This window comes from Barbatula barbatula (genome assembly GCF_947034865.1).
Source record: "Barbatula barbatula genome assembly, chromosome: 2".
NCBI classification, from domain to species: Eukaryota; Metazoa; Chordata; class Actinopteri; order Cypriniformes; family Nemacheilidae; genus Barbatula; species Barbatula barbatula.
Genome location: NC_136767.1, coordinates 19,761,906 through 19,893,767, shown reverse-complemented (window position 1 = coordinate 19,893,767; position 131,862 = coordinate 19,761,906). Strand labels below are relative to the sequence as shown.

The 131,862-nt window shown below is 38.4% G+C and overlaps 10 protein-coding genes across 17 annotated transcripts; 5 read left to right on the top strand and 5 right to left on the bottom strand.

Annotated features, from left to right (window-relative positions):
- Nucleotides 1-2,576: 2,576 nt before the first annotated feature.
- On the bottom strand, nucleotides 2,577-10,925 carry LOC306905577 (ectonucleoside triphosphate diphosphohydrolase 2-like). The gene is made up of 9 exons (XM_079476277.1): nucleotides 10,652-10,925; nucleotides 8,327-8,444; nucleotides 7,525-7,675; nucleotides 7,154-7,313; nucleotides 5,947-6,174; nucleotides 5,479-5,742; nucleotides 5,119-5,238; nucleotides 4,674-4,808; nucleotides 2,577-3,446 (listed from the first exon to the last, which is right to left on the bottom strand). Exons 1-9 carry the CDS (start codon nucleotides 10,769-10,771, stop codon nucleotides 3,243-3,245), a joined length of 1,500 nt encoding a protein of 499 aa, XP_079332403.1. The 5' UTR covers nucleotides 10,772-10,925; the 3' UTR covers nucleotides 2,577-3,242.
- A 2,785-nt stretch (nucleotides 10,926-13,710) lies between these two features.
- grin1b (glutamate receptor, ionotropic, N-methyl D-aspartate 1b) lies at nucleotides 13,711-35,643 on the bottom strand. 2 transcript variants are annotated; one of them, XM_079451287.1, is made up of 21 exons: nucleotides 34,955-35,643; nucleotides 33,654-33,788; nucleotides 32,985-33,161; nucleotides 31,051-31,113; nucleotides 30,240-30,337; nucleotides 29,673-29,794; nucleotides 28,838-29,012; nucleotides 28,214-28,358; nucleotides 27,929-28,015; nucleotides 27,707-27,842; nucleotides 26,945-27,072; nucleotides 26,056-26,220; nucleotides 25,520-25,638; nucleotides 25,095-25,207; nucleotides 24,816-24,964; nucleotides 24,028-24,185; nucleotides 22,849-23,010; nucleotides 22,607-22,716; nucleotides 22,088-22,233; nucleotides 18,432-18,542; nucleotides 13,711-15,759 (listed from the first exon to the last, which is right to left on the bottom strand). In XM_079451287.1, the coding sequence occupies exons 1-21, from the start codon at nucleotides 35,201-35,203 to the stop codon at nucleotides 15,694-15,696; spliced, it is 2,814 nt and encodes a 937-aa protein (XP_079307413.1). In that variant the 5' UTR covers nucleotides 35,204-35,643; the 3' UTR covers nucleotides 13,711-15,693. The 2 variants fall into 2 exon arrangements, with proteins under 2 accessions (XP_079307413.1, XP_079307414.1); XM_079451288.1 differs by lacking the exon at nucleotides 18,432-18,542.
- A 5,289-nt stretch (nucleotides 35,644-40,932) lies between these two features.
- tsc1a (TSC complex subunit 1a) lies at nucleotides 40,933-52,041 on the top strand. 6 transcript variants are annotated; one of them, XM_079451007.1, is made up of 23 exons: nucleotides 40,933-41,052; nucleotides 41,159-41,242; nucleotides 42,042-42,227; nucleotides 42,367-42,470; nucleotides 43,681-43,833; nucleotides 44,024-44,168; nucleotides 44,291-44,445; nucleotides 44,527-44,600; nucleotides 44,680-44,840; nucleotides 45,256-45,368; nucleotides 45,866-46,028; nucleotides 46,130-46,242; nucleotides 46,342-46,399; nucleotides 46,504-46,587; nucleotides 46,706-47,192; nucleotides 47,267-47,337; nucleotides 47,670-47,842; nucleotides 47,922-48,104; nucleotides 48,222-48,332; nucleotides 48,457-48,579; nucleotides 49,076-49,263; nucleotides 49,556-49,720; nucleotides 49,867-52,041. In XM_079451007.1, exons 3-23 carry the CDS (start codon nucleotides 42,119-42,121, stop codon nucleotides 50,354-50,356), a joined length of 3,423 nt encoding a protein of 1,140 aa, XP_079307133.1. In that variant the 5' UTR covers nucleotides 40,933-41,052; nucleotides 41,159-41,242; nucleotides 42,042-42,118; the 3' UTR covers nucleotides 50,357-52,041. The 6 variants fall into 6 exon arrangements, with proteins under 6 accessions (XP_079307133.1, XP_079307131.1, XP_079307136.1 ...); XM_079451005.1 differs by having other exon boundaries at nucleotides 40,941-41,052; nucleotides 45,863-46,028; XM_079451010.1 differs by having other exon boundaries at nucleotides 40,953-41,052; nucleotides 47,267-47,310.
- Nucleotides 52,031-53,586, bottom strand: spaca9 (sperm acrosome associated 9; the record flags this gene model as incomplete). Its single annotated transcript, XM_079471399.1, has 3 exons — nucleotides 52,031-52,334; nucleotides 53,027-53,229; nucleotides 53,419-53,586. The coding sequence occupies 3 exons, from the start codon at nucleotides 53,584-53,586 to the stop codon at nucleotides 52,031-52,033; spliced, it is 675 nt and encodes a 224-aa protein (XP_079327525.1).
- Nucleotides 53,587-54,264: 678 nt separating this feature from the next.
- On the top strand, nucleotides 54,265-75,068 carry ak8 (adenylate kinase 8; the record flags this gene model as incomplete). The annotated part of the gene is made up of 13 exons (XM_079471391.1): nucleotides 54,265-54,348; nucleotides 54,436-54,520; nucleotides 54,807-54,856; nucleotides 55,919-56,029; nucleotides 56,728-56,796; nucleotides 60,641-60,722; nucleotides 60,880-60,951; nucleotides 61,761-61,964; nucleotides 64,036-64,167; nucleotides 64,619-64,708; nucleotides 68,881-69,022; nucleotides 74,209-74,289; nucleotides 74,816-75,068. 13 exons carry the CDS (start codon nucleotides 54,265-54,267, stop codon nucleotides 75,066-75,068), a joined length of 1,455 nt encoding a protein of 484 aa, XP_079327517.1.
- Nucleotides 75,069-78,117: 3,049 nt separating this feature from the next.
- On the top strand, nucleotides 78,118-92,598 carry ddx31 (DEAD (Asp-Glu-Ala-Asp) box polypeptide 31). Its single transcript, XM_079448354.1, has 20 exons — nucleotides 78,118-78,466; nucleotides 78,553-78,869; nucleotides 78,979-79,054; nucleotides 79,146-79,189; nucleotides 79,261-79,331; nucleotides 79,494-79,558; nucleotides 79,882-79,926; nucleotides 80,043-80,084; nucleotides 80,167-80,231; nucleotides 80,392-80,511; nucleotides 80,598-80,704; nucleotides 81,013-81,227; nucleotides 81,372-81,527; nucleotides 82,891-82,950; nucleotides 84,641-84,691; nucleotides 84,781-84,920; nucleotides 85,594-85,678; nucleotides 86,210-86,321; nucleotides 86,942-87,131; nucleotides 92,131-92,598. The coding sequence occupies exons 1-20, from the start codon at nucleotides 78,365-78,367 to the stop codon at nucleotides 92,273-92,275; spliced, it is 2,208 nt and encodes a 735-aa protein (XP_079304480.1). The 5' UTR covers nucleotides 78,118-78,364; the 3' UTR covers nucleotides 92,276-92,598.
- Nucleotides 92,599-93,677: 1,079 nt separating this feature from the next.
- Nucleotides 93,678-97,458, bottom strand: barhl1a (BarH-like homeobox 1a). The gene is made up of 3 exons (XM_079473661.1): nucleotides 96,545-97,458; nucleotides 95,445-95,667; nucleotides 93,678-94,615 (listed from the first exon to the last, which is right to left on the bottom strand). The coding sequence occupies exons 1-3, from the start codon at nucleotides 96,942-96,944 to the stop codon at nucleotides 94,336-94,338; spliced, it is 903 nt and encodes a 300-aa protein (XP_079329787.1). The 5' UTR covers nucleotides 96,945-97,458; the 3' UTR covers nucleotides 93,678-94,335.
- Nucleotides 97,459-97,739: 281 nt separating this feature from the next.
- On the bottom strand, nucleotides 97,740-109,456 carry cfap77 (cilia and flagella associated protein 77). Its single transcript, XM_079473954.1, has 7 exons — nucleotides 109,240-109,456; nucleotides 108,998-109,083; nucleotides 102,676-102,775; nucleotides 101,913-102,141; nucleotides 99,698-99,803; nucleotides 99,512-99,613; nucleotides 97,740-97,953 (listed from the first exon to the last, which is right to left on the bottom strand). Exons 2-7 carry the CDS (start codon nucleotides 109,058-109,060, stop codon nucleotides 97,831-97,833), a joined length of 723 nt encoding a protein of 240 aa, XP_079330080.1. The 5' UTR covers nucleotides 109,061-109,083; nucleotides 109,240-109,456; the 3' UTR covers nucleotides 97,740-97,830.
- Nucleotides 109,457-115,563: 6,107 nt separating this feature from the next.
- Nucleotides 115,564-117,431, top strand: thy1 (Thy-1 cell surface antigen). The gene is made up of 4 exons (XM_079473351.1): nucleotides 115,564-115,607; nucleotides 116,177-116,252; nucleotides 116,389-116,715; nucleotides 116,862-117,431. Exons 2-4 carry the CDS (start codon nucleotides 116,213-116,215, stop codon nucleotides 116,960-116,962), a joined length of 468 nt encoding a protein of 155 aa, XP_079329477.1. The 5' UTR covers nucleotides 115,564-115,607; nucleotides 116,177-116,212; the 3' UTR covers nucleotides 116,963-117,431.
- On the top strand, nucleotides 117,321-122,146 carry usf1l (upstream transcription factor 1, like). 2 transcript variants are annotated; one of them, XM_079473327.1, is made up of 11 exons: nucleotides 117,321-117,431; nucleotides 117,966-117,990; nucleotides 118,180-118,229; nucleotides 119,112-119,227; nucleotides 119,325-119,450; nucleotides 119,570-119,702; nucleotides 119,864-119,918; nucleotides 120,011-120,069; nucleotides 120,745-120,851; nucleotides 121,172-121,300; nucleotides 121,469-122,146. In XM_079473327.1, exons 2-11 carry the CDS (start codon nucleotides 117,986-117,988, stop codon nucleotides 121,550-121,552), a joined length of 864 nt encoding a protein of 287 aa, XP_079329453.1. In that variant the 5' UTR covers nucleotides 117,321-117,431; nucleotides 117,966-117,985; the 3' UTR covers nucleotides 121,553-122,146. The 2 variants fall into 2 exon arrangements, with proteins under 2 accessions (XP_079329453.1, XP_079329454.1); XM_079473328.1 differs by having other exon boundaries at nucleotides 117,366-117,431; nucleotides 120,745-120,839; nucleotides 121,469-121,915.
- Nucleotides 122,147-131,862: the final 9,716 nt, after the last annotated feature.

Sequence of the window (131,862 nt, the reverse complement as noted above, 5' to 3'; positions counted from 1 at the left end):
ATCAGGGGTGAACTATAGAGCTGTCTGATCCTTGAGTCTACGAGAAAATAATCAAAAACAGTTATTTCAGCATAGCCTTTGCTACATACTCATAGACTTTTAAACTGGGGTGCCAAACCTATACTTGCAATTTGCACAGGGCCTACATGTGGGTATGTAAAAAAGTTTAGGGAAATCTGGAATTATTTGAAATGATACAATCATGCATGTCAATGATTTTCAGTTCAAGTATAAAGTGACAATAAACAATAAACATGACTCTTTACGACTTACTTAAAAACCGTATTGTGTGAACATGGGCCTATTATAAAACGGCCAATTAATCAAGTATATGAATATTCTTTTTGTAACAGATAACAGAATCCAGTGGCACCAAACCTGCCTAAATAAAATGTCTTAGCAAAAAAAAGAGAACAAGCGTTTGAAAATGTTTTGTTGTAATCTAAGAACCACAAATATTTGTGAAAGTGGAGAAGGGAGATTAAAAAATGACGGAAATAAATGAGAAAAACGAGTTAATGCAGCAAAAACAATTGTAGACCATTTTAAGTTTAAACTATGCCAGGCGACACACATAAGTATAAACTTAAGAAAAGTGTTGTTGAACCCTGAAATATGTCATACCACAAGGACTACACCTGCACATTTCGTTGAATTGTTTGACCGATAGGTGTCGCCAGGCATTTAGACGCAACAAAGATAATAGCGCGCACACGCTTTTATTCAGCAGCCCTACAAGTCAAGCGTTGATCAAATCGATCCGCTAGAAAGCAGTGTCGTCGATAGGTGATCTTCTTCGTATGTGTTTAACGGCGGTTGACATTCAGTGTATTGGTGCGTTACCGCCACCTTCTGCACAACGTGCGAAGAATTAAAAAGTCCAAAGGTACGAAACGATTAAAGGTTATACTGCTGCAAATAACCAAAACCAGAGGGCAAGGAATTCCCAAATGACTCAATGCATGCAGTAAGTATAAAGTGTTCAAATTTATCCATATAGCCTATTTTAATACAAATAGGCCTATTACTAAATCTTTATTGCAAGAATTTATTCAAACACTCACCAAAATAAGCCCTCTGGGGGCTGTTCCATAAAACAAGATTACGCAAGAAGACAGGCCTTTTTGATAAGTCAGACTGTCAGTTGTTTCGGTTTTATAAAGCAAACTTAAGAATAGTTCGAACTAAGTAACTGTGGCAACTTATGCAATAGCCTGGTCCGGGGCACGGGGGGAGACGGGCTAACTCAGACACGCCGGTAATGTGATGATATGATTCTCATGATGCAATATTATATCACTTTATTGAACATTATAGATAAAAATAAGAATTTAATAAATTAAATAAATTTGAGACCACAATAATAAATAAATATCCTGTCTGTTGTCATACATCTGTGTTAGATTATATTGATTTGATATCAAATGTTTAAACTAATGTCGATAAAGTTTGAATTTTAACATTCCCCAATAAATTGATAACAGCTAGAAACAGTTTCAAACAATTATACTGGCCAAAAAGATGTAGTATCTAAATCCAATAATTTATAATGACCTACAGTTTCCAAAAATGGCAAGGCAAAATGGGATGGGAAGGAATGGGAAGGACTGATGGGGCCATACGCTGATCTTTGATGACAACAGGCATAATTTTGTGAAGCTTTCATTTTACACTTTTTCTTCAGTATAAAAAATATGTTATTGTAGGTTGAAGCTGCTTGCTGGGAGGGAAAGCAAATGATTAAATAGTGTAATGTGTCACTGTCGTATGGCGTTTTTTGTCTCACATTGAAAAATATAGAATTGTGTGAGAAGGTGGAGCTTGTACACAGTCTTTGTCTTTTTTGCAGTATTCTGTAGGAACAGAAATGATTATTTGATGGGATGCTCTTGGCATTTTGTTGTAATGACTTAATATTCCCTTTTGTCACAGTTTAAGAGGGGCTAGTCAGTGTCCTGCTGACAATAATGTTTGGAAAATACACAATGTGAGCACCTCACCACACAAGTGGCCCTTAAATCTAATGTGCAAACAGTGATAACTGTACCTTAGAACCCTTAGATCTTAGCCTCGAACAACAACCAGAAAGTATAAGGGAGTTGTTCGAGGATAAGATAGTTACATGTGCACATTATACCATCCATCTAATGGTAACCTTAAGACATTTACACAGCACTGTTTTGTAATAAATAAAAATAATAAGTTATAAGTAATAAGTAATGTAGGTTTAACAATTTTGTACAAAATGAAAACAAGTTATGTAAATTTAAAATGTTTGTACAATATATTTTAATAACCATTATCCTTCTTACCGTTTGAATAAATTGTAGCTAAGATTTTTATTTAGTATTAATTTATTTGTATTAAAAAAGGGTATATGGATACATTTGAACGCTTTATACTTACTGCATGCATTGAGTCATTTAGGAATTTCTTGCCCTCTGGTTTTGGTTATTTGCAGCAGTATAACCTTTGATCGTTTCGCACCTATGACTTGTAAATTCTTCACACATTTTGCAGAAGGTGGCGGTAACGCACCAATACACTGAATGTCAACCGCCGTTAAACACATACGAAGAAGATCATCAATTTTTTTTAATTGAAATAATCAATATTTACAAACAAACATGGCTGCATAACATCCGTTTCTTCATAATACAGAAAAGACATAGCCTGAGGGAGCAGCTCGAAGAATATCATCTATCGCCGCTTTCTTTACCTTAGCGGATCGATTTGATCAACGCTTGACTTGTAGGGCTGCTGAATTATAGCGTGTGCGCGCTATTATCGTGACTTATTGAGGATGCGTCCAAAATATTATGTATATATCTAATTATAAAGTCAAGTCAGATTTATTTATATAATGCTTTATTTGTATTTTATCAAAACACCAATTCCATCTGATTTGTTTAGGCATTGTTCATTACCGCAATTCACCATTAAGGTACCAGACAAAAACAGCATAAATAAAATCACAGGCCAACCATTTTCTGTTACAAGCAGAACTAGCACGGTTGTTTTTTTTCTAAAAATGATCATTTATATAAAATATGATTGAAGAATAGATTGCTGAAATGTTGCAGAAATGTAATACAAAAAAGTCTATCCATTTACACCTTGATCATAATTGTTGTCATTGTATTGTAGACAGTAGAGGTTGGCCAACCATCCTTGCCAAGGACAGAAAAGCTCTTCAGTGCATAATGGGAAGCAGTAATTCATTCAGTGTCTGATGTTTGTTATTAAATGACACCATCAGATTCTTTCTTACAGCTAGCACGCAGCAGAAAAAATACAGCTGTTATGAGAAGGAGGGAAAAGAAAACGATCAGAGTTTTCCAGGCATTTGATTGCAATGCTTTTCTCAGAAACATCTCTTCGGCAGGAATCAGGTTGCTAAAACTTAGCATGTAGCCAAGGGACCAGCCAACAGAGGTGTCTCCCGCCTGTAAGAACATGAAACACCATTCAAGACATTGCATTTTTGTATATACTTTAAATATGTATTTACTCTGTTAATATACACCTTTAAAAGGGTCATATGATATGCCTAAAATGAATATTATCATTTGTTTTAGATGTAAAGCAATGTGTATAAATGATTTAAGGTTAAAAAACACTGTATTTTCTACATAACAAGCATGTTTGTATCTACATTTACATTTACATTTATTCATTTGGCAGACGCTTTTATCCAAAGCGACTTACAAGTAGTTTTTTTACAGTGGCACATTACTGCAGAGAAATCAGGGGTAAGGTGCCTTGCTCAAGGGCACTTCAGTCATGACCTGCTGGCACTGAGATTTGAACCTGCAACCTTCTGATAACAAGCCCAACGCTCTAACCCCCAGGCCACAGCTGACCCCACAGCTGACTCTGAAAAGCGAGGTGTGCTGTGATTGGCCTCTTACCGTATTTGGAACATCAAGTTCCAAAGCAATTGTACCTTACTTGCGTATACATTTGGGCGATCTAAGTCAAGACACACCACGAACTGAAGTAGATTTGTGGGGGTGTGGTTACACGGGGCGTTTCAGGCAGGTCTGGGTGAGCATTCGCTTTTAGATAGAATGCATCTTTTGTTCTGACACTTAAGTTTTTGCAATTTTACATGTCTTATACATAGATGGGCAACTTATAACACACCAAAGACACAGAAAAACTCGATTCGCGTCATATGACCCGTCTAAAAATAAAAGGTGCTTCAAAAGGTTTTTCAATGCCTTAGAAGAACCTTTTTTGTCTAAATGGTTCCATGAAGAACCTTTAACATCTGAGTAACCTTTCTGCTTCACAAAAGGTTTTTTGTCTTAGAGATGGCTCTTTAGAGAACCTTGAATGAATGCTTCTTTGTGGAACCAAAAATGGTTCTTCTGTGGCATCGTTGTGAAGAACCTTTAAGCACCTTTATTCATAAGAGCAAAACAAGCCATTTAAATGTGAAAAAAATTGGAAGGCTTGACTTGATTTTATCCATCGGGTTACTTTTGGATCGTATGACAGGTGGTCGGAGGTGGAAGGGCTTCATGATGTAATTGAGGAGATTTAATAAATTATTAAAAGTCAATGAAAGAAAGTGAAGGGAAACCTTTTTTTATTAATCAAGCAAATTAACTTGGAACATAGATTGAAACAGCAGACATTAATTCTTTGTTGACTTGAGTGGGACCTGCCTTTTTCTGGAAAGAGATGTGTGGGAAGGAGACATCATCAAAGCCATATCCTTTAAGCAGGAGCTCCTGAACAAAGACGGAGACTGCACAATAATCCTTCAAGCGGTTTCCCTGATCCAGAACCTTACTTTTCATCTAGGAAATGGAGAGTGATAGAGAAGTTACAAATTAAGCAGAAGTGGTTGAGACTTCTTTAAGAGAACATCTGTGTTTGTTTTGAATAATTCCCTTTTTTCTAATGGTATATCTAAAGTCATTAATTGAAAGGCTCAGAAAAGTAAAAACGAATAGGTCGGCAAATGTTATTGATAATATCCAACATAAAGGAATGAAGAGTGCACAAAAAAGTATATAAGCATGTTCTTAATCTTTGGACTTGTTGCTGATAAAGTGAAACTTATATCTCAGAATAGCTGGGGTCAAAAAAAGCCTGGTAGGGTGGTACCTCGTGAAAGCTCATGTTGCAGATGGCACGTACAACGTTTTCTAAGTGTGCTGGGGAGGTGATGGTGATGCCTGTAGTTTCTTGAAGGAAGGAATGAGTGTAGTAGAATGCAGAAAATGCCTGTGCCAGAAAAAGAGAGAGACAGATTACACAGTCGTTATTATGACACCCATGAGTGCCCTGGAGATAGAATTAAGATGTATTCTATTTTAAGGCTTTGAGCGGTCACACTTAATAACTGCATAACCGCTTAACATGTGTCGAGACGCTAATGTATCCTAAAGCTCAAGAGATGAAAACAAATGGCATATTATGCCAGTTTATAAGCATATATTAAAACAGAATGAATGTTGTAACTACCATAAAGTTTCCTGTAATGTTGGGCTGGAAGACTCCATCAAAAGAGCATTTGGAAAAAGAACAGTTGTTGAAAAAGAAGAGCTTGGAAACGTTTCCCAAGCATTGATTGTAGTTTCCATTGCCAGTTATCTGCAGGTCGGCATCAGATTTATAAGGAGTTTTTCTGTTAACACATGGAGTATCAAACACACTGCCCAGCTTTATGGAGTCAGTGTAACCTGCAGGATAGCAGGGGTGAACTATAGAGCTGTCTGATCTCTGAGTCTATAAAACACAAAGAAAATGTCAGGTTTAAATATGAACTACTGATTATTTTACAATACCTCAAAAAATGCTTGTCTTTGTAAACACTTTTATATGCTATAAATATATTCCAAACTATACGTTTGATAGAGAGATGTGGTAATACCGCCGCTCAAGGTTATTTATGTGTAATTCTATACATGCAATAAAAAGGTAATATTTTACCATAATCAGATGTGCCAGCAGTCTGAGTAAGACCTGATCTCTCCCATAGCACAGAAAGCTCTGAGTGTAAATCTTATAGTCCTGCCCATACAGCCGCAAATCCATCTTATTATCCTTGTTCTCAACTGTTTCTTTAGTCACAAAGGTGATTTGAGTCGAAGCTCCGCCAAAGTCTAGTGCACCGACCGTGGGTCTGCCTGGGGACAGCCAGTGACCCACAAAACCATACTGGAAAATGAACACGGAAGAGAAGAGAGAGAGAATGTAAAATCAGGGCTGGCGACATTAGATTGATGACATTCTGAAATTCAAAAGACTTTTGATATTGGGCCTGATGGTGTGTATGCACATATACTCTATGCATTAAACCAGTGTGCAATGTGTTTAATTGAAAGAAGATCTTGCCTAAAGAAGATAAAACAAACCTCGTTTAGAACAGCCGAAACATTATCTGCAGAACGATGGAAATAACATTTATGCATTTAGCTGTTGCTTATGTTAAAAGTGGCCTGCAGTGCATCCAAGCTGTTCCTTTTATCAGTGCGTGCACTCCCTAGGAATCCGGGACTTGGATGCTGCTAGTACCATGCTCTTCCAATTAAGCTACAGGAATACATTCTTCGTGTCATAAATGCTAATGAAACGGCTAGTTCCAGTCCTTGATTTTGGTAAATAATTGAACGAGTGCAGAAATTTGGTTATAAAGATTATGAGAATAAATTCTCTGTCTATAACTAAAAAGGTGTGACATCCCTGCTGAAAAAACAATAGAACCTTACCCATAATATTTTTATAATTTTTTATAAATGTAATGATTATAATTGGAACTGTATTGGTTTTAATTAAAACTTTATTATGGTGTCTGTATGGTATGTTATGGATTATATTGGTGGGCTGTTATCTGGCAGATTAATCCTATTGGAATAATGGCACAAACACAACACCAATGAATTTTGTAATGGTTTTAATGGAAAAAGCTAATGGTTCAGGATGTTATTTTAATCAAAACCATTAGAATGTCTGTGATGGTTTCTATAGTTTTATTTTTCAGTATAGATTAAGCTGTAAAAGCCATTTTGGTTCTAATGGAAACCTTTGTTTACATCTTTATGGTTATCAAGTCAAAAATAAATGACGTTAGCCATTTTATATTTTCAATCCTCTTAAGTAAATATTGTTTAAATTGTATATTGAAAACTGCTTTTACCTTAACATAGTTCTCAAGCAGGTAGTTGACTGTGACCCATCCGTAGGCTCCCTCCTCTTGTCCACTTAAAATTGTGGCCCCTTTGAAGCTGAATGGGTACGTCTTCAATTTATCTCCCACTTCCTTTAAAATCTCATCCGACTCTTTGGGTTTAGAAATGCTGTGTAATAAAACCGAAGCATATGTAAAATTGTCATTTGCGATACCTTACAGAGCACCTTTTAATGCAATCTTTACATTTTTCAAGCAATTTTAACTGACAACTGGGAATTTATACATAATATTGTCATGGCCGCAATGTTGTGAATTCGGGCTCTGTGTTACAGTGAATGGACTACAGTCAAACGAGGGACTAAGGTTTACTGACTCACTTTAATAGTCTCATGCCCGCTGTGGCCCCAAGATACAAAGGAGTAAGTTTGTGTCTAGATTTTGGGATGTCCTGAACAGCTTGTTCCATACATTCTTGAAGGCTCTTGGCTGCTCCTCCTCTTCTACCAGCATAACTGGAGATCCCACCTCCTGGTAGTGAGAAGGGAACACAGAGGTCAAGTCACAAGACAACTATATTGCATCACCATTTGATTGATTGATTATTTTGGGAAAGTGTCTACACAGGGTTCCAAAGAACTGACAGTTTCAGTTCTTGAGATTATGAAATGAACCTGTTTATGCAATCATGCATGTCATTCGGTGTCTAATGTGCTTCCGTAAAAATGTGCTAGTATTACACAAAAGGGTACTTGAGAGCAACATCCCAATTCTGTGATTGTCAAATCTGGAAAGATGAGTGTAATATGAAGTAAAATGGACTACGAAATGCTAAGAAAGGGAATATTCCAGGCATGACCTCAAAACAAGAACTGGGCAAGAATGAATGCCCACTCACCATTGTGTAAGAAGAGTGAGAAATAAAACCAAGAACTAATTCAGAATATTAGTTAGAAAATCTAATGAAGTAAAACTTCTCTTTTCTGTTATACATAATGAAACCAAGACAGGGGATATTCATTTCTATGAAAAGATTTTCAGTAGACACATAGTTTTCTATATTTAGTTAATAAATCAATATAAGTCACTCTTGTCAACTTTGACAACACGGTGTTTAATCATTTGAAAAGTATGTTTTTTTTCCATTTTCATGAAAACAGTGAACATTGTTAATTTACTCACCTTTAACATGACACTCTGTGTGTTGACTCACAATGCCGGTACCATTTTGCTTGTTTGCTGGCCATTTGTAAAGGAATATAGCTGTATGGGAGGACCCCGCATCCAAGACTATTCCATACTGTAAACACATTTTTTTAACTTAACTAAAACAATTTAAGAAAACATTGGGACTGTGGCCAGCTGCAAAATACTGTATTTATATACCACATATTCACCCAGTAGTGTTGGCACTAACGTTTAATCTGATGTATTATAACCATTTATTTAACTATAAAATAATCAAGAAAATACCATATACAGTAGTTAATAGCCTTATTTAGTATTTTTCTGTAAACATAAAAACCTGCGAAATACAATGAAAAGATCATTCTTAGACACACTGGTTTCACAAACAAGGCCTAAGGATACTTCTCCCCAAATTTTTATTATTTTACTCACATTCATTTACTCACCTTCGAGTTGTTATAAATCTGTGTAAATGTCTTTGTTCAGATGAACACAGAAAAATAAATTTGGAAGAATGCTTATAACCAAACAGATTTGGCACACCATTGACTGCCATAGTAGGAAAAATTAGGCCTACTTTATAATTTTTTTGTTGTGTTAAACACAAAAGAAGATATTTTGAAGAATGCAGGACAGCAAGCAGTTCTGAGGCACTTTTGACTACCATTGTAATGTTTCCTACTATGGTAGTCAACGGGGGGCAAAAAAACTGGAGTGTCCTCAACATTGCTTACACTACTAATGCTCAAACTTACATTTGCAATATATTTTGGAGGTAAACAGAATACTGGGTGAGAAAAATAGAGGGCATGGCTTGTTTCACTGGAAATGGATTGTATTTAGAAAAGTACGCTGACAGTTTGAGGAGAGGGGTTAACGGATAATCTGCCCAAGCTGCCAAAGTGACGTCATAAAAGAAGGACCACCATTCCGTTTTCACACACAAGGCAAAAACTTGCATGGATGAACTGTTCAACACCAAACTAACAGTGTGTACAAACAAAGTAAATAGAGGACACCTTGTGCTCATGGGAAAGATGAAGTAATTAAGGCCACTGCTGAAGACAATCCTAAAAATATTTTGGAGGCTTTCATTTGGTCGTTTTGGTAAATATAGATTTGGAAAACAAAATCCAATTTAACTTAATTCTCATGAACATCTTGACATTTAAAAAATATCTTATATATTAAAGCAATATATCGCAGCTGTCCTTCTAAAATGTATCTCCATATTTTGTGAGTTTTATATTTTGCCATAAATCATTGTTATTAGTCACCCTTCATGTTCGTCCCCGGGGGTTTACAAATATAACCAATAAAAAAGTGCTTTTCAACTTTGACAACACAATATTCAATCGTTTAAAAAGTACAGTATTTTTTCTATTTCCTGACACAGCAAATTTGGGCATCCAAGGTTTCGTATAACGACATCAACGATATTTGTTCTTTAGAAGAACAGGGCTCACTCTCTCCAAGTATACATAGTAAGACATCTTACCATATCAAATTCATAATGCTAAATAGTATTAAGGTAACCATGACACCATACAGCTGCAAACAGGATTATGTATCCTTTCAAAAATAAAAAAACTTCTTTGATCAGTTTTGATCCTGTTAGTACTCTGTTTTTATTCAATGATTATACAATGTGTAAAGATAAAAAATAGCATACACAACACAATGTATTTCTTTTATCACACACCTGCACAGCAACCTCCTAAGGGATTGTGTATTTTGGGGCAAGACACTACCGGAACTCTATTCATACATACAAAGCATGATAATCTCAACCAATTATCTTGCTCCATGAGTCTTTGCGTACAGTTTGCATATGGTTACAGCCGAAAGCGAATCTCTAACAGCTCTTAGTTTCAAAGAACCCTGTGTTACTTAGACAACTCGAAACATGTCTGAGTGACATCACAGTGACTCACAGCCCTGATCCAAAAAGTTAAAAAGTCTCTACATAAAAAATATAGTCATAAAAAACAACTCATTTCGAAGTTCAAAGAAAGAAAGTTACAGCTGAGGAATTTGAGCAGCTTTAATATAAAAACCTATACTCTCTCTCTACCCAACAGGCAACAATGACTTGATATTTCTGTGAGGCTTTTTAATATTTCTTGCACGCGCAAAACAAGAAAGGTGTAACCTGAAGAGGCAGATCTCGCAATGCCGGAACTGATTGATTCAAACACCGATAAAGGCTCAAATCTCGTGGTCTCAAGCGAAGCATGGTTGCCAGTGAATTGTTTACCTCCCGTTACACTCTTTTCCAACTTTAACGTGTACGTTCACGAGTGAGAAATGTGTCATTACCATGAACTGTGCCGGTTCTTTGATATCTTCGTAAGGAATGACGAGCAGAAGAATGCCACCGATCGCCAGAAACAGAGCTGCGGTGGCGGTAATGATCTGGCATTGCTCTTGGTTTCCCATGGATGCGGTGAACGCGACGCGATTGAACGTGGAGAAATGATAGCGACCACATTTGTTGGCAAGTCCTAGTATTGTATATTGTGACGTATCTTAAGGCGGCAAACCGTCAAAACAAAGTGGGCATGGCGCTTGAACATTGCTCCTCGTCATGTGCGAGAGCATAACAGGTCTTGGTTGTCTATAACTTCACCAAGTTTATCTGCTGATAGACGCCTGAACAACAAAATACTATATATACTCATTTATATTAGTTTTTCTCATTTACTGATAGGCTAGATTTTCATATTTTTATTTAAAATGTTTTCTGCAAATTGTTGCAAGACGGAGTGGCTAAGCATGTTGGGTAGATGGTTTTGATGTTCCTGCTCCTTCAGAATGATGCAACAAAAGGGTTGACAAGGTGCTCAGCAACTGACCGCAATAATTATGTTATGGTCAAACAAATACATTTTAAAAGGTATTTATCACACTGGGTTTAAACTGTATGCTGTAAACCCAGGGATTGTGGAATTTCTTCAACAGGTTAAACCCCTTTGTACAGCAAACTTCGAATAAATTATGTATTTCACACATGTGCAGTCTTACATTTATTTAACATGAACAGGGTCTACATTTTACAAGAACACATATAACATCAAACACTTTTACAACGTTTCAGCTGCATGTATTAAACACTTTTGATAATGTTGTCTCATTCACCTTATATTTTTTAGGACGAACATAACAATAAAAAACTAACAGCTCCGAAATCTATAGAGAACTGTGTGTCCATCTGAACATTTATTATTTATTTCTGACATAAATTTTCAGATGGACAAGACCTATTATTTATTTATTTAATTATTCTCTCTCTCTCTCTCTCTCTCTCTCTCTCTCTCTCTCTCTCTCTCTCTCTCTCTCTCTCTCTCTCTCTCTCTCTCTCTCTCTCCCTCCCTCTCTCCCTCCCTCTCTCCCTCTCTCCCTCTCTCCCTCTCTCTCTCTCTTCCTCTTTCTATTTGTGCCCTTTCCTGACATTGCGCCAGTCTTTGTAAGCAGCTGTCACATCTTTGCTTTAGGCTGGTCCGTATGAAGAAAGCCTCTGCTCATCCATGTCAAACAGCACACTGTGCTCTGGGTCCTGGCATATTCTGTAAACAATGAAGCACTGGTAGTTCCATAGTAACAGCAGCACCATTCCAAACAGAGCCAGGATTATAAGACTGACCAGCAGGAGGCGCTGTTTGTTCAGGCAGGATTCCTTCTGACAGCTCTCATGATTGACATGTGCGTACTGCCACAGAAATATCCTCAGCAAGGGGGTCGACTGCTGATGTGAATGCAGAGACATTGGAAAATCTTTTGTTTGAGCTGGGAGCTCGATTGTACTCATTGTACAAGAAGTGCACAGATTAATACAAGGTGGAAGCTGAGGGGAAACAAATGGCATGGTCAATGGTGAGAATTGCACAGCTTTGACTCATTTTATTGTAAATACAATAATGTTAACATATATACAATTTGTAATGTAATCTTTTAGTATGCCATTTGCTAGATTCACTCCAACTATATTTTGATCAAGATTTCATATATTTAAAACGAAATAAATTGACTCTATATAGATATATGCAAGTTGAAATGATTTTAGATTCAGATGCATGAACGTTTACTGTTCCACAGCTATTAGTAGTTTCTGGGACTCATGCATTAGATTTAGACATCAGAAATCACAGAAATACCTCATTACTTTCATTTCACTTTAACATGGACACTAAGTGGCTATAAATGCAAACCAGACCGAGGTAAATGCAACCGTAACAAAAAATGTAATCGCTGCCTACCGTTCCAGTTGAAGTAGAAGCTGTGGATCAGCTAGCTTGCAAAGATAAACAAGCATTTGGCTGTAAGAAGCCCCAGGATTTGTCCATTCACTGACCTGTGCTCCTGTTTGGATTACTTCTGCTCAAAATGTCAAAACAAACAGATTCAAAGCAGCTCCTCCTTGACACAACACCTTTTTGAAAACCAACTTGTGACCAGGTATAATGGCGATGAGTTTCCAATTACATATATTCATTAAAAAAATGATATCTTCAGATGTGCACATTCAAACAAAGATTTTTATAAACACTTTCTAACTTTTTATGTGTGACCATTTTTAAGTAATCTGCAGTTCAAATGCAATCCACTCATTTCAGAAAGCTTGGAAGGATCACAAGAGATTCACTCAGTTTTTCTTGTTTTGATCAAAGCTTTTTTTGAATCATGACAGTGAAACAAATGGCAACAACACTCTCTCGCTGTGCTGTCTCCATGTGTGCTGAATAGTGACAAGATACTGACGATAAACATTACTGTGGCATATTTCATAGGTTTGAATAATGAATGTAGGCAGAATGTTATAATGTAATAAATGTAGTTCTTTATGGCAACCCTATGAAATATTTACAGTAAGCAGGCAGTCACACACCCTGAAATACATTTGAATCCTTATACAATCCCCAGAAGCTGTTTATATATCATATCCCTGCCCTGCTTTTGTGTGTACTCGCTTGGTCTTTCACAATATCATATTTCGTGGCAAAATAAATTGTAAAGATATTAACATGATATCTATTAATTTTCATACATAATTCATACTTGTAGTTTTTAATATCACAGTCATTATCAATACCAATATATTGTGACAGCCCTACTCACATAGAAACATGCCCTCAATGTGAAAGTTTCTAAGAACAACCTCAATTTAAGAAAATAGCCAGCAGAAGACCTTTGCTCAAACCTGTTGGGATTTCTCATATATCTGATTTTCAAAGTTTCTGGGATGTCTGAGACACTTGCCTCCAACTTTTTGTACTCCTATTAAATAAAGATGGTATTGATTTGTATTCCTTTAAAATACAAGAGGGACAGAATGGTGAGCAATGAGCATTAAACATAAAAGTGATCCAGATTTCATTTTTACATTTGATATATATTTTATTGGCACACTGGAGTATAGCAGTTATACATTTTTAAACATATAGCTTTGTTTCCGTTCAGCTTTTGTCACAGACAGTATTGGTGGAACGTCAAAAGCACATCTGGTGGTAGAAAACATGGTCAAAGCAGATTTAAACCACCTTACAATGTTTTAAATAAATAAAGTTTGTTTGTATACAGTGAACAGGCCTAGTGGTTGCATTGCTTTGTTTGTTGAAAAGGTGCTAAAGCCAACTTTGTCTTTAAATTGACCTTCATCCCAACCAAACAACACCATTCTTGGTGTACATTGTGCTTGCACACTTAATGTTTGAAATCGTCATATTCCAATTATATGAAAATATTAGTATTACATTATGGCACATAGCAGTGTTTACAATATATATTTTTCTGTTCGGGTCGTTTTTGTTATTTATGAATCTACAGAGAATTTGCAGATATACAGTTCATAACATGATTGACTTTTACATAAAGCAGTTCACAGTAACATTGGACATTTTATTGAACACGATCGAACAGAATAATATTGTCAACAAAAACTTCTCCACTTTTCTCTTAAACATATCTTCATATTAATATCCTTATAAAATTAATAACAGTTACAGTACGCTAGATAACATTCTAAATCTTTCACAATAGTTACCAAACCTACAGTGTTCCAAAGCTTTTATTAACCTATTATAGTCATTCTACTTTTAAATACCCACCGAAATAGAAAACTGCTTTGTCAATTTATCCATGTAACTAGCCCACAGATGAAAAAGCTGATAAGACAACAAACAATGGAAATTGCATCTAGTGTTATTATTACATACAGACAAAATAAAATACTGCTATATATCATATAATGACATAATGACATATATATATAATGCAAACACAGATTCCCTTGATAGCTGGAGGATGCTTTACACATTGACACACAAATTATTACAGGGAATTTTAAGCAGGTGAAACGGTAACACAGCTCAAAAGATCCTGTAATAAAATCTGCTCATTACATCTACACTACTTTTGAGCATTACCCAGTAATCCTGCTTGATTTTTTTACAGTTTTACAAGAAAGGTTTGTTGATAAACAAGGTCAGATGTGCTACATATAGCCCCTGGCTTGAATGACCCCATATTATCTGCCTATTCCCAGATATTTCTCATTCAAAAAATGAGTCATTTGCTTTTTACAAAAGGTAAAAATGTAAACAAAAAAATAAAATTAAGTAGAGAAAAAATCCACAGTATGTCCGACCACTTCAGGCATGTGTGTTTTGCAACGGCAGTAAAGAGAGAGGAAATGTGTACAGAAAATGTGCCAACTTCAAACTTACAGTATTATTTAGGTTCAGCCTACCCTTTCCATTGGCTAATCTAAATACATGAGTTTATATTTATACTTTTGCTCTAACAATTTGCCTTTCATATGAGAAAGCCTCACAACTACCTAAATTCAGTGTTGACATAAGCTACATAAAGGTGGAGGTAGAAATACATAAGTATGTTTGTAACATAATTATGTCTGCATTATTAAAATGTAAAAATAAACAGATCATTATTAAGTCTGATGCTGACCCAATGTGGTGTAACGGTACTCTAAATGTATATTTACATATTTCACAAAACGTATTCAGATATGTGCAAAAGATTCGAAAAAGTGAAGCACTTTGTGTGTGAACTGTATGTTTTTTACCTGTGTGTGTGTTTATTGTTCGGGGTAAGATGAACCGTGTGGCAGTGCGAATTTGCTCCAATTTGGCACAGTGTGTCCATAAGAGTTTCATGTCCAGTCTGTTTACATGTATGCCGAGGGTTTTGCTTGAATGAAGGTGCTCTTGGCTCAGGTGGGGACGCAGCAGCTATGGAACAGCAGGTCTGTTTCAGAGCCAACCAGCCCGATTTTCCTGTCTTCCAGCCTGCAAGTCTCTCTCTCTCTCTTTCTGCCTGTCCAATTCTATCTCCTCTGTTCACTTTCACACCACTGTGCTCACTGAGGGGTCTGACAAGTTGAGCTGGCCGGTTATATCCGTAGGATATGGCTGGAAATGAGGAGGAAACAAAAAGGCAAATCATATTTTCCTTTAGTATTACCGCACATTGAGAACATTGTACGTTTCCATATCTTACTCCAGTGGCTATATTTCACCAATATTTAGTCCACGTTGTTATGACGGAGAGAATCTTTCCACCCACAACAGTTCTTGTTTAGCCGTAGTTTGGAATACTTTGGCTGCGGTTCAACAACGCCCGCTCAGACTGTGAAAAATAGAGTGAACAAGGTCACGGATTCATTACTACACGATTGCTTCAAGGGGCCATATCTGTATAGCATCATTGCTCTCACTTACAACCAAAAATCTTATACGCTTCCTAAAATGAGGACGATACATCACGATGCAAAAATATCTCCTGTAATGACAAAAACGAGAGAGCTCTGTCTACCTGGCCCACGGCTAATCATTTACCTGACCTAGAAGTGTTGTCACCATAGTAACTGTCCCAATGAAAACGAAGGCTGGAGCTGATTTGCAGCACATGGGTGCGGTATGTTCCAGTCCGATTTTGGGTTCAGGTTTAATATCTCTCAATCTGTCAGTAATTTCTAATGACTTTTTTTCTGCAGTATTGTTATATTAAAAAGCTTGATAGTCCCTGCAAAAAACTATTCTGGAGAAACGGCTGGTGCTTGAATTAAGTCAGAGTATATTGTTTTGGGTGATGGTTTTTTAACTAGTGATCAAAATTGGGCCACAGATATACCTAATTTGACAGGGCAATTTTATATTGCTTATAAAAGGAGTAATTGCTTCTCATATTTTTACAGTTACATATGTCAGATTAAACTATTGATATTGTATTCATTTTGCACCAATATACTGTTTGCTGTATAATCATGTCACTTGGTAATGTGATCAATGCTGTTAAATTGCAATTACATTTTACAGAATGATTTTTTTTTTGCTATTCAGACTGTGTTTGTTGGTTCTGTGCAGTTAATAATAAAATAAATAATGAATGTAAAATAAAAAATAAAAGGTCAAATTAAAAAAGTATTAATCATTAAATAATAATAAATAATTAATAAACTGTATTTTGAAACTGTGTTTGGTTGCCAATTGATGTTAAATGTTAAGTCCGGGTCCTGAATCGAAACCAATCCAGAACCACTGGTTTAGCTGTGGTGGCCAGACTCTCCCTCATAACAAGATTTTTTATGGTATTCCAAGTCATAACCACAGCGCCCCCTGTCTAGAAACAGCTCTATTCTACAACAACCAGAAAGGTCATGCTGGTAGAGGAAGAGAGAGGCAGTGTGGCATGTGGTGTGGACACCGACATTCAAAACACCAGTGAAATCCATTTATAAAAAACACTGATAGAAAAGAAAAGGATGATTAGGACTGAGATGGGTAAACATCAGTTCAAAAAGACCATTTCTGTCACTGTTAAGCTAGCAGAATATATCTTCAAATGTCACACCTGCCAGTGGTGTCGGCTCTTTATCTGCTCTACTTTTTTCTTTAGAAAATAGACCTTATAATATTAACCAGAATATACACACCATTTTCTTTATTAAATATCAATTTTAGCAGTTCTCTCACCTCGATAATAATGTTTAAACAAATTTAAATCTACAAAAATGTTTTTGATATTTTGTTAGAAATCAGACAGATAGATAGGATTTTCTTAAACTGTTGACAAAATAAGCTACCAGTCAGAATCATTTTGTATGTGAAGGGTATACGCAACAATGATTGCCACACCCGGAAATTTCTATCGAGCAAGTGAATATGAATTTCGTCTAAAACCCTTGTAATGAAATATAGTGTTAAATAGTTGCTTGCAGCTTTGTTTGTATTGAATCCTCAGGGCCAGCAGCATTTCAGTGAGAGATCTACTTCTTATTAAACCTGTGGGACTAAGGAAAGACAATCCGTGTGAATACTCTAATTTTGATCATTTGCACAATTACGCTCTGAGAGTTCAATATGTTGTAAAAGTAGCCCCGAAACCCATCTGAGGACCATTTCCTGGAAATCAAATGCAAATTGTTTTTCTCTTCAAAGCACTGCAAAGAAAACATTAGATGGTTAAAAATAAACGTAGGAATCTTGGTAGAGCAGGCCTGCCGGGGCTCAGCCCAGGTTATTTTAACATTGTTGGAAACGTACGAGGTGACTTTAACACTGACCACATAAAATGGGACAATAAAAGGAAGATGAGGTACATGGAAATAATTGTTACACGACCGAGATGTAAGAGGACACACATGGTTACACATAAAGAAAGGAGAAAATGTGGAAATCAAGTGTAACGGAAAATCACATCCAGGATAGGCGCAAGAGAAAGACCAGCACAGACGCTTAGAAGGAGAAGCTACCTTGCCCCCTCCTGCAAGGTCAAACCCACAACCCCGAAATTGAACTCCTGACACGTAACCTTCCTCTGTTCCCTCTCCACGCTTTCCCTGTTCCTTGCAGGTTAATAATTGGGCTTTCCCAACAGATGTCTGGATGTATGGAGTATAGATGGCTGACTGACAGACATGTGGTGGCCATGACTGTAACTTCATGTGTGAGGCTGAAGATAGTCTGAGATGAGATGACAGAAGAGAGTGAAAGAAACAGGGCAGGCCGAGGAAAAAGGAAAGAGAGAGGGTAGAGCGAGGAGATAGAAGTACAGGCAGGGCGTCATTTCTTAATCTCCTTACCGTGTCTTTGGACGACCTACGTCTCTTGATGTTGGAGGCCAGGTTGGTACTGATGGACCTAAAAGAGGCTTTCTTTTTGGGGTCGGGCTCTGCTCTACCACTTTTCCTATCCTAAAATAAATATACAGTATATGTAGAACAATTATTTGTGTTCTCTGGAGGAGTGTTTGGTTTAAGTCTCCAACCATCACCAACCACCACTAGTTCTATCTCTACTGTAAAGCACTGCCTAGCTGAGTAGTTTTCCACAGTCATCAAAGTGTATCTTCTAAAATTAACATGCCATCTCCTGTCCACTCCATCTCCATCCTGGCTTTGAGTCAGAATCTGCGCTCTACAAAGAAAGAGGACACTGGCATAGACCAGGTGAGAATTTGCACAGATAGGCTTACTTGACTCTTACAATCCTTACATTCTAGAGAGGGGGAGGACCGCTGTGGATCGTGCGACCGAGCTCCGCTCATCCACAGCTCTGCGACTCCGCAATGGAAAGCAAAGGCATTAGCAAAGGAAAAGAAGCAAAATGAAAGCAATCGGATGGGAAAACCAGGCTCCTTTGGAAAGGAGAAAAGATGTTCTGTTGCTTGGGGAAAATGAACAACTCATCACTAAACCGTTGCGTAAAACTCAACACAGTCCCTTGGCATTATACCCCAGCGAGGGTATAATGGGTTCATGAAGGAAGGAGGGGTGTGCAGGCTCGAAAGAGGAGACGAGAGCTTTGGGAGGGGTGGGGGAGTTGTGAATTCAACCAGAAGACATGCAATACATGGAACCAAAAAGGAAATGCGAAATGAATGACATGACAGTTGACCTTGGCTGGCACCGTCATTCCCTCATTGGTTGCTGGCCTCTGTATGCCTGCTTTGTCCATGTAATCTTTGATCCCCTATGACTCGGTCTGATAAACAAGGAAATGCACTGCACTATGTATAGTTAGACTACAATGAGCCATATCAATTTAAAGGCACGGTTTACCCAAACATGAAAATTCTGTCATTTAATTATTGATTTATGCTACTGTCATTCAAAACCTGTATATGACTGTTTCTTCTGTGAACACAAAAGAAGATATTTTGCTAAATGTGTCTGTTGACACAGTGGAAGTCAATGGGGGCCAATGTTGTTTGGTTACCAACATTCTTCAAAATATCTTCTTTCGTGTTCTGCACAATGAAGTCATACAGGTTTGGAACGATATAAGGGTCAGTAAATAAAGGAATTTCCATTTTTGGGTGAACTATCCCTTTAGATTAAAATACAATTAAAAGCCTACCTAACCTGTTTTAGTCAATTACATAGACAACCAACATGCTTCTATAAAATCAAGTGCATTGCAGAGATTACACTGAATTCTTTCCATTTGCAAATGACCAGTCATCTTTTGACTCCCTTGAAAAGGAACAAGACACAAGAAATGGTAATATATTGTGTTTTCACATAATGCATTCCAGTTTCTCTAGGTCATCAGAACATCTGGGGTGCACAGAAAGGGTGAGCGTACAAGCTCCTGGCCATCGAGGCTTTCATCCCTTGCATTTCAAAGACCTGTGATGGGGTAGTGCCTCTGGAGTGGGCAGCTAGCTCGCATCACACAGGCTCCTGATCTGCCCTGGATCGCTCTCTGTTTGAAATGCAAATGCACCCGGGGCAGATCTGATTGTTCATGCATTCATGAAGCAGTTGCGTGTGTTGTGTGATTGGCAGTCTTGGCATACGTTGCAAGTGCACCTGGACTTAGCTTATTTTTATTTTTGATATAGGAATTAATTACTAATGCATTTACTTGCTATTATTGTTGGTTGGACAGCTATGCACATCTAAATCTAGAATATGGACAAGGGGCTTATTTGCAATTGAATTGTATAAACACGGTTTTTCTATTATTTGATATACAGTGGGAGGAATATCCATCAAAAACACCCTGGCCGTGGTCAAATGTATATTTTTTATTCACTTTCAAAAACAACGGACCTCTGACTCGGTGTGGGAAGCATGTGCGAGTTTAGTTACCACACAACACTGTCTTAAGTAGGTGGTGAAGCTTAAAGGTTAAAACACTTAACTCTTTAAAACGCTACTCACTGATGGAAATCAATCAGATATCCACCGGCTATGAAACTGAATAGACTTGATGCATTAGACTGTTAGATTTAGTCTGTTTTGCCTTGTGGGGAAATACGTGTCTGCTTGAGAATGGGTCTAAAGTAACAAGGTCATGACTCGTGTTTTTAATTTCGCTTGGATGCATCTACAACACGCGTTTTAGAGCAACAAACTTGAGCCATAAATACGTCTTTTATAGGCCAGCGAGGTCAATCTCAAGAGAGTCATCATTAGGGTGACCAGACGGCCCGTTTTTCCCGGGACAGTCACGTATTTCAACTCTAATTTAAGTGTCCTGACTTATTATGAAAGAAGCATGATTTGTCCCGTATTTCATTGTTAATATATAAAAAAAAAATTCCTGAGTGATAGCGTGCGTGAGTAGCCTACTCCGTTCATACGGAATAGCCTAATAAAACTAGCAAATCACCTCATAGTATATTTTCGAGAAAATAATTCATCCAATAAGAGAAGGCAGAAGGACAATTCAATTCCATCCAATCACAATTCCCCCAATCATTCTCAACTTGCAGTTAGTTAGTGAAGGCGGAATCCGACATCAAGTGTAATGTATACGAGACGAGACCACGGCACTGCAAAATTGATAATTTTCTACATTTATTTTTTTACATAGCTAACAATATTATTAAGTGTAAATACTTGTATGTGTGCAGTAGGTGTTGTGGGTCTGTGGGTTCTGTGACTGTCCCGTATTCCACTCTGAGAAATCTGGTCACCCTAGTTATCATTGTAACTTTTTCCAACACTGCAGTATTGCGTTGGCCTGTGACCCGCTGTACATAGCTACAGTTGGAGGCTAGCAGTGAACAGGCAGTGATCTGTGCAGGGTGTAAAGGCTCTCTGATCCTTGGTGGAGCCCCGCAGAGACATTCAGCCGGCCTGCTCAGCATGCACCTTCCTGAATCCACAACAGCATCATAGTCTTCTCAGCGTGTGTGTGTGTGTGTGTGTGTGTGTGTGTGTGTGTGAAGCTGCCAATAAATGTGAAGCTGCTGGCATTAGTGATGCTGCAGGAACTGATTTGTGTTGCTGTGCATTTCAATGGTACTGCACTGTTGTGTTTATAATGGAATAATTTTTTTATGTACATGGGATTGCATAAATCATTCTAAATATTGTCCAAATTGTATTTAATCTCAAGGCATTTTCTTAGTACTACTCTGGGGATTTTTTTCTATTTTAATTTATGAAATAGTAATGTGCGAACTATTGCTGTAATGTAAATCCTTATAACCACTATACAACATTTAGTAATAGAGTTAAAAATACAGTTCCAAATGCTTTACTTCACCGCACCATATATTTTTCTACTGGACTGGCATATTTTTCTGGTATTTTTGCCTTGGGGGATGTGTTAATATGAGCATCATCGTGACCTTTATGTCGCACTATTGACTGATGACAGACATGGGGCTTGAAGAAATCTATTAGATGTCTTAGTTTTGTGGCTAAGACCATTGGATAGCAGCAGAGAGTGGCCTTTTATTGACTCCTATAGATTTCTGCAATGGTTTGGGGGGCGGCTGTACCTGTAGGTTCTTCCTCCAGACATTAACCGCTGCAAAGGCCAGCTGCATCTGCTTCCTACGAGCATCCTTGTGTCGCTTATAGGCGATTTCGATGAAGATGAGGAAGATCCCGGCAACGATGCCACCAGCCACCAACATAAATACGCCTGAGTTGTGAGAAATACATTTGATCATTTCCAAAATGTCTTCGGTTTGATAAAAATAAATATTTAATAGATTTGCAGTAAATATTGCGTCTGCATTAATATTTATGCATGCAGATGTTGACAATACTTAAACAGCATTTAGTAAATGTAGGTCTTAATTCATGGGTTGATTCATATTTTCTTTTTTATTAGCATAAAAAAAGTATTTTTCTTTGTTATTTATTAATTTGGTTAGTTAATTTGGACATTAACTAATTCAGTCCCTAGGCAGCAATTGCAGAACTGCTTAATATGAAATAAAGCCATATGTATAAAACTTATCGTGTGTTGTTACATTTAATGATTATTTTTTAACGATATTTTTGGAACGTACCTGCCATATTCTCAAAAGTGAGCGTGGCCGGTGCATTGCTTCTGGAGTCGCACTCTTGATAACGGACCCAAGTTTTATCCAAGTCCTCCATAAAGCCATTCTCATGGGAACTATTAATCCATAGAGCAGAATCATCAAACAGTTATTCCAGAAATAGAACAGTTGACAGATGGCAGCCAGTATAAAAGAACAAAAAGATCAAAACAAATGCAACGTGTAGTGATGTACTACTATATAATTACCTGAGAATGGCGAGTGAGACATTTTGCTTCCATGGGCTGTCTTTACGCATGCCAATACCGAATCCAGAGCGGAAGAACAGCTCACCTGTGGTTACCAGGTCGCATTTTTGCGAGGCCTCAAACTCCAACACGGCTGAATCCCATATAAATGCGTGAAGTTTGCTACAGGGAGAGAAAAAAATTGATGTATTTATTTTTATGACATAGTCTATTCCAAATTATTAGAATTTCTCTTTTAATTATTGCATCTAATTTATCCTAATGCTCTCAAACTGATACGGTATGTACACGTCTGTGCAAAACCTTATTGCATCATGATATTCCTAAGAGTATTTTTGTGTGTTTTAATGGAAGGAACTAAATCTGAACTAAATCTAAATTTTGTCACTTTTTTTAAAACTCAAAAGTGACCCCTTATACAAATATTAGATCCTGGTCAGTGAGCGAATATTTTTCTAAATCCTAAAACTTTTTTTCAGGTCTTAACATGACTTGGATTTTTGATGGGGTCTCAGGTTTGTGTAGCACACTTTATTTAATACAATATCTGGGATCCTTAAACATTTTTTTATGTAAAAATACTTTGAACTCATTCCTATATTTGTACATGCTATGTTAGAAGTCAGTTAGGGAATAGATTGAACACTACTGGCAGTCAGCTATCTCTCCCCGTCTTCTCTTTATGATGCAACGGCTTGTGAAGGTTGTTCTATAAAATACAACACTCCACCCTGCTTTGCATTCAGCATCGATACTGTGCTTAATGAAGCTAAAAATGTTTTTACTTCCCTCTGCTCTTCTGAGGTGCTGAGGCAAACATGGCACCTATCATTCTGACTGCTGTAATCTCCACTTCCTGGTAAAACCTACATCAATATCTAAACCTTTTTGAGTGTTGTTTGAATGCACTGCAACACCATCCATTGTGAGCTAGGGATTTTTGTCTTCCTTTTTAACAAGAAAAACAATTTGTTTGTGGGGGTGAGAAAAATAACCTTTACATTTTAGGTATTAATGCTTATGTTATTTTTCTTCTCTAGTAAGTGTGTTTTATTGTGGGGATGTTAAGATCATATGATACAATTGCAGTTGTGCCTTTTTAATTTCAAGCAACATTTCAGTATTTCCATCCAATACAAAATTAGGTTTTTGACGGTGGTAAACTGATGGTCGACTGACTTGTCTCGCACGGCCTGGATGGCTTCCGCGGCGCTCTCGTAGTTGTGCTTTTCCATGTGGCGGTACATGGTGCTCAGCTCAACCTGGCGCCGGAAGTAAATGTCCACAGAGCTCTGCTTCACTGTGGCGTAGATGAATTTGTCTGATGGGTTTCGCAGCTGGAATAGAATGTTAAAGTGGGTTGGTCTGCACAAGCTGTGTTAAATGGATCCTAAGCAAGACGATTGAAGTGACGCTTTTTTCAAAATATCCTAAATAATTAAAGTAAAGTGGTGTCTGTGTGTGCAAATCAAAGTTTTGGAAGCTTTGTCTCTAGCAGTTCCATAAAATATTTCTGAGAGGAAGACGAAACAGAGGGTAACCAAGGTAAGCATGCCCTTATAAATCTCCATTGATGTTATATTGCATGTAGCACACAAAATCATAGGATTATAAATGAATGGGTCCTTAGTGTAAATAACATTAAAAGATAAACAAAATATACTTGTTTTATTATAGTCATTTTAAAAACGCCCCATTCCTGTCTCTTTCATAAGTTTATATTTAGATGAACTTTGCTTCTGCAATTTGCCTTTTTTTAACCAAAACAATGTTCAACACATATGGAAAAACTGACATGGTGGAAAAAATGTGAATAAAACTAACCTCGGATGACCCATAATAACGTGTTCTCGACATGCTTAATTGCACACCGTGATTTCATCGAGTTTGAAATGTGAAATTCATGTGCAGTGTAATTAACAATCCTGTTTTATAACACGCAGCGCTGCTTCATATTTAACTCTCACCCTAGGGTCGTTGATGCCGGTAATGCGCTCCTCAGGCCGATCCAGCACTAGGAAGGCTGCCAAATTGGCAGTATAAGATGCAACTATAATCATAGCGAAACCAGCCCACACCATACCTAAAATCCTCGCCGAAAAGCTCCGCGGGGCACCTGCAAACATAAGCAAGCAGGTAAGAGCGATAAAGAATTTAAGCCTTTTGCAAAATTAATAATACCCGGAGTCAGCAATATTGCCGACCCGCAGAAGCGATAGACTTGAATAATAATCTGTTTGCTCTACCTTCTCCAATGCCGGAGTTCAGTAGCACGCCCCAGGAGAACCACATCGCAGAAGATAAGGTGAGGGCATCTTCTTCCTCCTCTTCACTATTTACTTTAAACCTTCCAAATGGGCTGCAGAGCGAAACGCATATCAGCCAGAGACACATGCTTCAGCCAGAAAATCACAAACCTCTGCAATCTTCTGCAAACTTTATTAATATCAAGCTTCTATATAATTCATTTATTTACATTCATTCATTTGCCAAATGCTTTTATCCAAAGTGACTTACAGTGCGATCTGTTAATACATTTTGTCTTGAGGTTTAAACTCGTGACCTTGGGTTGAGCTAGAGAGACCATATCATTTGCAATGTCACGTTTTCTCAGAAGGACTTTAGGAGGCTTGGATGAAATCTGTAATTAACAAATGTCTTCTTCTTTTACCTGAAACGGTCTAATAGGTAGAGCATCACCGCCACAACATGGACCGATAGACCCACCAGTAACCACAGAGTGCTCTGAAAGGGCTGCATGAATGAGTCCAGTGTACTGCGTGGTATTTCCTGCAAAAAATGCAGTTTTATACACGGCCCAAAAAACACCACCCACACTACCACATGTATCACCACATGGAGTATCAAACGCAGTCTACTGTACATCTTAGCCAGTCAGAGTTGTATTATTAGACCTCTGTGTACTCCAGTGAGTCAGATGAGTTTCACAGCTTTTTGGAGTGCAGACGTCAACCCACTTCGGGGAATTTAATTAAGAGAACAAAACTGTAACACTATTTCTGACACAGAAAAGCATGTTCTCTAAGGATTTGCACACAAAATTAATTATATTTCTTGAGCTTGAAATTAAAAATTCAAATAAAATTGACCCCAAGTCCTCACTGTTATCTACTTCTCGGTCTTACTACCTTTTACAGTTTGTACAGTACATTCAAGTTGGTTTTCTGTAGCTCAGCTGAATTGTACCTTTTTGACAAGGATTGTAAGCCCCTGGTACTTGAACGGTTTCGAGAACTCAATGTACTGGGCTCGTTCATTGTTAATTGTAAGTGGAGCCACGATCATGTCTGCCAAACCACTCAGGAGTTCCCCCATCATGCCATTCCACTCCTTCTTGTTGCTGTTATTTACCTGGTTAAAATACAATTAGGAGCAACATTGAAGAACATTAGTAAAGTCAAGTCACATTTGTTTGTATAGACTTGTTCAGATTACACATTCTCTCCAAACATCTTCACTGAGAATCTTTTTATCTGTTGTAAATGTCTGAGGTATTAACACATGCTGCTCTGACGTGTACTGTATGCATCCACACAACAGTAAAATATAAATAACATTTATTAAAAGAAATCGTTTTATGAATATACACTGTAAATAAGGCTGGGTTAAATTCAAGTTTTAAGCCTGTTTAAATGTCTTCGTTGTCTCTGTTTGCGTTCAACAGAAAATGATACAATATTTTGTTCTAGATATGTCAGTTGCTAACATTCTTCCAAATTTCAACATTTTATGCGGTGTTGTGTCTTTATGCACTGAATTTGAGCAGGCACGGATCAGCCTCAATACGGCTGTGTAAAGAGGCTTTTAAAGTCCCCGCTGAGCAGTTTCAAAGAAAGTCTCAATTGAAAGGCTTAATGTTAGAATGTGTTTTAAGCTATTTTCGTGCCTAAATGCTATTTGTTTTTGTGTAAAGCACATTACAGATTCTCAGTTGCAACTGTTGGAAAAGGCTTAAAAATTCCAGACGTACTTTTACTCTCAGCCTAGTCACACGACATTGGCGAAGACACGCATGTAGTAGCTACAAGAGAGGTGTTCCATGGGGGAAAATCAATAAAGTAATCATCTTACTCACCCGCTCCTGAGTGCCAAATTTTCCATCAGCCACTAGATGCACCTCATAGGTGAAGTTCATTGTCATGGCAAGTTTGATCAAGAGGTCAATGCAGAACCCATAGCAGCACTGAGGTACTATGGGGCGACCTGTGGCGTCATAGAAACCAGTCAGATTAGTCTGCACTGTTAAGGTTATCTAAAGAATATACCTCATATGGTAAATTAAATATTAATATTCAATTAAATATATTTAATATTGTTGCATCAACATCAGCATTTGTAAGGGTTAAATCAGAAATTAAAGAAATTAATGCAGAAAATAAAGAAATTAAAGCAGAAAATAAAGAAATTAAAGCAGAAAATAAAGAAATTAAAGCAGAAAATAAAGAAATTAAAGAGATTAAGCGATGGTTCACCCAAAATGAAAATTCTTTCTTCTGCAAAAGCACAATAGATGTATTTTGAAGAATGTTAGTAACCGAACCACAGCGCTACCCATTTGCTTTTAATGTGCATAAACAAATACAATGCAAGTGAAAGGGGACCAACGTTGTTTGGCTACCAACATTCTTCAAAATATCTTGTTTTTTGTGTACTGCAAGAAAGTGATACAGGTTTGAAAAGACAAGAGGGTGAGTAAATGATGACAGAGTTTCAATCTTTTGATGCTGAACTATCCATTAAAGGTAAAATTATGTTATGGTATTTTTACTGACTAAGCAAAAAAATGTAAACATATAAAAAATGATGTTATAATAATATCTCCAGCCATGAAAGCTACCTGGAATGGTCTCATTAGGGCCAGTGCAGATCACTTTTTTGATCAGGACTCCATTTACTGTGTATTCTTCCTTACAAGTTCCATCACGTAGAGTCGGTTTCACATAGACAAAGGGCTCTTGATGAATGGTGACAATCTACCACAGGGACAAGAGAATTGAATGTCATTACAAGGATTTAATTAGAACAAACTGAAAGTTAAATAATGCATCAGAATCAGTACTTTTAATCTTGTTGACATCTGATAGCCTTTCGGCTTTTCAGTTTCTCCACCTGGCCAGATAATCTTCCTCTGCGTGTTCATTACAACCTGTAATCCATAAAATATAAATAAAAAGTTTTCCAGTGTGACTCGCTATGGATTTTTACATATGCAAATTCATCGCTTAAAAAGTTCTTATTATAAAAATGCATTCTGTTAGTGTTTTAATGGTTAAAATAACAAAGCAAATGTTTTCCCCGGGCAGAAAGAATCAGCTCATTAAAAAGACTAAGCTCGATATCATACTTGCGAGCCATTGTAGACGCCCACTTGCACCAGTCTGGTTTTCTGGTTGTTCATAATGCTGTAGTGGGCGAACCTCCTGTCTCCGTCATCATTGAACTCCACGCGGCCTGTCAGGCCATCTGGATACTTGGATGACATCAGAACTCTGGTACACAAGAGTTTTTTTTTTTAAACCCGAACACAATCCTCATTTAAACTCAAAAAGAGATGTTGACGATGGCTGGAGTTAATGGCACATTACTGAGATGGGAGATGCATGTAAAGAAATGTCGACTTTCTAGAGGAAGAGTTAGGGGTATTTTGGGGGGAGTGGAGGATGGTGGGTCTTGCAGATGATGTGCAGGCACAGACATACAGTAGGAGAAAAGATTTGACACCTGTGTGGGTCTTTAAAAGGATGCATACCAGAAGTCCAATGTAATAAACAACCTAACAGGCTTGACCATTATTTTATAAATCGAAAGCATTTAAATGAAAGCAAGATTAAGCATATTTTTCTATTTCAATATTTGCGGCCATTCCACTCTTGTCGGTGCCAGTGATAATGTATGATAATGCGTGACAGCGAATGGATGGTTTGTGGTGTCGCGATTTTCAGCCGGCACTCATGATCTCCGGCCTCACCGTTTGAAGAGTGGGCCAGTCTTCCAGATGTTTGTATTGCCAACACAACCTTGTGGAGGCTCTGTGATATTCTCCTTCTCAAAGAGCTCCTGGATGGACTGGGCCACCACAGCCACGGCGTCGTAGATGTGCGCAGACTCGTTCTTGCCATTGATAAGCTGAAGACCGAGCAAGCCTGCCCAGTTGACAACATTACATAGTGTTGGGATAGGCCTCACAACAGTCTGACTTCAAGAGACACATACTCAAATCCAAGAATTACCGAAGAAAGAAATACACGTGCATTGCATATGAACGTCATCTCAGAACAGACAGGAGGATGGTGAAAGTCATGAGGGGTTGGGACGGGGTCAGCACCGAGCAGAATGATATGAACTTGTACACGGATGTGTATAAAGAAGCCGGGAACAAGGAAATGCGTTTGTCGCTTACCATCGTATCCGCACCTCATTGCGGAGGTTGCAAAGCACCATTTACAAATAAACTCATGACAGCCAAACCTTAAAAATGTGTGCACACTCAAACCAATATGGATTACCACAACTCTCTATTGCATCATTTCTTGTCTACTGAAAGAAAGGACAAACACTCAAAAATGAAACAAATTAAGCATTAGACAGAAAGCACAGTACAATGAGTAAAGAATCACTGTGTTCGAAACCTTTAAACAGAGCTGTTTAAACGTTCAAACACGCAAGTACAACACAGACACTGATTCGTCAGTGGGGATTGCAAATTTTGATCGTATAAAAGGCTTAAGGCAAACAGTTCAGTTTGTTAAACAGCCTAGGAGTAAAAGAGAGAGATTGAAAATGGAGAGGATCAAAGTACATACCATCTGGGGCTTCACTCAGTGCTTTACCAGACATCTCCCTTTCTCCAACCAACCACACGTAACCAGAGCCTGTCATGTTGAGCTGGCGCGCCGCTTTGTAAATGGCTGCCGCCTCGTCCTCACTGCGATTGGATAAAGAACGCTTGTAACTTCATGTAGTCTAAATGCTTTCAACTGTAATGTTGACATTTTAAGGGAGGCTCTGATTGATGCTTGTAAGCAAAATGGATGCCGGCTCATTCAACTAGAAAATGTCTTAAAATTACTGTATGGCTTTAGGAGCGTCGTTCAAACACTCCGGAAGCGTTCCAAACCTGTGTGAGTTGAGCCCAATCTCTCTCTTGAAAGGGTAATCATGCCAAACATCACTGGTCTTGAAATGAAAGCTAAGCTAAGCTAAGTAAATGATGCTATAATTTTAGGTTAAACTATCCCAAACTTCTATGGAACCATTCTATTATATTTGCTTGAGTTACTACAACCTAATGCCTGCTCATATGTCTCATTTAACCAAATCGGTGATTAGTTGTTAGGTGGCTAGTTTAAATGAGCCTGAGATTAACTCACCTCGCGGACAGGATGATAACTCGAGCCTCCAGCTCCTTGGCTTCCTGGAGCAGAGCCGTTAGATTTGTGTCTTGGCTGAACAGGAGCACTTTCTCTGCCTGGGATTAGGACACATCATTAGTCAAGTAGTTGACTCATCCCCACCATGAACCATGCTCTTTCAGCACTGGTGTTTACTTTTTTTGTTCTCTTTTTCTTTTTTTGGGAGGGTGGGGTTGAAAAAATGAAGTTTCTGAGATAATCTTCTTAAATGAAAAAATGTAAGTAAGCTTTGAGCAGCAAAAAATCTGCATTTTCACATGCAAACTCAAGGGAATCAAGATTCCAAGGAGGAACGTGCATGTCAGAAGAAGAGGGAGAAGAAGATTGATGCAACCGTAAAGCAAAAAACAGGTGGAGGAAACAGAAGGTGGAGGTGATGACTTCTTTCCCAACCAAAAGAGAAAAAACAAACAACCAAAAGGGGGAGAAATGCTGCAGAAAGGTGGGAGAAACATCTGGATTGTGCCTGTCCCACACGACCAGATCTCCACGCACTGTGTCAAAAGAATAGACTTGCAATCTTGCTGGCTTCAATACATGCATTCCTTTACACAAAAAAAAGTGAGAGGTGGGGGGAGCGAGTTTTCTGTATACGCTTTAACAGAAAAAAGAACCCATTCCCGATTGAAATCATAAAAAGAATCCAAACATAAATAGACGTGCTGGCAGGATAAGGATCTCTGGAATCGTTTGTTGCTTGTTTGATTGGTTTTCTAGTGGCTACTTTCAGATAACTTTTGGGCGGCGTGCATTGACCATGCAAATATACCTTGGGTCCTCGCTTGTTGTCAAAGGACAGTTGGTCGAGGTTTTCATAGTTCCTGTTTTTACTCTGATGAATAATGTGCACAGAGAAAATATGCAGACACAGAATATTATAAACAGTTATAAATGGTGCGCAGTAAAGCATTCCAACAATCTCCACTTTTCTGCTTCAAATTTGGAACTCTAAGCCTGGGGCTTGCAAAAACATCAACAAACCTTGCCTATACGTAATGGTTTGAACGTTTAAAGTGATTTTTGTGTGGGTCCTTTAAGTTCGCTAATATAAAGTTCAACTGATAATAAATTCTAATGTCTTCAACCTATTATAATGGATATGTAAAAGAAGCTCCTTGTTGTTTATTAATAGTGCATTAAATCCAAGGGCAACCTAATGCAGTTCACGCATCTCATCCATCAGTTTAAATGTCTGTGTCAATCTACCGTGAAAGAACATCGGTTACAGCCCATGAAGCACAGTTTGTTTCTGCTACAAGAAATGCCCATTTAGACATATGGCCTAAAATGAACAGTATATGTAAAGCGCTCTCTCAAGACAATGCACATTCCTCGGAGCTATAGAACACATGGAGCGCTTTTCCACCATCGCGCCGTTTAGAATGACATTCTAAACATTTCCGTTATCAGCCCTGCGGTGGAAAATGAAACCAATTACGTACCGGCTTTCATGGATCGGAACATAGTGGGACGATTAAGCAACGAAAAGGATTCGGCGCGTGGTGGAAAAGCGCTCATGGACTACTTGATTTTCAGCTTAGTTGTTGCTTTAAAAAAAACGGAAAAATCCACAATACTGTATGAGTGCTTTTAACAACCAATCTGCTAGATTGGATTGCTGCTCATAGATTGAGATTTAATTTCATTTAGATCATACATTCTGCCTGCTTAACCAGCAGCTGAGATGTAGCTGAAAATCTTTTTTGATTAGGCGGTAATTCATTTCAAGACTAGTAATATTGTATAAAAGCCGAACATACTGTAAACTTGGACTTCCAATGCAAAATAGGAAAAAAAAGAGCAACTATTCAAAGCTTGTGTCCCTCAAAGCACAGCTACAGTCTAACAGTGAGTCACCAAAGCAGTCAAAAACATTTAGTCAATAAAGATATGTCATTTATCATAACACTAATGTACTTAATATGCAGCAACACAACACCTGTATAGCCAAAGTTTTGCAGCAATTGTAGACAGAGAAAGAGTTTTATGAGCTCTTCCGCCGATACATTTCCAGAACAGTAGGAGCATGTGCATATAAACCAACGAAAGCCTCGGGGCTGCCATTACTGCAAATGACATTGCAACGACATTGCAGCTGTCCCACATAAACAGTTCCACAAATGAATTCAGACCCCTAACAAATATATCATTTTACTGAAGTACAAATCATCCAGATTTTGAAATTTAGGCTCCATCTGAGAGGAGATATAACACATTACAGATGCTCACGTTAAATCCTTATACAGTCCGTACTCTAATATTAAGGTTTGTAAAATGTAACAGGTACAAACAAATGAACAAAGTTTTCCTACCACCAGAAAGCTACACTCTGTTATCTGTATACAGTTTCCAACAAAAAACACCAAAACTCAAACCAACCATAACCCCTGCTGATTTTTTGCACAGCCCCAGGTTAGGTCCCCCATTTTGCTCCTGTTGTGAATAGACAAGTAGGAGAATCTGACTATGGTAAAAAGCAATGTGAGATGAGTAGAAAAGTACAAGGTTTTGCAGATAAACCACTTCAGACGCTACAGATGCTTTCGGCATAAATAATGTTAGCTAATGAAAAGAAATGTGTTTACACAACAGAAAAAAGAAAACATTTAACACATATAGAGGACCTCTGAGGATTTGATTACAGAAACACACACCGACTTACACGAATGCTCGATTACACGCTGGGCAACCTACGCATCTCACCTTCGTCTCCCTCTCCTCCAGCAGGGTTTCCAGTCTTTTCTGTGCGGCTCTTCCCTCGTGGTCGTCGCTCACGATCAGAATGATGTGATTCCACTGGAACTCGCGCATCATGTCGAACCAGACCTGGGCTTGGTGAGAGTAGGGCGGTACCGTGCGCAGGAAGGATAGGTGGATACTCTGGAAGTATGAGTGGGGAAAAAGTGTCTCTCGAGAGGCTACACAAAGGCCCTAGGCAATTTCGCTTCATTAGAATTGAATCACTTTAACTGTAATTAATTTAGAAAAGGATCCCAACATCACTGTGTGCCGAGATGCCATAAGGCAAATATTATAAGTAAACGTTCCACATGTGAGAAGTTCAGGGAGTCTATCTATCATACGCTGTGCTTTCTGACAGTTTTTAATTAAGTCTGTCTAAATGAAGAAAACCTAATTCATTGAATTTTAACCACACTAGTATTTTAGAATAGAATAGAATCTTTAAAAAGGGTTTGCTATTCTATACATCTTCTAGAACTGTTTTTATAGTTATTGAATGGTAAAGCACAATTTTAATTTTGATAAATGAAAAGAACAGATATCATCTGTGTTGCGAAATGCAAAACATAGTAAAAATTGACATACTGAGCTGCGGTCCCACGTTACCCGCTGGTGCCCACTCCCACTCACCTTATCTGAATAGATGGACATGCGTGTGGTGAGGCCCACCACTGGTATACGGTAAAACCCTGCTGTGTAGGACACTGGTGTGGGAGTCAGATGGTCATTGGACTGGGGTGGGTGGCTCACCAAGATTGCATAAACCTGAGGACATTCAGAATCTTAATTAGAAGAAAAATCACTTTTCTAAATAACCTTTTGTCATAGCTCTCATATTTTTGTAATGTCTAAATATAAGATATTCAAGATATTTAATTTTGCTAGACATCCTTCAACCTTGCAATCCAACACCAGCAATTTGCTGGATGGTTTGAATGCATGCACATTCTTCCGTGTGACTGTATGTTGGGCGGAGTGACACAACGTGGATGGTAATCCGTGTAACAGCGTTGAGGTCTATAATCGCTCCCTCCATCGCTGTTTTGTATGCTGCTACAGATTTTCTCGCCAGAACAAAGCAGCTGTTTTTGGGGCGCCATGTTGGCCTCGTTTCACATTTCCATTAAACGATGTGGTCCAGTGGTACCATGGTGCCTCATACAGAGGTCAGTAATGTTGCCACGTTGTCTCCTATTTTCCTGCTGTGATTTGTATTTAACTGATGTCATATGCATTAAAGATTACCACACGTACAGTGTCGAATGTTCAGTTAATATATCCTCTAAACGCAGCGTTAAATACCGCCTTTCCAACATGGCAATTCAAACCTGCGTATGCTTACTCATCGGTTAGCTTAAAATGGACCCCTTATCCCCCACCCCCGGATCCTGTTGAATGTTTTCATATGTACAAGTACTCTGATGTTCAACGTTTTCCCTTTTAAAGTGACGTAATAACATACACATTTGTTTGAAACTGACATCTATACATATATATATATATATATATATATATATATATATATATATATATATATATATATATATATATATATATATATATATATATATATATATATATATATATATATATATCAGAAACAACCATAGCTGTTTAACAACAAATATAACATTAAAAAGTAGGCTATGTAATTTAGCAGATCGCTAACGGCTTTGTTTTTCAATTATAATAATACATTAAAATACAAAAATAGTTACACTCTAACAATGCTGGGTTGGGAAAATATGTTTTTTAAATGAAGCTAGAAATGTTTACGATTGGATCTGGATTTGACTGAAACAAGCTGGGTTAAAACACCCCAACATTCTTTGCTTAACTGATTTAGTTTCAGATAGATGTTTTACTTTTAAGTAAAAGTGCGTCTTTTTCGGGACCATCATCAATAGAATAGACTGTATAGTTGTGAATACCTGGTTGGAGATGAGGTCTTCACAAACGGACAGTGCCATCTGGATCGCATTTGGTTTATGAGTGACTGAAATAGCGTTCATCTTGAACTTATCTTTGCCGTATATATTGTTGGCTTGTGTGACAGCGTCTTTGAACACTTGTTCATATCTCTTCTGGCTCAGGACAGCCCCGATATTCACAGTCTTCGGTTCGCATCCAGCTCTCGCACAGGAGCACGAGATGAGAAAGGCGAGCAGAACCAGACGCATTTTGCCCAGGATCGCAGAGGAGTCAAGCCGAGCGCCCTGTGAAGGATGCGTGTCGATGTCCGTGGATTAGACTGATGTCCTCTCAGGCGTCCACTCCAGTAGCACTGGAATGTAATCACCTCAGGAATGTGCTTAATTCATTGAGACTGAGCATTAAACGCGTTCATTTGCTGGAAACCCATGTCAACACGCCTTTGTAGAAATGATGCTCGCTCCTGTTGATAGTCGTCTGACAGATTCCTCTCTCTCTTGCCCATGCAGGTGAACGTGCGAAAATCAAGTTTTGAATTATTGCTCAAGTCGTCTTTGTTGAAAAAGCCACTTCTTTAGTTGTTGACGTGATTAAATCACAGTCGCGGTTTCTCACGTACGCAGACGGTCCGGGTGACCTGATGCTCTGTGAGAGTCGCTGTCCTTGGTGCTGAAAGCTGTGCTCGCGCACGGATGCGCGTTCACTCGCAGATTACGCCTGATCTCACTGAGCTGTCACGGCTGAATAGACTTCATAACATTTGCGTTAACACGAGAAAAATCGCAGCTCGATACATGAACGTTTGATTGTACCGAATGTACGGATTATTACATAACTTTGATGTGTGGAAGTCACATGAGATAAGTTAAAGCATTACATGTAGCCTATGTATTAGTCATGTGTAAAGTGGCAGAGTATTTCTATAAAAATTGTCGTTTCTTCATGTTTTGTTTGTTTATCCATTGGATTGTCAATTAATTAATGTCAAAATACCAAGAGAACCAATAGGTGATCATCTAATAGGCAAAATTGGTTTATGTAGCCTATCAAATAACTTATATTTACACATAAATCAGTTGCTGGTACATTTCGATGTGTGAAGCATCTACATATTTAATTTAATGTTATTTATATGGCAAAGTATTTTTTATTTATTGTTTTATTTTCAGGAAAAAACGTTAATGACAAATGAATAATATTCCTACACGTGTTTTTTAAGTAGAAGTTGAACTGTCGATGGACTTTCGTTTAAAACAAAGAAAAAAAGCCTTTTTCACAAAAAAATAATCAATGGAAGCTTGTTTCCATCCATCACCCGTAGATAGCTCCGGAACAGGCGGCGTTCAAGTGCAATGGAGAAATTCAACGAGACCCCCGTTACCAAGGAAACAAGCATCTCCGACTCGAGCAGCGACTATTTTTCCAGACACGTAACTTGCAATTATAAAAATGCATTTATTTCCTTCAAGATAAACGAACAAAAAAAAGCCTTATTAAAATGCTAAACGTCACTTATACAGATGCATGACAAATGAATGTGAATAAAAAATAATATATTCTACAATTTAGATTACATCAGTGCTTGAGGCTGGAAGAAATTCACTCATGGACACAGATTATAAATCTGTAATTTAAATCAGACATGGATGGAATTTTGAAGGTCTTGTAAGAGTACAGGCTTGGGAGCTAAAGAATACTTTAGATTATGCTTTATTTAGTTTGGTGAACTAACTATGAATGCAACATTTACAATGAGCAAGTGCTTTCATGCTCTCAAAAGCATCCATCCCAATTAAGGATTCACAAACTACTGGCGAATATGTTTGTAACAACTATAAATCCAGCAAATGAATAGGGTTTACAATAAGCAACAGATTCTATGCACCAAAAATATATGAAGAATTTGGCTCCAAAATGAAATAACTCAGTTTAAAAGAAATGTAATCTTGATTTTTATCATGTTATCACGTTTTGTATTGTGTACGTTAGCTGTATTCTTTAAGTTATTCAAAACAAACTAACTGCAGTTTGTTTGATATTAATTGGAATGCACAATAAACACATTTTTAAAAACTGGGTTATCTCATTTTGGAACCAAACTCTTCATATATACAGCCGATTTTTGTCATGTGCACAATACAGCTTTCATGCACTTTGCATATTAGTCACACACCCAAAATCAATTGCAGAGAGAGATTAAACATGACATCAGTTGAGTGTGGGCACAAACAACAGCGGGGAAGGAAATCCACCGTATATATAAAATAACCATCACTCTTTTTCATCACTCAGCCAAACTGCTACTTCGATGATGCAGGCTCTCAATAAATGATACCAGCAGAGTTAGTCTCAAACTGGGTCTCAGCTCTCAAAATGTCAGTTTGGATCATGCAGTGGTAAAGCACTATGTAATATGTGCTACAGTGGTTGTTTGATTTCACTGATATGCATACACATATCCAACAACATAATACATACAACAACACAAACTGTATACTCAAAGCCCCATGAATCTCTGTGACATCACTGATTTTTCAAGCACATTTAATTGTCTTAAATGTAATATTCCCTGGGGTTGAAGTGTGACTTGTAAATATAACGTAGTTCAACCATGTTCAACAATTTTCACTGGGGATGGGCTTTATCATTCTTTGAAAACATCATTTAAATCATGCTTCCACATGCAAAAAATGTCTGTTCCATAATTCTTTCTCTACCTAATGAAGAAGCTTTGCTCATAATTATCCAGGACAACAAAAACAGACACAGCCTTGTAATTGTGCTCTTAGCGCAGAAGGAAATCGAATTTAGCTTAGTGTTTTTATCACTTCTGACAAGAACCGATTTCTCTTAAGGAGAATTAACAAAACAAATTTAAGCACTACTGGGGACAAAAAGCTCATTGCAACATGCATTTATCATTTAAAACCGTATGCTTTTCTCATCAAGACAGAATTTAGCAGAGTTTTAGGATAGCACCATTAGCAACAAATTATACAATAGTTTGGGTTTTAGCTGTGTATTCATTCTGAGAAGAGCATAGGAATGTGGTTCCTATATTTTCTGAAAGAAGAAAGTTCTCAAAGTATGCTGCCAAAACTGACTCAGCAGAATGATTGTGTGTTATTGTGTTATTTCAGAATTAGAAGACTAATCCTACTTATTATTTACTATTATCATGCAAATGTTTCCTATATTCCTGAATGATTGTTGTGCACAGGAAGAGCAAGGCAATGCAATGGTGGGTGGCAGGAAAATGGCTCCACCTAATGGTGTTGCACAAGACCCTCTATTTTTTATTTAATGGAACAACTTAAATAAAATGGAACAACAGAAGCAAGTGTACAGGTGCTGGTCATATCATTTTAATATCATCAAAAAGTTGATTTATTTCACTAATTCCATTCAAAAAGTTAAACTTGTATATTATATTCATTCATTACACACAGACTGATATATTTCAAATGTTTATTTCTTTTAATTTTGATTATTATAACTGACAACTAAGGAAAATCCCAAATTCGGTATTTCAGAAAATTAAAATATTGTGAAAAGGTGGTGCCACACTCTAATCAGCTAATTAACTCAAAACATCTGCAAAGCCTTTAAATGGTCTCTCAGTCTAGTTCTGTAGGCTACCCAATCATGGGGAAGACTGCTGACTTCACAGTTGTCCAAAAGACGACCACTGACACCTTGCATAAGGAGGGCAAGACACAAAAGGTCATTGCAAAAGAGGCTGGCTGTTCACAGAGCTCTGTGTCCAAGCACATTAATAGAGAGGCGAAGGAAAGGAAAAGATGTGGTAGATAAAAGTGTATAAGCAATAGGGATAACCGCACCCTGGAGAGGATTGTGAAACAAAACCCATTAAAAAATGTGGGGGAGATTCACAAAGAGTGGACTGCAGCTGGTGTCAGTGCTTCAAGAACCACTACGCACAGACGTATGCAAGACATGGGTTTCAGCTGTCACACTCCTTGTGTCAGGCCACTCTTGAACAACAGACAGTGTCAGAAGCGTCTTGCCCGGGCTAAACACAGAAAGGACTGGACTGCTGTTCTCTGATGAAAGTAAATTTTGCATTTCCTTTGGAAGTGAGGGTTGCAGAGTCTGGAGGAAGAGAGGGGAGTTTCACAATCCACGTTGCTTGAGGTCCAGTGTAAAGTTTCCACAGTCAGTTTTGGTTTGGGGTGCCATGTCATCTGCTGGTGTTGGTCCACTGTGTTTTCTGAGGTCCAAGGTCAACGCAGCCGTATACCAGGAAGTTTTAGAGCACTTCATGCTTCCTGCTGCTGACCAACTTTACGGATATGCAGATTTCATTTTCCAACAGGACTTGGCACCTGCACACAGTGACAAAGCAACCAGTACCTGGTTTAAGGACCATGGCATCCCTGTTCTTAATTGGCCAGCAAACTCGCCTGACCTTAACCCCATAGAAAATCTATGGGGTATTGTGAAGAGGAAGATGTGATATGCCAGACCCAATAATGCAGAAGAGCCGTAGGCCTCTATCAGAGCAACCTGGGCTCTCATAACACCTGAGCAGTGCCACAGAATGATCGACTCCATGCCACACCGCATTGCTGCAGTAATTCAGCCAAAAGGAGCCCCAACTAAGTATTGAGTGCTGTACATGCTCATACTTTTAATGTTCATACTTTTCAGTTGGCAAAGATTTTTAATCCTTTCTTTGTATTGGTCTTAAGTAATATTCTAATTTTCTGAGATACTAAATTTGGGGTTTTCCTTAGTTGTCAGTTATAATCATAAAAACTAAAAGTAATAAACATTTGAAATATATCAGTATGTGTGTAAGGAATGAATATGATATACAAGTTTCACTTTTTGAATGGAATTAGTGAAAGAAATCAACTTTTTGATGATATTCTAATTATATGACCAGCACCTGTATATTTCATTACATATGATTGTTTAATCAAATCTAACTGTAGTGAGTGGCTTCATAAACTCTCATCACACCCATTATGTGGAGTGTGAAGCACCTGGATCTCAATGTCCACCTTTTTCTCATTGGAAGGCTTTTTTTGCTCAGGGCTGAGTACACAACCACACTCACTGTGTAAGAGAATCTGAATGCTATTTTCTTCAAGATAAATTCAGCCAGCAGCTCTTTTATATCAAGTCGTCCTCCTAACAATGAATTAATCAGATACAGAACATGTGCTACAGAACATCACAGCAGTAATTAATACCTCTCAACAGACTAATTATACACCACATTATTAACAAAAGTGCTCAGTAAAAGGCACTGACTGGTTTGTTTGCATTTAAAGTCGATACAAGAGATGCGGCAAAGGTTATGCTAATCTAGAGACATGTTTGGCTTCTCTGTATCCAACGCTGTTGCAGTTTATAGTAAGATACTGTATGCATCCGTATAGCACAGTCTGACTATTTATGATGTATGTTAAATTGTGATGTTTCTTTAGATAATGCGATAAGTATAAAGAGCCAAAATCTCATTTTTAACATTTATCTTTAACATTTTTACATTTACATTTTTAGCTTTGACTGAAAAGGTTTATTTAGGCTCTTACATCTGACCTACTGGTAGCTTACAGTAAGCAACGGTTCAATTGTATCAATATCACTGCATAGAAAACAAAAATGGAATTGTAATGTTTTTAATCATTTTACTTGGATAACAATTGGGTGCAAACCAGATAGTTTACCTTTATAGTAATATACTATTTTTATCTTTGAGAACAAACACTTCATCTTAAAAAAATTATGAAGTAAATGAATTCAGTTTAAACCGTATACGTATACTTCGTTTAGCCTATATTGAACGAATTAAATTGTCTATCCATGTGGATTTTTTAAATTAATTATAAATAATAAAATGTTAATAATATTATTATCAGGAAGCTAATAGTTCATAATATTTTACTTCCAACATACCTTTCAGTCCTTTGACTACATAACAAGCAGGTTTGTCCTTTAAAGCTACGCGCATGCGCCGCGCGCTTCTGTCACGCTGAAGGCAGCAGCTACATGCTTAGCTAGCACACCACTTCACACCTTTCTGCCGCTCATGCAGTGATCTTATGACAGCGAGGCTGAAGAGTCGGTCAGTATTCTCTTTCTGATACAACACAATCTTACTATCCCACATTTCTTGAATGAGCGCGTAGCGGCATCGTTACGAATATTCCGTTTTTCATCTGCGCAAACAGCTCGGCCCAGCAGTGTAAAAGGTCGCGAGGTTCCCAAGATGGCGACTGTTTGAAGTTCACACTTCGTACGGCAATAAAATAAAGGTATTTGGATACATCTGATGCTTGTTTATTGGTGTACAGTTGTTTTAGAGTACATCCGGTTGTAATTAAAACAGATGTCAAAAGATGTCATTGTCGTGAGCCGAACTTACAGCGCTCGTTTTTTGCAGTGTGTGCGGTGATTAATGTGTTTCTGTCACGCAGTCTTAAATGCTTCAGTTATGCACTAACGTTACGTGAACGTCAAGGGAAGCTACGGACGAACCTTTCTAATTTATATAGGTTAGACGCTATCGGTTCAACTTGCTTCCAACGTGGTAGTCTACGGTTTGTTTTCTTGTTGGCTGTTTTTCAACAGCTATGAGCTGCTTAACGTCACCTAGACAGCATACTTTGATATCACATCTTCACAATAAGAGAATCTATTTAGCACACGGAAAACAAAGCAGCTTACAATTTAGTGGCATTAAATATCTTCCCAACAATAAGCCTAGGGCGCTTCCGTTTACAAACATAAATGTAATTAACGCGAGAGCTGAACAGCATAAAAGAAGGGATTGTTTTCAAGAAGTAATACATTTTAGCTAGTTGTTGTTTGTTAGATATCTAGCCACAGTTCTGTTCTGACGTGGTGACCATGTTATAAGTTTTCCTGTAGCTCGGTGGTTAGATAATGGGTTTGATCCCAGGGGATTGGCTAATGTATAGAATAATGCAATGTAAGTCGCTTTAAATAAAAACGTTTGCCAAATGCGTAAATGTAAGACACAACCAATGGGTTTAACTTGCAAGTTTGTTGGCGGTCGCAATATTGACTGACTTCATCACTTTTTGTTCCTAGTTCAGGCAGAAGCACCCCATGCTGACACCACAGGACATTGGTTTACGCTGTGACAAAGGCATCTGTCCTGCACAGCTATGGCCAAGGAGCAGCCGAACGCATTCGATCTTCTCCCTCTTTTAGGGTCCACCGATTTACACGAGCTGGAGCAAGTTAAAACCCTGCTTCAGGAGACTCTCAGCACAGGTCAGGGTCAAGTTTGTTGAAACAGTATTTTCTAAAAGGGTGATTTCTGTTTGCACGTTCACTGCTTTTATACTGCCAAGTATTTGCTGTATATCAATAAACAAGTCACATTGAAGGGACTTTGTTTTTTCACTGGTAGATAAAGGTGCTATGTTGCTGAATAGCCTTGTGGAATATTTCCTGGAAACAAATTCATCTCAAGCTGTGGATATCCTGTCTTCTGTCAGGGAGCCCCATGATAAGGTATGGTCAGCCTATGCTGGTTTGAGTTTGGGGGATGAGTTGTTGCGTTGAGTTGTGCTATTTTTTGTCCCTCATGTTAGGAGTTGAGCTGTGTCATATAAGGAGATTGAAAATGATTTACATTTCAGATCACAATATGACCGTGAATCAAAATTCTTTATAATACACAATCTCATTCAAAAGTCTCATGCACTTTGCATATTAGTCACACACCCAAAATCAATTGCAGAGAGAGATTAAATATGACATCAGTTGAGTGTGGGCACAAACAACAGCGGGGAAGGAAATCCACCGTATATATAAAATAACCATCACTCTTTTTCATCACTCAGCCAAACTGCTACTTCGATGATGCAGGCTCTCAATAAATGATACCAGCAGAGTTAGTCTCAAACTGGGTCTCAGCTCTCAAAGTGTCAGTTTGGATCATGCAGTGGTAAAGCACTATGTAATATGTGCTACAGTGGTTGTTTGATTTCACTGATATGTATACACATATCCAACAACATAATACATACAACAACACAAACTGTATACTCAAAGCCCCATGAATCTCTGTGTCATCACTGATTTTTCAAGCACATTTAATTGTAATATTCCCAGGGGTTGAAGTGTGACTTGTAAATATAACGTAGTTTTAACCATGTTTAACAATTTTCACTGGGGATGGGCTTTATCATTCTTTGAAAACATCATTTAAATCATGCTTCCACGTGCAAAATATGTCTGTTCAAGTATTCTTATCTCTACCTAACGAAGAAGCTTTGCTGATAATTATCCAGGACAACAAAAACAAACACAGCCTTGTAATTGTGCTCTTAGCGCAGAAGGAAATCGAATTTAGCTTAGTGTTTTTATCACTTCTGACAAGAACCGATTTCTCTTAAGGAGAATTAACAAAAAACATTTAAGCACTACTGGGGACAGAAAGCACATTGCAACATGCATGCAACTTTTTTCAAAACTGTATGCTTTTCTCATCAAGATCCTCTGTGTAATATTTGCATTAACCATCCAGCGAAACGATTACTATTGTCTATATTTTACTGCGGTGAAACAATTTGTAACAGTAATTCATAACTCGGTTTATGGACACATAACCAAAATTATACACCTGCCTTAATCCACTTTTTTCTAAACTGTTGTTTACATAAGAGCATCTGTCATGAATTGATGAATAACGACCTCATCTGCACGTGTTTCTATGCAGCATCTTTTAGATAAGATGAATGAATGCATGAGCAAGCAGAGCAGCCGTCTTTCCAGCGTCACCCTCCTTGGCCATGTTGTCCGCAAGCAGCCACAATGGATCCACAAGATTTCACGCTTCCCTTTGTTTGCTTCGTTGCTCAAATGCCTCAAGGTACCAAACTAAAGTCCAGTCGAGTATGACGAAGCAACAAATATGATTTTGTACATGGTTTATGTTCTACATAAGAACTCAGTGTTTAGTTAGGTGAACATGAATGACAACCAGATGTCCAATACAAAAAACGATTTTCATATTCTGGAGAATCTTTATGGTTTGTTTTATAAATAATTCCTACTTGCAGGCTGATTCTGATGTAGTGGTTCTCATAACTGGCGTTCTGGTGTTGATTACTCTCCTACCCATGATTCCTCAAACCAACAAACAGCTTCTCTGTGAGTTCTTTGACATCTTTGGACGGCTTGCTGCTTGGAACCAACGGCACCCAGGTAGTCTGTCATACACATTTCTAATACCTTTCTTTATCTTTATTGTGTGAACTGCTTTGTTCTTTATTTTTGGACATGGAAGATTTATAGCTTTGACTGAACATACTGTCGGTGTCCTCCAGGTCATGCTCAGGGAGTGTATGCAGTCCATCTGCATGCCAGTGTTTACTCACTTTTCCACCGACTGTACGGGATGTACCCGTGTAATTTTGTTTCCTACCTACGTGCACATTACAGCATGAAGGAGAATGTGGATACATTTGAAGAAGTAGTTAAGGTGAGTCAGTATCTGTTGTGTTCCATTGTGCTTACTTGCTATTGTAACACTCACTCTGTTATCTTCTTTTTCCTTTGTTAGCCAATGTTGGAGCACGTACGGATACATCCAGAGCTCATCACAGGAACCAAAGATTACGAGGTTGATCCGATAAGGTATGTACAAATAAACATACTTTCAACTGCATCAGAGGTTGTGTGTGTTTTTTCTTCACCTGTTCATCATTTTTCGTAGATGGAAGAGATTCGAACCCCATGATATAGTGATTGAATGTGGCAAAGTTTCCCTCGATCCAAAGGAGGCATCCTGTGAGGAGGGCTATTCTTCTTTGTCTGATCCCGCAGCACGCCGCCCTGTAGACCACAGCCGGTCATGTTCAGAGCTCAGTATCCATGGTGAGCTGAATGTGCTTCTCTTGATCACGTTTCTTCTGTTATTAAAGGAAAAGATTGCCTTCAAAATTAAAATTCTTTAATTTACTCACCATTTAAAACGGTTTGATTTTCTTCTGCAGAACACTAAAGAAGATATTTTGAAAAATGTTGGTAACAGAAAACTGTTGGTCACCATTGACTTGCATCGGTTTTGTGTCCATAGCGTAAAAGTCAAGGGGGACCAACAGGTTTTTGGTACTTACATTTTCCAAAATATCTCCTTTTGTGTTTTGCAGAATTGAGAAAATCACAGGTGTAAAATAACAAGGGGGTGAGTAACTAATGACAGAATTTTCATTTTGATGGTGAACTGTTCATTTGATGCAATAACGCTAATGCTCTTTCCAGTGAATCTTACCTACTTGTCTTCCAACAGAAATGACCTCTGTCATGCCGATGGCCGCTGTTCGCCAGTCTCTTTCTCTATCACTTCCTTTTCTCACTGTTTCTCAGGAATCAGGTTCCAGGACACATACCCCCAGCCATCAAGTAAGACATTCAGTGATTGTTGTTATGTAAAGAGTACAAAGTCATTCAGAACGTCTCCTACTCTGTGCTACAATACAGTCTGTGCAGAAGAACACAATTAAATGCTTCAAAAACAGCCTGTGAATACTATTAAAGGGACAGTTCACCCAAGTTGTTTTTCAATGGTCATCATTCACTCATCCTCAGATTGTTCCAAAACTGTATGTATGCTCTGATGAACACCGATAAAGATATTGCGAAGAATGTTTTGAAACCAAACAGTAAGGAAAATAAATACTATAGGAGTCAAAGGGGGATGAGATTTGTTTGGTTACTGACATTCTTCCAAATGTTTTCCTTTGTGTTTAGCAGAACAAAGAAATCTATACAGATTTGGAACAACCTGAGGATAAGTAAATGACAAAATTTAAATTTTTGGGTGAACTATCCCTTTAATGTATATAAGGAGCAGTTCTACGATCCATTACTGAATGGATGTCTGCTTTATGTTTCAGCAGCAGAGTGATGAGATGAACTCCTCAGGATTAAAGGAGGTCATATGGAGTCCTTCCTCAATCTGTGGGATAAGCACCCCGCCCAGCTCCAGAATGTCCCCTACCACCATTTCAGAAATCTCGCATAGTGCCTCCCACCTCTCAGGGCAGATCCTCAACACACCAGGTCTGCCAAATGCACAAAGCATAAATGACCATCCTTTTTGTTGCGTTTATGCTTGCTGTGTGTGTATGTGCCTGATTTTCACTGGTTGTCTTTTCTAATAGTGGATGGAAAATGGTCCTTGTCTCCTTCAACCCCCTCAGGGTCATCTCCGCTCTTATCATTCTCAGAGGAAATAGGGCAGGCTGGCCAAAACACCAGCAGTACTCAGGCTAAGGTACATTTAGTATAAAGCTAGTACCTCTCGATTTACTAAACCCATTCTGAGAAATAATCTGTGCACATTCTCATGCAAATTCTTTTCTGATCTGCTAAGGTAAATCCATCGCTCAAAGATCTGAAGAAAGTCATGCCTAGAAGTATAAACAACAACGGTGAGATTATCTGATGATACTTTGCACAACTTCATTCTGTTGAGGATTTGACCTTCGCTGCTAAGGCATGCTGATCAATGTCTTTTGCTTTGGTTACTCTTTAGGAGGTGCTAGCGATGGCAAGAGTCCAGTTTCATTGGCGCAGCTATCCGACATTGTCAAGAAGACAGATGAGGAGAGAGAGGATGGTGAGAGTCGAGGCGTCATGCGTCCCACAGCGTTCAAGTATAGAAAACCGTTTTCAGTCATGCTTTTGTGTTTAGTGACCTCATCTCATCAGTATCTCTTAACATTTTATTTTCCCAGTCGCTATCACAGAGGAGATATTAAGCCTGACACATGGGAAACTGGATTTTGCGACGAGGCCCGGCCTGGATTCTTCTTTTTCCAGCTCCTCTGACACCTTGCTCTCCTCCCATCGAAGCAACGAACCAAATTTTGTCTCCACACCAGACAGGGGTGAAGCCACAACCAAAGGAGGAGATCAACAATCTCCATGGCCCTTGTGGCCTCCTTTCACCCCCATAGAGAATGGAAAGGGTCTGAGTAAATGTTCTCTGTCTGATCTGTCGAAAGAACCCATGCCATACGAGCCACTGTTTGACCTCGCCCTGCCTAAAGTGGCGTATTTGTTTTTGGAGACAAAGACCACAGAGGCCTTGAGGAAGGTGGAGGGAGAGAGGGAGCCACACCGAGAGATGGAGGGCAACGATCTCTCTGCAGCTTCACCGCTGGAGGTGTTGGACCGTGTTATTCAGCATGGCCAAGACACACATGACAAGCTGTTAAAGAGGTACGTGGATTTCTTCAGGATTGCTGATCGTGTTGTGTTAGCGAATTTGTGACACACATGTTGGTGTTTTACAGAAGTCTGTTCTTTCAAAACCAATCGTCAGACACAAACTCAGGAGGTAAACAGCATAGCAATAAAGGAAAAGGTATTTGGTAATTTACTAATTCATAGGCTGTCCATGCTCAGGACGATTGTTTCCTTGAACCGTTCCTCATCCTAGCAACGGACAAAAACTTTCCTCTCCAACTTCTGTTCGTTCTGTTCGTCTTTATCCACATTAGTCATTTTCTCTCCTTCTGTTTTCTATGTTGTTTCTATGTCATAACTTCACAAAATGAATACAGATACAATTTTTGCTTATGTTCTTTTGTAATCAGTCAAAAATGATCTCAATAGTGTCAATCCTTTAAGGACTGTAAATGTAATTGACCTTAAAATGCTGCTGATTTTGAGTTGACTGCCGTGTGTTTTTTGCAGGTCCTGCTTCTGTAGCATCTGATGAACTGGGGATGTTGCGGAGTCAGCTGCTGTTGCTCCATAACCAGCTGCTGTATGAGAGACATAAGAGAGAGCAGCATGCGCTCCGGAACCGGCGTCTGTTTGGCCGTATTGTCAACACGACTGCACTGGAAGAGCAGAACAACTCCATGGTAAGAATAGAACTGAAAAAGATTAGCCATATACATAATACAATGGTTTTCTAAAGGTGTCTCTGTTGGTGTGTGGCAGAAAACCCAACTCAAGCTTCAGGATGTTGAGATGCAGGCTGTACAGTTGAGCCTGCAGGAGGAGCAGCGGCGCTCCAGGCTACTGCGAGAGGACGGAGAGACTGTGGTGAAGCAGCTGCAGGCGCAAATCCAGCAGCTGCAGAAGGAACGTAATGACTATTACTCAAAGATGCAGGAACTACAGGTGAGCGCAGAACTGTAGGGCATTTGAACGCACTCAAAATATTGTCAAGGTGATCGATTATATATGATATTGTGGTTAAATAATGTTGAGTAATGTTCTGCATGGTGTCAATTATAGAGTGACTTGCAAGAAAATCTGAAAAAGGTCAGAGAAATGGAGGCGGAGCTACAGAGAGCTAACAACAAAGTATGTAATATGGGACACCTGCTCAGCCAGCTGTCCATCAAGGTGAGACATGAAATCGCCTGTGGATTTTTTTTTTACGCTTAGGCTCTGAATTTGAAAGCAAATTCTCCCCATGCCATTAATGTATGTAGCGTTTCATTTGTGTGCTTGATTTGTCCAATCTCAGCTCAACAATAGTGAGAGTATGGAGCAGCAGATGGCTTTTTTGAACAAACAGTTCCTGCTTTTGGGTGAGGCCAACAAGCTATGCATGGAAGAAATTGAGCGTTTGGGACCCGAGGCAAGCAAGGTACACAAGCTGGTCCTTGACAGAAAAAGATTGACGACTGTTATTAACTGTCCTGATGTCGTTGCTTAAACCCAGCAGATTTGCCTGTTCAAATTCATGAAATACCTTGAGAACTTGTAACATTGCCTGAAAAGGGAATTAATATGTGGAAAAGGTTCAAGCGTGTTTTCAAGGTTACGAAACTTCGACAGAGGTCTCTAAGGCATACGCAATTTGTACCTGCAGAATTTCACAACCTTACACGTCTTACAAATGACATGTCTATAAATCCTCCTCCCGAATATTTTGTTTACTTAAGTACTCATCACTACAGTTAACAGTATATTTGAATCTATTCCACAGAATTTTGACATTTTAATTTAATGTTCATCTGCTGTATTGATTTTAAGTCTCTAATGCTGAGCATTTCAAAGAGCTGAATTGAAATTCACTTACTCTTTATTGGTTCTTTGCATGGTTTGTTTGGATCAATTCTGATTTCTTATGTGATTGGTAGGAGCTGAAGATGCAGCAAGCTTCTTCAGTGCGGGAGGGAGAGCGTTTGAGGCAGAGCTCCCTCCAGCAGGGTCAGAGACTCGAGGCAGCCCAGCAGCGTATCACTGACCTGGAGACCCAAGTCACTAAGAAAGAGCAAGTCATCCGAGAGCAGAAGAAATTTCTGGAGAATGTCAAAAGTCAAGCCATGTATGAGACTGCCCATCCCTTCTTAGTCGATTTTGATGACACTATTTAACTTTTATCTACACGCATAATTTTACAAATTATTACTATGACTTTATTACTAAGCGTGTATATTACTATTATTTGACAAAATATTTAAGTTTTATCTGTATACAAACTTCACATTTTATTTGGCAATGGCCTACTAATGTAGTTGGTATGTAGATTTGCAGAATATAGCTTATCTGGTTTGTTCTTCAGAAGCATCTCATCCTTGATTTATTCGTTTATATGTGGTTTGTGTTTTTTTTTGTAGGGAGCAGCTGCAGGCTTCAGAAAACAGATACTTTGCTCAAAAGCACATCACCCAGGCATTACAGTCGGAGCTTCTTGAGCTCTACAGTCAAATAGAGCTGAAGAACCTGCACACCTGTTCACCATCAGAAAGCACATCTCAGGCCAGCCGTTCCACCAACCAGCGGTGCGTTCCTTACCATAATATTCTGCACAGGTTGCTTTTCATATGTAAATTTTGAAATACATTTCAGATGTTTCAAGACTTGTGCACATGAATTTCTGATGGTTTGTTGAATTTTCATCAGAAATAACATTCCTTTTGTGTTTCAGGTCAATTCGCAACACTACCAGCCCATCTGCTTCATCTCCATCAGCTGACCCCTTGAAAAGAGAGGAAAACGCATACATGTGTTTCAATGGCGAAGTGTCTGCCGCGTCTTCTCATATGCCTCCCTCAGCGCTCATTAACGGCAGTCAGGAAGAAGATCTTTCCGCCCCCGCCCGCTCATTTTCCTCCCTTCCCTGCGACTCCCCGCTGGCAGTTGGCTCTTGCCCCAGTAACGGAAGCTTTTTGGGTAAGCGTGCCAGAGAGCTCTTCCGTAATAAGAGCGAGAGCCACTACGAAGAGGAGCCAGCTGCCCCCACCTGCTTCTCTCAGGATCCGAAACTAGTAGACTCTTCACATAACGTTGAGCCTGAGGGGTCCAATGATCAGATTGACCTTCAGCCCATGGACAGACCCCGTGCGTATAATATTCAGCGGAGGAGACAGCAAGATCTGCGAATAATGGACTACAATGAGACCCATCATGAGCATTGATCGTAGAAGAGGATAAATCCCAGTATTGGAGTGTACCACTCCAGTTTAGAGTGGTCTCTGAAGTTTTAGTTCATTTTAAAAGCTCTGTTGTTTCACAGAGAAGCCAAAAAAATAAGAAACATTTTTGACTGGGCTGAACTCATCAGCTGCAGTGGCACACATATCTACTGTCTAAATGTCATGATGAATTCATGGTAATTCGGTATGTATTTTTTAAATTGACATTCACTCTTCTGCCGTGATGGTGATATGGTGTGGCAATTGGATGTTGCTCAGTCCCTACTGTACTTTCCAGCCAACGAATTGCCTTAATCATTGTTTTCTTTTGCAACAGAACCTTTTGGGTTGTGTGAGCAAAATGCCCCTTTGAATCACAGCATCGTGAATTACAGCTAATGAGACTGAATTTAAACCATACCAAGTGGGATTGTCACGGTCACTTTCCCCGTTTCTGCTAAAATATCACTGTAAAAATTTCACACATCAATCAGTCTGATAAAATGTGAATAACAAAAAGAAGCTGTTTAGGCAAGCAAGAAGTCGAAATCACATGTCGCCGCTGTGGCAAGCCATATGTGCTTTTTGTGCTTTGCCTAAAGAGATTATGAGTGAGCAAGCGTTGTAGTTGTAGAAAGAGTTTTTATTTTTATTCGTTATCTGTTTCTACTGGGATTCTAGAGCCCGGTAACAAGTGCAATAATTCTTACTAACACACTATTTTTTGCCGTTTTGCAAGACTGTCAGAGCATTACAGAACATAGGTTACGCTGCTGTATGTGCATTTAATGCATTTGTGCTGTTAACACTTGAGCTGTTGCTGGTGATCAAGCAATTTGAAAATGATCCGGTGTGTCTAATGGTTGGTTGCTCTTGTGTTAATAGCATGCAAAATACGGCCGCTGCTATATGTTGACACTAAACTCGGTTCTCTATACAACTTGCCCCTGTATTTTCTTTTATCTCAGCGTTACAAAGGTCAGACCCCATCTGTAAAGAAAAGGTTTAATGTAACGGGCTGCAGGTGGCTGAAGTAAAAGCACTTTTTAAATTCAGGCTTTATTATGCTTGGCTAGTGTTCTGCAACTGTTCTGACTTAATTCTTTATAAAAACTCGCCCCAGGGGGTTGTGTCTAGTGCAGGGTCCAGGTTGGAATATGTGAAGCACTGTTGTAAGGAACATTCGCTTTATCCTGCCAACTGGGGGAGTGGTTTACAACAATCATTGAAATATATGGAAATCACTGCTATTTTTCTCTTCTCACAATCCTTGTCACGGTTACCATTAATGCGATCTAGCTTTCCATACTTTTCTTTTTTTAACCAAAAGCTCAAACATTTTCGTTTCACAAAATGTCTTACTGCACAGAACAGGATGCCTGTCTGTAACCTGAATCATTTGTCTAAAGTTATCTGAACTATGGTACAGTTGGATGATGATTGGTGTAACAGGTAACCAGGGAGTCTGTTTAGAAATACTGTTTTGAATTCAAGAAAAAACAACCTGAGAGCGCTGTTCTCCTTGTTAAGCTATGATCAACAAAAATAAAATATATGTTTTGCAAATCTTTGTCATATTCTCATCAGTTATAAAATAGTAATTGTACATGTCGTAATACTTGGACAAATCAAATAAATCAATACTGTTTTTTTTCATGAAACTATTAAAGCAACATTTTATCTCTTTGAATTGCCTGGAGGCTTCCAAGACGGCTTTCCTGCATGCCAGCCACCTGTGCCTTTTGTATATACTATACTTGAGTTGTTACTGGTACTCTTGACAAGGTCAGCAGATGTCCCTGCATTCTTAGCCTCTGTTTGCTGAGGTGATGTTTTTGCGGCTGTGGAAGTGAGAGGTTGAGGGGCTCTTTTACAGCAGGAGGTGAGACGGTCTAGAGCCAGTGGAATCACACTCACAATTCCACCATAGAAATTTCTTGCGTCATCACAGCTCAGGCGATTGATCTCATTGTGTGGGTAGCTGTTAATCGGGAAAGCAGTGCATCATTGAGAGATTGAGAAAGCAATGGGGCTGTAAATCATGATTTGATTATTTATACACATCTTGTTACCCTCTTTAATACTATTTAATGTTTATTATAGCACTCTGATGCAATTAAATTCAGGTTCCTTTATTTTACAGGGCATGCACTTAAAGGGATAGATTACCCCAAAATAAAAATACTGCCATTATTTACTCCCTTTGAGTTGTCAGTATAAATGCCTTTGTTCTAATGAACACAGAATGATATTTGGAAGAATGCTTGTAACCAAACCGTTCTTGGAATCCATTAACTACGATATTTTCTTTGTTCTGTTAAACACAAATTGTGATAATTTGAAGATATTATGTAGGACAGCAAACAGTTCTGGGGCACTTTTGACTACCATTGTCATTTTATCTATTGTGATATCAATGGGGTCCAACAACTTTGGTAACAAGTATTCGTCCAAATATCTTTCTCTGTGTTCAACCGAACAAAGAAATGTATACAGATTTGGAACCTGGAGTAATTCATGACAGATTTTTCATTTTTGGGGGAACTATCCCTTTAACCACCAAATACTTACCAATTAGGTTAGAGTTGGTAAGTTATGAAAATGAAGAACAGGGCTGTAAAATAAAGCGCTACCTGAATTTCTTGATTCATTAATTGTAACTTGTCACTTAACTGTGCTCTTAGCTGGCTGATGTTAGTGGTGGGGTTCAGGAGCTCCCTGCAGGTATCCAAACCCTCACATAAAGAGTTTCCGTTTGACAATGAAGATTCCAGAAGTTTCAGAACGCCCTCAAGATCAGCCATTATTTCCAAAAAGAGTGAGAAGATGCGTCTGTCTGTGGAATTGCTGCAGTCATGGTTCAGGTACTTTTGTACCTACGGGTAAAATTATTAACATTATGATTGGACATTGTAAATACACCCAGTAAAATTATACACACAAAGTGTTTATTTAGAATGTATAATGTACTTTTTGTCATTATTACAGCAATTTTAATGTATGGTTAGTGTGGTTCATGCATGTAAATTGATGAAAGGAGAGCAGTAGGAAAACCAAATTCTAACCTGTCTGACTGTGGAGACAGGCTCAGTTTTGTCTCTGGCATGTTCTCTCGACCTCTCAAGAGCTGTGATAAATATAAACTGCTGCTGTTTGAGACGCTCATACTTTTGGTCAATGGAGTCCAGTTGCTCTATTATGTCGTTTATATCGTTTGAAGTAGGCCTACTCATCCTGTTTTACATAAATTAGATCAGAAATAAAGCTCTTACACAAGGATTTACGTTACACGTCATTGGACACTAGCTTTAAATAACTAGGAAAAATACACGAACATCATTTTTAACACAAAGCTATATAGGTAGGACCGACTATATAACTATGTCATGTTCATTGATGATAATGCGATATATACCTGCATTGCTTCGCACACTACGGGGATGTCAAATGTCTGTAGAGTTGTGTGTCCCAAATGTGTCCACTTTTCCGTTGAATTTGTACGTTGCTTGGCAACAACTCCAAGCAGGTTAAAAAAAATGCAAAGACACGTGTTGTTTTACATCTCGCGTTACCACTGGCAACAAACAACAACAAATACGTGCGCCGTAAAACATCCACTATAGGTAACAACAATTTCTCATTCTGAATCTAATTTACCGACAACAATTTCTGTCACATGTGATATAGTGTTGGAAAGGTCAATCCGAGAAAATATGTTATAAAAATGACGACATTATCATTTTTATTTACACATACTATTACACCGCTAATTTCATGTGTCAACGTTTAGATTTAAAAAGACTATAAGTTGGTGTTTGTTTTGTTTTTCTCCTAAACCGTTAGTTGTTTGTTTGTTTCTTATGGATTCCCATTCGTTTGGTGAGCTCTCACGGCCGGGCTGTACTGCAAAGATGGATGCAAGAGTAAGACCCCTCAGAATTCCCCCTGAGATGGCCATTTACGCAGAGAAACATGAAATATTCGACCTGGTCCAGGTGTAGGACCTTTACTTTGTAATATGTAGTTATAGATGACTAATGAAGCAATTTCAATTTATTAAATGTGAACATTCATATTTGTAGACTCTTGTGAAACATGTGATGGTGGACAAACCAGAGGACCCGATTCAATACCTGATTAATGTCCTGAAGAGAGACAGTGTTGATGGTAAGAATTTGGCAAACATATTCATAGACATGTTTCTGTGAATACATCACAGAAGTAATGTATTGTTGTTACCGGTAGATAGCGCTGTCCTACATGATATCATGATGCACAAGCCGTAGCGACTGCACAGTATCAGAGCTGCTTCTATAAAAAGTCATTTTTAGCAGTACAGGATAGCAGTCTTTATTTACTTCCGGACAGAAATGTTTCATAAAATTACCTGTCACCTTGAATTATTAATGGATTGGGGTCAGCCTATTTATTATAACAAATATTTCTGTTTCAGTCCCAAGAATCATTGTGATAGGTCCTCCAGCATCTGGAAAAAGAACCATTGTGAGTTTATAATTTTTTCTGTTTAATTATTTAGATCGTTTAATTTCAGTTTTGTAAACTTTGTTGACACTAAAATTAAACCGGCATAGCGTATTGTCTTTTTCTGTTGTTTAGGCCTCCTTAAGTGATATTTAGCACTTATCTGAGTGAAACATTATTGTTTTACTGTCCAGTGAATTTCCTTGCTAATAATTCAACACAGTGGAGCATCTATCTGGCTGTGGTTTTGTATTTTATGGATTACTTTCAAACCTGTAAAATTACTAAATATTATATATAAATATTATAGAAAATATATGATATTATAAATACTATTCTTCAAACTAGTTTTTTTATCTTATTATTTGTGATAGCCCTTCAATAAACAAGTTAACATATAGGTAAACATTTAATTATGAAGAAAAACTGAAAGGTTGAACTGTGAACAAGTGGGTCAACATCAGGTTGGGGCAGATTGTCCCATCGTATGTTGTTATAATTATTAGTTGCAATATATGTTGAATAAACCAATGGTTTTTTTTGTTTGTGTTTTGTGTTAACGTTTTGATTTTCCTATTTACTCTTCATTTAAATGAAACATCAAAGTGTGACCTTAAAGTCAAATAGTAAAATTTATGTAATGTTTCCATTGATACATTTATACCACGGGGCATGTTGTCTTACAATGTAAATGTTTACTAAATGCAATATTTGCTAAATAAAACGATTTAATTTTAAACATGACTTACAGAAATTAACCTCCAAAATGAATCCTAATTTAAACTATATACGCTGAGCTGCCAGCATTCTGCCCTGAATTTTATTTCTTTTGCATCTTTGTTTGTAAATGAGTTTCTTCAAACTTTATTTGAAACTACAATTTTTATGACTACCAGGTAATGAAAAGTTATGCTGTCGGACATTAGAGGTGGAATGCAGCTTCAGTCACTTGTACTGTACTCCTGTTTTATAAAGTGGAACACCATGTACTTCCCTTAATCCTCAGAGTATTTTGATCTGAGTCTTTCAGTGTTTCTACATTTCATATGCTGTTTAAAATTATCTTATTTTGTCTTGCCTTAGGCTACAAAGTTATGTGAGAATACACAGGCTATTCACATAACCCTTAGCAATATCTTGAAGGGCAACACTGACCTGACCCGGGCTGCACAGCAGTACCAAGAGAGAAAACAGGTGGGATCTCTTTTACTCAATCCCTTACCATAGATTTATGTAACCATATTTTCCATCTGAAGTGCACGTGTGCACAACGTGTTATTACTTAATTGCAAGATATTGTATAGAAAAGAGTGTTCTGTAATGTATTCTTCATCACATTCATTTTTCATGTTGAAAAGTTAAAGCCATCAGTGTTTGCTACAGTTTGTAGATGCGAGTAATTGCTGTCTCTACGGAATTGTAAAGACATACAACTGATTTTATCTGAAGTCTGATCATGCAAATGCAATGCAGGCTTGTTATGGGATAAAACAGGAGGGTTGAAGAGAATTAAAAGAAGAAAAGAAAAAGATCTGCTTAGAAAAAGTCCCTCCCAATGGTTTAATTATTTTAATTATCCTCTCACTTAAACTTCCAATGGCCTTGAGTTTAAAATAGAACGATCCAAAAGATTCCAATTATTATCATTTTCACAAAACTCACAAAGGAGAGTGAGATGAAAGCTGTGGGGGATGTCATGAATATGGAGATGTTTTCATGGACCATTGTTTGCTAGTGAACCATAATATCCAAAATATTTTGCGTTTGGGTTAAGTATGTTCTATTAATCATTCATGTATGTTCTTAATCTGACTGGTTGCAAATATGTTTCTTGTGTTGTTTTATTTAAAATGTGACTTTTTTTCTGATTATTGATGCTTGTGGTCCAATAGGAGATCCCCAAAGATCTTTGGATCCAGTTGATTCAGCAACGTCTATCAAATACTGATTGTCTTAGACGGGTAAGTTTTACCTTCCAACACGCTGCATTATCTATGTCTGAAATGAAGAAGCAAAACAACAAATTCACATGCGTCCCCCACATTTTGACTGCATACATTTCTTTTGACAAGCATGGTGCCCAAATAATGTAATGTTTTTGTTTGTTTGTTTTGATTTGTATTTACACACCCTCTATGATAAATAATTAGGCATAGCCTATGTTTCTCTGCCTCCTTTGAGGAAGGCTGGGAAGGGTCTGAGGGAATGTAAGCGAGTTCCTTGAGAGAAGCTTTCATCAGCAGGCCCCTCACCGTCTGCCGGATACATGCGATCACAGTTCTAATGCCACTTAATAGCCTGACCGCCGCGTGGTCCTTTCCCCGTACCCTCTTAGATCTCACGCCCTTCTTGATTCCACCTTTCATCTCCCCATCAAATCACACAATCAATCCCGATCCCCCTGATCGAGGCTTTCTCTGAAGTAGCAGTTTCTCCAGTGCAATCACGCGGAGAAATATGAATCATTCCACTCCGAGCGACGTCTTCATTTATTCCCCGCTTAACTCCGCAATTGGCTTTACTTAGGCAAGAATCCCATCGCTAAACTTTTTCCGTTTGCCATGCCTTAACTTTCACCTTTTAATCTCAGTAGTTTGTGTTTAGAGGCTCTTTTGAATCTATTAATGGATGTTTATCCCTTCAGGCAATCTGTCCGATAGAATTTATCAGGTTTTTTATTTATTTTCCCGTTTGACTGATCTGCATATGAGAAGATGATTGAGGCTCCTCTGTAGATTCAGACACTTGACAAAGCATCCGTGGCTCGCCGCGAGGAGCCTTCATCTCACGGTCTCCTGCTTCGCGCGTGCTTAAATGGGCCAGAGGAGGGAATGATTGACACGTCGCATTAGCACAGGAGTCAGGAGCCTAGACGGCTAAACTTCATTGGCCTGCCACCGACGCCTGTGCGCGGACGCTCCTCTACCTGTTTTTCCAAATTAAGCAACATTGAATGTTCATCATGCTCAATCTAGGTCATCTAGTTCATCTCTGCCTGTCACCGCTTCTCAAGCTGTCTTAATTCTTTCGTTCTCTCTGTTTCTTACTCCGTCTTGCTCTCATGAGGCCGCTGTTTGTAAAACTTTAGACTCGGAAAATGAAGACGGGGGAGCAGAGGCAATGAATAGTGATTTAAAGTAAGATATCAATTTAATGAGTGCCTTTCAGGCCGGGAAAAAACGCGGACCCCTAAAGTACATGGGGGGGAAAGAGGAAGGATGGAAATAGAGAAAGATCACGGGCACGTGTCTTAGTCATCCAGATGCCTAATGAGGCTTCCAAATAAAGTTATGCTGTTTGAATTTGCATAGTGTCTGTAATTCTATTTTCAGGCAGAGAATCTAAGAAGAGTTTGCAAATTAAATGGAATCGAAACTTTTTGAAAGAAGTTTGTGTTACTGAAATGTCATTTTATTATGAAATGTGATATAATTACGTTTAAATGAAATTGGAGATTTTATATCTTTTTCATTTTAATCTATCCGAGCATATCGTCACTGGCCTTCTGAAACGAAATGTTCAAATTGGCTATTTTTCAAGGAAAAAAACACAACTTTTTAGATGGTGAAATAATGTGTTGTTAATTTTTACAAGTATTTTGTATACTTCATATTGGTTATAGATATTTGAAAGCCCCAGTGACAAACATAAAGAGTGACTTATGGCAAAAAATTTAAAACCCAAAATATGGAGGTAAGAGATTTCAGGACAACAGGGATATGTTTATACTGTCTGTTAAATATCTTACTTTTTGTGTATTCTTAGTTAATATACTATTTAGCAGATCGCTGACTAATAAATATTACATGAAATTATAATAATTACAAAAGTTATTTATGAATATAGTGTGCTGACATTACACCTTGTAAAATATATGAACTGCCTAATAAATCTAAAAGTAAACTTCATTTCTGTTCTATTCTAAAAGATTAATAAGAACAAGAAATTGAATTTAAAAAGTGATTAAGATTAAATAACAAACTTCATATGAAGACATGTGCATCCGCTTCACTGCTGTATCGTGGCTGTATTGTGTGGGGGAGCTGTGTGTGTTGAGGTCTGTAAGTGGCATGTCAGGGGCCGTCGCTTCTGCTCCCCTGCCCTGCCTGCTGTTGGGCTGGCTGGTGACATCTGCTCCACGCATGTCCCTCCTGTGATAGCTGGCCTCACTGCAGATGTTCCGATCCTGGGGTCTCTGTCTGAGCCCACTGCTACAGCCCCATGGTCCCTTTTGATGTTGGGATGAAACGGAATGGAGCCGGTCGCAGTGGGGCTCTGTTCGGACATATCTGTCTGTGTGTGTTTTTGTGTGTGCGCACAGAGTTTGAGTGTGTATAAGGCTTTGAAACCTGTATGACTGATCCAGGTTTGGACCTAACCTAAGTTTTCCCATTAATCTAAAACCTCTACAGATGTGAACTTGTGCATTTCTTTTCAACAGATCTCTCAGTGTAATCTCCATGAAATTATTACTTATTACTTATTATAAATTATCAGCAGGGTTTTCTGAAAGTGTGCCTGCTGCACTGTTCAACTTTAACAACCTGAAATAAGTCAACTGAGATAGGAAGAATCGTGTTGTTTTCCTTACTTTGTAAATTGCTTTGGATAAAAATATGAAAAACGCCTAATGTAAAGGCAATCTCAAATAAGTCTCATTAGCTTTAAAAGAGCAACCTGTGAGGAATAAAACCTTCCTCGGGAACAACTGTACATTGTGTTTGCAAAGACAAAACACGGTCAATCAGACGTCACAATACTTTTAAACCTTGTATTACTCTGGTTTGCATCTCTGTTTTCTCAATGTTCATTCTTGTTAGGTTCTGGGCTACAGGCCTTGCATACAGACTGTTAATCAGGCCCTGCTCATGGGCTTCGCAGCCACAGAGGCAATCAAATGCTTAATGGGAAAGTAAGTGGGAGGAAACTTGCGTGCCGAGATCAGGTGAAGCAAAGGATAGGTTTGCCGTTAAAGATCAAAGCGTGAAAAAAACAAAGGCTGATATCAAACAGACACCAGACACTCGGCAGCAAAGACCCACAGCTCCTCTGATAATACTTAGATCTATAAATGTTTGTTGCATATATTTATTTATTTTAAGATTATTCGCTGCAGTAATAAGTTGGCCCCTAACAAGCACTTTTGGGAGACGGTTTCTTTGACTGTTCTTTATTTTACCGCACCATTGCACAGGAAGCCTTGGGATTTAGGAGACTATTAGAGACGGATTTTTTTATGGATTTGTAGCTAATGAATGATATGCATGCGCTTCCTTTTCTTCTTATGTTATTTTTATTGCTAAGTGAGAAGTGAGGAACGGAGCTGGAGAATTAGGTTTTTATGGAGTTAACCCTCCATTTGCCTCCCTGCATGACACCCCATATGGGCCAGTTTTACTCCGTATTCATACAACAATTTATACATTCATTATTTAAAATCGTACAAGGCAGCAATTTATATGAATTATTCATATAAAATTATTCATTCAAAGCCTATTACTGTTTTTCCAGGCAGGAGATTGTTTTGCTTATATGAAAACAAGTTTAAACAACAATTTAAGGACAGTAGATGACCGTGGGGAAAAGCGACTGCGAGTGCGCCTCGTAGAAATGTAAACAAGAGAACTTGTGCGTAAGTGTTTGTTTAAGAAAGAAAAAGTGCAAGGTTTCATCTACATCACTGGCAGAGCTGGACTCTATGTCACCGCAGAGCAGGATTATTGTTTAAAGTGCATTGTTTGTTCATATCTTCTCAGGGGACATATGTGTTTGAGTGTGTATACAAAACATGCATCTTATTTACAGGGCTGGCTTCTGGAAGACATTCCCAGGACGCAAGCAGATGCACTACGTTTACAAGAAGCCGGCATCACACCGGACCACGTCGGTTAGTGGCATATTGTCCAAACACTTTGCTTTTCCCAGCTGAAAAACAACAGGATGAAAATCAGGACTCTATAATGAGACTGGCCAAATATCCCTCACTGACTCGCTATCTCTCTCCAGAGAATGTGTCAAACTCTGCTTTAACTCTTTCCTCACAGTGTTGCTGGAAGCTCCCGATGTCGTCCTGATTGAAAGGAGCTCGGGCAAGAGAATAGACCCTGTCACGGGAGGTAATGTCTGTATGATCATTACACTTTGCTTAGTTCACAGAGTGGGACTGCGAGACAGGCAGGCAACACACAGCCTTGTTAGAATGCATTTCATTATCCGTGGAACCTGACAGCACTCAACCTGTTTGCTGAATCCCAATCAGGCCGCATGTCCTCAGGGTTTTAGAAAGCCCAGCTGTAATGAACAAAAGCCCAGCACTCCCTATAGATTTACGATGGTGTGGATGTGCCGTTTCTGCATAATTGCCATTTCCTTGTTTATTTATGATCTCTGTTTGTGAATCTTTTTTTGGTATTCACTCTGTCAAAATAAGTGCTATGAAATAGGAGGTTTTTCTATGCAGTAGTTCAACTATAGTTTATTTTTACATTAGGCCAGGGGTCTCTTAGTTTAGCTTCAACCTTAAACAAACTCCCTGTACACTTGAATGCACTGTTAGTCTCGCTAATGTAGAAATGCATTGAGTAATGTCTTAAAGGGAAAGTTCACCCCGAAAATTTAAATTCTGTCATTATTTGATCACCCTAAATTTCTTGTTCTGCTAAACGCAAAGAAAGGTGTTTGGAAGAATGTCAGTAACCAAACAGATATCATCCCTCATTGACTCCCATAGTATTTATTTTCCCTATATATGGCAGTGAATTTCTGAAATATTGGCATATTTATATATCATTTAAATTATATTTAAACAATTTTCTTAAATATATACATGATACAAAATGATTGAGCACAATGTAAACACAAACTTTTATTCTGGATGTGATTAATCGCGATTGGTCATTTAACAGCACTACTTTTTGTCCTTCAGATGTGTATCATGTGACCTTTAAATGGCCTCAGAGTGCAGATATTGCCCAGCGTTTAGAAACACCCAGGACAGTATTGCCTGTTGATGTGATAGCCAAGAAAATCCAAAGATACCGTACAGAAGCCCACGCTCTGAAGTTTACCTACCAGAACTGCTTGAAGACCATCAACGCAGACCAGCCCCACTTAGATGTTTTTGCACAAGGTAAACTCTCCACCTTTCTTCACTAGAAATTTAGTGTTTACGAATCTTCTTGTCAGACCGTCAAGCCTGATTTTCCATTGGGTGCTAGTTTAATCAAACCTTATGAACTAAGACACAGGTTGTATCTCTAAAGAATGTGTCACAGTGGTAGAGGTTAGGCCTTGGTAAGACCGTCCCAACACATTTTTACCAACATCGCCTGCTCCTTTTGTGCCCCTTTGACAATTCTAGTTGACAGAGATCTACCGCCCCTATTGTCTGGAGGTCAGCAGTGCATCGGTTGCATTCAGAGGCTGTGATTGACCTGCTTGTCAGGCACTCTTCCAGTTGAGGAGTTTGCCTCAGGCAGCTCTGCAGGCACAGACTATCCCACGAGAACCCAGGCAGGGATGAGCGGTCTTTACCAATTACATTAAAGCCATCTGAATACAACCTGTCTAAATATTATCTCGCTCAACTTGACAAAATAATTTTGTCACTTTCCTTCCTTTAGTTGAGAGATGAGGGTATAGCTTGGGTGGTGAATATTTAAACTCCTTTTTGCGTACATCAATTTGAATGTAGCATTAGTCAGGTTAGCGGCATTTCGTGAAACTCGTATCTTTGTTTTTATTTTAATAAAAGTGCATATTTATCATACACAGAAATGATGACCACACGTTTTGTATTACAGATAGCAATTTAGAGATGTCATCAAATCCAACCACCATCTATCACAATATTTTGCTCGCTCAAGCCTTGTCATCATGTACTGAGAGAGTTTTAAAGTGATTGTTCACCCCAAAAACATTATCATTTGCTCACTCTCTTGTCATTTCAAACCTTTGTCTTACCTATGCAGAAAGAAAAAGAATACATTTTGCAGAATGTTGGTAACTGAACAACACTGGCCCCCATTCACTTCTATTGTGTGGAAACAACATCAAGTGAATGGGGGCCAGTTAACAGCATTCTACAAAATATGTTCTTTTGTGTTCTGAAAAAGAAAGAAAGTCATACAGGTTTTAAATGACAAAAGGGTGATTAAATGATGACAGAATTTTAAACTTTAAATCAAAATATTTTCCTTTCAAAAGGATATTCTTCCACGGTTATTTCCTCTCCCAAGGCAGCAAAGGTTTTCTTTCACACAAGCGTTTGGCTTATCTGGGGAGAAATGAAGGCTCATTTAGACTTCATGGCACATTTGTATTAAAGTCAAAATGCTCCTTTGAGTACCTATTAAGAAAGCGTCTCTTAGCCTAATGGCTTTTTGGCTCGATTTGTACATTTGAAAATTGTAGATTTAGCAAAGAGCGCCATTATGCTGTAATCTTTACTTAACTGCACCTGATTGTCTTGATAAATCTAAACGAAGGGCATTAAATAAATATTTGCGATAAACTCCACTATAAAACATTTATGAGCCCAGACCAAGGCGCTAAAAGCAATAAGGCTGTCATCTTAAATCTTGATTAGCGCTAATTCAGCATGCGGTTTGATTGTTACATCGCTAGTTTCCCCTTGACTTAGCCTTTTAGCGCATTAGCATGTTTTGCATATTAAGCATTTGTCCTGTTGTTGTATAACAATTAGCAGCATAAAAGGCTGGATGAGAGGGTCTCATTAGTTATGATTAGGCCGTTGTTAATCATCACACATTAGATCGGAGGCCCGGCATCGGTTCGAGACGAACAGCATTGTTTTGAGTGAACCCAACTGCAAACAGATGGCCTCGTTGCGGATGTCACCCTACAACCAAATGCCCCCATGGACATGAAAGGAAGACTAATGATTAATTAATCAAGCGACTTTATATTCGCTTTAGTGACAATCTCTGTTTATGATCTGAGCGAATCTGTCACCAGCCACACAAATGTGTTCTATTATCTTACTCCATTAAACATTTAAGAGAGACTATTTGTGCGTCCACATTGTGTCGTGAGGTGTTTGTACAGTACTGAACCATCATCGTAAGGTTAGAGGAAATGACCCGAGTGCACAAATGTTTCAGATGTTTTCATCTTTACACAGAGATGCTCTTGTTTATTTCTATATGTTGTATTTATGTTATTTTGTGTCTATACTGCAGCACTGAACTACATTCTTTCTCGACGTCGCTCTGCCTCGCCCTTCACCCCCAGAATCCTACTGTTTGGACCCCCGGGTTCAGGGAAGAGTCTTCAAGCCAAACTAATTGCACAGAAATATGGCATTGTCAACAGTAAGCTCCACGTCAATTCTCAAACTGACTTTAGTTTTAATTGTTGTGTCATACTTTAATTCACCGGTAAAATTGTCATCCAGAAATCATTAAATCCACTTGTCTGTTTTTACCAATATTCTTTATCTTTGTCGTTCAGCACACTTAAAGCCAAACAGTTCTCCCGAGATTTACTCACCCTTTTGTCATTTCAATCCTGTATGATTTAATTTCTTCTGCAGAACACAAAAGAAGATATTTTGAAGAAAAAAAAAAGAATTTTCTGTTTCACAGAAGAACAAGTCATATACAGGTCTTGAATGACATGAGGATATATTAATGATTTATTTTTGAGTGAACAATCTCTTTAACATAACATTTGACAATGTCTATGCATAGTTGTTTATATTAAACATGTAAAATTTTACTTTTCTCTGCTTCGTCCCATCTTTTTCTCTCTCTGTCGCTGTAGTTTGTTGTAGTGAACTTCTGAAGGCTGTGTCAGCTGATGAACACCATATGGGGGAGCTCATTAAACCCTACCTGGAGTCAGAACAGCAAGGTATGCCTCCTCACATCCCCTATACCTCCTGCCAAATGGGTCAATCACACGGAACATTCTGTACGCTGCTTGCAAAGTTCTGTTTACTGCTTTTGACATAATTGGACCCCCTACATCCAGCATGGTCTGGTCAGTAAACGCACTGAGCTTTATTCAAATCAATATCGGTTTATAGTAACTATAGTCAAAATGTTTATTTTACAACTTGTTTATTTCTGCGTACATAATTGGATTCTATTACTTTTTTAACACCAACCCCAATCTGAAGAAAATCGCAATTCTAACTACCCCTCACACTTTCGTATCTTCTGTAAGACAAACAGTACTGTTATGGATGGAATTCACCGGAAATACTCAGTTCTTGTTGTCTTGTCTTGACACTATAACCTTTTATACATCCTTAACATTGTTATTCCCTTTCCATCTTACACCCTCTGTATCTGCTCAACATCTCTCTGTTGTAACTCGCTCAGAGACCCTAAGTAAATATTTATAGACATACGTAGTCCAACCCCCAGAGAATGTATTCCACCTCTGAGACTGCCAATCACTTTCTTTATCACAGCTCTGGCCCGAGTTATTTGCCTTAAGCAAGTTTTCATTAATTTAATAAAGATCCACAAGGGACGTGGAGCGTTGAATGTAAGCGAGCATGTGTGTGCAAGTGTGTATTTGATATCATGCGTGTCGTTTTTCCTTTGTCACGTTTAATCATTTTAATGGGAAAAAAGAGGAAAGAAGTCATAAAATTATGTGGAGAAGACAAACCCAAGACTCCCAAGATTTGAACTTGCATAGCCTATATAAGCACCACAACATGAAATGTCTGAGCTTATGCTAAACGCATGGCTATAGACAATTTTTTGTCATCTTTGTGTGACTTTTAGTTTTTTGTTTACTAGATCTTCATTTGCTGTGCGTATTATTGAAACTTATTTAGGGCTATGCAAATGTAAAAAAAATTGTTTACATAATGTGTGTACTGTGTATAATAATTATGTACATTTACATTTACTTTCAGTCATTTAGCAGACGCTTTTATCCAAAGCGACTTACAAAGAGTTCGGGGAGCAATAATCGATACGTCATAAAAGAGCAATAGTACATTAGGTGCTAATACAAAGTTACTAGTTTCAACAAAAGCTATACCACTGCCTGTTGAGAGAAGAGGGTTAGTGTACATTTTTTTTATTTGTCTGTCAAGTATTCACAGAAGAGATGGGTTTTAAGTAGTTTTTTGAAGGTTGTGAGAGATGTGGTTGACCGGACCGCGTTAGGAAGAATGTTCCTCCAGGAAGGAGTTGTGAAGGAGAATGAGCGGGAAAGTGATTTAATGCCCTTATGAGAAGGCATTACAAGGCGCCGCTCGCTTGCTGAATGCAGGGTTCTTGATGGGGTGTAGGAGTGTAGGAGGGTGTGAAAGTATGCCGGCGCAGATCCACTGATAGTCCTGTAGGCAAACATCAGTGACTTGAATCTGATACGGGCTTCAACCGGTAGCCAGTGGAGAGAGATGAAAAGGGGTGTCACATGAGCCCTCTTGGGCTGTTGGAAGATGTAGACATTAACACACAAGCATGCATGTATTCCTGATATATTTAAGAAATATTTACATGTGTATTTAAACTTTCATATCGAATTTATATTTAATATAAATATATAATATATATATCTTAAAATTATACATGCATGTGTGTATTCATATATACATAATTATTGTGCACAGAACACACACATATTGTATGAAAACATTTATATTTATGCATTTGGCAGACGCTCTTCTCCAAAGCGACTTACATTGCATTGTACTATAAATTTTGTTTTGTTTCTGAGTGACTATGTGCAATCGCCTGGGATCAAACCCATGACCTTGGCGTTGCTAGTGCAATGCTCTTACCACTGTGCCACGGGAAAGATTTATTTTGCAAATACGATCACTAATTGTGCTAATGCTAATCGTCATTCGCATATACTAACACTGTGTCTACACCGGACGCGACAAACGTTGAAATCAAGCCATGCCCTATATTAATTCTCCTTCATGAAGACATTATACTTAGATACACAGCGATATACGTCACAATTCGGAAGTAAACACTATCACAACTTCCACTTCATGCCAACTTTAAATCTATAATTTTTAATATGTTCAACTGAGTTTAGGCTTTTATGTTTTATCCATGCCCAATATAAACACACACCTGTAATAAATAATTGCAAGGACCCAACTTTTGTTCAAAAATGGATATTGCATTTATGTTGAAGAAGCGATGTATGCATAAGAAATGCAATGTGTTTTGTTAGCATGTATTCTATTGCCTTGTTGAACAGGGTTTGGTATCCTGGGAGAGGGATTTCTATGCTTCTCTCTCTTTCCTCGAACCCCTCCTTAGCTCTCCCCCATCTTAGTGACAGTGAGGGTTCGCGGCAGAGAGCTTGCCTAAATAATTTACATGTTGATTAATGGCCTCACATGGGTATAATTAGGCGATGGAGAGATGGCGGCTAGTGTAACCAGTACAATACTTCTGGGATTTAGAAACCCATATTATTAAGCAAACCAGAAAATACTCTTATATGAAGCAAAGGAAAAGAGGAGTGAAAGAACACGAACTCTCTCCAGGCTGCCTGATGTTTGAAGCAGGGCTGCAGAGATAGGCATGAGGCTGCGGGCGTTTGATGTGAAAATTGGACAGTTTGAAACCGTCGATTTAAATTTTTCACCAGCTGGGGGGACCCCCCTGGGTGCCAGCTTGCTTCCCTGAAAGAATGCGGTTGTGGTTTTTTTATTCACCTCATTATTTGTTTGTCCTTCGCCGTTCTGGTAAATTTTCCCTCAGCATAATGAGCGCCACCCTTCTCTAACTTGATTTTATCCGATTTAAAAGGTGCCATCATCACCTTAAACAATTCGCTCATGTTGCCTGTCAGGAAGCTGTCGAAGGCTTTTTTACTTTGATATGGACCTGTGAAATACAGTTAGGTTCATAAATATTTGGATAGAAGCAATGTTTTTATTACTTTAGCTGTATTTCAAAATATATTAGAGTTTTATAATGGATATTGTCTTAAAGTGCACACACTTTATTTAGAGAGTATTCACATCCAGATTAGCTGAAGGCTTTAGGAATAATGTTATTTAATATGAAGCTCCTCCCTTTTTCAAGGGACCAAAAGACCATGGTTAGATTAAAAAAACACAACAAATCCATCAGAAAGATGCCAGGAACATTAAGAGCGGCCAAATCAACAATGTTGTACATTCTGAGAAAAAAACAACACACTGCTCAGCAACAAAAAACATCCTCGGCGTCTATATGAAGTGGTGGATGATGACATTATCCTCTCCATGATAAAGAAAAACATCTTCATGTTTCAGTCAGTCCGTAGTGCTTTGAAAAAAAAGGGGGTGAGTGAGCCGTTTTTTGCAATTCGCAACCTTGCAGCTAGTTGCTGCTAAATTTCCGACATTGGACCTAATACTGTGCTATCGAAGTTCCCAAGCACTTTTTAATACTTTAATTGGTTAGATATTTGCAAAACCTAGTGACAACATTAAGGGTGACTAATAATAATGATTTGTGGCAAATAAAATAACCATGAGATGTGGAGATACAAAGTTTTTGAAGGACAGAAGCATTGTGTTATTTTTAATCAGATCAAACTATCTATTTTTCCCCCCCAAAAAAAACTTGCATACAAATCTTTACGAGTGCATCTAAATCTGTTATCAAAATGTTTTATATTTCAGGAAGTTCACAGTATTGTTTTTCTTTCCATAAAGTCGTCTTTGCTCAGTATCTGGAAGGAAGTAAACAAATGAAAGAGATTTTTCTCAGGTCCGTTAGATGTCTAACACTGTGATCTGACGCCCTGCAGGGAAGAACGTATACAGTATTTCAAACAAAATGCTAAGCAGGTGTGTTTGTGTGCGTCTCATGAGGTAATCCCCACAGAAAACCATGTTGACGGCATATAGGATGAGTGTCATTCAAAGGACACCACAAGTTGAATCTCGGGAGCCTCAGTGTCTTGCATCAACACATTTGAGATTTCAGAGTTGGCCTTAATGAGATTTTCATTCCTCTATTGTTTTCATTGTTGTAATTCTAGCATATAAAAAATAAACAAGCAACTTCTTACTAGAACAAACTATGTTTTAATCCTGACAGTGCCCTCCAGTATAGTGCTGCCGATTCTTACGGAGAGACTGAGCAGGATTGACTGTACCACCCGAGGCTGGGTGCTCCATGGCTTTCCTCATGACGTGGACCAGGCAGAGAAACTCCACGAGTCCAACTTCATACCAAACAGGTGAATAACAGGCCCATAAGTTATTCTATCTACTCCTTAGTGTCACTTTATGGGCCAGCCATTATGTTCCTGTTCACTGACAGGACAAACATTGTTAAACTGTTACAATGTCAGATATACACAAACAGAAGCAGATCTGAAAAACAACACTAAGCGTAAGGGCCATTATATTTATGAGCTGCACTATGTCAATCTCCCAGGTTATTATTTTTGGTTTGCGTCTCCTCGGTTATCCTTAATAGTGAGTGTGACCATACGGCTCAGATTGCCCACTCAGATTACCCTTAACTCAACTGTCCAGAAGGATCTGGTAGCACTGAGATTACACAACCTGTCCTCTGTGTGTGTGTGTGTGTGTGTGTGTGTGTGTGTGTGTGTGTCTCATCAGTGAGCTCACATTGAGGTTAGGCCATCAGCCCATCAGGGAAAGAACCTTGTCCCAGTTCTGTCTCCTTTGACACAGAAACAAGAGCCTGCAAAGATCTGTGCCATGTTCTGGATCTGAAAGAGGAAAACCAGCACATTACCACTCTCATCTGCTTGATCACCCGAGTTCCCCCCGGCCACATTTCAGCTCGCTACGATCAGTTCTAACCATTTTATTTCATAAGCTCTCTGGTATTACGATTCGATCACAAATGTCAACAAGCAGCCGCGGTGTCGGTTGTGCTTCTGCACAGCGAGGCCTTTTTTCCTAATTCCTCCGTTAATAGCCCCCGTTGTTTGGGCTAATGGCAGGAGACCTCATTTACATAGCATTAGCGTAATTGATTCGAAGGACCGCCGTTAGCCTGGCCCTGAAACTATGGGGAGATAATGTTTCCAATGTGCCAATGACGGCCCGGTGGCGGCGCTGTATACCTGACAGCTTTATTAATTAACAGCTCTCTGGTTACCAAAGCTTAGTGAGGATAAATAAGTCAGCCCCGTCTGGAGCCGTGCCAGGGCATGAGCATTTAATAGGTGTCACCAGCAGAAGGGAGAGGGGACGGAGTGCGGCAGTGTTGGCATACAGTACTAGCTGGATCCTTTTACCCATTTCCTGAAAGGGTTCCATGAACAGAGCTCATTTGAATCGGTGCCTGTTTTAAGTGCCAAGACAATGTTATACTGGTGGCACTGTAGTTTTTAGCCTGTATTGACAAACTTAGGATCAGTTACTTTCTGTGGTGCTCTGGTAAAGTGCTTCAAAAACAAGCTATTAATCACACGTTAAGCTGTGTTTAAGTGTAAAATAATAATACAAAATAATGATGACCTATTCGCTCCAAACTTCGCATTTAAGAGGAAGGTTATCTTTTGGATCATGGCTTTATGTTGTTGAACTATATAGTCTTGCTTATAAGATTTTGAAGCTTCAGGTTGCTCTGTCTTTTGTTATGTAAAGAATGTTATCTGATCCATGAAAGAGGAAGAAAAGGAAAAAGGATGCTCGCTGATGAAGGTCCCTCATCAGATAATTGCTGATACCTTTGCTCTTGGTTCCCTCCTGCTGCAAGTGCAGATCGGTTTTAGAAAAACAATCAGACAAAGTTAGGAAGTACGCAACTTAAATACATACTGCCATTGTACAGTAGTTTTTTGTGAGCTCATTGAGCTTATAAATGGTGTTGAAAAAACAGTATTTGATTGTGTTTTGATACATTTTTGAGCAGGGGTGGCCCAAGCCTTTACGGGGCCCTAAGCGGAATTTTATTTGGGAGTCACCCTGTGCCCCAATACAATCCACTTTTGTCAATGTTTGATTATTTGCACTCACACTTTAAATCTAACAATTCTAATCGTTGTAGTTGTGTTTGGGATGTAGGAATATCATAAAAACAAAAACACATAAACCCTGCACTACACGTGTATTGTGATTGTCACATTTGATAATTTCATTACTTCGAAGTTTTGGTGAACTGTCCCTTAAAATTTTTAGCACAGACGATACAGGGACTTATACACAGGTTGTATAATTTATTGTTCAATGCATTCAACTATTTGCAAAAGAAAATATTTTAACCCCCTTTTAAAGCCACACAGCTCTTGAGTATTTATTTAGGGTATTGATTTGATAACCATTCAATTAAGTATTCTTACCCTTATCCCAAATAAAATGGTGAATTGAAATTGAATTGAATTGCAAATTTGCATCAGTGAATCTGTCGTTTGTTCAACATGTCTACCGTTAAACACTAAACAGTTACTTTAAAACTGAAGCGTCTTGCCGTACTACAGCTGAAGTCGTAGCTCCGTCTTCTTTGATATGATTGGTCACTGCTCGGCTCAGTAACCAGTAATTCCCTCTGTAATTTCATGTGCTCTTGGGGGCCCCAATTTCATACACAAGGCAATTCAAAATGCCTCACGTAAAATGATTGTCAAAGGATAAATAGAATATATAATGCATATAAAGACATCTTCAAAATGCAAATGATATAAAATCATAAATTCAACTTTAGAATTTTAAAGATAATAAAACAGAAATAAAATCTATTTAAAATGTGTTTATATAAAAAATCATTCGAAAAAGAAAATAGAAATAAAAGTGCAGTTGATGTAAACCAGCACAGTGATCAGGTTGTAAATGCATGGCTAAACAAATGTTTTTTTTAATCTGGATTTAAAAATGGATACCGTTGGTGAGCATCTGATGTTTTCTGGAAGCAGACTCGCCTTGTTTTGAGTGAGCCCTTGTTATCTGACTTGATCCTAATGATCTGAGAAGTCTGTTTGGTTTATATTCAATAAGCATAACTATAATGTATTAAGGTCCTAGGCCTTTCAGTGCATTATAGACAATTAATGATAGCCTACTTTAAAATTAATTCTAAATGTAACTGGTAGCCAGTGTAGAGACCCGACCATTGGGGTGATCTGTGTTCTGTATGAGCTGCAGCTGTCTGATGATCTGTAAGGAGTCCACTACAGTAATCCACTCTGCTGGTGATGAAAGCATAAACTAGTTTCTCTAAATCTGGGTTTGAGACAATCTGATTCTGGCTATATATCTGAGATGGTAGTATGCGGATATCCTTATTGCTTTGACATGACTGCTGAATCAAGGTCAGATTCTAAATGACACCAAGATTTTTTACTTTACTTTGTGTCTTTAGACCTCTTGAGTGAAGGTATGTCTTTAGCTTGATAGTTTATTCACTAAAGTAGCAATATTATGATTGATATTCAGATTGCAGAAAATACCTGCACACCTATGAAGACCTATGTCCAAGACCCTCTTGATGATTCTTTGACTGAATTGCAGCTGATGGTTACTTCTTTGGTTTCAATGGTCTCTCTCCTACCCCTCCTGCCAGTCTTTAACTACTCTCCATTTTGGCTACTCATCAACCTCTTACAGCCTTGACACGCTCACAAACAATCAGAGTCTTTGGGAGCTCTGAAATATGCATGCTTACCTGTGACAGGTAGATAAAGAAGAGCAATTAGCCATGAAATCTAAGAGTTTGGCCCAATTGGCTGCCCTCATCCATGCTCTGGTCTCTCTCTCTCTCTCTCTCTCTCTCTCTCTCTCTCTCTCTTCTTTCTATGCTTTCTACCTGCACCCTGCTCTATTAGTTAAATGTATTCCATGTGTCGGCTCTCCATCAAATCAAGCAACACTTCCTCAGATTAGCTTATTAATTATACAGCGAGGCCAGCATTACAATTTAATCAGTGGTAAACATTGCCGTGGCCACCTGTAAAGAATCTTTCCCTCATTCATTTCTTAATTGGAGAGATAGAGAAGAAGGCAGAGGGGTTGATGGGAACGCCTATGCCGGGAGAGATCGGGTGGACTGAGACCTTCTTGGATCACTGCAGCTGAGCAGGTTAACTAAAGAACAAAAGGGTCAAAGGTTGCCATACTCATACCATATACTATGAGAAGAAAAGATGCAAGTGATTGCAGACGGCGACGCTGGGGTGCTCCTGGAGCGGTTTGGGATCTTAAGTAGCAGCTGAGGACTGTCAGGTTCTTGTTATCCACCGTGTTTTAGTCACTCATTTGTTAGAGGATCTCAAGCTGTCATGTAAGAAATATCAAATGTAAATCAATTCATCTCGTAGCGCACCCACACACAAAAAAGAAGGGGGGTAAGAAGAAAGACAACACGGCACCCCCATCCTCTCGCCCCAGACACAACGCACATCTTTTTGCTCCTCCATGTTTATAAATATTTCATGAGGAAGCATAAATATTAATTCTAATAGCTTTGCAGAGTAGTTATTATTTCTTTTTTAAGACAAATATTCATTAAAAATTGAGAGAAGCTTTTTTCCTCAAATAATTAAGCCTAGAGTTAAACGCACACACGGTTGCGTATTATCATGCCTCTTAAACACATCAAACATCTCGCCTTTTTCAGTCTGGGTATGAGTTGGTTAAAGCTTCATGTCCCCTTTGTCCATTTTGGAGGGCACAGTGCTTTACAGTGGAACTGAGAGACAGGAACACAAAGGCATTTAAATATTTAATCAAAAGCACCAACTCGCATCCCTCTCTCCCATTTTTTCTTCCATCCCTTTTGTGCAGCAGAAGGCATCATACTGTATGATTTCTGATCTTCTCTCCCCATGGTTGAACTGATCCAGAATTGCACATCACTACAATCACAGTTCACGATAAGCGTTTGAAGAGTGTCTGGAACTTCTTTTAGGCAGCCAGGAATTGAAGATGTTATAGAAGAGCCTGTGAGGTTGTAATCCTCTCGAGAATTACATAAAATCATTTGGGACAGGACTGGCACGTGAACACCTACCTGACCACACCATTAAACCCACTTTGTGTCTGGGCAATGTCAGAATGGACAATAGGCAATGACCCCCAAACATTCCTGTGTTTGAAGTCCTGTCTCGGCCCAGGAGACCATCCATGTTTTCCATTATTTTTCTTCATCATTTATTTAGTTCTAATACTGACGCATTATGATTATTCCTCTCTGAATGATAGATGGAGTCTACATATAATGGAATAATGGATTGGTGTGCTTTTCACATGACTTCTTTTGATTTTCAGAGGCATTGTGGCAACTGAGGGGTTTTGTCTTTTATGGGATTTGAATATTAAAACATTTATTGGCCTTTCTTAAACAAAATGAATTTAGTGCAAGTTGCTTCCTTAGCATGTAATACTATTGAAAAGCAGAGTGTGTTACTCCGATAATAGTATTTATCATGATCTCGGCCTTTTTCTACTCCAGGGTATTCTTTCTAGAGTTGACTGATGACATTGCAGTAGAGAGAGTCATGCTTCGAGGTGTGGATCCTATGACTGGAGAATGGTGAGGAAGAACACAACAAATAGTTTTATCATTTTTGTCTAATATTTTTATCATTTTTTGTAATACTGTTACGCAGCTTAAATAATTTATTTCTGTATACCACATATAATGTGCCTATAAAATAATCATTCAAGATCATTACAATTCTGTCATTAACATTAATAGTATCTATGTTTGATGTCCATTTGGTTTTTATATTCATAGATTTTATATTATAATATTCAAAGAGTGATGCAGACTGTCAAGCTCCAAAAGTCCACTTAAAATAACTCAAACACTACTTCATGGTGCCTTTATCATTTTTATTTTATTTTTGGAGCATGGCAGCTCATGGTCACTATGAAGTGTTGTTATAGGTGCGTAAATAATGACCCTTTACAACAATGCAACATTAAAAAGCATTGTAAAAAGCGCTATATAAATAAAATTGACTTTTTGAATTTTTGTATTTTTTAATGAAATGTAATCTATGACCACAAAATCCTTTTGGTTCTACAAAAGGTAACATTGCATTTGAACTCTGCAGGTACCACAGTCTATATAAGCCTGCACCCAGTCCAGAGGTCCAGGCCCGGCTGTGGTTTAACCCACGGCAATCAGAGGCTCAGCTGCTAAAGAGGGTTAAGGAGTATTGGTGCAATGCAGTGGGGCTTCAGGCCTTCTACCCACAAGCGGTGTGTATCAACACTGACCAAGACCCTCACACTGTGTTTGAGTCACTGGAGAGTAGACTAGTGGGTCGACTACCAAAAGTCCTGCCTAACAGGGAAATATATTAGGGCTAACAGGACCATCCATTTTATGAATAAAAACTGATTTAGGTATACAGTATATGTTTAACAACACAATATCTAATCGTTCAGTTACTTGTCTGTTTTAAAAACCTGCTCATGTCATGGGCCTTCTTAATAATAAATTGCTAAATCAGCTTTGTTTGTGGCTTTAATATTTAAATAAATAACATGCTTAGAGTAGTACTCAAAGCATTAAAGTGTTTGCCTTTTCAATAATCATTTTTTCTATGTATGTTTGATTAACAAAGCAGATCGGCCAGACCCTTAGCAGTATTAGTCTTACTTCAGTTGCTTTATGCAAGCCGCAGGAATTTTCTTGTTGGTCTAAAAGGCTTAGTACTGGGTTGGTGTTGGTCTAGCTGCTTCATATCAGCATCTAGTGATATAAGTGACATCCTGTAACTCAGTTGATCATTAATGTGCTATCTGGAATACATTGTTAGCAGTATATCCATTAATGTAAATATGCTGGTTTACCCAACACAAAGTGTAAAAAGGGGAAAAAACTATTGACACTGACAATGACATTTCTTCTATTTTTCCCCTTTTCTCTGAAATGTCACTAAATGTCTCCCACGGGAGGGAGAGGAATTATAAGTACACTGGTTAAAGAAACATGTCTTCCCCATATGATAAAATGACGTGTGTGCGCTGACTTAATTACGGCATATGAGAATATACATCTGGGCAATTCCAATGTTATGACCATGACATTTTTCACTATGGACGTGACATAAAAATGATCAGATAATTAATTTGTTACAATTATTGAACAATCTGTTTATATTTTACTAAACCCTTGTTGATGTCTAAACATAAAAAAATTCAAGTCTATGATAACATTTTCTATATTGAAAAGGGAAATAAACATGCGTTAGGGATGTGACAAAAAAGGCTGCGTTTTTTCGTAGACGACAAACTTTGTGGGATTTCTGTGAAATAAAATCTTAAAGCAATAAAATCCAATGAATGGAGAAGGGATGCCTCTGTATAGCACATGAAATTGTTACTTTCTATTAATTTTCTAATGAGGAATATGTAGCGTTATGGATTTGACAATCCTGAAAATTGCACTTACCTGACTATGAAAAATTACGCACTAAAAATAAAACAAATGCTTTACAAATTTGAAGAGATCTGGCTATATTCTGATGATAGACTTAAAGGAACGGTTCACCCAAAAGTGAAAATTCTGTTTTCTTTTACTCACCCTCAAGTTGTTCCAAGTATAACCGTCTTTGGTTTGTTGAACACTGAGAAAGATAATAGGAAGAATAATTGTAATTAAACAGTTCTTGGCCACCACCATAGCAGGAAGAATTGCTTTATAAATGTATTTGTTTCCTATGAACACAAAATAACATGTTTTGAAGAACACAGGAAAGCAAACTGTTCTGGGACACATTTGTCTACCATTGTCATGTTTCATTTACATTTACATTTACATTTAGTCATTTAGCAGACGCTTTTACCCAAAGGGACTTACAGATGAGGAAACATTGGAAGCAATTATAACAACATAGGCAACAAAATACATAAGTGCATCAAACTAGTCCATTAAAGCCTAGCACAGTATAAAAAGCTAAGAATAGTGAGGTTAGTAATTTTTTTTTTTAAAGAAGGAAAGGGAAGAGAATTAAGAAAAATCAATCAGCGACGTGTTGACGGAAGAGATGCGTTTTTAGGCGTTTTTTAAAGATGGCAACCGAGTCTGCTGATCTTGTAGCAGCTGGTAGATCATTCCACCAATGTGGAACAGATCCAGAGAAGGTACGGGAGAGTGACTTTATTCCTTTTTGGGATGGTACCACTAGTCGTTGTTCCTTTGCAGACCGCAGTGATCTGGCAGGAACATAGATCTGCATTAGCGAGTGGAGATACGATGGTGCAGATCCGGTGTTGGTCTTGTAGGCCAGGAGCAAAGCTTTGAACTTTATGCGGGCGGCAACAGGGAGCCAGTGTAACCTGATTAAGAGCGGAGTTACATGCGCTCTCTTCGGTTCATTGAAGACCAGTCTTGCCGTCGCATTCTGGATCATCTGGAGAGGTTTGATTGTGCAAGCAGGAAGTCCAGCCAGAAGCGCATTGCAATAATCCAGTTTGGACAGGACAAGAGCCTGGACTAGGACTTGCGTAGAGTGCTCCGATAGGAAAGGTCTAATTTTCCTAATGTTGTAGAGGATGAATCTACAGGACCTGGTGGTGCTGGCAACATGACTTGTGAGGTTAAGCCGATCATCGATTACCACTCCCAGGTTTCTGGCTGTGCTGGACGGTGTAATCGTTGATGAGCCTAGTTGAATGGTAAGGTTGTGGTGAATCTTTGGGTTGGTCGGGATCACAAGCAGTTCCGTTTTTGCAAGGTTTAGCGGCAGGTGATGATCCTTCATCCAAAGCGAGATGTCACTCAGGCATGCCGCGATGCGAGCAGCGACCGTCGGTTCGTCCGGTTGAAATGACAAGTAGAGTTGTGTGTCGTCGGCATAGCAGTGATAGGAGAAGCCATGCTTCTGAATGACCGAGCCGAGGGATGTTTCCTACTATGGTAGTCAATGGTGGCTAAAACCTGTTTGGTTACAAGCATTCTTCCAAATATCTTTCTCTGTGTTCATAGGAGAATAAAAATACAGATTTGAAACAACTTGAGGTAAATGATGACAGAAGTCAGAAGAAGACAGAAGTTTCCCTTGTAGAATTTTCTCTTATTTTCTGTTTTATTATTTGTTCAAACTTGCACATGGCTTGCAACATGTAGGAAAATGTGACATTTTTAGAATGCTATCAAAATTCACGTTAATTTAACATGCACAGATAAGCCCTTTCAGTGATGTCTTTATACGGACTAATTCAGTGACGTTATTACCGTAGGCTTATTACTGTTATGGATGGTAGTATCTAGCAAACAGTCTGTCTTAAGTTACACAATATGTTAAATTACAACATTTAGGAAAATTAAAAAAACTGACAGCTACATGAGGACCACCAACGCAATAAAACTGCTTTCCGTAAAGAGACTTTTATTTTGATAGTGTCCCTACCCGGAAATGCCCGTAGTTGGAAGTGGACAGAGAAAAACACGTGTGAATCTTTACTCTAACGCGCTAATGTGGGGTATTATGCTGTTAAAACGTTTTTCTTATTTACCTTGTACCTGATTTTTTTAACAAAGAAACGAATAATAATGCGTTAATTTGCATTTAGTACAGTTTAGTTAATTAAGCTTTTACCAGCTGGTTTATAGATATCAGTCATTTTGACGTTTTGTAGTAAACGTTACTGCCATGGCTGATGATCTGTTGACGCTCAACGTCTCTTCAGATCCTTTCAATTTTCCCACCAAGAATAACAAGCGATCTATTTTATCAGCAGAAAAATATTCATGGGTAAGTCCTGTTCTTCTGTGTTGTCCTTTTCAATACAACGCGGTTTGTCTCGGTAAAGTAAACTGGTGTTGTTCTTGTTACCGAAGGGAAAAAAGTCTGTGAAAAGAAAGGCTGCTTTCGAGCCACAGGAGGACAGTACCTTCAAACAGAGGAAGATTAATCAAACTGGTCAACAGCACGCACATAAGCAAAAGCTGCAGTCCCCCAGAAGCCCATCTCAGAGGAATAATAAAAGAGACACAGAGGAGATTGGGGACCAGAGGGAAAACTCAGCTGCACACTCCCCATCAAAGGTGAAAACATTTCCAAAGAAAGCTCCCCAAGAACATAAAGACCATGGCAGACCATTTATCAAGACATCCTCTCTCTTTAAAAACAACCCAGAGATCCCTGATGTCCACAGGTAGATGCGGCGCGTTTGAGCATCATGGTGTTATGGAAACTCTGTTACTTTACACAAAATCTTAGCTTGACATTACCAAGCTATCTGAGTGCCTCTCTTCTTTTTTCAGTGCTGCAGTAACTCGAATAAAAGAGAATGTTTTCACGAACTACACTTTTGAAGAGCTGAATCTGCACCCTCATTTGGTATCAACTCTTGTAATAGTTTTGATCTAATCTGTCGTCTGGTATTCTTGAATTACATTCTGCATTTTCGTTTGCCATTTAAATTCCACAGCTGGCAACTCTTGAGAAGGTTTTGAAAGTGACCAGTATGACCAGGTACAGTAACTTTAGTTTGGTTGTGTCTGTCTGCATCTCTTTACGTTTCTAAATTTCCTCTCTGTGTTCAGTGTACAGAAACAAAGCATACCCATGCTGATGTCTGGTAAAGATGCTGTAATCCGTTCCCAGACTGGATCAGGTAGAGGATTTTCCTATGTGGCATTAATATTGACAGAAGCTGCTATCATATAGTGTTATCTTGCAGAATAGAAATGTTGACGTTACCCCACGGTAAAATATGGCACAGAGAAAAGTTAAAACAATAATTGATCCTCCAGATGTGTTCCACTGTTTTGTGCAGGAAAAACGTTGGCCTATGCGATTCCAGTGGTGCAGTCCCTACAACCAATACAACCAAAAGTGAAGGCAAGCCAACCTGATTTTCTAATACTACACTCACAATGTCTAGTTTACTGTTAAATATATTCCCAAAGTATTTTAAAATATGTTTATTTGATTTATTTGAATGATTATATAAATGCATTAAATCCACTATGGTCTAACACAACAAGTATAACATATGTGAATACATTTAGGAAAAGAAGGATTTATTATATTAAACTGAGACTGTCTATGGATTTGAGTCATTTAATTAACTTTTTATATACTGAGAATTTACACTCATATGACCAAGTTTGCTTTGTATTTTGCGTTTAAACTATAAACTATTTTGTCAAATTCTCTTTCAGAGATCAGATGGACCTTTGGCTGTTATCATTGTTCCAACCAGAGAGGTATCTTTCAATAAATGATACAAAGGCATAGTCATTTCTAATTTATTTAGTGGGCAAACACAGCATATATTCATGTATTTTACCCTTGTTATTTTTTTCTAACCTGTGCTCTTCAGCTTGCCCTGCAGACCTTTAAAATGTTTCAGAATCTTCTAAGCGTAAGAATATGCATTTGCACAAAAATAAATGTTTCTATTTTAAACAACAACAACTCAAAGAACGTGTCACTTATCGTTTCAGCCTTTTATCTGGATCGTGCCAGGAGTTCTGATGGGAGGAGAGAAAAAGAAATCCGAAAAGGCCAGGTAAGAACAAGAGACTGGTTTCCAATCCTGCAGTATTTTACACTCATCCACACTTGACTCTGAAGACATTATTATTTAGCTATTATGTAGCTATTTGTCGTTGCAATCTTTGAATTCTATGTCATTTCAGTCTCGTTCTGTCATGTTTTTTTTGCTTCAGACTGAGAAAAGGGATTAATGTTCTGATCTCGACCCCCGGGAGACTGGTAGACCACATCAAGAACACTCTCAGCATTGTTTTCAGTGCTGTGCGCTGGCTCATTCTTGATGAAGCTGACAGGTCAGCGAAACATGCGTTGCCATTCTAAAAATTATTAAGTATCAGTATGAATGTGTATATATAATGTCAGTTTTATGCACTGGCAGGATTCTGGATCTGGGCTTTGAGAAAGATCTGACTGTGATTTTGAATGCTCTAAACTCCACTGGAATTGCCCGACAGAATGTGCTGCTTTCAGCCACTCTCAATGAAGGTAAGCTCATTGTCCGCTTAGTACAACTGTCTATGTTGGCTCTAGTCTAGAAAATACTGATTGAGATGACCTGATAAGGAAGTCTGCCCTGGACCTGTTTTTTTCCACCAAACAATAAAAGATGAGGGCCAATAGAAGTGTTTGAGGAACATGATTGAGTGCTATTACTTAATTTTGTTTTACTGTCGATAGTAGTTCCTGATTTTAAACACCCCCTTATTTCCATTTTTTATCACAAATCAAAAAAAGCTGTGTTTGTGACAATCCACATATGTTATACATTTAGATTTTGTATTCCGTACATCCAGGCCTTTCTCGATTAGCCAGCATCAGTATGAAGGACCCAGTGACCATTCACGTGTCAGAGGAAAGCAGCCGGATGACACAGGCGCAACCCCAGGCGGCTACTCGGGCTATGTCAGACAGCTATGCTGTTCCTGAGAGACTGAAGCAGCATGTGGTGGTAGTGCCCAGCAAACTCCACCTTGTTTGTCTGGCGTCCTTCATTCTGGCCAAATGCAAGGTAGAGAATACATGCATTAGAAACCACTCATTAATTCTCAACGCTAGTGACATTGACAGGCTGCTAAAGCTGAAACTAATTTGCTAATTTTACATAGAGAATATACTTCATGCTCTGTCGTTATCTTTGCTTATATGTGCACAGTTTGAGTGTGGGCAGAAACTGATCGTGTTCATGTCCAGCTGTGAGGTTGTGGAGTTTCTTCTCACGCTCATCACTAAAGTTCTGTGTGCGAAGTCCGACACCAGCCCGGCCAACCCCTTCAACTTGTACAGGCTCCACGGCAACATGAAACAAGCGGTAAGGCATTTTGTGCCAGTTCAATACCTGTTACTATTGTTTTATGTTCTGAATAATACAATCAAAGTATTGCATAGTTAATTTGTCATACAGTTTGATAACTTCTCTCAACCAACGGCTCACTCCACCCCTCCCTTTTGTAGTACTATGGCGGCTCTTACAGGACAGGAAGATGTTGTCCCATTTTTGCTTCTTTGCTGAAGGAGATAACATATTTGCTTAACGCGCTCTGTAGAGCAGTTTGTCTGTTTAGGGCTATTGTAGAACCTTCTAAATATTACACACAGCAGCTTTAAACATTAAACAGGTTGTTTCATAAATCTGCATTTGAAAAGAGAAACTACACTTCTGCCAGGTTGCTGGATACTTTTTAAGTGTTATAATCATATTAATGCCTTATTTGTGTTGTGACGTATATACTATTTTCTACACAGTAAATAGTGCTCTTTTAATTTAAAAGGGCAACAGCACTCTTAAAAGCTTCCAGAAGCACTAGTAGCATATGACACTGTATTAGACAATCAGGGTCTGGTTTCTCGGTGGGGTACACCGGCTCTCAGCCAGCTGGCGAACAGGCAACAGCAGCATTCGGTGCCCTGTGGCAGTGTCAGGGGAACTGAATCTTGCCACTGTCCGGCCCGCACCCTCACCCCCCACTCAAACAGAGTCGCCGTGGGTCGCCCATATGGCACTTGAGGTGGAGGGGACTTGGGAGTCCCATTGGTCAAACGTTTGAAAGAGCGTTTCTGGGTGTGGTGTTAGCCTGTAGCGTTATGGATGGGTTTGGTAATGGGACAGCACAGGCCTGAGCTCTGGACGTCTCCTTCAGTGAGGAGAGCTGCAGGAGATGGGCAGCTGTTCCAGCATATAACAGATTGTGCTCCATACAGAAGAAGAGAGAGAGAGAGAGAGAGAGAGAGAGAGAGAGAGAGAGAGAGAGAGAGAGAGAGAGAGAGGAGCCGTCGAGCTGCATCTTACCTTCAGATGGGCTCTCAACCATGCCAGCTATCTTTTGTTCTTAAGGGAAAATTCTTCCAAAAATTGCCATTCTTTAATCGTTTACTCTTAGGTCATTCCAAACCAGTATGATTTTCTTCTGCAGATCACAAAAGATGTTTTGATGAACATTGAACACAACACTAGACCTCACAGATTTTCATTTATTCATTTTTATTGATTCACTTTTTTCAAAATATCTTCTCCTGTTTTGGCAAAGAGACTTGATTTAAACTTTAAGGCAAAAAACGATGTGTGACTGTTTCTGGATCTTTGTATCTTCAGTGACTCTGTGTAGTTTTTAAACCCTTCAGAAACAAATCAGCAACTGCTCTTATGTGAACTCACTTGCTTTTCCTTTCTCTAGGACCGCACCGAGGTCTTCCAGGAGTTCTCCCAGTGTCAGACTGGCATTCTGCTATGCACAGTGAGTCATTAATTTAGCTGATGTAGATAGGGCTGCACAATTAATCGAATTTTAATCACGATCACGATTTTGGCTTCCCACGATCAAATTCGCGTGATCGAGCGATATTTAAAATGCGTCATTCATTTACGCTTTGTATTAAAGTTTTTTTTTTTTTAAAGCCAGTCTAGCGCGCTGTAAAGCCGCTGTCTGATCACGTGCGTCCATGCACCAATAAGAGTTGTTCCCTGCAGCGCGCAGCAGCTCAGTCAGTTTCCAGATGTAGACAGTCACAGACAGAAGACAGAGTAGCGTGAGGAAAATACCACAACAGATAGCAGGCTATAATCTATCTTAACAAAGAAAAAATGTCTAACGTAGCAGAGGGAGCGGCCGAGGGGCTTGTCCCGAGAATCGGATCGTCATCCATTGTGTGGAAACATTTTGGGTTTCAGGCAAGTGACACAAAACAAGAACAGGTCATATGCAAAGAGTGCCATAAAGTTGTTTTGGCACCACAAAGCAACACAACGAACCTCTTTAACCACTTAAAAAAACACCATAAAGTTCAATACGATGAATGTATGAGGGCGAAGAAATGCGTTGCAAAGACTAATCATCCCACAACATCAACTCAGACATCCATCGAAGCGAGCCTCTTTAGCGCATCACCATACCCATCCACCTCCCAAAGACACAGTGAAATAACGAATGCAGTCGCATTTCATTTGGCTAAAGACATGTGCTCAATAAACACGGTGACAAACGAAGGCTTCAAATTCTTGGTCAACACTCTGGATAAACGATACGTGATCCCCTCGCGTAATTATTTTTCAAAGGTGGCACTACCTGCGATGTACAGAAAACGCAGAGGGGAAATAGAGCGTGATCTTGCCAATATAAAGTACTTTGCAACTACAGTCTTTTCGGCATTGTTCTTCTGCCTTGAAATGTTCTTATTTGGTTACATTCTGTTATGGAATATTTGTTTCTTATTGATTGTATATTTTATTTTTAGTTTTATTCACATCCATTATGCAGGTACAACTTAAGTTTATATTTTGCTTCCTAAAATATATTTACACATTGTAAAATGTAAAATAGTGCCCTGTTGAAGTTTTGCTACATTTTCTTTATTGTTTTAATTTATTTTAATTTATTCTTTAAGGAGATTCACTGAATTTTGGTGAATAAGAGGACCTATTTTATTTTGATGCACATATCTGTACATTAGCAGGAATGTTGCACAATATGGATGTGAAGGCAGTAAATGTAATTAGCTTGTGTGACAATAAAAAATTGTTTTGGTTAAAATCAACAAATAATCGTGCTAATTAATCGTGATCTCAATATTGATCAAAATAATCGTGATTGTCATTTTGGCCCTTATCGTGCAGCCCTAGATGTAGACATTGATAGATCTAGAATAATAAAATAAAAGTATAGGTTTCTTTTCAAATCCCTTCTTATTTTACAGGGAAACAAACCTTGTAATGTTTTGAGATGCTGGAAAAGTTTGTTTGATTTAAAAAAGAATACTTCTTTACTGTGGCATAGTGGATATTCTCAGACGTGAACAGATTGTTTGTCTCTTAGGATATGTTGTTTAAAAAATTAAAGGCTCATTTTAATTCATTGTCCGTAAGAAAAGCACCATTAATGTTGGTTGATAGTTCAAAGATTCTGATTAAAAAATATATTTTTCGCCAAGGATGTGGCTGCACGTGGATTGGATCTGGCCCAGGTTACATGGATCCTACAGGTTGGATCCTTATGTAAATCCCCCCAAAAATTATAATCCATTCTGCACTGAACAACTGAAAATATTAAAATGTGACTATTTTGTTGCAGTACAACCCTCCCATTTCCGTTGAGGAATACGTTCATCGTGTGGGCCGCACAGCTCGAATCGGAGCTCAGGGAAGCAGCCTGCTTTTCCTTACCCCCTCCGAGACTGCCTTTGTGGATGTGCTGGCCAATCACAACATCAGGTGTGCTGACTGGCACCTCATCTATATCAGATTATCATTTTGATGCACTCAGACACAGCAGTAAGGCAGTTACTTGGGGCAGGTCCAGTCACTGACTACACTATGATTAAAAGTGATCAAACTGGTCTTGTCTCTGTTCCAAAGCACACACTGTAACGGTGGAGAGCTGGACTGATGCATTTCTGTTGATATCTATATCTTCTGTTTTGAGAGAAGGCACACGCTCTGTCTCTGCATGAGAGGAGAAACCATACAGACAGAATGAATCTGTTCTGCTTGCACAAGAGCTTTTATATTGGCTTACATTATACTGTGATACAGTGCAAATCATTCTGAGAAGACTAGGTTAAGTCTTTTCTTTAGAGCAGTGGTTCTCAACAAGGGGATGGACCAACTGGGGGTCTTAAGATGACTTAGAATTATTTTAAATAAGACAACATCAGGTGTGCTGACTGGCACCTCATCTAAAACATTTTAATAACTTGTAACCAATAGTCTTATCAAGACATTGCTTAGTGTTTATATATATTTGATATATAAAATGTATGTTTTTATTGAAAATATCAAAATTATTGTTACAAAAGGATGGTACATATTATGGCTGTCACGGTCTCGAAATTTCACTTTGCGCTTTTGTTGTTTTAATAATTCTCTGTAAATCTTATTTCCACAGTTTATCCGAAATGAAGATGATCGATATCTTGTCCGCTTTGATGCGGGACAGCCGCTTCAAAGGCAGAGGGAAATGGGACAGTAAGGTAACACTCTTGACACATGCACCAATCCTGACCCAAAAAGTAAACTCTTGGCTGCAGCTGTTACCACTGAACTTTCCCGTCTTGGCAGAGTATCACGTGTGGTTGAAAACGCTGGTCTAGCGAACAGCTGTGGGAGAAGAATTGCTTTATCTCCTTCCATCCCTCACTCTCAACAATAAGAGCCCTCAGACAACAATGAGCGAGTGTTTCTGCCACATCTCAGTCGCTCCTAATCCTGATTTAATGTCCTTTTCCCTCCCAGCACCAATTGGCTGCTTGTAATCCTTACCCATGCCGCCCCCCTTGTTATCATCCTCGTTTGGATGGTCAAAGGTCATTGATGGGGAGGGGCGGTGTCATCAGTTTGTACAACTAATAATATTTATGTGCTGCGGTCCTTTTTTATTGGGTTTTAAAGTGGTAAAATTTAGTGACTGGACTTATAATTGATTAAATGTTTGGAATGCTTAATTCTGGTTGAGTGTTGCTTATCTGTTTGAGTTTTATTTTATTGTGTGTGTCATTGTGCAGAGATCAGGTGCTGCTTTTGAACAGGAGGTGCGGGAGAGAGCTACTGTTTTACAGACAGACTTTGAGAATTATGTTCATGCCAATGAGGAGTCACTGCAAACAGCGAAGAGTGGTGGGTTTATACAGAATACAGTCATGCATTAAATTGGTAGTTTGTTTTCAAGTGTTAAAGTTCTATTTGCATGAGATTTGTTGTTGCTATTTATTATTTTTGGTATGCTTACAATAAGGATGCATTTTGTTAACAATAGTTATTGCATTACCTAACATACAACAAAAAATTGTGAAGCATTTATTAATATGAATTCATTTTAATTTCAGCATTTACTAGTGAAGTCTCTGTTAAAGGGACAGTTCACCCAAAAGCTAAAATTCTGTCATCGTTTAATGTACAATGAAGTTACAAGAATAATTGTACTGACATGAACTAACATTATCAAAAATGTATAAATGCTGGAAGACAATTGCACATTGTTATTTCATGTTAGGTAATGCATTTACAACTAACAAATACAACCATATTGTAAAGTATTACCATTATTTTAATTATTTATTTATGAATCTAATATGAACGTCTTATAGCGTATATAAATGTGTATAATCATTTTACAAAGGATCTAATAGAAATAAAAAATAAAATAAGGAGTCTTTCTTGCAGATGTTACACTTAATGCAGTATCGCCTTTACAAGTTTCTACTATCATGATGACTAACAGTTTCTTGGTCCTCTAGCTCTGCAGTCTTTCCTGAGAGCGTACACCACCTACCCCTCCAGTCTGAAACATATCTTCCACATCCGCAGTCTGCACCTGGGCCACGCTGCTAAGAGCTTTGGCCTGAGGGACGCACCTACGGGCCTGGCCAGCTCCATAACCCCTAATCCAGCCAACTGCAAAGACAGAAAGAAGGGCAAAGACAAGAGGTACAGAATCTGTCAAACGAATTGCTATATCAGATTGTATGATCTAGAAAACTTAAGCTAAATTCTGTAGTCACATTTTTAATTTTTTCAACATGATGATTGATCATTTTCAGTTCATTTGAACACTTGTTTATACAGTTTTTTTACTTTTTTAATAATGTCTAACAATTTTACATGCATTACAAATTAACAGGAACCGAACCGAAAATGAATAAATATGTAAGATTTTCAGAGAGTACAGATCCTTATTTGACTCATAACTATCATGATTAAGATTATATGGTACATCTCCAAGTGTTAATATAAAACCACATTTTAAGCCCCCAACATCCTTTAATTATTATTTTGTTTTGAAACCATAAGCTTGTATTATAGTGTCAAGTCATGATGAAAAGGGGAGAGAAATGCTTTCGAGTTTGTCATGCAGAACTTGTATAGTGTTCCATCATGGCTGCTTTGAAAACTGCAAGCACTGCTGTGCTGGAGAACAGCCCATCGCTTGCATGCGCTCTTGGCAGCTGCGAGTCTTTCTTCTCTGTAGCTGAGCTTTCCAGGGTCAAAGAGGAGTACTGAAGTCCTGCTTGTATCAGCTGCAGGTTTTACCTTTCACCTTTGACAAAATTGCACTTATCATCACCCATCCTCCTCCAACTTACTTCACGGTGTGATTTTTGTAGTCTAATATGACATCCTATATAAACTAAAGTGCTAGTGCTTAAATGTTTAAGGTTTCCTAACACCGTGTCTACACCGGAAGCAGACTACACACAACTTGTTCTAATGAGATTGTCGCGCCGCATCCAGTTTGGACAAAATGTGCAATTATAATGGGTTCTAATGCGTTCTAATGTCTTTTGTCGCGTCACGGCGTGTCCGGTGCAGACACAGTGTAACATCTCCTGTGTGCTCACAAGATACTATGAATAGTTTGAAGTTCGTCATACAGCCCCTTGAGCTCAAGGTGTGACTGCATTACGATCGTAATGTTTTATTATTTACAGATGTTATGGCAGGTTGGTAAGCACATTGCAATACGGTTGTTTGAGGTTTGTTCAGCGCTTGACATTGTGGGCTTATTATTGGTCATCTCCCACAGGAGCCGTCTAGTTACCAAAGGCCATGTCCAGACTAGTCTGTGTGTTGCCGAGGGTTTTCCTTTGTGGATCCGTGCGTGTCGAGTGGTCGGATTCTCAGCAGGACACTTAATTAAGCTGAGGCAAGCTTTTAGTCCTGATATGGAGAACGGTTGCTTGTGTTTACAGCTGACCCACACATGCAATGATCACAGATCCATACTGTCATTTGAAAGTTTTACTTCAAGAGACACTTCACCCAAAGTAAAAAATTCTGCCATTATTTATTCACCTTTATGTTATTCAAAGACTGTAGGACTCTTTTCTTCTGTGGAACACAAGGTAAGATATTTTGAGAAATGTCTCGTTGGATTTGTGTCCATACAATGGAAGTCAATGGAGGCCAATGTTGTTTGGTTATCAACCTTTCTCAAAATATCTTCTTTTGTGTTCACCAGAAGAAAGTCATACATATTGAAATGATTTGAGGGTGAGTATATAATTAAATAATTATGACTTTTGGACTGATCCCAGTCACGCCACTACATTCTTCTGCTTTGTAACTCTCTTTCTTTCATCGCACCTTCAGTTCTTACACGCGCCTTTGAGGTAAAAGCTTAAAAGCCCCTGTGTGTTGTCTCTACTGTAAAGAGGGTGTCAGATGCGGTTTGGTAAAATCTGATATTCAGGTTGCTTAACTTAAGGTTAGTGACATGCTACATTTAATTGAGTGGTGTTGCTTTGTTATATGTCTCATGGAACTTAATTGGGTTGTTGAAGGATATCACAGCAAAATTGTTGCCGTTGTTGTATAAATAAACAGCCGCAGAAAAAATACCATTTCAAAATGATTATCTTTATTAAAAAATATATTTATATTTACAAATGATTGTTTTTGATTCAATCTATGAACTACAAACAATATTGCTGCCAAATTTTAAATAAAAAGATTTACATTTAGTCATTTAGCAAACTTTCAAATGAGAAACAATAGAAGCAATTGGAATTGGAACAACATAAGCGATCTTGTAGCAGCGGGTAGATCATTCCACAAATGTATAACAGACCCAGAGAAGGTACGTGAGAGTGATTTCTTTCCCTTTTTGGGATGGCACTACAAGACGTTGTTCGTTTGCAGAGTGTAGGGATCTGGCGGGAACAAAGGTCTGTATTAGCGAGTGAAGATGGGCTGCTGAACCAGGGGTGGTCAAGAGCAGAGCTTTGAATTTGATGCAAGCGACTATAGGCAGCCAATGTAATTTAATGAAGAGAGGAGGGACGTGTGCTCTCTTCGGTTCATTGAAGATCACCCTTGCCGCTGCATTCTGGAACATCTGTAGAGGTTTGGTTGTGCAAGCTTGGAGTCCAGCCAGTAGCGCATTGCAATAGTCCAGTCTGGACAGGACAAGAGCCTGGACTAGGACTTGAGTAGCATGGTCGGACCGGAAAGGTCTAATTTTCCTTATGTTATAGAGGATGAATCTGCAGGACCGGGTGCTGGCAACATGATCCGTGAAGTTAAGCTGATCATCGATTACCATTCCCAGGATTTTCAAAATTGATTTAGGAAAAGTTCCAAAATATTTTTTTATGTGAAAACCTAAATGTCTATCACAGTTTTTGTGTCTCTTCAAAATTTTTATTTAATATTTAAGCTAACGAATGAGACCATACAAAGTCATATTGAAAAGATTAGCAATCTTTTAAAATAGTTTCTGATTGCCATGAGATTGGCAGTGTCCACAGTGTTCTCGGAATCAGAATTTGTATGCAGAACTGAGGTTCTCGTTACCTTCTGCAGTGGGTTGCGTTAAAAGCTTATTTGCTGAATTATATAGAAAATAATTTGAAATGAAATGAATAGGACTTTGCGGTAACGTTGAGTTTTGACTTGCTCTTACGGGATCTGTACGCTACAGGGAGTAGCATGTGTCTAACCACTAGTAATTGGCAGGGTGACCTGCAGCAGGACCTGTGAATGAAACCCATGGAGCAGGACAATAGGTCAGTCCCTGAGGAGCTGCCCCAGAGCACCCATAATGCACTCTCCCTCTCTCCGCTGCCCAGACAACAGACAACACCCGTAATGAACTTATCTTCTGTCACGGCTGACAGCTGACATCTATATTTACCATCCAACCTCTTTATAGAATATTCATGCCGCAGTATATTGATGTGACTTAACTGGTCAGTGCTTTGGCCCTCTTAACATTTACCTTTCCGAGCCTAATTGTGTGTGTGACGGCGTTGCGTGTTGTGCTGTGCTCTGCCTCGCAGCGTCAGTCGAGTCTAGGCGTCCTGTCAGGAGAGACTTCATTACAGCGGGTTGTGGTGTACACTGTCCATGTCCAGACAAGATTTCTCTAATGAGCAGATCACACCAGTATAAACATATACACACATTCATGGACATGTGAGTGAACAACAAGGACCTCCGGTACACAAGAGAGAGGCCATTACAGGGAACCTCACCAAAAATATACACACGCACCCCTCTGAGGATTTTTTGCTTTTACGGTATAGTGTTGGATATTCATAAACTGTAAAATCTTTTTAAAAGTCATTTGTTTAAAGTAACCCATATACAGTTTCACCAAACAACCCCGCTCTTATGTATACAGCACTAAAATCAGTCTAATTATACACTGGCTTGTTTTTCAATCTCATGTCCTCTACTAGAGACCTTGAAGTAATAGGATTTTGATTGGATCTTCTTCATTTACTCACCCTATTGTCATTTCAAACCTGTATGACTTTCTTTCTTCCGCAGAACTCAAAAGAAGATATTTTAAAGAATGTTTGTAATGGTGTCCATACAATATAATTGAATGGGTACCGTCGTTATTCTTTAAATATATTATTTTGTAAAAAAGTCATACAGGTTCAAAATGACAAGAGGCTGATTAAAAACATGATAGAATTTTTATTTTTGTGGAAACTACTATAACCTTACAACTTGCCTTGGCTTTCCATGCTACATTCTTCCTTGCTCTTTTTGGTTCATGGCACTACTCAAAGCTATATATTGACTCTTTTTTTTCTGTCATTTGAACTAATTACATATATCAATACTTCCATTTTCTTGTCTTGAATGATTATGGGGTCCAGCATTTGATCGTCTATGGTGGCAAGTGAGTCTTCGTGTCATTTGTTGTCGCATTTCTCTTATTGGGCTCAGAATGACGTTCAACACAAAGTTTGATTATGATATTAATGAAGAGCTATCCAGTAAGCCTCTCTGTACGGTCTTTATCGTGGCTCTTTGTATTTTTTTTTTCACTGAAGCCTTTAACTCTGTAGCCCCACTGATGGATCACCGTTGCCGAGGCATGTATCATAAATATGTTATATATTTGTCAGTAAGTGAAAATATAGTAGTGATATATAATACACACACATTCGAATATGCGACATCCTTCAAATCGCCTATAGGTGTCCCTGTAGAGTGCTCAGGGAGCAATAGAACAATAACTGCTATCTCATACCTCCTCTAAGCCCTGGGGGTAGAGTGTCTCACCATGAGATAGATGTGTGTGTATTGGATCCTTAAGCAGCCCCATGGGGGCAAAGCACCGCTTCATTCTCCAGAGTTATTGATTAGATAAACAGTCACTAGTTTTACATCAGGCCCCCGCTGCTGTCTGTGAGGCTTTTATTGACGACAGTGGGAAATGTGCTCAACCGGCCTCAAGCCCGACTAGGCTGTATATCCTTTTTTTTGTGCTTTGCTCTGTTCATCATCTCCTCCAATGGCTTGTTCTGTTTATTTTGTTGGTTTATTCATTTTTTTCAAGCACTGTTTCTTAGAGTTTTTGCCATGAGGTCTTACAATACACACTGATGTAATAATTAAAGGAGTCAGACGTTTTAATAGTGTAATCAAATATCTTAATATTCCTTATTGTTAAAAACATTTCTTGTTTTAGGACACCTCCCACGAAACTCACAACAAAGGAGCGTGCATCAAACCTTATCCGATCTGAGTATTTCAGTGGGGTAGAGGGACAATCCAAGTCTAAGACGAAGAGAATGAAGAAGAAAGGTAACAGGGAGGATTCTGATGCTGCTTAAACAGTAAACTATGGAGCAGAGAAGTGCTGAGGTCAGAGCACCTGCGTCCAGATGGATTCACAGGTGTTCTCAAGCAGAATTGAATATTTTTACCTGTAACAAAGCGCAATGGGTAAGCTGCATCGTGTGAAAACGTGCCTTACACAAAAACTTTGTTGCAGAGGGTTCTCAGCAGTTACTTTTGAGCTGTTAGGTTCTTATAAATGTGATGTCATAAAATATGATCTGTAACTATTTAAACAGTGTGATATACATTGAAGAGCGGTTGCATTTATGGACATGTTTTCAACGAAATGTTATTAAAATATATTTGACATAAAAGCAAGTTGTATTCAGTATTTGTTTTCCTTGGACCCCTCCAAAAAATGTCCTGACAATTTAAAATAACAAACATAAAAAACTTTTTTTGTATAAATATTAAGTAAATATTAACCTGTTAAAGGAATAGTTTCATTTACTCATCTCGGAGTTGTTCCAAATCTGTATAAATGTATTTGTTCTGATGAATACAGAGAAAAATATTTGGAAATATCTTTCTCTGTGTTCATCAGAACAAATACATTTCTAGAGATTTGGAACAACTCCAAGGAGAGTAAATGATGACAGAATTTTCAGTTTTGGGTTAACTATCCATTTAAATAATATATGTTGAGCTGTTATTATAGTACTAGAGAAATTGTTGCCCAACCAGAATTGCACCTCCTGCACCAGGCCTTGTACTGGGCCTAAACACCACATATTTCATGGTTGATTACGAAAATGCATTAAAAATGAGTTGTTTTATTATTAAGAGCTATTTTGTTTGTTTTGAGTTTGAGACAGGTCAGGTAAATGGGGCGGATGGCTTACGCTGAGCAGCTGTCAAAGCGTTGAGTCGGACTCGCTCGATCACCAGCTGCTGCCTTTTGGCCAAGACTTCGCCACATACAAAAGAAATTTGACCAGAATATTACGTTTCACGGTCGCTTTATTTTCGTAAAGCCCCTCGTTTTGTTGCCGGTAAAACTCTGATTGGTGTGTCATAATGAAACGCGAATCATACTTGGTCAATTTAACCCACACAACAAACCACTTGCTCAGATTCGCTCTTTTAGATTTGTGTGAGATGTTCATGACGAGGCTTCATGTGAAAACTTTAAATATGCAGATATTCCACGATTTTCAGTTTGTTGCCAAGTGTCAACTATAAATGAGTGTGAAATGCGCTTTGTGCACAAACTAAAATGATGAAGGGGAAATGTTTTATTGTTACCAGCTACCTGGGTCACCGACTGTTGGATATGACATCCCGTTGCAGATCGCTATATTGTAAGAAAGATAAAAGTGTGTGTGTTTTTAGAGGTATCCTACATTTACAACAGATTTAAAGAAATCTGTATTATAAAAGAAACACTAATCGAATCTGAAAAATTCACAGTCTTTATTTAGAAAAGTATTGGGCGTCTGTTGAACACACAACGCGATTTACACATTTTTAAATATCTAAAAATGTTTGCAGTGCTATGAATGTTTGCGCTAATATATGCATTAGGTGAATTAGTTACATTTTAAGACAACATAAAAATACGAATTCGTAGCAATAAAACCATCATAACAGTTTGTGACAAATTACAAATTCAACAAAAGCGCATTTATTTTCGTAGTGTTGTTTTTATTGTTGTTGCTGATGTCCTTCATTTAGTTTTATCTGGTAAAAATCCCAAATAGGCTACTAGTTGTTCATGATTGCATGTAATTCCATTGAGATTACTGTATCTATTGATATTTTTTATTTTGGTTTGCTTGCGTAATATTTTGTGCAAATAAACCATTTCTTAGGGGAAAAGCACATGTCTAAAAAATCACCAGAAAATACCCATGAGGTTCATTTCTTAGAACCTCGTCAGATATTTTTCTGAAAACGTCCTCGGCATTTACATTTTTTAATAAATAGGTAGCATCACCATTTGGTCAGAGTCATTTGGAAAGTCTATTATTGCGCATTTAGTTATCTTTTCAAGGGTTTGTCGAAGCGCAACCCTGTTGTTCCTGAGTTTGGAGCAGTGACAGGTTTAATCTGTTCATCGCGGCGTGTGTCGAGGTATCACACCAGAAAGAGATGCTGAATCTGCGCCGCCCTGAAGACCGTGAAGGAAAATCCTCGGTACGAGAGGCCGTTGAATTGGTGGCGGAGGCGCCGATGGCCCTCTGTATAGATACAACCCAGGTCCCGGTTCGAGGTTAGAGACCAAACTTTGTGGGTAAAAATAAGGTGATGGGAACATTCTCTGAAGTGCCGAGTAGTTTCCCGCTTCAGCGAGGAGCTCCAGTCCAACTGCTGTCTGTCGCTTCCACTTCGTTCTGTAGTAGAAAAAATAAGGTTTGACTTACAATTTACAACAATGTTCCATAATATACGAACATAATTATTACAGTAAGCTAATACTAACATTAAATGTATGTAGTTCGTTAGGAGATATTTATCAATTTAACATTTTGTTTAAGTTGGACTATATGAAGATTTTGATTCCAAACTGAGATTTTGAACATTTTTCATTGTGCATTCCAATTAATATCAATCAAACTGCAGTTGGTTTGTTTTTATTTAAGCCATAATAACTCAACAAATACAGCTAACTAACACAATAAAAACATGATAACATAATAAAAAATATTTAAGATTTCTGAAGAGTTATCTCATTTTGGAACCAAACTCTTTATTTTTTTATATTTCAGGATATCGGTTTGCGATTTAAAATGTAGTAGATTTTTTGTAGTTGTATGTAATTATACATTCAGTGTTGTAAATTTGACTAAAGAAAGCATTGGACATCTACGGCTTCATGGAAAGTTTTTGTTTCTCGAGAATTAATCCGTGTAATATCTCGTCCAACAGTCATCCGTCAAATTGTCACTCAGCAGAGAGCCTTTTCACATGAATAATTAATAATTTTGGCAATTGTTTAATTACTACTCGGAAGTTAAATTATTGATACTCCGTGCAACTATTTATTATTTATGACTAAATATGTTGCGTTGTTGTAGTATGTTTTTTTCACAGTTTACAAAAACGAATTGTAGCGCATAACTTTTTAAATATTTATTGTTTTTTGCTAAACAAAACTTGCTTAAGGTTAGTTATTTCGCTTTCTGTTTAACAACAGTAATTGTACAAGATGCTTGCATTCACCTGCGGTTTTGGTACCATGTTTTGACCTGTGTGTCAGTGAGGTTGAGAGACGCTGCCAGCTCCATCCTGTCCTGCACACTCAGGTATTTCTGACGCTCGAAGCTGCGCTCAAGCTGCCCCAGCTGGTGATCTGTGAACGCTGTGCGGGCTTTACGTGGCTTCTTCAACCGGGAGCTCGGACTGTCTCTGCTGCTGGAGATTTCTCGATCACCTTCATCTTTCACTGAAAAAATACACGATAAACATTTATTTGTCAGTTTGGCCAAAAATGACTCACGTTGTATTAACATCCTTTAATTTTGTATGTAATACTGCAGTATTTAAATTATAGCTTTTGAATGTGTGCGAATTAAAAATTGTACGTTGCATCAAGTTCAAATAGCTTATGGCTGTAAAGATGTTTTGACGATAAGAAAAACTTTATAAGCTCCCGGGGTTGTCGAATACAAACCAAATGTTATCTGCATGTAGACAATTATTCTCAGATTATAAAATATATCTCATCTATTAATTTATAGTAGGTCTTTTTTATTTTAAACTTGAGCTTAATGTAAACGTCTACAAAAGACATTACATTTTTAATTAAACGGTTTCAATTACAAATAGGCTACATTTGACAATCACTTGCTGTAATGAAGCCATTTGTGGGATCAATACAAAAGAAAGTATAAGAAATGACCAATGAATGCACTATTGTGATAAATTTGTCTTCGGAGTCGTCAACAGAAATAGGCCTAAACAGTTTTAGTTTTACAATGTACATAATATTTTACTCCATACTACAGTTTTTATTCACCATTAGGCCTATATATATATTGATTAAGCACATACAAATTATTTTCACCACTGTATTTAGCTATTTATTTTGATGCGGTTTACGCAATTTATTAGAAATAATAAATCGCATAATGGCGCGTAAATGTAGGCTAACGAAACATTTTATCAAACAAAAAATGTAGCCTACATAAACTAAATATTAACTATTTTAATTGACTAATTTATACAAATACGCCCAATTGTGTTTTTATGTTAGAACGAATATTTGTCTAAACAGTGAGCCACTGTCCTCGTTCGCTTTCAAGTGTAAACGTATGTCTCACCCCTGAATTCACTGTCCGATGACGAATTGCTGTGAAGTTTATCCATGCAGTCCTCAGCATCTTGGGCTGACTGTCCATGACTGGAATAAGGAGCACATGCCGCCAGGGGCTTACAGTCCGCTAGTATGTCTCTGATCAGAAACGAGGACGTTACTGTTCGCGGCTGCTGGGATATTTGTAAAGGAGAGTCCAGTCCCAAAGTGCGAGCGTGTCTTTGCACCGCTTCTTCCACAGAGATCCGTCTAGGTGAGGGAGGCGATGAGCAGTCACTGTCCATGTCCGACCGCGGGCTCAACTCCACCGGAGACCTGCATTCTCCCTTAGAAATACACGGACTGGTAGGTCTGTGAGAAAGTATAGAGTCGATTCCAAAGCTTGACCCGTTTGTGGATACCTCCATCGTGAGTGCAGCACGGAGTTGAGTGGATTTCAAATGTGCATTTGTTCTTTCTGACACGGATTTTGGTCACATAGAGGAACATCCACATTAAAATCAAATCATTTTTCTTGCCCTTCTTAAACCCTCCTTCGAGCCTGTCCCAAAAAAGTCCTCTCAGTACTTATCACGGATTTCAACCAGATCCTCCTGTTGTTGAATGCAGTTCAGTTTTGTTGTAAATGTTCTCGTACTTCCTTAAAGTCAATTTCAGCACCATGGACAGGTACAACATAAGATGATATCCAAACTTAAAAATCTAAAACTCTTACAAAGATCTCTATCAACTACAACCGAATTAAACCATTAGATCCTCTAGCCTGATGTGTAAAGTCCTACACTGGTTTGCGAGGACTAAACCTGTGTAAGAGAGTATAAACACAAGCAGTGATCTTCACGACCTGAATATGACACCCTCAAGTAAACAGCCGATGCTGGAGGAGGAATATGCTTTTAAAGGTGTCCATTCTGCGTTTGTCCTGAGCGCCACGTCGTTATTGGTTAAAGGGTATGGGGGGGGGGGGGGTGATCATCACGTACGTGTTGTGGGAGGGGAAGAAACACAGTCATCCTTCTCCTTTCTCCCTAAATAAATCGCAGATAGGGATTTAACACCAGGTAGTTGTTATTTAGCACTTTAACGATAGTTTCCTATTTTATTTTAATCAGAACCTTCCTATATTGTAAAAGTTAATCCCTATCATCAATATATTTAGTATTCATACAGTTTAGATGAAATAAAAAATAAGCATACAAATTAAGCAGCATAGTTTATTGAAAGATTAATACATCAAAAAGAAGCTTGACAGGCAGGAGCACTGAGACCAACATGTAATAATTACAAGCTCTGTCAATCCACTGTGTATGTGCCTTGACCTAGAATCCCTCTCCTACTTGCAGATTCTGAGTGGTGGGCTATCATCGCTTTCTTGCGGGCTTCAGGGTCTCGAAAGGTGTCCAGAGCTGGCCCCACCTGCAGAACGTTATCAAATACATCTTACTCTCATATTCAATGGACTGGGATGTTGTGTGATGGAGCATGATGGGAGGTGAGCTTCAAAGGACAAACCACATGTGATTCATGTACATTGAATGTACAGTATATATACAAGAGACAGAATGGCATATATAAGTAACATGATTTTGGAACATGGAAACGTTTGGATTTGATACACAGAAGCGTATAGTCATAAATGATGTGTACTGACTAAAATGTGTGCTTACAGGTATTCAACAAAATATAACTTGTCGTCAGAGGACATGTATAATATAAAAAATGGCTTAAAACTCCAAATCTGTCAATTATTAAAATTTTTGTATACGTTTAGTAAACGTTTAAAGTGAATGAGATACCAAAAAAATAGAAATCATGCCTTTACTAAATACTTCTTTAGAGCAGCTAACACCTCATCGCATCCTGCTTCAAATATACCCATTTGTCTATTTTATTTTTTCGTTTTCCAGCCGAAATAAATCTGTGGCCTCTCACAAACCCCTTCACAGGCCTCTGAATTAAAGAGGAGGAAAGATGGAATGAAAGAGATGTAAGAGAAGATGACAATACTAACAAACGAATGACAGGAACGAAAGAAAACGAGTGTAGAATGAAGAAGAGAGTATATGATGCAAATGTCGAACCTGGTGCTATCAGGACAGCTACTTGACAGGCTGTAATGAGCAGAGGTAAATCTTTTATAAGGTTAACGCGCCTCTCTCTCTCCATCAGCTGTCATACAAGAGAGAATTTGGCGCAGACATGCAACCAAAATAAACCCTCCCTCATTAGAGCCAACTGAGGGTGGACGACAGGACAGACAGGCGCACAGGGTGAGTGTGTGTGTGTGTGTGTGTGTGTGTGTGTGTGTGTGTGTGTGTGTGTGTGTGTGTGTGTGTGTGTGTGTGTGTGTGTGTGGATGGAGGTGCGGGGGTGATTTGCAAAGGAAATCTAGACAGAGAGCAAAAGAAGAGTTAAAAGAAAATAGCAGCATGGGATATGAATGTATGTAGAGTAAAAGGGAAATGGGTGTTTGTGGCCTGCGTGTGCATGTATATGAAGAAATCTTTGTTTGTGTTTTGTGTTCTGTCAATTAATGTATATATGAATGTATAAAATGTGACACATGCATATGCATCTTTGTGTTCCGTCAGTTGTCGTAAATGTGTGTAATGGTCTCAAGGGCCATCATTAGCTTAGCAGGAGTCTGATTCCTTCATTATTGGAAGCATTAGGGAATTTCAATAGAGAATTTTCATGTACTACTGACAGGTAGAGCTGTCATGATGATAGTCTACTTGTCCATGGATAAGACCTGCACTTGATTTAACTGGTTATTCAACATCAAACCAACATTAAGAAACAGGACCTGAAGTGGAGAGGTTAGTGTATGTGTGAACAATCGCAAGGGCTTTAGGCATACATTGTTTGGAGTTCATTGTTTTCACACATACACATTCTCTCTTTCTCTCTCTCTCTCTCTCTCTCTCTCTCTCTGTCTCAGAAAGTTCGTTCTGAGGTCCGTGGGAGCTTTTACCTGCTGGAAACGAGGCAGTTTCCACATGGATGGAGCCTCAGGCAAGGGCCGACTCTTGCGAAGCAGGGTTGTTCTTGTGTCCTGTATACGACCAAGCTGAACCTGTGAAAAAGGACAGATTTAATAGACACTTAGAGATTTACATTATTTTTTCAACATCACATTTTTTTATGTACATCCATGAACCTTCTTGTGGTGATGGGCCTGTTGAACTCTGTCCCTGGCCTGCTGCTCTTCCAGCCATTTCTGAGCGTACTTATTCTCCATGAGCTCTGAGATTGGAGTAGATGGTCTGAATGAAAACAAAAATATTGTTAGGTTATCAAAAGTTATCAAAATTAATGTTTTGTACATTAAAAACAGTCTTATTAGTAGCAGAGAGCTTTTTCAGAATAGACAAAATTTTGAATAAACAAATGATAACCAATGAGAGTGGAAAGAGAATTTATTTATTTTGGATAATTTGATTAGGCCTCCAGCTATTTCCAAAAGTTTTATACTTTAAAGGTCCAGTATATGAAATTTAGTGGCATCTAGAGGTGAGGTTGTAAATTGCAACCAATAGCTCCCCTTTCGGAGAACTACGGCTGCTGACACAGGATGTGATGTCGTCACGTTTCCGCTTCTGTGCCGAAAGAGATAATGTGTTTAAACGCACTCTGAAGAGCAGTTTGTCTGTTTCGAGCTATTGTAAAAACAACATGTCAAAAAAAACCTCTGAAGACATATTTATGTATATTATATTGCATTTCTGTAAATAGATCCTCCAAAAAAATCACACACTGGTCCTTTAAAAGCTCTATTGAGGATATTTTACCATATTTACCATGATACCATACTATCTATAAACAAATACCTTCTCAAATGTAAAATGTAAAAAATTTGACTAATAAGAAAACCTCTCAGTCCATAATCATCCCACCATCGGGTGCAATGAAATGCTTAGGACTGACCTTTACTCCCATTCGATCCTGTATACATTCTTATATCCTGAATAGACATCTCAAGATGCACTACCCGTACTCTTGTGTGCAGTATTTAATGTGCGTATGTGTGCGTACAGGGTTGGTGACATTTTGTGCAAGGATCCTAACACACCCTCATTAGGGCTGACCGTGGCATCTGCAAACACCATTTGATGGATAGAGAGCAGGGCCAAACAAGTCCCTGAGGACCCCTGATCTTACCTCTCATTGCTCCAGCCCTCCTTCCTCCTGACTGCCTCTTAAAACACACACTCACCCAACACTCCTCACCCTGGATGTATCAACATCAAGAGCCAGAGGAAGAGACCGAGAGGAAGTCTGGACACAAAGCTGTGTTTTCGGTTAAATAATTCAGCTCTGTTTCAACAGTATCAAGGCCCAAGAGGACGTGAGCCAAAAAAGAATAGAGGCAGAAGGAGAAGGGAGCTTGTGGCGGGTCGGACCGCTGTAATAATCCTACCGAATCTCAGTGGGCAAGTTCCCTACAAGTTTTATTCTGTTTCGAGCAGATATACAGACGCATACATGTACATACATGCCTGCCCTTTCCCGTCTTGTAAAAAAAACACTATTTCTTTAATTGAACATTTACTTCCAGTTTCCAGGATGTAATAGAGGGTCCTGTTCTTGGAAGCATTTATAGAATAGCTTCCTCTGTATATCCATATATTAGAATGATCTAAAAATGGAGGAGGTGACGTAAAAGTTCTTCTAGTCTTAAATGGATTTGTTTGAATGCAGAGAGCAAAACTCACCCGATTTATTCTTTCTTGGTCTTTAATGTGATAGTTCATCCAAATATGACAATTCTGTCATCATTTACTCACCCTCTTGTCGTTTCAAATCTGTATGACTTTCTTTCTTCCGCAGAACACAAGAGAAGATATTTTGAAGAATTCTGGTAACTGAACGACGTCAGTACACCGTCACTTGCATTGGTTTTGTGTCCATACAATAGAAGTCAATGGGTGCCGAGGCTGTTCAGTTACCAGTATTCTTCAGAATGTCTTCTTTTGGATGCTTTTCTAATTTGAAATTGCGGAAATCTTAAACAATTTTAGTGAATATTCTATCTGAAAAATGGCAAATTTTATACTTTTTTAATTGTGTATGTTTTTGTATATTATGTATTTTTGTCCCTCATGCACTCAAGATAGCCTGATGATTCATGTTATCCCATCATAATTTAAAGGAAATCTGATTTTAACATCGTCAGTGGCACAAATTTGCTTTTAGGGTGAAATCCGAACTTCTTCATTTTTCATTACATCTCATATTTTCAATGGACACCCACCGCCTCCGATTAGTGCAGATTAGTCTGCTGTGATCTTCAGAGCTTGTTTCCTTGATTTTATATGAAAGAGATCCCCGACAATTTTGAAAGACAGGCCTCTATAAAACACATCCAAACTCACCTGTTAGTAACACCAAATGAAGCATCTGGTGTCATGCAAGTTGGAGCAGTCCTGTGAAAGCCCTCTTTGGTCGCTGGCTGGCACTGGATGTCATGGGTGGCACGGTATTGGTGCAGCTCTTTGGCATTAACCAAGCCAGACTTGACCCCCTCTCGGTTAAGAGAGATAAAATCCCTCTCAGTTGCCCTGTGTCTGGTAGACACCGTGTGGGTGTTCCAGTTCGAGATAGCTACAAAGGAGAAAGATTATGTTATATATTATAAACAAATAATATGGTGTCAGCGTAACAACAATGACACAACAGTAGATTTTGTTTGTTTTCTGCAATAGTAGTTAAATTAGGATTTGTGGTGACTAAGCTTAGATAAGCATGACAGGGTAACATCTATAATCGTATCATAGTTTATGGGACTGCATAAGGAAGCGGGCTTGACACTTGCAGCCATTGTCTGTCGTCTGTTGGAAGTGCATAATTAAAGTGTGAGCCGGTGCAGAAGCCAGGCACAGTTTAGTATGCTAACAGGAGTGCACTGACAGCACAGGCTGAGCGCCTGAGGGGACACTTACTCAAGAAAACACATTGTGACATCATACTGTGACAAGATTTGGGGGGGTAGGGGCGTCTCATAAACAAAAGATTTTAATTTGATGTAGATGCTGCTGGAAAATCATTGAATCTTGAAAATTTTTTGCACGTGAAGCCAAAAAGCCTAGCTAATCTAGCTAAACAGTGTCAATTTAACACAATTTTTTTGTCACCTACCCTCTGGCACTCCTCCGTCGTGGACGATTGTTGCTGTCCCATAAACAAAATCAGATCCAGGGCAGGACAAACCTCTTGACTTGGTCTTTCCAAGTGTGGGCTATGGAGATCACACAGTTCTGAGGTAAATGTTAAGAACTGCTTACACACACATACATCTTTTGTCTATTTTGTTTCTCAATTTTAACTCCAATTCTTTTCAACACAAGCATGAAGTGTCAAACAGCTGTCAATCATATCACCAAAATAAAGTGTGAACTTAGAATTGGCAATACATGCATCCCAATGTCCAAGGTTTATGTCAAAAATACAGGTTTCTTTTTGATTGACAGACGGTTTTCAAGTCACATCTTCAGGTTTCAAAAACCAGCAGTGATTGTGTCTAATAATAAAATCTTAATTATGCAAAAAAAATGTGTTACTATAAAACACACTGAGGCAACTGTCAGCTCAGCAAAGAAACTGCAAAACGTCAGTAATAATTTCCAATGAACATCCATGTGAACGATCTTGATGGCTGATTTCTTCAATCATGACTGAAGCACTAACACACAGTCGTCCGTTTAGTTCATGCAGGGTATGATTTATGTCTCCAGTGTCATAACTGTAAAATGATTGACAGCTTAAGGATGTAAAAAGGCAACATTTATCCTCTGTGTGTGGGGGGAGAAATTCCCCCATCATCATCTACTCTAAGAGCATCTCATGGGGCAGAAGAAAAGCCCACTATTCTTCTCTGTACTCTGTTAAACAACTCAAAGCCTTGTTTTAAGAGCAGCTTAGCTTAGAAAAGGTGAAAATTGAGAATCAAACCACGGCAAAGGTGACAACCGGATGTATCAATAGTGATCTGTGAAATATGGTGCCTGAGCATTCCAGAAGCAGGTGCGTTTGATCTTTGATGGAACATGAGGGATGAGTGCTCACGTGTCAGTCACAGAGTTACATTTATGTCAGCGGTTCTCCTCATGCTGTCGCAAGTGATTTTTGGAGGAAGAAAAGGGTTTGTGTGGTGAGTCTGTCGGATCGTGGGAGATCTTTGTGTGTTTGCTGTGTTCTGAGGACTTTATTCCTGGTTAAAAACCCTGAATCCACCATTATTCTGAGGGTTGAACAGTCTACATTGAAAAATGGTATGTATCACTGGACCCCCACCAATCGTGCTGGATATGTACAGCCCTCCAAAAACTACGTCCGCCAAACTCTGGTGTTTCTATGTTGAATGGCCAAATTCAGAGAACCTTTTTGGTCCTTTAGAAATGACAGACACCCAAGCACATTTCCGACCTCTAGTTAACATATCTGTTGAAACGTATCAAATGCTTCTTAAAGCTACAATCCTTTGGGTTAGTGCCGCTGTGCTGCTCGGCCACCTCTTTAATCCCTTTGGCAATTTTAATCTGCAGATTGGTTTGAGGAGATCACTTAGAGATGCCTGAAGGAACGTGTTGACTGCTGGCGTAAAACGGCTAATCAGAGCCCTCAAGACATTATTGGGCCTTTCATTCTCAATAAAAGCCTGAAAGGGAAGGGGAACAACAGAAAAGGCAAGTCGGCTGGAGGATTATGTTAAGCAAAAGCTCCTTTTATATTGTCATTTACTGGTGATCTGTCTCTATATTGTGGTTTCATTAACCAGGCATGGACCCGCTGAAAGAGCCAGAGGTCGGCATGAGAATTGAGTCGCATTGGGAGAGCCTATACGAGGGTCGGTGGGAGCAGATTATTCACACAGCCTAAAAGGAACAGAATACAGGAGGACATAATCATCTCTTACTTAGGAGACCCCTTCAGTTTGGTCCCTGTCTATTCAGCCCCCCGTGCATTTAATTTCACCATTCTTTTGTTCCTCTCTTGCTCATGTGTGCTCTTTGGATTTTGCTTGAGCTCTGAGATTAGTTTAGCGCTGACCCTCAGTCGATCACTACAGGTTTTTAGTCCCATTTTTGGTGCTTTCTGAACACACACACTCGCTCTCACTCTTTGATCACAGAACTCTCTCCTTTTCTTTCTCAGATCTATAAGTGACCACCATGTGGCATCCCTCTGAATAGCTCAACCAAAAATTTGAATTCTGTATTTTACTAAACCTCTTGCCATTTTAAACCTGTATGACTTTCTTTCTTCTGCAAAACACAAAAGAAGATATTTGAAAGAATGTTGGTAACCGAACAATGACGACTTGCATTGGCTTTATGTCCATGCAATAGAAGTGAAGGGTTACCGCCGTATGTTGTTCGGTTACCAACATTCCTCAAAAGGAACTCATACAGGTTTGAAATGATGAGAGGATGAGTAAATGATGACAGAATCTTCATTTTGGGGGGAACTATCCCTTTTACTGCTCTGTTCACAGATCTGTTGATCTGTTCCGAGTCTAAATCCCGCTGTTGTTAGTGAAACACTCACAGAACATCTCTACTAGATTACACAAATTGCAGTGAGGACGCTTCGGTATAAAACCAGTCTGCATTTCCTGTCCAAAGCCTACCAGTTTTATGCTGCCCCTGTAGGCCTGGTTTAATCTCTTCAGGCATTCACGGAGAGCCTTGAGCCAGGCCTGATCAGCTCATCTGACTCAATGCTGACAGAGAGCCTCGCTGTGCCATTCTTTCCCTCACATTTACAAATAAAAGCACCCGTGATGATGATTAGAGGATAATGGGAAGTAATGCGCTGCCAAACTGTTTCTCCTAATTATTGCAGACCAGTTCAGCGCCATCTGGTGCCTGATTAGAGGACAGCAGGCAAGTTGGCTTTAAATTAATCTTCCAGCGAATTAACTAAATAGAGGGAATGAGCTGAGAGAGAGAGAGAGAGAGAGAGAGAGAGAGAGAGAGAGAGAGAGAGAGAGAGAGAGAGAGAGAGAGAGAGAGAGAGAGAGAGAGAGAGAGAGAGAGAGAGAGAGAGAGAGAGAGTGAAAGCGGGTATGAATGCAACTCTGTATCATTTAGCTGCATTTTTTTCGTTGTCTTATCTCATGTGAATCTGATGGAGTTCATGGAGAGCGAATTCAATTAGCAGATATTTCCTTCTAGCCAATATAATTCTTATATTCTCAAAAATACCCAAAAAGGATTTGATCCCAAACATGGTCTACACCCATAATTCTACATTCTCATATGCCTCTGTCTGTGTACTTTAAAATACCCAGAAAGAGTCAACATGATGAAGTCAGCCTTTAAAAAAATATATATATATATATATATATATATATATATATATATATATATATATATATATATATAAACATATATTAATAATAAGGATTATGGAAAAAATGCTGAGAGGAGAGAAAGAAGAGCCATAAGCCCAACTTTCTAATCAGATCACAGATTTCCCCTTCTTCAGCGTAATCCATCGCCTCTAAATTAATATCTGCCCAATTCTAAAATCCCTGAATGTCAATGCGCACATATGTGCAATGCAAACATACAAGCAGATTCACGTGCGCATTCATCTCATCTCCTCTATAGTCTGGCTGGTTATTAAGATGCTAACTCTCTTTATGTGTGGCAAATCCTGAAGCTCTGGGTATAATTGATGAGGCATTTCCATAAAGAGGGCCAACTAATTGGAAGCATGTGTCTGGGCGAAAGCCTGCATGCTACCCTCCTTCAATACAGATGAGATTCATCCTACAGCTTTAGTAGGTACGCTCGAGTGTGGATGTGTTTAATAGAAAAAGTAGCCCGAGATAAGTCCACAATTTGGTGATAACCCCTGTGATTATATGTGAAATGTTTAAGTAAAATGATCATTTATGTTTCAGACTGTAAACTAGTTACAACATTTCTTCCAATTGAATCCAAAAAAAATTTAATTGGCATTGATTTGCAGAAAATTAGAACAGGGCAAACTGGTCAACTTTTACAACTTTCATTCTTCTTTGCAAATTCGTTAAATTCTATGTGGGTGACTATGTCATTCCTGAGGTTTGTTATGGTTAAAATTCTCCAGACACAAAATTGGAATGGACACAATACATGCACAAATGTTAAATAAACGGGAGTGGTCTTTTAATATTTCTGCGGCTGCATGTCCATACCGTACTTTAATGCATACTGCCTTTGTTATGAGATACTACATAAGGTCAAAGGGCCCTTTACATATCTCATTTACATATATCTATTATTCAAGTAGTTTACAGTTATGTACTGTGGTTCAGGATTATGGATCTGTCTTTCTGTGCTCGTTTCTACTGTGGTCCCAGCTGGATTCTATTAATGATAAGGCTTTGTGTTACTACAGCGACGGTGTGGAAGCTACATCACCTTGTTAAGGTTGTGTGAAGGCGTATGAGCCACTGTTCATGTTGGCCTGTTTACAGAAGTGTAGGTGCTTTGATTTACCAATGTCTGTGTGAAGGTCAAGTTTGGGACCGGTCCCTTTGCAATGCAAATACATTTCTGAGGCCAATTAAAGTCACTAGGCCAGCCTGGTGATGTCGTTTTTTAAAATAGTGTATTAATTCAGGCAAAAACATACCTAAAGGTGCAGACCAGACATATACCTAAAAATATGGCTGCAGGCTAATGTAGGCTGCAGTACAGATTTGCCTAAAAAGGAATCACAGATTGCTCTGTTTCTAACGTTAGCTATATAGGGTGAATTAAGTGAATGGTAATGAGTGGGAAGAGGGGACTGTGAATGGGGCCCGGCCAGTCTGCTGCACAGCAGGGCTCTCTCAGACACCAGAAAACAACAAAAGCCCCAAATCTGCTCCCCTGATCTCTAATTTACTGGTCATCAGGGAATACAGGCATGAAAACAGGATTTATTGGCTATGCCTCATCAAAAGGGAATTAACAGCAGAGGGGAGGACAGGGGAGAGGTGTACTCTTCTATATTTATATTTTTACAACTATGAATGAACTTTTCAGACGCAAAGCATATTTATGTGTATATTAAATATGATTCTCAGAATAAATCTCCTATTCAGTTTGAAACCCATTAGCACACTATATTCAATTTCTCATGAGACAGCCATACATCAGACCCGCACAGGCATAGCAAACTCTTCCGATGATGAAGCGGTCTCACTGTACGTGTATGCCCGTAACGGATCCTATACCTGACAGCACAAGGGACTTGCTGCGGTTGGCCTATTTCTTAATGAATATGAGCCTGCCATTGGTCCCCCTTTACACAGAAACCCTCAATTGATTAAAGCATGTTGAGGGTGCATGTTCTAACCTCAAGCTCAAAAAACTAAACACAAGAGGGAAGAAATCAGGCAACATCAGGCAACGCCACAAGAACAAAAGCTTAAATCCTCACAGATGACTCTGTCATTGTTCCAGCGCATTGCCAGAACCTGTAGCTGTGACTGCTCACAATGAAAAAGAATGAGAAATCCTTGATCTCGTGGGACTATAGGAACATGCACACAGTTCATTATCATAGTCATTTAAATACAGTAATCCTATTTTCTGCATCAGTCAAAGGGGGCATATCAAATAACCCTAGAGAGCATTAGAGAGAAAAGAGGGGCGAGAGCAAGCAAAGGTCTTACAGAGGCGTCTTATCCCACCGGGGCTGGACAGAATGATCGGATGAGTGTGAAAAGAGAGAAGGCGGTTGAGGGAAAATAGAGAAACAGAAGATCGCGAAGGTTCATTTCATCCTCCTTTCTGCTTCACTGGAAGAGTTGATGAAGTCGAAATGAAGCAGTATTAGATGAAAGATATGCTGGAAGTAGTTTTTTAAAAGACACAAGACTTGAGCTGGGTCCCACAAAGAGGGTTAACTAGGAAAAGGAAGAGGCTTCAAACATCACACGCGACGACGTTAATCCAAATAAAATCCCTTGATGTTAAAATTGTATATTTCATTTGGTAGTGCATTCATCTCAGTACTGTCATTCTCTTATTCTGGCTGTAAATTATTAAAACATGTGTAGAAATGATTATACAGAACATTCAAATTAAGCAGTGTTTGTGTTTAAAGTGGTAGATAAATAGCATAGACTAGTGCTGTTTAATAATCCTAACATTGCACATCTTTTAATTTTTCAAATACTTTACAACATTTGATTGAAATGTGTTTAGTTAGACTATCTCTGTGTGAGATAACTGAGCAGACAACTCAAATGTGCAGCCCTTGATAGAGGGGGTCATATGACCTTTCAAAATAGGAAGATTTATTCACAGAATAACTCTGCCATCTAGTGGTCATTTTGATTATGATGCTTTTGACTAAATTCAACATAGGCTATGAAGTATATTTTTAAAACACAAATCATGATTAACTAAAGTCTATACTATTTCTGAAGTTTTTCTAGTGGTCAACAAAAATAAATAATGATTTAACCAACGCTGACCTTTATTAAGAGAGGACGGTGCAGCATTGACTCTCTCACCACGCCAATGCGAGGACTTTCCATATTGTGTTCTCCGAAATGGAAACCTAATGTACAATAACACGGTATTCCAATATTATAGATCATGCAAATAGTCGAAACGATGTAAATATGTGATCACAAAAATATAGAGTATGGTAATTATCAACTATCATTTCGGCCTATGTTATAATATCATTCCGTTAAGGAAAATGATCTCCCACCTGTTGGGCTACAGACCTTGCCGAGGAAAGATAATGACAACACGGTTGCCGGCCGCTTCCGTAGAGTAACACAAGTTGCTGTAGTTTGTGCTAATGTGCAGCACAAATGTTTATAGCAATACACCAATGCAAAGAGGGATTTAAGCTAATGCTGTGCAGGCCACGGGATAAACTCTTCTTTCTGTCTTGTTGTTTTGCGTTGCCATGGCAATATGACGCTTTTGCATGCACCCGTGGGCACAAACAGGCTCTTTTGTGGTGTTGTCTTTTCAAAAAGGTTTTGATTATTATTACATAACTTGGTGATTATTATTCATTTCAATGCTATATTCTGTAATTTAAAAACCGTTATTTATAAAACATAATGCAATCAAACGTCACGCTGTTAGGAGCGGTTTTGTGTACAGCACGACAGAGGGCAGCCTGGTGCCAGAGATGCACGCGCACTCAAACAGACGATGGAGAGGAATGAAGGGTGAATTTATGATTCATTATTAAGTATCTTAACTTTCATTTTAATGTAATTAAAGGGCTCTTCACAATATGTATCTGTGTGTATTTTAACAAAAACGTTACTTTTCTGAGTGACAGCAACTGCAGCCTTCAAGCGCCTGTAGAAATGAGCAGCAACCGTACAGCGACCTCTGCTGGTGGACAATCATTTTAACGTTGAGAAGCCCTTTTCTAGGTTGCAGCGTCATCATTTGTTCAGAGAAACGAACGGCCAAATATAGCCCATGCAATCCTAAAGCAGTCTTAACCACACTCTAAATAATGTATTAAATTCTTTCACATTTATATTCGGAAGCACAGACTGTATATCAGTTTTATGAAAGAGGGCTGTTTATTTATTTGATTAAAATAAATAAATTTAAGAACATAAGCCGTTAAGACTAGAGCAAACTCGAGGTTTGTTCCTGCAAGGATCGGCTTTGCTTGTCATCTGTGCATGCAGAATCAGGTTCCGTCATCTCGAGACTGCGGCGGAGCTGCGGCTTCCTCAGTATCAGCATCTCCATCAACTCGCATCTCGCGGAGACAAGTGACCTGGCTTGCAGACTAAAGAGGTAATGGAAATAGTTATGATATTATAATCTTTGTTCGCATGTGCTGTGAGAAGTTACGCTCAGTAAATGTGTTTATTTCCTAAAATCCGATTGATGCATTATTTGCATAAACAGAACCAACCTTGAACAGTATTGTACACATATGGGAAGCAAATGCAGCATCTGCATTTATCTATCAACCGCGTAGGTTCCTCATAGCCATATATAGGCCTGATTAAATAGACAGTCTGGATTTGAAAAGTGGATAGTGGTTTGGTAAATAGTGATTTCACAGTGGATCCCTTATAAAACGGTGGGCAACAGAATGACCTTTAAATAATCTTCAGGGCCTTTAGTTTCTGTTTTTATTTCCATAAACCTTAGATGTGGAACCAACAGTTTTCTCTTGTATATGTTCAGGATATTGAATTTGGATTCTGCTAGGAGGAAGCAATGAAGTCTCATCTATCACTTTCTATTTGTAGGCCTATCCTGTTTTGTAAGTACCATGTTTCTCTTCAAACCTTTAATTATATAGGCGAGTAAGTGAAAACAAGCACGTTTTATTGTCCCCTTAATATAAACTCAAAAACAAAAGAAAAGTTTTCAAGAAAATTGTGTACACAGTTAGATGTATATTCTAGAAGCCAACATTTGGGCTCCATTTAATTTCAGGACAGCAATGGTAATAATAAAATAAGAAAAACTATCAAATTGAATTGTTGTATTATGCAGTTTTGGGATCTCAGATAAATCAAGCAACTATATTCAATATGTATCAATATATCGTTCGTTTGGTGATCATATAGTGGTAAAGAAACATGCTGTCAATAACTGCTACAAGATTCAGACTGGATCTTCTGTACCGTATATATTTACAGTATATAGTGTCCAAAACAGTTTTTAATAAAAATACCCTACTCTTCATTACACATTTTAGAACCTGAAACCATAAGAAGACATCTCAAAGGATATCATGATATTGTTTTGTTTATTTCATTCTATGCTTAACCCATGAACACTTGTGAGTATATAGATACCTACGTGGGTGAAACATCCCAACGTCAGAAAGTGCAATGCAATACGGGGCAATCAATTGGGTTCAGCTGCCCTTCCTTACAGCTGCTGTCCTAAAAATATTTTCTTATACACATTTAACTGTTGGCAGGGAGTGGCATGTCTCAGGATAAGGGAATTAATACAGTTGTTGTGTTGGCATAGAATAAAAATCTATTTTTTAAATTTATAATTTATTTACAAGTACACATATGTTTTTATTGTTATTATATTGTTAGCTGTAATATTATAATATAAGATATAACATGTACATGTAAGAACTTAGATTAAAATGGTCTGGATCAGTGTAAATCTAAATTCGTAAAAATATTACTCGACACATATGGCATTAGAAAAAAACCAAAATCAAATTTCATGTTTCAGACATTGACATGGTTGTGATTTCTCTCAACAGTGGGTCTGTCATGTATGACGGGTGTGGTCAGTGCCACAAATCCATACCAGAAACCCAGCTTCTTGGACTTTGACTCGTGGTTCTGGCACACTCCTCGAGGGCCACAAATGTATTCTTGCATTACCTACATAGAGAGAAATCTTCAGGTTGACTGTATATTCCCAGAGACTCACAAGATCCCAGGGCCATTTTGCGAGTTCAAACAGGATGGGCGACTTATGGGATCCACCAACCCAAACACTCTAGTTCAGCTCATACCACCTATTGAGACCCGACGGCGAGTCAACGTCTCCTTGGTGGCCTCTAACATTTGTCGCCTCACCTGGATGCCCTTGTCTGATGACCGTGCATACACTTACACCTGCAGGGTTTACCAGGGCAGCACCTGGAAAGAGAACAGTATGGCGTTCCACCAAAGTGAGTTAAAACATGTCTCAACAAAGTCCCTCTTTAAAATGCTTTAGGATGGTTTATTCTTATATACGAGTTAAGCTATGCTTGTTTAGATTTGAGGTGTTGTCAACCTCTTTCACAATGTCATCTCACAATAAGGGTGTTCTTCCTCCTTTAATCCACTATGGTCTTTCTCTGTCTTTCTTATGATCTGTTTTAGGAAATCTACTGCTGTGTTCTGCCATAAGCATATTGTTCCACACAGGACCATGGATGCTTGGAGTTGTCATATCACTTCCAGTGTCTCTTGGGTTCTTGTCAGGATGACCAGTGACACAATCTAGCAAGCTAAAACATTTAATCCACAAAAAATTGTGAACTTTCTTTTAGTTGTTACTTTTTGTTGGTTTTGAACATCTAACATGGTTTTCTTGACTGTTTGAAATTACTGTGTGAAAAAAACTAAATGCAACACAGAAGGCCGACAGAGGCATAGCTTTATCTTTTCTTTGTGAAAGGAAAAGTTCATCTCAAAATGAAAATTGTGTTATTTTTTACTCAACCACATGACGTTCAACATGTTTTTAAACCTCCCAGCATCTTTGGAACACAAATAAAGATATTTTAAGTGCATCCGAGAGATTTCCACGCCTCCTCGTAAACATCATGGTTACAGATGTTGTCGAGGTCCAGAAAAGTACTAAAGACATTGTTAAACTGGTCCATCCGCAGCCGCTCATAGTGGCGCAATATTTTGAAGTGACGAGAATACTTTATGTGTAAAAACAAACTAAAGTAACGACTTTAATCTATATATTCTCCTCTGTCTTGTCAGTCTATGGTGCGTGTTCACGAGAGCACTTCAACGCATATGCATTCGGTGGGGGCAGACGCCAGCGTTCTGACTGTTGAATATGTTGGAAGCGTGTTACATAATCTGGAAGCGCAACTCTGTGTTTACTAGCAGACGCACGCTATATATAAGCTGATCTTCGCAAAATGTCCGATGATTTTTTAGGAAGACTTAACCTTTTTTGCCCAACCAAATGCACATGCGTCAAAGTGCTCTTGTGAACGCACACCATAGAATGAGAGACAGATGAGAAGATATCAATTAAAGTCTTTACTCTGGTTTGTTTTGCGTAAAAACTATCTATTAAGCCACTATGAGCAGATGGACCATTTAACAATGCCTTTAGTACTATTGTGGGCCTTTACTACATCTATAACCATGATGTCCAAGAGGAGGCCTGGAAATCTCCCGGATGTCACCTAAAATATATTTTTTGTGTTCCATAGACATGTTGAACGTCATGTGGGTGAGTAAAAAAGAACACAATTTTGATTTTGATAGTAACTATCACAAAAGTAACCACATATCTGTTTATGTTTGATCCCTATCTATGACAGGACATGCTGAAATTATCATAGTCAGATTAGTGTTTGCAACACTATTTTATAGCATACATAAAATAGGACCAAAAAATAAATGGAGATTTCCAGGCCTCCTCTTAGACATCATGGTTATAGATGTTGTCAAGGTCCAGAAAAGTACTAAAGACATCGTTAAACTGGTCCATCCGCTCAAAGTGGCGCAATATCATGAAGTGACGGGAGTAAGTTATGTGTAAAAAACAAACCAAAATAACAACTTTAATCTATATATTCTCCTCTGTCTTGTCAGTCTATGGTGCGTGTTCACGAGAGCACTTCAACGCATATGCATTCGGTGGAGGCAGACGCCGGCGTTCTGACTGACAACATGGAAGCGCAACTCTGTGTTTACAAGCAGACGCACGCTGTATATAAGCTGATCTTCGCAAAATGTCTGATGATTTCGATATTGAGGAAGACTTGCCCTTTTTTACCCAACCAATTGCGCATGTGTCAAAGTGCTCCTGGAACGCACACCATAGACTGAGAGACAGATGAGAAGATATCGATAAAAGTCATTATTCTGGTTTGTTTTTCACAAAAACTATCTATTAAGCCACTATGTGCAGATGGACCATTTAACAATGCCTTTAGTACTATGGGCCTTGACTACATCTATAACCATGATGTCCAGGAGGAGGCCTGGAAATCTCTCGGATGTCACCTAAAATATATTTTTTGTGTTCCGTAGACATGTTGAACGTCATGTGGGGGAGTAAAAAATGACACAATTTAGATTTTGAGAGCAACTATTACGAACATAATGATAGATCCTTATCTTTGACAGGAAATGCGTAAATTATCATAGTCAGATAAGTGTTGCTTGTCAGTTTGCAACACTTTGAAATCATACTGCCATTTTATTGCATAGCGTACATAAAATAGCACCAAACCATAAATGGAGAAACTTGAAATGATCTAAATCATCCGAAACATACATTCTTTGTTATCAGATTGTTTGTTATTGTTTTGATATATGAACCTTTATACAATAGTCATGTGCTTCCTTGACAACTCATATGCTCTAGGATATCGTTTTTATTGCTGACATTTTCAAATGTTTCTAGAAATAACTGAATGATTCCTTATAATCTGTAATCTAGTTGATTGGTTGGCTGGTTTATTGATCCTTGTTCACAAAAACAAATCAAGGACAAGTTTAAGAAAAACATACCTAAAAACAAGTGTATTTGAATGATAATATGAAAGCAATCTAAGTAAGCTTGTCATAAGTAGGTTTTGATATACTCGTACATATATTCATGTGTCTTCCATTGTGATAGCATGTACAGTTCAGCTTCTTTCTGCACATGCTTATTTGCAATGCTTTCCCGACATGCCCCCCACCCACCGCCACATCTCCACCCATGATTAAGGTATAACCAAACTGTGTTTTTTGCATTGCAAAATACTCATGCACTGACATGCACATTTCATGCACTTATAATTGTGTGGGAAAACTGAGATTAATTTTTCACTGTGTTCCACAATATTATTTTATGAAGGGTCTATGTCACAGAATTCAATAAAGGAACGCAGAAAGTCTTTTTTTTTAACTTATCTATTATCTGATGTGGCCTAATGGTTAGAGCATGTTCAGAAGGTTGCCGGTTCTAATCTCAGTGCCAGCAGGTCATGACTGAAGTGCCCTTGAGCAAGACACCTTACCCCTGATTGCTCTTCTGTAATGTGCCACTGTATAAAACTACTTGTAAGTCGCTTTGGATAAAAGCGTCTGCCAAATGAATAAATGTAAATGTAAATCTGTTATATCTGCGTTTGCCACTATTCTGCTGCAGGGCCTACACCTCTGGCACATGGTCATTTCAGGAACAAGTGTGTGGAGAATGTACATTACATAGGCCTAAGTACTGAGTCCTTGATGTTTTCAAAAGCAAGAACTTCTGGCAACTTGACAAGTGTAGGCTGGTCACTGATACAGCGGTGATGTGTTTGGGCGTGCTTCATTCAGTTGTTCATTCAGGAAACAAACCAACAAGCTACAGCATCCGAAAGCGGTAAAGGTAAGGTTAGAATCTCCATTTTCTCTCATTTGTTTGAACCACAGCTTTTCTATATCGATGTGAACATTTAAAGCAGCCGGAAAGATTGACTATGCTTGCAAACAGCAACAACAAAAATGGGGCGGACTGAGCAACCGTAATTTCTCATAAAAGTAGAAAATATACATCTTATTTCCTTACGGTGTGGTTTAATATTTTCTGCATAATGCTTTAAAAACGCAATTTCTACCGAACGGTGCGTGTCATTTCTAAAGAATCTTAACGAGTTGCCCATCGAAGAGCTGTAACGGTGCCTTGTATGGAGTTCATCTCAGTCTAGTCTTGTGTATGAGTTATTTTCTTAGCTGTGTGTGTGGTTTAGGTGGGGTCCGTGTTTATGTTGTTGTTACTTCTGAATGTGCTCAGATAGTCTCCTCAGATTACCCAACCCATATTGAAACATCAGTTATTTAGCACTAAACTGTTACGTGAAATCGGATCTAATGCAAATATTTTAAAACGGGACGCACCCAAAATAGACAGTTGATGCATGTATTGACTTGTTTTTGGTTGTCTTGTGTCATATCCAGGTTGCACTGTGGGGTGTATTTCTACTTGCACAGAAGATGATGTGCTACACTGTTATTGCCACATTTTGTCTATTGGGTAAAGTAGCGTTTTGTATTCACTTTATCCTCTCGCTCAGCTTCTGCTTTTTTTGATATTTTTAAAGCACATATGCACGTATCACTATATCTGCTAATTTAAAAAATACTTCTAAGTTAGTGTTATAAATTTCCAGGCATTGCTACTGCCCAGACTTCACTTGAAATTACATCCTGCTTGACCAAGGAGCAACATCTTCAAATGAGCTGCAAGATTACTCCAGCTCAAGACCTCAAGACCAGTGTCTGTTACTTTATGTCGGAGGGTAAATTGGTGGCCTCCTCCAATGCTAGTGCTGTCCTAGACAGCTCCTTCAAGGGGCGAACCAATGTCAGTTTTCAACAGGAAATGTGTCTGCTGGATCTAAATGGTTTCTCAGGTGACAAACCCAAAAACTTCACCTGCAACATCAAACAGTCTGCCAGGCAAAATGCGGCAACATCGACCGCAACTGTGGAAAAAAGTAAGAAAATTAGAAGGCTTACTGTTGATATTCCTAAAGACAGTCAGTTTTTGTTGTTCAAGTATGAGTAGATTTCACTGTAAATGGAAAATTCAATGTTCCATGTTTGTTCAGTTTTATTGATATATAAATGTTTTTCTCCACAGGCAAGCTAAGCACTTGTTCCGCCTGGTGTACCCTGCAGCACAGTGCAGTAGTGTTCCTGTTAGTTTTCATCACTTCCCCACTCATATTAGAGCTTCTGTGAGCCTGCGACTTTGGTCCACATGGGGTTTTACTCCGGCCTGGGTTAATGATGTTGTCCAAAACACTGTTGTGTGATGCATGTCATAAATACCTTAAATATCATGTATGTGTAAACGCGGGTTTGTTGTAAATTAAATAGTTTGGTGCCGTTACACAGTAATTTTAACTATAACGAATTAAAATGTAGTCAATTGGGCAAATATATGAATAAAGAAGATGCTATTGTGTACGTTCTATCTGTGTTTTCCTTGTAAACGCCATTACAAACCTGTCAGAGTAATAATAGAGCATTATAAAGTAATGTAATAAAGTATGTGGACACGGGCTGTGAATTGGAATGTCATAATTGTGTATTTGGCTCCCTCTCACGACTAACCACAATATTGTCTGCGCAAACGCTAAACGTTAAAAACAGCGCGCATGCGCGGAGAAGATGCGTCTCGTTTGTGTTTGTTTTTGCTGATAGACAGGTAAGTCTTCAGCCATAAGTCTTCTTTTTATAATAATATTTGTTTAAATAATTGTATGTAGGATGTTGTAATACGCCTAGCGGATATAATATATACACTCCCTGTCGTATTATTCGTCACAAGCTCTTTGGACTATGTTTAATGCATTTCTGTTAGCATAGCATAAATGCTAAAGTCATTGTTTGCTTTTAGCCTAGAACTGCGTTTCGTTTAATCAAGTTTATCAACCTAAAGTTGTGATTCTGGTGTAATAAGCAATGTCACGGCGACAATAAAAGTGGCTGATATAGAACGCTGTCGTTTTTTAACCAATACATCGGTATGGTGGTGGGATACAAGTTGCAGCGCGATAAAACGCATAACATTGCGATGTCCCACCTGCAATGTTATGTTTAAACAAGAGAAAACGCTAGTATTTTAACAGATCATGCATTCATCTGCCTCATGTTTTCTCTTGATGTTACTGTCCACTGATAATTTGTTGTTGCCTCGTTTCCCATTGCATGGTTTCTTTCGTTTGCGCGGACCTCGAAGGTGAAACCCAACAAACGAGTATGAAGTGAGTTTTTTTATTTCAGTATGTGTCTGGATAAACACATAAGTTCATTATACTGCACATCAATAGAACGTTGTGGTGCACATATTTGATATTGCATCTCTGGAAACGTAGAACAGTTTTGTCATAACGTACACAGTTTATTGTTTGATGAACTGATTTATTGATAATTTATGGATTTCCATTTTATAGAGAACAGAGAAGTCCTGATCCTAATGGGGATTCTCCCATACTGCAGGATGGTGAGGTCTTTTAACTGTCTATTGCGGAAAGTTTATATATATATATATATATATATATATATATATATATATATATATATATATATATATATAAGCTTCACAGAAATGAACAGTAAATCTAGTATAAAACAAAACACCTCCTTCCAGATATAACTCCTTCATACTACATCTAAGATGCCGTCATGGTGCGTTGAATGTTGCGCCATCTTGGGAGGATGGCTGCCACATTCAATGCGTTCAATGCAGTGTTTTGTATTTCTTGTTTGATTAGGAAATATAACAATAGTAGGTCTGTCTTGCTCTGCAATAGCATTACGGAGAGTAGTTCAGGTAAGGACTCTCTCCATATAGCAAACAAAACAAGTAATGGTACATATTAAAACAATAATAGCAGTGGAGCATTATCCCCCCAAGATGGCGGTGCCACTGCAACATGCAACATAGGGTGTGACGTAGGGCTGCTTGATTATGACAAAAATCATTATCACAATTATTTTTGCCAATATTGAGATCCCAATTATTTAACACAATTACTTATTAACCTTTAAAACAACATAGAAAATAAAAAAATGTTGCTTTTAAACTCTTAATTTAACTGAAAAATACATGTAAAGAAATGAAATGGCATCGCTGAAAATAGAGGATTATTGCTAAATGGAATGTGGCACAATAATCGTTTACCTCGATTATTTTGTTTTTGTAACTGATGAAGGCCAAAAAGGACGATTACGATTAATTTTTGATTAATTGCACAGCACTAGCGTGACGTCTGCAGTCAATTTCAGTTTGAGGTTGACAAGCTAAATTATATCCAGTTGTTTTAGGACTTGTTGGACCTGTTAGACTAAGTCGCAGAACATCCTCTGATTTCCGCTTTACCAGGTGTTGTTGCAAATGCAGATGACCCAATGGCTATCACAACCATTCAGCCAGGAGCCACATTCTCAGCAGATCAGCAAATCAAGTACCTGTTCAAAACAGAAGGAACAGGAGGGCAGGCAAGTTCATCTTAGCCATAGACTTGTCTTGTGCATGTATTGTCAATACAGATTTGATTGGAACTTAATGATTAATGCCATTCCCTTTATGCTTCAGGTAACATACCGGGTGATCCATTTGGCTGATGGACAGGTAGAAGAACAGTCAGATGGGGCTGCGGCAGTCAGTGTGGTGACTGGGTTTCCCACAGCAACGCAGGCTATAACCTCCCATGTAACCCAGGTTGGACTGCTATTTTCTCAAACATGCTTAAAATAATTTTAGTGTTGTAAGTGACGCTGAAAAGGTTTTCATAAGGAAGAGGACTTGTACTCCTGTGCTTATTGGCTGTAATCTTTCAGTCTGATAGTCTGGAAGCAGAGGCATCTGAAACTCAGTACTACTATCCCGCTACCATCGCTGATGCAGCTGCTGGAACCATGGTAACAAATGTCCATACAGCAGATTCCATAATTTCTCAACCCACCCCTACAGGTAAACACTAAAATGTATTATCCACCATTGCTTCATATGAAACCCAATTGTGTGGATGTGTGTGTAAAGCTACAAGTTGTCTTATGAAACGGGTTGTCAAAGAGAAAGTCAACCATGTCAGAGGTAATTTGTATTAATTCTGTTCTTTCTTTTCTTGCCAGGTCAACTTTATGTAATGATGTCACCTCAGGATGTTCTAGCCACAACTCAACAGAGGTTCATGCTTTATATCACACATACGAAATAGCATGTCTGATTATAGTAATCTTTTTGTTGTCATCAAATCCTTTTTATTGCTGATGTCACAGTAAGCCAGGAACGCAGCGCACATCCAGGGATGACAAGCGGAGGGCCCAACACAATGAAGGTTATTTTTTTCTTTAGATTTTATTAGTCCTAAAACACTAGATTATTATCTATCCTTATTATATATTAAGTAAGGGATTATCTATAGTCAGCAGGTCGTTGTCCCAGAAGAAAACCTGACAGGGTGAGCAGGCCTTGTATCACACTGTAGGGGTTTATTCAGCAATAACAGCTGGCAGGTTGTAAATTGTTCCCGCTTGTTACAAGGCTGCGTGCCTCATGACTAAATTATTGAACATGAAATAATATTTTTATTGATAATAATTTTCCTAACATCTTTAAGTAAAGACACAAAGTTCAAATAAGATAAACATGGAATTTAGTTTAAAATGTTAAATAGAAGGTTTTATTTGTTAAAGGTCCAGTTTGTGACATCTAGCGGTGAGGTTACGAATTGCAACCCACGGCTCAGTCCACCACTTACCACCCCTCTTTTCGAAGCACTGCGTTAGCTAACTCAGGAAAAAGATGTCGTCACACTTTCACTTCTTTGCGGACGGAGATAACATATTTATAAAAGGCCAACATAGAGAGCCTGTGTACTCACAGCAACCAGAGTACAATTCTTGTCTCAAGTGTCCTTTGCTGATACTACTTTTCTATCCCCGCCAAAAACTTTCATATTGTATTCTTTCTGTGAAATCTATCTTAAAGTAGGTGTGCCATTGTTTTTCAGTGGAACGCAGACGCAGAGACAAGATTAACAATTGGATTGTCCAGTTATCCAAAACCATCCCAGACTGCAATATAGACGCGACCAAAAATGGTCAAGTAAGTTTACAAGTAAGAGTACGAGCAGTTTTTTATTCAATACATCAATCAGATATACACCATTGGTAATATAGCGATAATGCATTAACAAAATAGAAAATTCACATCTAAAACCAAACATTCCAAGAATGTAATGCAATGTATTGCAGTGTAATTTTTGTGTTATATCACACCCTTCAATTGGTGAGACATTTACAATGACGTACAGGCTTTGAAAAAGTTTAAAATAAAGTACCCTGAGCAATGGTTGGGTATAGATCCCGATCTATCTGAATATCAATAAAAAATTGGAATCCCTGGGCATTCAGATTCTTTTCCCCTCTTTCACTTAGAGTAAAGGTGGGATCTTGTCCAAGGCGTGCGACTATATCCAAGAGCTACGTCAGAGCAGTACACGACTGGAAGAGGAGCTTAATTCTTTGGCTAGACTGAGGATGGACAATCAGCTTCTTAAGCAAGAGGTATTAAACAAAGCGTTCTGAACATTTTTTGTGATATGTGCATTAGTTGTATTCGGGTTTTATTTTAAGGAATAACATTGCAGTGCTATTCTTTTTATGTTTATTTGGTAATAGAAATGCATTTAAATAAACAGGTCTTTCTCATAAAGCCCCATTCCTTTTGCATAGGTTGAAGAGTGGAAATCAAAAAACCAGATGATCAGAAACCAGTTAAGACAGCATGGCATTGTGGGGGCAACAATGGACTCTTAGTGATTCTCTGAACTGCAGATCACATTTGCAATCAAAAAATTTTCTAGGGGAAATCATTTAGTATGATTCTGGACATGGTAAATCATGTCTAGTTGATGGCCTTGGTTTCTCCTTCCCCTTTTCATTGTTTCAATTCACACATTCATTGTTTTAATTTCTTTCAGGCTGATCTGTTATTTTACTGCACTAAAGTTGTGAAGAATTGTTTGACCTGTACAATTTTAGATCTGTGTCCAAAGAATGACTTTACTTTTCTGGTATGATGTCTGTGATAAAAGCATTTACTAAACAATGATTAGACGATCACTGTTGTACAAGAATTTGCAGTTAAAAAATTACAGTGTCAATAAATTGTTTTTAAACAAATCTTTTTTGCTTACTTTTTAAATGAAAAGTTACTGAAATATCCTAGTGAACCTGCATATGTACAGTTGAAACTGGTCCATGATGATATATGCTAGTATATTAGTTTCCCCCTTATAAATCTAAATGTAATTTAATAAACTCCTTTGTTTTTTACATTCTTAGAATAGAATAAGAATACAAAAAGAATGAGTTAAGTGCACAAGATAATTAAAAAACACTTCCCCCCACAAAAGCTGTATTTTCAAATTATGACACATGATGTTGTGTGGTATTGACACACTGATTATTTTGATGTTACTTTTCTATGAGAAAATGTCTTAAACTAGTTTATCCTGAGCTGGCGCCTTCTGCCTGTTATGAATTTATTTAGAAATAGCGTAAAGCTAAAATTAACATGACACAATATAGTGGTCAGTGCTCAAAAAAAACTTTACTGTACAACCAAAAGTTCTAAATGAGGCAAGCCTGGGAACAGTTTGCTGTTATGGTTGTCAATTAAGATTAGTTTAAATCTAAGAATCAGTGAAGCGACTCATACATCAACACTGGGATTATCTGTTGATATATTAAAAATCATAATCCAGTTTCCTGTCTAGACCCATGTATTCAACATCCTTTAGAAAATGCATTTGCCCACTTCCATTCATCTACTTATATGTTTGTATTTGATGGCAAGTAAATAAATGTAATTGTTAATAGTGTTTATTGGCTGTATATACACACAACTGGAAAATTCTTCCACGGTGTATATGCATTAAAACTGTTACAAAGCAGTGTGTATTTAAATGGGATGCATGTAACTGTTCAAATGCAATAATTCATAACTTTTATCTTTCACAACATTCATTCATAACATTATAAAGCAAGATAATATTCAATAGTTGATATGCTCACGATCTGAGTTGGAGAAAAGGCTCAGGGGGCCGTTTCAGAAACAAGGTTTAGTGGAAACTCTGAATATATTAACCTTGAAATCAGAATGCGAGGTATGTAAAACCTGAGAAAGCAGGGTAACTCAAGCCCGTTTTTAAAGGAAAGGTAACTTATACTCGGAGTCAGTAACCATAGTCACTTACTCGGTGAACCTAACCTGGGGCCTCATTTATAAAGCTTGCGTACGCACAAAACGGGGGGGCTGAAAACATGCGTACGCCAGTTCCTGCGCAAAAGGTGGGATTTATAAAGAAAAACTTGACGTGAAAATATGCGCACCTCCACGCAAACTCTGACCCATGCGTACGCACATTTTGAAGACAAAGCAGTTTGGCGACACTGATGGTGAGTTGAGGAACTGACTGTGGATAAAGGGAATTAACCCTTTGCAAAATGGCAAAATTAGTTTGACATATTTCTATATTTACAATATTTACAAGTTGCTCATAGGTCCCGGTTACAACAAAAAATACAAACTAGAAAAAAAGTTTGTTGAGACAAACTTTAAGTTGGCTTGAGAAAGCCGGACAAGAGAGTTTGAAGAAGTTTAAAGTAGTTTGATGTTTAAAGTAGGTTAAAGTTTGATAGATAGATGGATTAGTAAGAAAGAAAGAAAGAAAGAAAGAAGAAAGAAAGAAAGAAAGAAAGAAAGAAAGAAAGAAAGAAAGAAAGAGAAGAAAGAAAGAAAGAAAGAAAGAAAGAAAGAAAGAAAGAAAGAAAGAAAGAAAGAAAGAAAGAAAGAAAAAGAAAGAAAGAAAGAAAAGAAAGAAAGAAAAGAAAAGAAAAGAAAAGAAAGAAAGAAAGAAAGAAAGAAAAGGAAAGAAGAAAGAAAGAAAAGAAAGAAAGAAAGAAAGAAAGAAAGAAAGAAAGAAAGAAAGATAGGTAAGTTAGTAAGTTAGTTAGTTAGTTAGTTAGTTCGAAAGATAGATAGATAGGTAGATAGATAGATAGATAGATAGATAGATAGATAGATAGATAGATAGATAGATAGATAGATAGATAGATAGATAGATAGATAGATAGATAGATAGATAGATAGATAGATAGATAGATAGATAGATAGATAGATAGATAGATAGATAGATAGATAGATAGATAGATAGATAGATAGATAGATAGATAGATAGATAGATAGAATGGTAGTTTAATTGAGTCTAGGGCTTCAGGGAGTTTTTAGATTTTAATGTTTTGGCTTGTACACTAATGGCCAACCGTAGTTTTGGCTCAATTTGAGCACTCTGCAATGTAAGTCTATGGGATTTTTATGATTTTTAATATTAATTTTTAATCAAATCAGTTTGAAAAGATATAGCACACCAAGTCAGAACAGTCTGAAGGTCTGACCCGAGTTTGGAGTTTGTAGAGTTAAAGCTCTAGGAGGATTTACAGTTGAAAAACTTTGGGTCAGAAGAAGAAGAAAAAGAAGAAGAAGAAGAAGAAGTTTACATAGGATTTCAGTAAGTTGGGGCTTTCTCAAGCCAACTTAATAACATTAAATAACCATTATGGGTCCTAAAGATACATACATGCATGTTTAGTTTAAAGACATAAAAGGAACTATATGCTGAAAGTACGTAAATTTTATTTCTTTCACTTCCATTCTTAAATGGATGTAGGCCTATCACTCATTATGTGATTAATGTGATAAGGTGTAAATGATTAAATCTGATCGCTGAAAACATAAATTGCCTACTGCAGCAACATTTAAGTGCATATTGTATGATGGATGCGCTGGCACTGCTGGAAGACTATGCCAATGGCAGACTTCGGAGGGAAAGAGTATTCAGGGACCGTGAGGATTTCCTAGCCCATGATGATGAGTGGCTAATAAGCCGCTTTAGATTTCCTAGAGCCATGATCTTGGATCTGTGTGCTGAACTTGGCCCAGCATTACAAAGACCAACAACACGGAACCGCGCCATCCCGGTACCAACCCAAGTACTTTCAGTTTTAGGATTTTTGGCAACCGGGACATATCAGCAGGAAATAGGCGACAGGTAACTAAGTGTACCTTTTTTTTAAGCAAAACCTTATTGATTTTACCATTCCTATTACTTTGTCATAGGTCTTGGATTTCACAGCCATCCCTAAACTCATTAATGCCTGCAGTTTTGAAAGGGATTATTCAAATGACCTATCGATACATAAAGTTTCCTTACACTGTTGGAGGACAGGCCAATATCAAAGGGCAATTTGCAGCAATGTCCGGTTTCCCAAATGTAATCGGCGCAATCGACTGCACTCATATTGCTCCATATGTAAAGGGCTCCATATGTAGATGAATTCATTTACGTGAATCGCAAACATGTGCATTCAATAAATGTGCAAATTATATGTATATATAATTTCGCTTCTTGCCCTTGCTCTCCATTGCTGCCATGATTTTGTTTTAAAAAACACAAATTTCCTTGCTCCTTTAATATATCCATGGCTAATGAGGTAATTTGCATTGTCTATATATGGTTGAATGTGGGCGGAGAAAGGGCGGTAAATGATTTTTTTTGCGTGCGCAAATTATCAGGTAGGCTGTGATTTATAAAGTGAAAATTGCGTGCAGGTGTGCGTACGCACGGTTTTATAAATCTGATTTTTTTTTGCGTACGCCATTTTTGGCTTTTGTGCGTACGTACACTTTTAGTAAGGTTCCTACGCACAGTTTTATAAATGAGGCCCCTGGTCAGGGGCAGGTTTTCTTTGGAAAACCCAGAGTTTTATTCGATCTCCTCCCTCTTTTTAAAGCGTAAGTGGTGATCTCATTAATTCATCCATTCATTCATTTAATAGAGTCATTCATTGCACACATTTTGATCACACAGAAACCATCTCCGTTAGTAAAGTGTCATATGCGTGTTTATAGAGGATCCTTTATGTGAAGAGGCTGCATTTATTCATGATATACTTTGATTTCAGGAGAGCAATTTAGGAGAGTGTGCATCGCTCTCAAGTGCTTTCTGACGTCATGATGCTTTTTGGTGCCGTTGCCATGGTGAATCGTCATATCCGGAGCTCCATTGCTCATCTTATCGTAGGTGTAGTGCAAGGGTTGTTTCCCTGTTGCCACCTGCATTAAGTTCGAAGCTATGCTCCTGGCCTACAAGACCACCACCGGATCTGCACCATCGTATCTCCACTCGCTAATGCAGACCTATGTTCCTGCCAGATCACTGCGAAGGAACAACGACTAGTGGTACCATCCCAAAAAGGAAAAAAGTCACTCTCCCGTACCTTCTCTGGATCTGTTCCACATTGGTGGAATGATCTACCTGCTGCTACAAGATCAGCAGACTCGGTTGCCATCTTTAAAAAACGCCTAAAAACACATCTCTTCCGTCAACACGTCGCTGATTGATTTAACCTAACTCTTTTCCCTTTCCTTCTTATTCCAAAAAAACATTACTAACCTCACTATTCTTAGCTTTGTATACTGTGCTATAGGCTTTAATGGACTAGTTTTGATGCATGTATTTTGTTGCCTATGTAGTTAGAATTGCTTCCAATGTTTCCTCATCTGTAAGTCGCTTTGGATAAAAGCGTCTGCTAAATGACTAAATGTAAATGTAGAAAGGATACAGCCACGGCCAGAAGTGGTGGAAAATCTCTCCATATAATTACAATAAAGGATATTAGCTAACGCTTAAACCTACCCCAACCTAAATCTTGCCTTACAATAATAAAAAATATGAATAAACAGTTTTCAGAGTGACAAAAATGTTGCGGTATTGAAGTGCGCATTCCCAGTAGAGGAAGCTGTATCCTGCTAGTCAAAACATGGGGTGTATTCCAGAAAACAGGGTTCACTTACCTTCAGCTAAACCCTGAACTCTGGGTTGATTAACCCAACCCTTGCTTACTCGGGGTATGTCGGTTCCAGAGGGCTGTTCCATAAAACAAGATTACAAAATAAGGCTTATTTTTGGTAAATCAGATTTATTGTCGATCGATTCAGTTTCATAAAGCAAACTTAAAATTAGAACACAGTTACTATGGCAACTCATTCTGGGAAACTGGCCTGGTCCGGCGGGCTAATTGTCAGGCCTTAGTTGTTGCTTAACTAGAGGTCAGTTAATACTAACCCACCGTAATGTGATGATATTACCACTGATTATTTTTCATGATGTAATATAATATCACTTTATTATTAATTATAAATAAAATGTAAAGTAATCAATTAAATAAATTATAGACCCCAATAATAAATGAATGTACTCTCTATTGTCATACATCTGTTAGATTATATTGATTTGATATAAATGTTCAAAACTAATCGGAATGAAGTTTGGATTTAAACATTCCCCTATAAATTGATGATATTCAGAAACAGAACAATCTCAAACAATTATACTGCCCAAAAAAGATATAGTATTTAAATCCAAATAATTTATAATTACCTATTTTCCAAAAATGTCACGATAAAATGTGATGCCTTGTGTGTTGTTTACTGTCTGAGAGAGGGTGCCAGTGATAGTTGTAGAAGCTTTTTGAAGCTTTAATTTTTCACTTTTCCTTTAGTTTAATAAAATTGTTTTATTGTAGGTTAAAGCTGCTTGCTGGGAGAGAAAGCATACTATTAAATAGTGTTGAAACAACAGGTCCTATGTCACTGTCTTATGGCGTTTTGGTCTTGCATCTTTTTCCAGTTGCTGAATTTTCATCTTTAACCTGCAACTTTATTATTTTTTCTTCATTCTTCATACAGCCAAGCATCCCTTTGTGTGAGAAGGTAGAGCTTGTACACAGTCTTTGTCTTTTTTGCAGTATTCTGTAGGAACAGAAATAATTATTTGATGGGATGCTCTTGGCATTTTGTTGTAATGACTTATTACTTATATATATTACTATATTCTTTGTCACAGCTTAAAAGGGGCTAGTCAGTGTCCTGCTGACAATTTGGAAAATACACAATGTGAGAACCTCACCACACATGTGGCTTTATAATATGCAAACAGTGATTACTGTACCTTGGAACTCTGTGAACATAGACAGACACATTATTCTGAATTCAAACTCATTTATTGTTTATTGACAATAAATCAGTGCTTTAAACGCTCTTATACTAACAGAGTTTCTGGGTTATATATTCACATTGTACCATTTCTGAAATATAATGGTAACCTTAAGATATTTACACAAAACAGTATTGTAAATACATTTTACAAAAACCAGTAGCTAAGGTTTAACATTTTAGAAAGAAGGAACCAATCGCCACTCTCTTTTCCTTAGTGGATCGATTTGATCAATGCTTGCCTTGCGTGCTTTGCAATGTATCAGCTTTATTTTGAATTGTTATTGATGTACAGTGCATCTGGAAAGTATTCACAGCACTTCGCTTTTTCCACATTTTGTCATGCTACAGCCTTATTCCAAAATGGATTTAATACATAATTTTCCTCATAATTCTACAAACAATACCTCATATTGACAATGTGAAAGAAGTTTGTTTGAAATCTTTGCAAATTTATTATAAATAGAAACTGAAAAAGCACATGTACATAAGTATTCACAGCCTTTGCCATGACCCTCAAAATTGAGCTCAGGTGCATCCTGTTTCCACTTCTTCTTCTTCTTCTTCTTCTGATGTTTATATGGCGGTTGGCAACCAACTAAAGGTGCATTTCCGCCACCTACTGGGTTGGAGTATGGAGCACGACTTGGTTGAATAAATATATATATATATATATATATATATATATATATATATATATATATATCAATTATATCTTATTTACCAGTTCTGTATCCTTAATAAATTTTAATAATTTCTCGTGTATTTCATAATTTGTTCCTTCTCCTAATATTTCCTTTAGTGAATAATTGCTTACACCCCTATCCTTTAGTGACTGAATTAATTCGAGTCTTTCTCTATTGTATGCTATACATTCTAGTAATATATGCTTTACTGTTTCAGAATCTCCACATTTATTGCAATTACCAGTTTCATGTTTACCTATTTTATGTAGACTTTGGTTTAGTGAAGTATGCCCAATACGTAATCTCGTAATTATCACATCCATTTTCCTGTTATTTATAGTTGTTCTTTCCACCCCCACGTTTCTTTGTATGCTATACATGTGTCTTCCTCTTATTTCATTATCCCATAAACTCTGCCACCTCTTTTTCATTTCAGTCCCGATCATCCCCTTAATTTCTGCTTTACTCATCTGAACTCTGATGTTGATCTCATGATCTTTCAAAGACTCCTTTGCCAGTTTATCTACTTCCTCATTTCACTTTACTCCGACATGGGCTGGAACCCACAGAAAACTCACCTTTATCCCTAAGTGCTTTATGTTATATAGCTTCTGTAATGTTTCATTTAAAATATCTTGTCTTGCTAAAGATTTCCCACTTTCTAGACTCTGCAAAGCTGATAGTGAGTCTGTACATATCACGCTACTGTTAGGCTGCTTTTCTTCTATCCATTGTAACGCCAATAACACTGCTATCAGTTCTGTTGTAAAAACAAATATATGATTTGTTGCTCTTTTTGATATTTTAATATTGTACTGAGGAATATATATTGCTGCAGCTGCTCTACCTGTTTCCGGATCTTTTGATCCATCTGTAAATATTTGAGTAATGTTGTTATATGCTTGAATAATGTGTTGTTGAACGATTACTTTCGGTGGCAGATTTAATTCATTCTTATGTATCTCATTATGTATGAATAGGTCTATTTCTGGCATTGGGAATAACCATGGGGGTATAGATGAAATTGATACAGAAGGAGCTACCTCTATCTCAGTTATACCTGTTTCCAATGCTTCCTCATTTGCTACCCAGCCAAAACTCCTTATATTTCCATACTCATACTCCCAACAGTTTTCAAGCACCTTTTTAACTGGATGCCTTTCATCATGTCCTTTTACATTGATCCAGTATCTCATCCTTAACTTTCTCCTACGAACTTCTAATGGCATTTCTCCCATCTCTACTTGAATAGATGGTACTGGAGATGTTCTAAATGCACCACAGCTAATCCTTAGAGCTTGAGTCTGTATTACCTCAATCTTTTTGAGCCATGTTTCTGATGCAGAGCAGTATATTAAACTACCATAATCTATTGCCGGTCTTATTAATGCGCTATATATTCTTCTTAACGACTGTCTACTCGCACCCCACTCAATCCCAGCCAAGCACCTCATTACATTTATTCCTTTTTTACATTTATCTATTAGCTTTTGAATGTGAATACCAAATGTTAATTTAGAGTCCATCCACATACCTAAAAATCTTAACATTTTAACTTGTTCCAATTCATGACCATACATTTTTATACTTACTCTACTATCTTTCCTCCTTTTTGTAAAACAAATGACCTGCGTTTTTTCAATTGAAAACCGGAAACCCCACTCCTTTGCCCAATTTTCTACCTTATTTACTGCTCCTTGCAGACTTTTTACTACAAATATTTCATTCCTTCCCTTTTTCCATAGTGCACCATCATCTGCGTACAGTGACCTCCCTATTCCTGAGTCTATTTGAGTATATATATCCTGTTTCCACTTCTTCTTCTTCTTCTTCTTCTGATGTTTATATGGCGGTTGGCAACCAACTAAAGGTGCATTTCCGCCACCTACTGGGTTGGAGTATGGACCCTGTTTCCACTGATCTTCCTTGAGATGTTTCTACAACTTGATTGGAGTCCACCTGTGGTTAATTCAGTTGATTGGACATGAAAGGCACACACCTGTCTATATAAGGTCTCACAGTTAACAGTGCATGTCAGAGCACAAACAAAGACCTCACAGACAGGATTGTATCAAGGCACAGATGTGGGGAAGGGTACAGAAACAGTTCTGCAGCATTGAAGGGCCCAATGAGCACAGTGGCAGCCATCATCCATAAATGGAAGAAGTTTGGAACCATCCGGACTTTTCCTAGAGCTGGCTGCCGGCCAAACTGAGTGAGCGGGGGAGAAGGGCCTTGGTCAGGGAGGTGACTCTGAACCCGATGGTCACTCTGACAGAGCTCCAGCTTGTGTCTGTGGAGAGGGGACAAACTTCCTGCAGGACTCCAGCAATCAGGCCTGTATGGCAAAGTGGCCAGACGGAAGCCATTCTGTGAAAGTCACATGACATCCCACCTGGAGTTTGCCAAAAGGCACCTGAAGGACTCTCAGACCATGAGAAACAAAACTCTCTGGTCTGATGAAACGAAGATTGGACTCTTTGGCCCGAATGGCAAGCGTCATGTCTGGAGGAAACAAGGCACCGCTCATCACCTGGCCAATACCCTCCCTACAGTGAAGCATGGTGGCAGCCAGAGCCCAGACTTTAACCCGATTGAACATCTCTGGTGAGATCTGAAAACTGCTGTGCCCGACGCTCCCCATCGAACCTGCTGGAGCTTGAGAGATCTTGCAAAGACGAATGGTAGAAACTGCCCAAAAATAGGTGTGACGAGTTTGTAACAACATACTCAAAGAGACTTGAGGCTGTAATTGGTGTCAAAGGTGCTTCAACAAAGTATTTAGCAAAGGCTGTGAAACCTTGTGTACATGTGCTTTTTTTGGTTTTTATTTTTAATAAATTTCTCTATAAAAATAGATTTCAAACTTTCACGTTGACATTATGGGGTATTTGTAGAATTGAGGAAAATAATGAAATTATGTATTTGTTATTATGTAACATGACAATTTGGAAAAAGTGAAGTGCTGTGACTAGTTTCTGGCCGCACTGTAGTCCCATTAATGGAGACTCAATTGTCGAAACCTCTACAGCTGTCATAATCTTTGAAAAAATCATGTTTAACATTTCAGTACACATTAACCATAATTCATTGGAGGACAAAGGTCTGCTGTGACGGGTAGAGAATGAAACGTTAGTCCCACAGTTACATGTCCAATATGGCATGTCATATATCCATTTTAAATTATTGCATTTCAGATGCTTTGCACGTTGTTAGCTAAAAGGCCATAGTTTTCCAAATGTTAAAATAGGTGGGAACGGCCTATTCTGAAAGGCTATTTTTAATTTGGAGAAAAACCTTTCAATACTAAATTGTAACGGAAT

Excerpts from the sequence above, each read along its gene's own strand:
- grin1b (XM_079451287.1), bottom strand. The coding sequence starts at position 35,203 with ATGCGTCTGGTTCTGCTCGCCTTTCTCATCTCGTGCTCCTGTGCGAGA. Across the intron at positions 28,016-28,213 it reads GCGTCTACAATGGCTCGCAA|GTTGTAATGAACACGCAGAG; the intron begins GTATGATATCGA and ends TATGGATTACAG. Across the intron at positions 24,965-25,094 it reads GAACTCCGGCATTGGAGAAG|GTGCCCCGCGGAGCTTTTCG; the intron begins GTAGAGCAAACA and ends TTATGTTTGCAG.
- thy1 (XM_079473351.1), top strand. The coding sequence starts at position 116,213 with ATGATGTGCTACACTGTTATTGCCACATTTTGTCTATTGG. Across the intron at positions 116,253-116,388 it reads TGCCACATTTTGTCTATTGG|GCATTGCTACTGCCCAGACT; the intron begins GTAAAGTAGCGT and ends ATAAATTTCCAG. Across the intron at positions 116,716-116,861 it reads GACCGCAACTGTGGAAAAAA|GCAAGCTAAGCACTTGTTCC; the intron begins GTAAGAAAATTA and ends TTTTCTCCACAG.
- tsc1a (XM_079451005.1), top strand. The coding sequence starts at position 42,119 with ATGGCCAAGGAGCAGCCGAACGCATTCGATCTTCTCCCTCTTTTAGGG. Across the intron at positions 46,243-46,341 it reads CCAGCAGTACTCAGGCTAAG|GTAAATCCATCGCTCAAAGA; the intron begins GTACATTTAGTA and ends TGATCTGCTAAG. Across the intron at positions 48,333-48,456 it reads TCAGCCAGCTGTCCATCAAG|CTCAACAATAGTGAGAGTAT; the intron begins GTGAGACATGAA and ends GTCCAATCTCAG.
- ddx31 (XM_079448354.1), top strand. The coding sequence starts at position 78,365 with ATGGCTGATGATCTGTTGACGCTCAACGTCTCTTCAGATCCTTTCAAT. Across the intron at positions 84,921-85,593 it reads CTGGCCAATCACAACATCAG|TTTATCCGAAATGAAGATGA; the intron begins GTGTGCTGACTG and ends TTATTTCCACAG. Across the intron at positions 87,132-92,130 it reads AAGAAGGGCAAAGACAAGAG|GACACCTCCCACGAAACTCA; the intron begins GTACAGAATCTG and ends TTCTTGTTTTAG.
- barhl1a (XM_079473661.1), bottom strand. The coding sequence starts at position 96,944 with ATGGAGGTATCCACAAACGGGTCAAGCTTTGGAATCGACTCTATACTT. Across the intron at positions 95,668-96,544 it reads ATCGGACAGTGAATTCAGGG|TGAAAGATGAAGGTGATCGA; the intron begins GTGAGACATACG and ends GTATTTTTTCAG. Across the intron at positions 94,616-95,444 it reads ACATGGTACCAAAACCGCAG|AACGAAGTGGAAGCGACAGA; the intron begins GTGAATGCAAGC and ends TTTCTACTACAG.
- usf1l (XM_079473327.1), top strand. Across the intron at positions 119,703-119,863 it reads TTCTCAACCCACCCCTACAG|GTCAACTTTATGTAATGATG; the intron begins GTAAACACTAAA and ends TTTTCTTGCCAG. Across the intron at positions 121,301-121,468 it reads ATCAGCTTCTTAAGCAAGAG|GTTGAAGAGTGGAAATCAAA; the intron begins GTATTAAACAAA and ends CCTTTTGCATAG.
- LOC306905577 (XM_079476277.1), bottom strand. The coding sequence starts at position 10,771 with ATGGGAAACCAAGAGCAATGCCAGATCATTACCGCCACCGCAGCTCTG. Across the intron at positions 5,743-5,946 it reads TGCTGGCACATCTGATTATG|ACTCAGAGATCAGACAGCTC; the intron begins GTAAAATATTAC and ends TGTGTTTTATAG. Across the intron at positions 3,447-4,673 it reads ACATCTCTTTCCAGAAAAAG|GCGGGAGACACCTCTGTTGG; the intron begins GCAGGTCCCACT and ends ATGTTCTTACAG.
- cfap77 (XM_079473954.1), bottom strand. The coding sequence starts at position 109,060 with ATGGAAAGTCCTCGCATTGGCGTGGTGAGAGAGTCAATGCTGCACCGT. Across the intron at positions 102,142-102,675 it reads CGACGGAGGAGTGCCAGAGG|CTATCTCGAACTGGAACACC; the intron begins GTAGGTGACAAA and ends TCTCCTTTGTAG. Across the intron at positions 99,804-101,912 it reads TCATTTGGTGTTACTAACAG|ACCATCTACTCCAATCTCAG; the intron begins GTGAGTTTGGAT and ends GTTTTCATTCAG.